This window comes from Carettochelys insculpta, chromosome 12 (genome assembly GCF_033958435.1).
Source record: "Carettochelys insculpta isolate YL-2023 chromosome 12, ASM3395843v1, whole genome shotgun sequence".
In the NCBI taxonomy this organism is placed as follows: domain Eukaryota; kingdom Metazoa; phylum Chordata; order Testudines; family Carettochelyidae; genus Carettochelys; species Carettochelys insculpta.
In genome coordinates, this window is record NC_134148.1 from 30,537,705 (window position 1) to 30,665,150 (window position 127,446).

General features: G+C 46.9%; 2 protein-coding genes across 4 annotated transcripts in view; one reads left to right on the forward strand and one right to left on the reverse strand.

Moving 5' to 3' along the window:
- Positions 1-4,323: 4,323 nt before the first annotated feature.
- Positions 4,324-69,224, reverse strand: ABHD2 (abhydrolase domain containing 2, acylglycerol lipase). Of its 2 annotated transcripts, none has more exons than XM_075006446.1 (11): positions 69,117-69,224; positions 55,699-55,791; positions 53,164-53,364; positions 35,227-35,402; positions 32,374-32,541; positions 21,353-21,536; positions 17,751-17,843; positions 15,867-15,977; positions 14,016-14,085; positions 12,287-12,371; positions 4,324-11,701 (listed from the first exon to the last, which is right to left on the reverse strand). In XM_075006446.1, the coding sequence occupies exons 3-11, from the start codon at positions 53,355-53,357 to the stop codon at positions 11,505-11,507; spliced, it is 1,278 nt and encodes a 425-aa protein (XP_074862547.1). In that variant the 5' UTR covers positions 53,358-53,364; positions 55,699-55,791; positions 69,117-69,224; the 3' UTR covers positions 4,324-11,504. The 2 variants fall into 2 exon arrangements, with proteins under 2 accessions (XP_074862547.1, XP_074862548.1); XM_075006447.1 differs by lacking the exon at positions 69,117-69,224 and adding an exon at positions 66,718-66,819.
- A 40,999-nt stretch (positions 69,225-110,223) lies between these two features.
- The window catches only part of MFGE8 (milk fat globule EGF and factor V/VIII domain containing), a 20,831-nt gene continuing 3,608 nt past the window's right edge, over positions 110,224-127,446 (forward strand). The window contains exons 1-8 of one of the 2 annotated variants that reach the window (XM_075006761.1): positions 110,224-110,425; positions 115,925-116,050; positions 116,653-116,778; positions 117,970-118,083; positions 119,310-119,491; positions 120,532-120,687; positions 122,244-122,388; positions 126,373-126,575. In XM_075006761.1, coding sequence (XP_074862862.1) covers positions 110,353-110,425; positions 115,925-116,050; positions 116,653-116,778; positions 117,970-118,083; positions 119,310-119,491; positions 120,532-120,687; positions 122,244-122,388; positions 126,373-126,575 — 1,125 coding nt within the window. In that variant the 5' untranslated portion in view covers positions 110,224-110,352. The remainder of the gene's footprint in view (positions 110,426-115,924; positions 116,051-116,652; positions 116,779-117,969; positions 118,084-119,309; positions 119,492-120,531; positions 120,688-122,243; positions 122,389-126,372; positions 126,576-127,446) is intronic. The other variant, XM_075006762.1, reaches the window with a different exon arrangement.

Here is a 127,446-nt window from a genome sequence, read left to right on the forward strand (position 1 = left end):
GCTCAGCAAAAGGCAACATTCAGCCACGGCTTGGGATCAAAGCAGTGCTCCCGGGGAAAGAACGGGCCCTGCAATTGGACTGGTTGGTTTGTTGCTCTAAGAGGACCATGCACATTGAGTGAGAGCGACTGCTGGAGAGCTGAAAGGTTCTCACTCGGTGGAAGGCACAACTCCCGTCTTCTGGCCAAATACAAGTCATTTGACAAGGGGGCACATAAATCCCAGTCGGGGGGCAGGCAGCGATGGCACTTGCCCGCCTATGTACAGGCCAAACAAGACACTGGTGAGAGCTGCTAAACAGCCAGGAGCCTGTTGCAGGGGAAATTAAACTTGCCACCTTGGGCAGAGTAAAAGGAAACACAGAGGAAGGCATTTTGTGCCAACAAACCAAGGAGGCCCTGGCTGATTTTGGCAGTGCTTTGCAATGCACTAGGCTCCATCAACAACTGGTTAACACTTCCAAGGTGTCTTTTGCCAAATATTCAGGCTACAGTTGTGATTAGGAGACTGGATTGATTTCCAGTTCCTAACCAGTTCACACACCTCTCCCTTGTCTCTTGCTAGCAAGAGGGTGGGTGGGGGTGTTGCCACTTCCAGTCAGGCGGATTTAAGAGCCAGCAGACCAGCCGTCTGGTCTGAGAGGAGCTAGCCTAATTCCAGTTTGAAGAAAAGGGGTTGATGCGCCAGCGTTCACCTTCTTGCCTGGTGCAGAAGGCAGCAGCCATACAGGGACTCATCACCACTCCCGCCTTCTCTTTCCAAACCTACACCATCTGCTCTCCACAAAGCAGCCCCCAGCCATCCAGCACGGCGGGGCAGAGGACAGCAGGCAGAACACGGAAGGGCATTACAGAAACTGAGCAAAAGATGTCTCTAGCCAGAACTCAATACACGAAGGAGAACAGATGAAGTGTGCTACTGGGGTGACTGCAGGAAACAGCAGCAAAATGCTCCCAGCCGCAGCTCTGGAGACCCCCTTCAGATGTGCAGTTCCTTGCAGCCAGGGCAGCTCTGGCAGACTGAGCACACAGCCTTTCCCATTTGGATTGGCACAGGATTAACATTTTAGACATTAGTTTCTCTGCTGCAGGGGGGTTGAGGCTACTGGGCCCTTCAGGAGAGCCAGACCCTACGAATTGTCTCAGCTATGCAAGGAGACACCAACCTATGCTACAGTCCAAGCCTTCCCCCCAGTGCTACATCATGGATAGATTTAGGTGTGGGGTGGTTGGGTTGCATAGGACAGAAGAGTAGTGCCTGTATGTCCGTGGTAGGCGGGACAAGGCAATGTGCGCCAGGGGCAGGAAGGAGGACACCAAGTGGCTGAAGGCAGCTTAGGCCAGGTTACTCCAAGTTAACAGCTCAGCACTGCTTGCTGGTGGCCAGTGCAGGGGAAGCCTGTGCAGTGAGAGAGAAGAGCACTATATCGGAGGCAGAGAGCTCAGGGAACACCCAGCAGCTGAGCATGCAATCTGGAAAAGCAGCAGCAGGACGACTCCAGCCAGAAAAGTGTCCATCACCTGTGTGAGAAATTGGAATCTGTGGTGCTAAATTCTAAGGCAGATGGCTTCTCTGGGGCATTTCTGGTGCCGCTGTGGGTGGGTGGGGTACCAATGGCCTTACCAGCTGCCTGGGATAATTTAAAGCAGGAGAACTTTGAGTAGCTGCAAAGGCAGGTGGGATGATGCCACACATGTACTTCAACAAAGGCAGCTCTCAGCTGGGTAGTGGTGCTCTTTTGGGGGGTGCCTGGAGAAGGGGACTACGCAGCCGAAGGAACAGAATCAGGATGCACATCAACGGACTGATGGGACTCAGGGTGCAAACAGTAGCTTTTGAATTAGAGGTTCTAGCCTTAGCAGGGCTGCTGGGCTGGACAGAGATGGGGGCCTGGGGACTGAGTAGGCAGGGCTGTCGACCAACACAATTTCTTCTGCAAGGAACCCCTTTCATGTGGCAGGCAGGGCCATCCTGTCCATTGGAGGGTTTTGTTTGGGATGGTGCCATCCACAGTGGACCAGGGAACCTGGTATCAGAGGTCAGACCCTCAATGTTCTGCTCCCTTGGCTCCCAGCCACATCACTCGGGGAGGAGGCTGGATGGGGGTGACTGTCTCCTGCGCTGAGGGCAGAAAGTGGAGCAATGTGGCTGGAAGCCAGTAGAGCAGAACAGGGCTGAGGCCAGGTTCTGCTTCCTGCCAACATGGGTGAGTACAGGGGCAGAATTGACCCTGATGCTGGCCCCAGGCCCTCGACTCATCCCCTGCGCCATACCACTCAGGGAATAGGGCTTGCAGAAAGGGGTGGAGTGGAAGTGAGACGAGGGCAGAGCAAGGGTGGGAAGAGGCAGATTGGGTGGGCAGGGGGGGGTTGTTCTAGGTCCCAGATTCCTTTAGGGATGGCCCTGGTGGCAGGTTTAGTCAGAGCAATGGCACCTTGAGCAGGAGTCTTTGCTGCGCTGCAGCTTCTTCAGGCCTGAGGGAAGCCCTGAGCAAAGTATTGCAGTTTGAGATGAACATGGTTTGAAGGATACCACCTTCCCCATTGCCAGTTCCCAAATTCACCTCTCGGTTCACACATCAGTTGTTAAAGAGACTCCACATCACATCATCATCCCAGGACGCTATTTCCCCCCGCAACCGTAGAAGTGCATGAAATCATTACCTCTCTTCCTCTGAAACTCTGTATTTTGTTCGGGTCATCTCATCTCAAAACACAGCAGAAAACAGCTGCGGAGATGGACAGCAAAAAAGATTAAAGGCTTGAAAGAGCATAAACCAACAAATCACAACAGAAATGTGCAGAGGCAATATCCCCTCCAACCTCCCCCTGCAAATTCCCAAAGCCACTTCTACACTAGGGCATAAAAATTGATTTTAGATCTGCAAATCCAGCTACGAGAATTGTGTCGCTGGAGTCAATGGATCTAAAAATCAATTTTTGCAGGCAGTCTCACAGCAGGAGGTCAATGGGGGAAATTCCCTTGCTCCTCACAGCTGCGAGGAGTACAAGTGTCGATAGTGGCACCACAACAGTTCAATTTAGCACAGCCCCGCTAAGTGCGCTAAGTTGAACCCCGAAAGATTGACAGCCAGTGCCCCAAAACTGGCCATTGCTGGAATTCTACCACTGGCTGCTGTTAGAAACGGGGTGTCTGATTAGGCAGACAGCTGGTCTGCTCCACCAGCATAATTTCTGTATGGCAACAGTCAAAAGGGTGGTACCCAGAGCATGGGCCAGTCTGGACTTAAGAACGGCCATACTGGGTCAGATCAAAGGCCCATATAGCTCAGTATCCTGTCTGTCGACAGTGGCCAATACTAAGTGCTCCAGAGGGAGCGAACTGAACATGTAACAAATTCTCTCCTGCCATCCATCTCCAGCCTCTGACAAACAGAGGCTAGGGACCCATCCTGGCTAATAGCCATTAATGGACCTAACATCCATGAATTTATCTAGCTCTTTTTAAAACCCTATTATAGTCCTAAGCCTTGACAGCCTCCTCTGGGAAGGAGTTCCACATTTTGACTGTGCGCTGTGTGAAGAACTTCCTTTTATTTGTTTTAAACCTGTGGCCCATTAATTTCATTTGGTGTCCCCTAGTTCTGATATTAGAGGAACAAGTAAAGTTTTCCTTGTTCACTTTCTCCACATCACTCTTAATTTTACATACCTCTATCATATCCCCCCTTAGTGTCCTCTTTTCTAAGGTGAAAAGTCCTAGTTTCTAATCTCTCTTCACAGGGAACCTGTTCCAAATCCCTAATCATTTTCGTTGCCCTTTTCTGAACCTTTTCTAATGATAGTATTTTTTTTAGATGAGGTGACCACACCTACAGATGAGGCGACCACGTCTGAGTTCAGAGTTCCGTAAGGAAATTTAGAATTTCCATCAACACCGGATATCTGAGAGGTGTAAGGAGAGGGAGGAAAGTAATACTTTAGGACAAAAACATCAGGCATTTGGGGATCTGATACTTAACTTGAAGACTGTCTGAAATGTCCCAGCTCACAGCAATTCAAATTCATTCTGAGACGACACAGGATTCTGCCCTATTCCAAAGCACTTGGCTCATGCTCTTCATATCTCATTATTTGATGGAGGATTTCCAATGATCCCTTTTTTAGGCTATGAGTATCACCTCAATCGATATGCAACATTCTCCCCTGCCAAAAAAGCCCTTAACTTTGCACCCTTTCATGGGCAAACATTATTACCGCTTGGGGGGGTCTCCCAAAGAAAAGGAAAATGAATTCAGGGAAGATTAACCCATCAAGGAAGGGCAGCTTTTACATATACAGCTACAACACAAACAACTGAACTCAGTGAGTCCTTTATTATTTTTTAAGTAAAGAAATTCAATTGAAGATAACAAAATTACATAGTTTTGCAATGACTTCCTTTAACATCACACAGAAAAAAAGAACAAAAAAAATTAACACGAAGAATAAATCAAGGACACATTTTATAACTTTTTAAAAGATAAACGTCAGCAGATATAGAAAAATTGCATTGCTAGTTGCAAATCTTCTCCTCAGGAGCTCACAGCTCCTGAGAATCTGACTCCAAACCTGGCAGCTGGGGGCAGGTCTCAGAATCCAAATGCAACCTTTCCTGGGCAGCACTTAAAGTTAAAAAAGGATCAGGAATGTGGAAGTGAGGATTCCAGAGAGTCTATTTGAAGCAAAATTTTTCATAATTTCTTTTTTTAAATTTCGGTTGAATAGCAAGAGTTCAAAGACATCCAAAAAAGTTACACTCAACCCACTTCACTAAGGCAGCTGCATTGACAGAAATCAAAGAGTACACAGGTACAGATGTGGCTTCCTGAGGTGTCAGGATACCCCCCTCTGCTTGGGGACACCTGGGAGAGAGGGAAAGAGCTTGTCTTGAAAAAATTGTGCTTTCTTAATGAAGAGAAACACAGGCTGGTAGAGAACCAAAGTCTGGGACTAGGGACAAATCGCTCAACAGCTGTGAAAAATCACCCTCTTTTGGGAGACTGTCATATGGACCATACAGTCAGTTTTAAACTAACTATATGGCCCATCAGCTATATTTCTTAGGACTCCCCCAGCTGGCAGCTGGCACCAGAAGATTAAATACTCTGGTAGAACATGCTTTACTGATCACTCTGATATGGTATCCTGCCTCCTCTGACTGTAGCCCTGTTCTTTGCATGACAAGACAGATGCACTGCAAAATGTTTGCCAGTCACATAAAAGCAACAGGCTATGTAGGCCCCCACCTATACAGCCAATTATGGGACTCAAACATGGATGCTCCCAAGAGGGTTAGAGCTAAACAGGCTGCTAGAAGTTAGCAGTGAGAAAACAAGCTTACACACAGAGGAAGCAGGGCTTGATTCTTTTTGGAGCTATTAGATGGGTTTGGAAAAGGTTGTCTCTTACAGCCCCAGTGCAGAAAATGTTGCCCTTTAATACAGTGATTGTGCCCTCAGATTTAACCAGCAAATAATTTTTTAATGGAATCCATGTGTTTAAATGAGCAACAGTACAGTTCTTGATAACACAACCCTTCCAACCCAACCCAGATGATTAACAGATAATTTGATCTCAGAAGCAGCAGAGTCAGAAGAAAACAAGTCCAGATGGCGACAGTGTGGACACAAGCAGTAAAAGCATGTCTTGCAGAAGAGGGGAACCTGGATCCCAGTAGCACTGCAAGGCACAACTCTGTGGGCTGTTTGGTGCACCCTAACCTCTGTTCTTAACAGCCTTTTAAAAAGCAAGAGCACTCACACCAAAAGCAATCTGCTTTCTGCCTAGAATTTGGACCCTTGCAGTAAACATTGCTGTTCTGAGTCACTATGGCTACTGCACACCACCCAAACACACACAACTGGCAATGAAAGGACACATGGTGTCTGACTCAGGACAAGCAATGGATATATACAGCCCTCTGACTGGTTAGTGTCACATCTGTTCACACATCACCCACTAACCCAAGGCTGGGTCCCTTTCTAGGCTCCTTGTAAAGAAGGTTTACAACCACCAATCAAAACATTTCCAGGAAGCTCCTTGCATTGCTCCCCTGTCACCAGTGTCACAACCTTTGGCAATAAGCACCCCAAATGCCTTCCTGATGTATTGGATAAGGAGACAGACCACCTCCTGCTGTACACTATTTGGCCAGCCAGCTAGTGAACCAAGTAAGCTAGCTCACTAGAATATCAGAGACCTGGATGCCCCCCAAGAGGGCTGGAGGGAAACAGGATCTTTTGGATTTTAGAAAGAAGACATGTTTATGTTTCAGTCAATAGCGGAGAGTCACTCCCTATTCTATAGGCAGGAGAAGTCAGATGTAAATAATCTACTGCTTATTCAGCTATAAGTTTAACCTTGCAGACATCACTATGGCTTGTTTTAAGCTGCCCAAACCCAAGGTCCTTTCCCAGTTCAGCACACACCTGTCATTCAGTGATATTTCACCCACTGCCAGGCTGCTTTTAGCTTTGACTCCAAAGAAGGAAAGTTGGGTGTTTGCTTTCCGCAGGATGACAGAGAGCAACAAGAGTTGCGGATATGCATTACTGACAGCTGTCAATGTGCTGATGTTGAGAAGGAAATGGGAAGAACAAAGGGCAAGGCACTGAGTGACAGAACTAGGGCAGATGAAGAAAGATTGCTTAAGTCAATTGCCGTGGACATAAGTACTGTGTTTTAACTTACTGCTCACAATTCAAAACAAATACTTCTTGATAAACAAGAATCAGTGCCAAGAAGGGCTGAAGAGGAGACCGCCGAGAGTCTCAGGTATCTTCAACAGGTGCCGACATTTGGAAACCCTGTCAAGCTCTTCAAAAGGAGATTGTTGGAGCTCGGCTGTTAAAGATTGCAGAAGGTCTGAAGTAATGAAAACAAATTCCTCGTGCTCTAGTCTCAGAGCATGTTCCAGCAGTCACCTGCAAAGTTCAAGTGTCTGCAGACACCTGGTAGCAGTGGAAAGAATGTTGTACCAGTCTAACTGCTCAGGGAAAACTGACTTCAACTGAGTAGGAAAGCATTTCTGGTGATTTGTTTCTAAATGCCAATAACATCTAGTGAGGGGGTACACACATTTATGGTGTTAAGAGCCAGTTACCAGAGCCCTAGTGATATTTATTTCATTTTACCTCTGTTCCTTAATCCAAAATTATCAATACAGAAAATTCACTTGTGAGCTCCCATCTCACACAGTGGATCTAAGGAGACGAGCTCTGATGTTCCATTTGCATTATTAGGCTATTTCGGGAAGTTTACACTTTAGATGCTTGCTACAGCTAGTGTGGGTTTTTTGAAACATTTTAGGAGGTGCTTATTGTGTGAAAGTCTCTACAGGCCTGGAATCTGCATACATGACTTTCACCTTTAAAAAGATAAGAGCACAAACCTGACTAAGTCATATGCTATTACCATGATGGTCTCAACTTGGTCCCTGGCATGCATATGCCCTCACACTACCACTGCGAGCACAGTGCATGGCAGACCAAAAGTTAGGCCTGATGTACAAGGGCAGACCCTCTTTGAGAAGTATGCACTGACCCCTTCAGCTACAGGGTTTAATAAAAGATGTTCCCTCTTCAGAAGACTTAATACAGTCTATGTAGTGCAGCAGATTTCTAGCTAGAGGGAAGGCAGAAGAAATGATCTACCAGACATGGCTTCCAGACAGACTGGGAAGCTCTTAAAATTTTACACCACTGATTCCTGGCCCACACATTCAAAGCCACACTAAAGGTGAAGAGGTTTTATTAAACCTTTCTAGCTATAAAAATCTTGTTAGGATGAACTTAAGTTTCAAAACTCAAATGAGAACTTTAAAGCCCACAGCAAAGGCCTTAAGTAACCCCTTTCTTTTCTCCCAAAATAGCTACCTACCACACTTGCTAGAATTAATCATATTCCAGATATAAGCACAACTGCTTCAAGTGCTTTAGAGCACACAGACAGCTCACCTGATGATGCAAGAACTCTTGTGGCTACAGTGACAAGACCTAGGTCTTGCTTCATTTCCTACCACCGATGCAGTGACTTCTCCAGATGTCTGGAATCCTAAGTGCTCCTGAAGTCTCAGTATATGGGCATGCAGAGAAGCAGTGAGTAAGTGCTATGGAAATCTCTACAGGCAGCAGGACAGAGGTGGCTTTTCTTGGTGATACCTTTAAGGAGGAACTGCTGCTGATCATGAATAGTTTCCTTAAGTCTTCAAAATCTTTCACAGTAGCAGCCTGTATAACATTGGGAGGGGCTTTACTTTTCTACAGAGACATGGTCTCACTCTTTGAGAATCACTACAGATAAGATAAGCTCACTAAGAAAGAGGGGCCGGCCAAGTACAGCTGTCCACAATGGTGAAAGATAGAAATGATATTTTCCCAGTGAAGTCTGCTTCCTCTGGGTTTCTCCAACAACAGAATCTCTGCTTGCCTGCTCAGTTTGACTGGACAAGCAGGAACTCCCATCAGTTTAGAAATGCTTCCAGCTGCTTTTCTTATTGGAGGAGGAGTTATTTTAATACTCAACAAGAATGGAAGTCACCTGCCTCAGTTAGTTATGCTAGACTGAACCTCTGTCTTTGGAGAGATGAAGACTTCACCATTCTTCCACATGTCCTACAAAAAGAGGAGACCAAAGTGCTATCATCTGACAAACAGCATGGTGCAAAAACCCTGCAATCTCAAAGCCTGATTCACTGAATTCCAGGAAAAAAGAGGTCCTCTTCAGACAGATGCTACAACCCTTAGCTGTATGGCAATGCAATCCCTGAGCTCAGCAGCTAGAGAGCTGCCAAAGACATTGAACACTCAAAACAAGCCTCTCCAAAGCAACAAACCCTTTTATTTCCTTTAGAAAATGGTCCCAAGTTACCGCCCCAGAAGGAAGGCTTCAACACTTACTTTTGGAGAACTGATGCTCAACAAACAAGAGCCATGCAATTAGTTTTCAGAAAAGTCTGAAGAGTTACAAAAACTGAACTTAGTTTAGAATTGCTATGAACCCAGGGCTCAGCTATACTGGAGAGGGGAGTAAGTATTTTATTAGCGAAAACAACTGAATTGTGGTTTTATTTAAAATCAACTATTTAGGAAACCGCAAAACATTTCTTGCTTCAACTGCATCAGCCTCTAACCAAATACCTGGGTTTTGCCTGCTCTTTGACGCCTCAGCAGTCTGCTGGGTGCTAAGGAGAACTTTTGCTCCCTTAGAACCATCCGCAGTGACCATTCCTCCTACTTGCAGCTAAGTGGGGTTTGGAGAAATGAATGCACACAGTGAGCTGCACAGGAAATTTCTTTCTTTGGGAAGGGCAGCCTGGTCTCTTGGATAGCTGACAACCTAAGAACAGCAATTGCAGAGCTGGCAAAAGAGCGTAAGCACTTCTGAAGTTCAAACCTACCATATATAGAGCCAAATTCCTGCACGTTTATATCATGTATGAACAACAGTGGCTTACATTCAACTTCTAAAAAAGTGGCAGATATTCTAAGTTACATCCCATGAATTATTTATACAAACAGCTACTGCAACTAGGACAGAGTCTGAAGGCCGTGTGTGGTTATTCTGGTATTTGTGGATGCATTATTGACAAGAGGATGACCACAAAGATAAACACCAACATGGATGCCCTTGCTAACTGATGCCCTGAAACATCCTTTAAATCAGCCACAAGAGTCATGGCTTTGCTTGGTCATTTCTTTTACTTCTAAAACAAGAGCAGAACCTGAATTCTCTCCCTAACCAAGACAATGCACGTTACCACAGTTTGTTAAAAACAGGCCGAGGCAGTTGGCCTAAGGCAAACTGAAGGAGTTTGTTTCCTGATATGATAATGCACCTTTGCTACAGTACTTATTGCTTTATTAAACAAAAATTTCTCCAATCTACTGAAGTTCAGTGATCATGTGGCCCAGGATGCTTATTCCACTAGTGTTACAGGACTCAAATTCAGCAGGGTCTTTTACCCTTAACCCTTCAACTAAAGTGCCCAGAATGCAAAACCCAGGCTAAAGCAATAAAGTGCTAGTTGTGGGCAGTGACAGGAACATAGATGATGAAGTAAATGGATGATGAAAGGGGTCACAAGGATGGAATACTGAGATGATGATACTGAAGGACTGAAAGTAAAGCAAAGTTTGACCACAAAGTTCTACTGTCTAGACAGACTTTGTTTTTAAATGAAGATTCTTGTCATGAGGGAGTTTTTCTTCTAGGGAGGTTATCTTAAAAGAGCCCTCTGGGCAATAGTATAGTATCAGCCCCTTGAGGAAGGTATGCAAGTGACTTTCAAATTACCACACTTCACCTTATGCATTAACTGAAATGAATATCCTCGGTGGAAAAGGGTATTAAGAGCCAGATTTGAATAACTGGGGAGGCAGTCATGCAAACAAACATTTTAGCTACGAAGGACTAGAGACATCCAGGTTCTTGTTGATGTGCCTGAAAACCAAAACCATTCATTGCTTTGGAAGTTCAGGGCAGAGAAGTAGGAACATTGCACAAAGGAAGAGAAGAAGCAAGAACCGATACTGATATTCCTCCACCTCCCACCAGACACTCCTTAAGTGTGTATTAATTCTCAGAAATACTCTCATACAAAACGGATGTATCCCACCGACTGATAATCAGTGGTTCCAATGCATTAACCAGAACCCTTTTCAAAAAGGCCTGGGTTAAAACACAAAAGTGCAGTAATAAAATAAAATTCTTTACATTTAAAAAGGGCCAGTATCACAAGCAGGCTATTTTGTCTTGGAGTGAGAGTGTTGACATAGTATGAAATCCAATGAATGACCAGCATGAAATTCATCTCTATGCAGAGGGCCAGCAGAAAAGAACTGTGGGAGCAGTAAAACATACTGCCACCTTCAAGACAGCTGAAGCTCTGAAAACTTGCTCAGTGTTTTCTATATCATCTGCATCCTGTTTTGGGCACTGCCGGAAAAGGCAAGAGATTCTTGTAAAATGGTGCCAGGCAGAAGCTCTACTTCTCACTCAAGGGTTTCCCCTCTTTTAGCAAGCCACATACCAGTGGCTTTGAGACAGAAATGCTGGTATCTATGGACTGATACACAGTTCTCCCAGTGTCAGAAGAGATATGACGAGACAGGGGGAATTGAGCTCCCAGCACAATTCATCCACAGCTAAACAAGTTTTGCAACTCCACAAAGAGTCCTGACCAGTGGAAGAATAACATGATGGTCAGCAGTACTGGGACTTCTAGACCATTACATTAGTATGAGAATTCTGCAGCTAGCACTAAGCAACAACCCAAAGTTCTTCAATGCAGCAGTGCACTGCAAACCCATAAGGAGACACAAAGATGCCCAATACCAGTTATTGCCCTCTGTTGTAGCTCCATTTCAGAAGGAAACATCATGGCCAAACCCCAGTCCCAGGATATCACAAAGAGGATGGAAACCTGAAATGGCAGGTGAGGGAATTCAGAGTTCCAGAAGAGGGAAATATAGTGAAGTGAATCGGAGGGAGTCTTTGGGACAGTTACTCCTGGCCAGATGCCGCTTGCTCTGTATCTGAGCACTGAGACTTATTCCTCTCCCACTGGCAGATGGCATTGGTGTACTGTACCACGAGCTTATCCATCCAAGTGAGGGGCTCAGGAAAGAGTACAGCCCCCTCAAAAAAGCCCAGGTGGCCTCCATGCAGTGGTAACACAAACATGACGTTCTCCCGTTTCTCTGCAAGGTTAAAAGAGGAACATAGCATGAGATTTCAGAAGCCAACTGTAGAAGTTAAACAGCAGAGGTCTGCACTGTCCCAAATAATGGTATCCAGTGTGACGTTTTAGGGCAGGGGTGGGCAATAAGCGGCCTACAGACCAGAGGCAGTTTGGTAGGGTTAGTCCCTGGCAAGTCACTGGACACTTTGTTTAACTGCATATCCTCAGATAGGGCCCCTCTCAGCTCTCATTGGCTGGAAGCAGTGCACCAAGGCCAGTAGAGCTGCCGGAAGTGGTGGACCAGCCTGCAGCACTTTCAACAGTTCCCACTGGCCGGCAAGAGTAGTCAACAAGTGGCCAGACCTGTAGATGTGCAAGTAAATCAAGTGTCCGGTGGCCTGTCAGGGTCCAACGTGAACAGTATTTAGTGAGATCCTACCAAAATAAACTTCGGAACCTTCTCAGTGAATGGTGATTTAAAAAACAATAGTACATATCCAACAGATTACGGTTGTCTACAGTTATCAAGCAGACCTTGCATGGTAATTCATAAATGTGATGAAGGAGCAAGCAACCATCTATTTTGGTAATGCATTCAACTCACCTGACAGAGCTCTTGGGATTGATAACAGACTGTCATGTACCAGAGGGTCATCAGCAGCATTAACCAGCATGAGGGGAACATAGATCTGTGCCGGAGGAGGAGGAGGAGGAGATGGAAAGAAATGGAGAAACAGTGAGTTATAGATTCATCGTTTCAACTCAATTCTCTTAACAGCAAAAGGCATCTACTCACAACCCGCCTATGAATCCACAACTGAGTGCCACATCTTGTGATGGCCCTATGCCTGCAGCACCATCAAAAAAGTAACACCACGCAATATATAAACCATGCTTGGTGGACTGTCACTGCTGGACTGCTCTGCAGCATTTGGTATGGTTCAGCTGAACTGCCGAAAAGGCAAGCTGGGTATTACAGGGCAATCACCAGTAATGGCCCACAGACAGAGCAGTTCCAGACACCGACATTACATAGTTTCTTTATAACTGGTACAGGAGATGCATGTGGCATTCCCCACACATCTGGTGTGGTCAGTACTTGAGAACATTTGCATTCAGTTTTTGGAAGGGACAATATAAGTTATCACTGCTGGGTAGAGGGTCAAACATCCATTTGCCTCTGGCTTTCGAAGAGGACATGCAGCACCCAAGGGGAATGCACTGCCACAACCAGAGAAGGGATTGTTACAAACTGGCAGAGATGGAGTAATAATAAAACTTCAGTTGTGCTTGTTACTTTGGGCAAGAGAGGTGAAGAACAATTTTGTTCGGCTCTCTGGAATCACTGATGAGAGATGCTTAAGCAGGCCAAAGTGACATGCAGCCTGAACACGGTCTTTGATAAGGCGCTCGTGTCAGAGGACCAGCTATCAACCACGAAATTTGCCAAACTGAGTGCCTTCCTCTGACACCTCTTCCCTGTAATTATTACCCTGCCTCTGGGTCAGAGGTTGGACTGCAACATGCTGCTTACCAGGCTTCTCAAACAACTCCTCCCAATGTCTGAAGCTGAAGTAACTGAGTAATTGGCAGCTGAGAGGATACAGTCTCTTACACCATATATTTAGTACAACAGGCAGCTAATGGAGAGAGTAACTTTTGGATATTTAAAGCCGTAATGCTTTACTGAGCTTTGGTAACATATTCACTTCTATCTTTTGGTTCAGTGTGTCTGAGGAGGGATAACTACTACATGTCCCAGCTCTGCCTCTGCAGCCTTGGGTCTCTGCAATATCTGATCATCTGACCTGAGAGGCCATGTTTGAGACTCTTTCCAAAGTGTAATGATTTATTTAAAATGTTTCTGAAATTGCACAGACCTGAACAATACTTGTTTGATATACTTAAAAGAACACAGCTGTAGTGCTTAGTGCTCAGAAAACTACGTTGCTACCACTAACACATAATTCTGTAGCGATGGGCTCACAATTTGGATTCATTTCCTATAAGGTAGGAGGCCTGAATTTGTGAGAAAACAGATGACTCTTGTTTTCCAAGCCAGTCTTTAGTCTGAGAGAAATAGCACTGAATGAAGATCAGGGCTAGGACTCTCAAGGAAACCTAAAGGAATTGGGCACTGGAGTCAGTGAATGACAATTGGTGCTTAAGTCCCATTAGGCTCCTTAGAACTCCCGGCTCGGATACACTGTACATCTGCACAAAAAATGAGACATGACAGCTAGGTACCAGTGATGCAGAAACCAAAGAACATTCCTTGCCATTCCCAAGAGCAAAATGAAACCGTAACAACCACCTCCAGTGTGGCAGCTCACCCTGTGTAAGTAATGCAGACAACTCTCCTTTTCATAATATTCTTTCAGAGAACTATATCCATGGAACTTCCTGAAAAAGAAAGCAAATAACTAAGACAAGAACACTTGCTTGCTTGAAGGACAACTGTCATGTTTGATGTAGTCCACTCCACCACCAAAAGCTGTCCAATGTGGCCTCGTTCCAGTGCTTTAATTAAAACCATCTGTTCAGGTCCACCTCAGTGTAAAATCCCAACCTCAGGTGAAGTACAACAGATGAAATACTCTGTTCTTATTTGCCAAAGGGGACATCTATAGAGGTCTTCGCAAGAGTATGACCAGCAGGGGGAGGCAAAACAGAACCTGCCAGCTAAGTGCACAGTTCCCCATAGCACAGGAAGTGCAGCACAGTAACAAGCCAGAGGCATAACAGATGGCAAATTAAACACTATTAAACTCGTGTCTGCTGAGCAGGACATGGATGAGGAAGCCTAGCCACCCTTGGGATCTTCAAAACCACCTTTCTTGGGTATCAGCACTCTTGACAGAAAGAGGACTGGAGAAATAATTAAGGTTGGTTGCATTAACAGCCCCCATTTGATAGGCATACAGAAAACGCCTTACTGGGATCTCATCTTCAGCTACCTATGAAGCCGGAAAATCAGAACCAGCTAAGTGGGGCCTGGCCAGTGAGCAGTGGATGCTATAATCAGTTGGAGCACTGAGTCCTGGAGGTGCAGGGCCCAAAGCAGTCGCCTTGCTCACCTTGACTTAAGGCCAGGCCTGCTGAAAACGCAATTGCGGAAGCACCCAGCTTATGAGATGAAATTCACTGCAGTTATAAGCCTGTTGAAAGTAACTACTCATTTTCCTAGCTAGGTTTTCCCCTGATGGAGTCCAATCCACTCCTGCTCTCTCCTTCCCCAAGCTGCAGGCTTGCAACTGGGGAAACCAGTTCCTTCTCTGCTACATTCCAGAAAGAGTACAGGGTAGCAAGATCTCAGAGATCTCACGTACTGCAGGGCACACAGGGCGGGAACCCCCTTCCCTGAAAAGCAACTTACAAATCCAGACTCTCTTCAGGAGCAACTGGTGGAAACCCTTCCAGTCCCTCAGCAGCTCTGGGGGCTTCACCTTCTGTTGGCTTTGGGTGGTTATTTTGTGGCGATATGGGTTTTTGGGGAGTGGGAGAGGAGTACCAGTGCCTGCTCTTGTGGAGGCTCAGGAGAAAGAGAATACAAGGCCATTGGGAATGGACTGAATTGGTGAAGAATATGTAAAAAGCGAGAGTTAAACTCGAGAGGCAAGATTTAATAAAGAAATGGCTGGTGTTTAATATTGAACAATAAAAGCCAAGAGCTGAAGGAACCTCTAATAATACAGTAAGAATCAAAATAAGCAAACTGTAAGGTTTTTCTAAAACTAAAATAGGCAGGTGTTAAAGGTAAGGTATGTGTGCGTTTTAAGTACACAATCAAAGGTCAAGCAAGAGATACAACATAATTTGGTAGGAACCAGCATGGGCCTATAACCACGTCAACCACTTCGTGTCCCAGGGGCAGACACAAATGGCTTCATCCTTCTGGACTCTTTCAGGCAGAGACTGTCTTCTCAGGAGTTTGTACAATATCCAGAAAAATGGGACCTCGATCTTGACTCTAGCTTTGGATGTTTGATTCTTGCAAAAGAAAGCAGTAGAAAGCGTGTCAAAAGCTTGATCAGAAGTTGGCAAGGATCTGAAGGGAGGTAGTCAATATTGTGACATAGTTGCTGACAACAAATTTCAAGAGCTTTCTCCACACCTAGCAACAAATAATACGGCAACAAAGAGAATTTGAAAAGATGGGCTGCAGAGGACATTTTCTGTCATACCTCATGATAGTGTCATCGATCTGCATGAGGGACGTTGCTGTGTAGAGTCTGCTCAGGTCTGAGTCTGCCAGGGTTTGGGGCTGCTTAACACTATCTCCAAACAGGACTTGCCTGAAACACACAGAAGCAGCAAATACAGTGACCACACAAAGGAAACAAGGCCCTGTCCTGCTCAGAGAAGCTTGTGTCTGCCACTGCTGATACAGAGAAATGAGGGCTATATCCCCCATCCGTGGGGATTTACTTAAGAATGCACACGGCTTGTTAGTTTTGGCCAGCTGGATGGGGTTAAGCTGAGAACTTAACAGCCCACTCTGGGACAAAGATGCTTTTCTGTGGCACTGAAAGCTGTGTTTGAGACATGCATATAGAGGACTTTTCAAAGCACATCCAGGGACCGGGGTGTTTGGAGCAAAGGTTTTTTCAGTTCAAGGCAGCGTTTTCTGGCTTCTTACCAAAGATGTGGGTGGCTCCGGTAACAGTGCTAGAGATCATGGGCATAGCATCTACTCCCTCTCTGGTACTATTGCCTCAGCAGCATGGAGACATTGTTAGTTCATGCAAGAAAGTGATTTGGGACATTACCTTAACAAAAAACTATTCACTATGAATATTGTCCTAGTCAGATATTACACCCGTGTTGCTTCACAAGAGCAAATCACTACCCAGGAAACATGCAGACTCCAGAACAAAAGACTGCAAAACTGCAAAACAGGCTGAAGGCCTGCAGGATTTCTATTCCCTTTTAAGAGGCAGCTGTAGGGTGGAGATGGCGTTTCGTTTGGGGACCTGCCCTAGAGCATAAGAGATCCATTATGGAAGGAAAATATTTTGATAACTCAACAAAACTGCCTTTAAGTCTGCAACAGGTGTCTTTTGGTTACGATACTATGTGCCCATTTAATGGGGAGATTACAGTCCTTCATATATTTTGAGTTTCGTCAAGTTGTCAAAATATTTGGCTGTCTGGAGTGAATTATGTGGCTCCCCATATGCTGTACACACAGAGTACAGTTTTCTTCCCTCCAGAAAGATTTTCCATGCTGCACAAGAATTGAGAGTTTCACTCCCAAGATTTTAACTCTGACATTTGGAATCAGCATGTATAAGTTAGCTATTTTTCATTTTTTCTCCGTCCCAAGTCTCTCTTGGCATCTTACATAAACAAAAGAGATATGTATATATATGAAGCTAACCTGTCCCAACCAGTATTCAAAGCACATCTGGCTGCATAAGTGGGCAAGGGGGAGGAATGAATATGAATTTGAGTGGTCAACCAATAGCAGTTAATCAGTAGCGGCATGGGAGTAAGGCAAGTTGCAGGAATGAGCAATATGTGGGAGCATTCTCTCTGGCTGTGCATTTTTAGGTTCTGAGCCATTAAGGCACGCTGGCAACTCAGACTACTGCGTTTGATAGCGCAACACCCCAATGCCATGAATCTTCAACTCATACCAAGAAAAATTCTGCCACTCTGCTTACACATGTGGCACAGCACAACAAAGCATAAGAAGGTCTCTGACTAGAAGGGAAACACTGCTGATGTTTAGCTGCCAAATGTATAGTAGGGAAGGAAGACTGCTGGCAAACAAAAACAACTCTGCATCTTGCATTACTCAGTCAGTGAGCTTCCTTGGAAGCCAAAATAAGCAGTCAGGCAAGACATTAAGGGCCAATGAGAGGTTGGGGAAGTTTTTGTTCGCCAAAATCCTCCCATTCTAGGAAGCTGAAATGTATTCAGATTTCTAGGTATGGGTTCTCTCTCATTTAAATTTTACCCCTTGGTTGATCCCATAGGGAATTGCATAACAATTACACACTGCTTTTGCAACTGAAGCTGGCTGGCCCATGTAATTATTCAGAGCAGATGCCCTACTACTCTACCTGTGAGAGAGGATGATTTTCTTCATGTTGTCTGCCATGAGGAAGTTATAGAATCTGCGACATTGATCCCACTGCATGAAAGTTTCCTGTGCCCTAAACACAATCACAAGTCAACAAATCAAAGCAGGTAGCAACAGTTTATGTCTAGTGGGAATACAGCAATAAACCACAGTCTCCTGGGCACTGACAAGGCGGTATGTAAAAAGGCTGCAGGCTTGTTCACCAATGAATTAGTCAGCAATAGGACAGGCTTAATCCCTGAAGGAAGAGTATATCAGAAGAAAAGTCTACACAGTCTTGTTAGGCAACAGCTAGTCACCCACTCACTGAAGTGTCCTGCATCTCAGGGTAGTTTCAGACATTGATGGGAAGAGGTTCAAAGAAACACTTACCTTAAGTCATATTTGCCTTTCTATCTACCTTGTAACTGTCACCACACAAAGAGTACAAAGAGAAGAGATTTAATGTTTTACTATTTGATTAAGTTCTTTTGTGCATTTCACAGCACTTTATGCGTTGTCAAGTTTAGCTGTTTCCTTTAAGGTTGATTTGGCTTGTTTGTGCAGCCCTTCTATGCTGCAACAGGGTTGGGAAGTGTTTAAAATAGGAAGTCAACTTCCAAAACCCACACAAAAATCGGTTGGAGGACATAGAGATAAATGGAATGGCTAGATGCTGAACCGGAGTCCCAGGTAACCGTACTGAGTGGTCAAAACTCCATTTCACAGCTTACTAACTTAACATATTGTCAGTCACACAGAATTATTAACATCAGACTAATTTGGTGAGCTCTTCCAGAACCAAATATTTCCCTTTGCTATGCAAAGGTCACAAGCAGGTTATTTCTGTAATTGTAAACCTTGTCACAGTGTAATGAAGAAAAATACACTCCCTCTTATTTACTGAGCAACTTAAGAAAGGTGAAAGCAAGGTCCCATAGTGACTACTTCTGTAGTTTAAACATTAACACCAGGGGAAGTAATCGAACAGAGGGGTTTATCAGAACTCCCAAGGTTCCAACCAAAAGCTAGCAGGAAGCAAGAGTTAATGAATAAGCTACATTTGTTCAGGGCATGATACACACACCAGTTCTAGACTGGAATTTAGCCTCAAAACTTCCTTATCTCCATGTCTCGCCAAGATATATCTGCCATATACTTGTGGGGGAAAAAAAAAAGACCACATTTCATTGGAAAGCTATGTGCACGCAACTGAATCTTTAACATCATTAAAATCCAGGTTAGTGCTTAGACCTATCACACTTTTCCATAGTTGCGGCTTTGGACAGCAGGCCTAATACTATAAAAAGAGCCTGAGCAGAGTGCAAAATGAAACAATTTCCTGTATTTAATGGACTGTGCAGATTTCATAAGCACGGGATCTTGTATCACAGTCTATAGCTCACACTGAATGCCACACTGCAAATGGTCAACAAGCAAGACCACAATGTCAAGAGCAAAGTCAACAGTGAAACCAAGCCTGCATGGATACGAGAGATTTCATGATACAGAAACATGTCCTCTTTTAGCTTTGGGTACTGATTTCTCCCAGGTAAGTTACATTATGTTTGTGTCTACACTTCCGCAAAACTTCGAAATGGCCATGCTAATGGCCAAATCTAAGAATACTAATGAGGTGCTGCAATGAATATTCAGTACCTCATTAGCATGCTGCTGGCCATGGCACTTCGAAAGTGCCATGCTTTGCTTGCCTGCAGCTTGTCCACACGGGGGTCCTTTTCGAAAGGACCCTGCAAACATCGAAATCCCCTTATTCTTATCAGCTGAAAAGAAAAGGACCCCCATTTAGACAAGCCGCAGGTAAGCAAATGCGGCATTTTCCTAGTGTCACGGCTGACAGCATGCTAATGAGGTGCTGAATATTCATTTCAGCATCTCATTAGTATTCTTCAATTTGGCCATTAGCATGGCTATTTTAAAGTTTTTCATAAGTGTAGACGTAGCCTATGAGAATAAAGCCTTCATCTCCTTCACTCTCTTCAGCCTCAGCTCACTGTCAGTAAGCTGGATAGCCTGCACTGCAGCACTCGACATCTGAATTACTTTCCAATGGATCCCAAATCTCCTCTACCCTGTCTTGATCTAAGTCTCTATGTACTATCAAACGCCATCTGCTTTAAAATTTATCTTAGAGACAATACAACCAAGAAAAAAGATCTCCAACCCTGACCAGCCACTCCAAACCATGCATAGTCAGGTCCGATGAACGCACTATGCAAGAGGCCAATGTAAATCATTAGATCAGGACTGGGGGACAATAATGTTTAGCAGTTAAGCCTGGAGAAGTTTTGCACCCTCTGATCTCCACACACTGTATGCTACTGACTGAAAAGGTCTACATGGACACATAATACAAACATTCCCTTCTAAGGGAGTTTTACTAATAGCCCTCCTTCAACCAACTGTAGGGCTATTAAATACTTGAAGACAGCAATAGAGGTTAGGTAGGGAGACTTATCTGCAAAGCTCTCCTGTCAATGCATGGCAGATGTTCTGTAAATGGTGATTTGCTATTCAAACTTGGCCAGCAGATGGAGTCATGAGCTCAACAAGCAGCTAGTTTCCTACCCTGCAAAAGGACTCAAGGAAACACAGACAAATCAGAGTGTGGCATCATGCTAACAGGTACTGTCCTAGGCTGCCAATCTGCCAGAGCATCAGGGGATAGACATTACTACAGCCAGCATACAGGGAACCATTATTCTGAGCAGGAGTTTTGGCCCTACGCTTTCTTAGCTCTCAAGCCCGCTGTGTTTATTCCAGCTTTGGGCAATGTTTTAATACTGTTAAAAAGCTTCTGCAGCCTAAGGTTAGAAACAAAAGCTTAACTGCATCTGCATTCTTTCCTAGACTTGGTTGAATATCGAGGTGGCTTATTCCCTAATTAAAACGGGCATCATACAGTCAGAACATCTAAGCATGCTCTATGGTGTTTAGAGTTTGGCCACCAAATCATTTAATTTCAGGTATTTGTAGTGACCCTAAAGCTTCCAATTTAGCTGGCCAGGCTGAAGTTCTCTGTAGTGTAGGGAACAGTCTGTTGCCTGAGTGGCGGCTCTGGCTCTCAGAACTGAGTCTTTTCCAAAGCTCCCCTCCTAATTATGAGGCAAAACTGAATGGGCATGGAGATGCCATTCTAGCCCATAACTCTGTTACCGTTCACCATCACCCACTCTGCCTAAACTTTAGTTTGTAGTGCATTACTGTTAACATCAGGGGGAGCTCTTAAAGCGTCCCTTTGTAATACCACATTTTGTTCTGCAGATTAATGCCAGAAAAGACCATTATGAATCCCAAGAAACTTGCTGCTCGTATTGATCGGGCTAGTCAGAAATGTTCCTGCTTGTGAACCTGGAGTTTCCTTAACATACAACCATACAGCCCAACCCATCTGATCACACCAGGGAGACTGGGAGAAAGGGAGGTAAAGCCTCTCTTTGCAGAAAGAAAAAGGCAGCATTTATAGTAGTCCAGTGTTTCAGGCACCCTTAGAAGTGCGGATAAGGCATTCTGACAGGGCAGGAAGCAGCATGTATCCCTACTGCCAGCACTATATTTCCACAGGAACCTATCAGGACTCACCTTAATGCACTGTACCCTTGGCAAACACTGATACAGCACAGCACTCCCTCCTGGTTGGCCTGGGTCTCGCCTAGGTACTTGCACACAATGTTTCCACCCAGGCTGAAGCCCACCACAGCCAACTGTGTCTGAGGGTAGGTCTTCTTGATGTAGTTAACCATGGCTCCAAATTCCCAGGTGCAACCTATGAGAAAGGTCAAGTTCAAAGTAATGTTTTAAATGGAGTACTAGACCCCCTCCCAGCTTTCTAGCAGCTATAGAAATTATATTGAAAGTCTGTGTGCCTTCCAACACTGGCTTCAGAGGAGCAGCTCTCCAGAGGGCAAAGGAACCACAGTCACTTCAAGCTCAGTTACGTTGCTGGTCAGAGACTTAACTTCTAAAAAAATAATATGCGTGAGTGTGCCACACAGCAGCTGGGTATATCATGCTTGTAACATACATGCTATGGAACATACAATACTTCAGTGTGTCTTGTATTCATGCACAAAGTACAGGGCATGGAGGCCAACATGTCACTGTAGGAATTTTCCCCACAGACAGAGAGAGCCCTAGATGGCACCCATAAGGCAGGGTTACAGACTAACCCCACTCAAACGAAACTTGAAGCACAAAAGACCCCAAGGTCAGTTTCAGCTAGTACTGTCTTTGGAACAGAGCATACGGCTATACCCAGCATTTCAGAAATAGCAGGACTGAATTCAGCTTGTATTTGATTAAATCAAAATGAAGGAAAGGGAATGGGATCAATTCCTTTTTTTTTTTCCCACTGAAGATAGAGACATCACTTAGAAAACAGAAGTTACAACTGGGTCACAAAAACCTAGTCCCATGGTTATGTGACCCAGTTGTAAGTTACGGGCCTATGACCAATCATTCTGAAGTTGTACCTAACTGAGCACACAGACCACATATGGGTAACTACGAAACCTGAATGAGCCGCATGAGTTACCCTGCTTCATCTCAGTAGGCCACAGCAGACCACAGTTCCACCTATGGCCCCACTTGCCCCTTGTTTCTCTCTACCCCATGCACTTCGGCACTGGAGCCCTACACTTACCAGTTCCTCCCCCTCCCTCCCAGCACTTTTGGAGCAGGCAAACAGTCTGATTCATGCTCCATCTACACTCTTCCCCTTCTCTCCCAGATCTGGAATGCCACAAACAGCTGATTTGCAGCATTCCAACTCTGGGAGGGACAGGGAAGACCAGGGATGAAGCATGAATCAGGCAATTCATATTACTCCTCACATGCTGGGTGGGGGTGGGGAGAAAGTTCAGGGCTCTGGTGCCCCAGTGCATGAGAGGTGTTGGGGGGGGGGGGGAGAGCAGCCAGAGGAGTCTGTGGGGTGTGCAGTTGCCCACCACTCAGATAGCCTGACTTGTTTGTTCCATTGCGCAGTAAGATGGAACACACAAAATGTTGCTTTGATAAAAGGTTTCCTACACCTACCCCCTCCCTCTCCCCCAATATTAGATTTCGAACTTAAGTGTTCACTACAGAGATTTTGCTCTCACCTGATGTCTGAGCAGAGAAATAAGTGTAGTTGTTTAGAAGGTGGAGCTCTTTCTGGCTCAAGCCTTAAAATTTAGAACATAAACCCAAACACTGGCTACAGAAGGTTCTCAGGCGCTAAGTTCAGAAGAGGTCATCACAATCATCTATGCTGATCTGCCCATTGCGAGGCACAGAACCTCACCACCTCACTCCTGTAATAAGCCGCGCACATCTGGTTGAGTTACTGAAGTTTTCAAATCTTGATTTAGAGGTCACATTAAAGAGATCAAGAAGTCCTGTGGCATCTTACCGATTAACAGATATTTTGGAGCATAAACTTGTGTGGGTCTTTGCCTATGAAAGTTTATGCTCCAAAATATCTGTTAGTCTATTACAGGGATTCCCAGCCTGCAGGTCGAGATCCAAACATGGGCCACCATTAGATTTTCTAAAGGTCACCAGCTGGGCAGCTCCGAGTTGCATGTGGCTCTTTAAGGATCCATTCGCAATTCCTGCCACTTTCACTCCTCTAGCTCCCAGCCCTGGCCCTACCGTGTGAAATGGAACTCAATTTAATTGGTTTAATGGCCAGCAGGAGGGATCCAGCTGTTAAACAAATTAAACTGAGACCCATTTCAGTGCAGCAGGGCAGGGAACTGCCTGTGCTGCAGGTGGGGAAAGGGAGGAGGAAGGCTGGAGGGAGCCACATGGAGAAGGCAGCAGTGGCCTGGAGGAGGCAAAGCAGCAGCAGCATCAGTGTGAGGAGCTCAGATGAGGTAGGTGGGGTGGGGGGGCGGTTTCAGGCTGAGAGAGGTTTAAGTCTGGAGGGTAGGGGAGGTGCATTTTTCCCAGGGGAGAACCCCCCCCCCGTCCCCTCCCCCACACACACCATTTTGAATTGCCTTGAGTCACAAAATCTTCCTGAATTGTCAAAATGGGTCCCTGTCTCGAAAAGGCTGGGAATTGCTGGTCTCTAAGATGCTGCAGGACTTCTTGTTGTTTTTTGCAGATACAAGCTAACAGGACCACCCCTCTGACATTAAAGAGATCCACCATTTACAGTAGAACCTCAGAGTTACAAACATCTCAGGAAGGCACGTTGTTCCATTACAAATATTGCAGTGTTATGAACAAAATGTTGTTCTTTCAAAAGTTTACAGCTGAACGCTGACTTAATACAGTTTTGAAACTTTGCTACATAGAAGAAAAATGTTACTTTCCCTGTTAGTACTTTACATCTAACAGTATTTTTTGAGGTGGGGGTGGATCAGTGCTTCTGCCTGATTGCATACCACCAGTATTTTTTTTGGGGTGGGGGCAGGTCGGGACAGGGGGCTCTGCTGCTGCCGATTGCATACCGCTAGTTCCAAATCAGGTGAGTGGTTGACTGGTGAGTTGGTAACTCTAGTGTTTGTAATTCTGAGGTTCTAATATATAGTAGTTCAAATCAGCAACTGAGCCATGCTGGACACTGCAGAGAAAAACAACAAAAATCAGAACAAACCAACTGCAGAGTCTCTGTCAATCTGACCCTGAAGGCAAATTCCCTCACAACCCAAACATGGTGACCAGTTTAGAGCCTGTGCACATGCGCAAGATGCAACAGGTGCACACCTGAGACAGAATTCTTTGTAGTAACTCAGGCATCCTCCCCCTCTAGTGTCTATTTGCCCCAATCTCTAAATGGCCTCCTCAAGGATTGAACTCAACCCTGGGTTTAGCAGGCCAATGCTCAAGCCACTGAGCTATTGCCCCCCTCCGCCTTTTAAAATAATAATTGGAGATACACATCTCCTAGAACTGGGAGGGACCTTGGGAGGTCATCTAGTCCAGTCCCTTGCCCTCTTGGCAGGACCAAGCACCATCCCTGATATCTATCCTATCTCTCGCTGTTGGAGAGATCCACTAATAGCACTTGAAGACAGACCCTGTGTCTTATTTTATCCTTGAGATCCCGGAATATTGCTTGCCTGCTTCCCAGCTGAAAGGAAGAGCTCCCAGCTTTCAGGAACAGAACCTGCTACTGATGAGCAAAGGAGGGCTGCTAGAGCACTGCCATCAGCACATGCATTTCCCTTTGGATTCAGACAAGGGAGGGCATGAGAGAGTAGCAGCGATGCTCAAGTTCACATATGCTGCACTCCAGGAAGAATGACCTATTTGCTGCAGTCTGGACTGACTGACATCATCTTCAGCAGCTGGTGGAATCTTTAGGACCAGATTAAAGAGTCTTTCAAATGCCACGTTTCGATCATGAGCTATCTGCCCTCCCTTTCTTACCCATCCCCCCAGGTCAAGCCCAAATTCAAACTTCATTTAATTATTTCCAAAAGGGAGGGAGAGGCCAACTTCAACAAAGCTCAGACAACACGTTTCCTAGGTTCTGCGTACACAGCCTGAAGCTGAGACACAGTCCTTTATTTAAGGGGACGGTTCCTCTCACGAACAGGGCACAAGATTGGGAGTAAGTAAACCTGTGTTTTTATTTTGGACTCTGCTACTCATCTGTTATGATCCCAACAATTGACCAATATATGCTGGGTAACAAATGTATAAAACTTATTATCTGCATCATATATTATTGTGCATTAAGCACAAATAATATAGCCTAAACAAACCTATGCCTTCCTATAATCCTGTTCATTTATGCTAAGTACTCCATAACACCTTGCATTAGACAAAGTCATCTTTTGGTGAAGTAGATAGCTTTCCTATCAGTTGATCATAAGACAGGAGTATTTATCATTGCAACAGGTGGGGAGTTATTCTCTCAGGCCAGTACACTCATCCCTCACTATACAGCACAAGTGGTTCCTAACTTTTTGCTCATAGGTTAAAACTTGTAAGAGGGAAACTAAATTCCTATTAAAATACTTGTAAAGGACCCTGATTGGTTCCAAGTGCTTGGAGGGGCAGCAGGTGGCGCTACTTTTGAAAAGTGAACCTGGGGTTGGGAGGGGGGTTAAAGGCTGGGGACAGTTTGGGGCCATGAGCAGGAGGGAGAGTGGTTAAAACCTGTAGGTAGCTCAGGTGGAGGTGGTGGCCACTTGTTCCTCCTGGCTGCACCAGAGGTACCTGTGGGGTGCGTGGGGGGCAGCAGGGGGTTTGGAACTGAAAATGATGGTGGGTGTTGGGAGAGGGCTGGGGGAGGTCGTGCAGGGAGCTGTGGATTGGGGGAATGTTGGCACTGGGGGTGGGGTGGGACTGCGGATTTTCCCGTGCCCCGGCCAGGGACCCTGCAGCTGGCTCGGCTCCAGCTGTGGGTCTCCCTGTGGTGCAGCCAAGGACCCCGCAACCACCTGGGCTCCAGCTGCAGGGCTGCAGGTCTTCCCATGCCCCGGCCACGGACACCGCGGCTGGAGCGGAGCCAGCCATGTGGCCACTCCCCACACCGCACCACGGACCCTGCGGATCCAGTAGAGCCAGCCATGGGGCTGCCGGACTCTCCTGCCCCCGCAGGAACCCTGCTGCTGGAGTGGAGCCAGCCGCAGGGCCGCCAGTCTCTCTGCTCCACCCCCTGCTGGGGACCCCGTGGGGCTGCCGAACTTGCCCCCCCTCACCCTCCGCCAGCAACCCCGCAGCTGGAGCACAGCCAGCCACAGGGCTGCCGGTCTCTCCACCCCCCACTGGTAATCCAGCAGCTGGAGCGCAGCCAGCTGGGGGGTTGCAGGACTCACTGTCCCCTCCCCCGGCAGGGACTGCACGGGGCTGCTGGACTCACCCCCCTCTCCCCGCTGGGAACCCCATGGCTGGAGCCAAGCCATCTGCGGGGCTGCCGGTCTTCTCTCCCTCCCCCCACAGCTAGGGACCCAGAGAATGGAGTGGAGCTAGTCGCCAGGCTGATGATCTCACAGCCCCCGCCAGCAGCTAGCTCATATTAGCGGGGGAAATTCGCTCATCTAGTGAACACTGGTAGGGATGTGTCTCTCTCGTTTTAGCCAGTACTCATAAGTCAAGTACTCGTTAAACGAGGGATGAGTGTACTGTAATATTCCAAAGGAAGAAGACAGAATGGGGGTTGTTTGTAACTCAAACATTTGCAACCAACAAAACTTTACGGTTGCTCTTGCAAAAATTTACAACTGAACACTGACTTAATACAGCTTTGAAAATGTACTATAAAGAAGAAAAATGACACTTTCCCTTTTCTTTAAGTAGCTTATGTTTAAACACAGTACTGAATGTGCTTTTTTATTTTCAAGTTTTGGTTTATGCTGTTGTCTGATGGTGTACTTCTAATTCCAAATGAGGCATGTGGTTGACTGGTCAGTTTGTTATGCATGAATTAAAAATACGGTATTTCAATAGAATTTCAATTGTAAGTATGTAAATATTAATAATACATTCATAATAGTATCATCATTATGCAACTCACACCAAAACAATCAATGTTGATTTAGACTGTTTTGGTGTGAACTGTTCAGAGAAATCATATGATGCTGCACCCGATACAAGGATCCAACTCTCCACAGTTGTTCCTCATATTAAGTAGATGTGTGATCCATTAGTTCCAAAACACTCTTTCCATTAAAAAAAAGACAAATGTTATTTATTTTCCAGTAGTTTGCTGTAACAATAACAAACTTGTAAACACAAAATTTAAAAATGTTGTCCAGACCCATTTTGTTTTGCATTTCTTTTTTCACAAAAATGTTTTCTAAGCTCTAAGGATATTAGTTGCTCATTCAGCTGATTTTCTTTTTTTTGTTCGTTGTAAAAAACAACTATTTATTAACATTAAGCAAGCTGCTTGATCTCTCCTTCAGTTGTCATATTTATGAAATACAGCCTTTCCCTTTGCAAACATTTTGAAGGTGTGGCTGAAGAGTGCTAAGTATTGTGAGTACCCTGTGTGTGTGTGATACAGGTGGTCTCATAACAAGTACTCATGGAATGCAGAATCTTTTACAATTTGCCTGCCTGATACTGTTCCAAGTCACTTTTGGGTACCTACAGTGCTGTAACTGTATTTGTCCCAGAGTATGAAAGAGAAAAGGTTGGGCAGTAATATCTTTCATTGGACCAGAACTGCAAGTGGTGAGACAAACAAGCTTTAGTGCTTACACAGAGCTCTTCTTCAGGTCTCTTGTGGGTACATTCAGATGGGTGTGCTGGGATACTTACAATGTGTTGCGCTCTCTGCTCTGGGCAGAATCAACAGATTATTAGATCTGTCGCTAGCATGGTGTTGGAAAAATCCAGGTCTAGGGTACTCTGCTTTGAGACTGGAATCCTTGGAGAGAACCTAGAATAGTGTATTTAGATCAACTTGTGTTGCTCTATGGATATTCCCATCACCTGCTATTTGGGCAGAAACTGAGCTGATGGAGACCAACTAGGAGAAGAAGAATTCCTCTCCCCATTTTCTGTCTCAGTCTCCTTCACCCTTTATCCTCTGTTTTCCCTCAGTGACAGATACTCTTTAGGCCAGGCCTAGATGTCCCATTTTGAATGGATTCAGTCTGGAAGCAGAGCCACAGCCTGTGTTAGAACTTTTGGCACTTGGCAGTTTCAGGGAAGGGACCTAGTTGCATGAATCTCTGTTTAACAGCCTCATTATAGGCTAGTACTTATGATGAGTTTCCAATCCCTGCCCTTCTGGAAGCAAAACTGAGCTACAGAAGAGAAGCACCATTAACAGGAAGAACCGCAGCACAGGACTTACTGCTGGGCCCCCTCTTAAATCACTGCCTAGAGGGTGCAACAGGCAATCTGAGAGCTACAATGTGGGCATGCAAAGGCCCAGGATCCTCACTACAAATAAGAAACAGAAGCTGGCAAGACCTAACAGTTCTGCCTCACTTAAAATGTGTTAGAAACAGATCATCATGCCCTGCTTGGGATTTAAGAGAGGGAGGGCGTGGGCCTCCAGGGGGGTTTTCTGGCATTCAAATTGTATGAGTTTCTGATAGAACTCTGATCCTCCTCCATCTCACCCCCCAAAAAATCCTTTCATAATTTTTAATTTGCTCTGTTTTTTATTATGTCCGTAATATTCACAAATCTCAACAGCTCTTCCCTGTGACTCTTAGAAGTTAAGGGACAGCTTCCTATTTCTTCATAGAAAAAAGGCCCCTGGTGAAGCCACAATACAACACAGGACACTGCATCTGTAGGCCAAGCAATCATAAACAAACCCAAACAAGAGGAACTGAACTCCAGCACTGACTCAAACCTCAAAATAAGCGAGGCCCATTTGACCCAATGTAAATTCAGTAGCCGGTGTGCTTAACTGAAGAATTCTTCACTGCACTGGGGGCCACAGCCCCACCGCTCTAGTGCAAGCGCTGAACTGCAATACAAGTCCAAAGAATTGTTTTTTAAAAAAAGTCCATTAATCCATTTATGCCAACCCTACGGTCTCATCTACAAGCATGGTTAATGCACTCTCCAGGGACATGAGTTCAAAAGCACACTTAACATGGTGAACACTCGTTATACCACATGGACCAGGGGTCACAACCTGTGGCTCTTTAAAGACTTCTTTGTGGCTCCCAACACCATAACTGAGAGGTAAAAAAAAAAACCACTTGTTTATTTTTGATAAATGGTGATTGTCTAAAAGATGTTAAGATGTTGATTTTGCAGGTCCCTGTCAGACATGCAAAAAAAAAAAAATCGAACCTTGGCAGATCAACCCTGAGCAGTTGATCTTTCAGGCTAGTGTAGATGTACCCCAAGTAGCATAACTTTGGCTGGTTTTGTGGCAACTCAAGTGACCATGAAACAAGGAAAGCCATTCACGGATGGTGAAGAAAAAAAAAAGAATGCTTTACCAAAGTATCAGAGCAGCTGTACAGTGATTTCAAAAACAAAAGTGAAATAGTTCAGAATCTCATGTCCTCCAGTGGAGAAGGTCAGGAATGAAAGTCAGGTACAAACACACATATGTAAAAAGTGAGGAAACAGAGTATGTAAAAAGTTTGTGTATGGCCTGCAGTAAACATGCACCACTTTACAAATCATGGTGTGCGCTGCTCTTAAAATAGCAGTTACAAGATGTATGGTTTGATGTTATTTATGAAGGACTGTCTCAGTCACATGTATTGCTGCTTTTGAATTAGTTTTTTTTTGTTTAAACCACATTTGAAAAAAATTGCTCTTCTTGCTGTTTTACTTGCCGATCCCTGACATAGACCTTGCTGGTACACTTCAATATGGTGGGCTGCTTGAAACAACAGTACATTGTAGAGCCCTGGGGAAATCTTCAGTGCACCCCAGGATGCTCTATACAGACCAATTAAAGCACAACATAGCAGCACACCTTAGAAATCACTGTTCCATAGAATGCATTGCCCTGCCTTGTAGACAATCCTAACACTGCTCCACTCTAATCAAAAAGATAATTTTTGACATTATCAGGTTGGCATTTTGACTAGCTCAGTGTACTGTAGCACTCAGAATTTGCTAGGATTTTTAAAGAACCTACTGTTTCAACTTGGAAAACTTTGGGGCTGTGTCTGGTTCTGGCAGATTTAGGACACCTTGCTATGTTAACATTCTTAATGAGCAGTTTCTCAGTGTGACAAATGCAGGACTACATTGGTTTCCTCAGGAAGAAGCCAGCAGTCAAAATTATTTCTGACTATTTGACTTGAGGCCTATGGACAACAGCTTCAGAAACCTGAAACGTAAGTAGCAACAGGTCAGGGCTGGTCTAATGGATAAACAACTCAGAAGGTCCCTGATTTAGGCTATCCTCTTTCCTAGGGGTATTTTAGCTGTTGCTGAATTCCTACAAGGACACTGGACTATTTGGCTTGGAGTCATAGGAAAGTCTATGTTCTCTAATTTGCTAGACTTGCTTGGTTCACTGCTTGGCAGGGCACTCTTTAAATGAAGATGTTTTTCCAAACCGTCATAAAGAAATGCTGGGCATTCCTTGACCTTTGAATGATTGTAAGAAGAAACAAAGAGCTCTCTCTTTGCTGAACCAAAGAACATCATGATTCGTAAGCCCAACCAGGGAGCGTTGGAATGAGCTATGTATATACACAATATACCAGCTATTTAAATGCTACATGATTACTATCTTAATTTCACTACATGTTCCTACTATTAGCCACATCCTGACTAATTTGGGCTTGGGAGTTATTCTTAGGCCTGAAAGTAGAATTGGCCTGATCACAGCCAAGATTTCTGAGAGTGACTAATAGCTGGCGGGGGAGGGGAAGGATTAAACACCACAGGACTTGCCATCTTAAAGGGGTTTTATTTGTAAAGAACAGAGGCTTAATACTTATTGAAAGAAAGTTAGGCCCTTGGAAGGAATCTCAGGTTGGGTTGCCAAAAGTTTCAGACACTCAAAGCCTCTAGTGAGTTTTGAAAGCCTTGCCCCATGTGCACACTACTCATGGGGTGCTCAAAACTCAACCTCAGTCCACATAGCACTTATTTGACTGGTTCCCCAGGTAAAAGGTGATGGCTCTTAAACAGCAACTCACAAACACCTGTTACTCCCCAAAGTTAATCTAGTTTCTTGATACCACTTTCCATACTTTACAGCCTTGCAGATCCCAAAAGCATGATCCCGGTAACGCTGTACTACTAACTCAGGAGGTAAACAGCAGCCAAAAAGCTCAACGTTGTCGTTTATTTCTAAATTAAACAAAACAAAAATCTTTAATGGACGAGAAGTGTGCACGCTAAATACCAACCTAAAATGAAGTCTGATACAGCGTTTTAGACAGACAATCTGATAATCCTCCTCTCTAGTACTATTTATGAAGCATTTCCAACTCATTCCTACCAGGCCAAATGTTGGCAATTAAAAGGGTACAAAAGAAAACTGGGGCAAAACAAGGAGCCATGGCATACAGACTAGGCCAATGCACTGAATGCTTTTACTGAACTGCCTGCGCAGCATGCCTGGGTAAGCAACCATAGGAGATGCTTCCACTCAAGAGATCATTTTACAGATGAGTAACTAAGGATTTAAAATCAACGTACCCGTCTAAGCCTGGGTTGGAATTACAATCTTATCATAGCCTGGGATAGCTGGCACTTCAGAGATGCTGATAAGCCCCTTGTTCCCTTAGTGAGAAATCTGAAACACTTCCCAATCCCAAAATGCAGGCCCACAAAATTCAAGCCAGCATGGTATTGTCACTAATTTAGCAAGACACAAACTACCTGCACTTTCTCTGGCATTCTCTTCTTATCCAGGGGCCAGTAGCCTGTGACTTCCATCTTTCTTCCCATGATGAGGATATACAGGGCTACCCAAAAGCACCTGACAGCTCACTTCATTGCAAGACATTTTCAAAGATCTATCAAGGAGAGTGCCTTCCTAGGACAACCTACTGTACCCGCTAATCTGAGATCCTGCAGTATTCTTCCCCCTTCAAGTCCTGCCTTTAGATACCTTTCCAGAGCAGTTGAAGCAATCACAAGAACCACAACTGCTTCTCAGTACTCTCTCTCCCTCAACTCAGAAAAGACAGGACTAGCTTTGCTTAACTTAGGGGACCCTCAGAAAACAATTAATTTACAGAAAGGTGTTAGAAAAGCTGTGGAGTACTTACCATATGTGAACATGCGTGGGGAAGTGAGCTCAATATTTGGCAGAGCTCCCAGATGATTCAAGACAGCGCATCTATAACCATTTTTCTGGGCATAATCAACAAAGGTGCGGATGTACTGCTTCTCACTGTGATTAGCGATTCCAGGGCAGATGACCATTGTGACATCCTCTGTACAGTTAATAAAGGGGGAAGAATACAAAGCTCAGGTGCTGGCTGAAGTGATATTTACTCAGGCAGTTTTTGACATTACAAGTCAATGGAAAAGTGTTGACAGAAGAACAGACAGAACATGACTTTGCTACCAAGGAAATAAAGCTGAAATTAGTTTAGTATGAGTTGAAATAGCAAAATCATAAGAACAAAGAACAGAGGTCTAAGTAACCATGTGCAGACCTCTTGCAAGAAGAGGCTGAGTTGCAGCAAATGACATCAGGGAGCTATTTAAAAAGTTGGCAGGGACATGGGTTGCAATGGGACAACACCTGTAAAAAATTTCAGTTACTTTCACCCCAGCAAAGAAGACATAAAACATGCAACTGTTATTGGAAAGGGAGCTGCACAGAAATTCTGGAGCAACTTTATGGAATTTTGCATCAGTTGTTCTACAGAAAACTGTTAGAGGCAAGAATTCTGTACTAGTTAACAAGTACTTTTTGGACAATACACTTGTTACGTATCTTTTCTCCAGAGGTAGTACACTGAGCTAGTTAATTCTCTGGGAATGCTGAAGTCTACTGCGGCCCCATGATACAGACCAGACAGCATGCTCCTTGTGGAAAATGAAAGATGTTTTTCTCAGGGTGCATTATTGATACTAAGTCTGCATTCCCTCCAGGCTCAACAGAAGAACCAATTTAGGCCAAAACCTGGAAACTCTGCTTTATTCCCTTTAGTTCTGTTTTCTGAATTTAGTTCTGAATTTAGTTCTGTTTTCACAAAAGTTAAAAAAACAGAAGGTAGTAGACACAGTAGCTGCTGCTATGCCATGTCCCGTGAAATAAACGGTTTGTTATGCAGTACTGTTTCCTTCCACGTCAACATGGCGAGACATCCTTTGATTAGAGTAGTCTAGAGTAGGCTGGCTCCTTCAGCAGAAGTATTTATTCTACAAAAACAACTGAAGAAAACTTCTTGTCAATCCAAGATTAAGTGAAAAAAGCAAGGTCAAACTGCTGGATTAGAGGTCTCTGCTTATTCTGAGGGAACCTACACTTACTTATAATAGCTAAAAACACTAGTCACAAAATTCCCCAAAGAGAACTTCGCCAGTCTAACCAACTACTGTCACCATTCAGCTTCCTTCCACAGCTGAGCCTCTGAAAGATCATCAGGCTTACAGGCCTGATGTGGACAACTACATTTTTGCATCTCAGGAAAGTCAGCTATTGCATTTTTGTACTTTGCATGCAAGCAAACAATAATTGAGGTTCCAAGAGACTGTGTCTCATGCAGTGTTAGTTATGCTTTATTACTACATCGTCCTCCAGTTATTGCAAAGTATTGCCTCCCATTAGCTACTCTCCAACACTACAAATGACCTGGACCAGTGACAATAACTGCCAGCATGCAGCAGCCTACCACAAAGTGAGGAGCCTAGTTCTTATTTATTTCTGAAGAGAACGCCTTTGAATTGATTACACAAAATAAACATCCTTTTTTTGGTGGCCCAGTTAGAGCCAGAGGCTACATGTGAAGTCAGCTACTGAAAGCAGAGTTCACACGGATTCTGTTGAACTGGGATTTCACTGAAATACGCTGGGGCCAGTGAGCTGAAAGATTCCCCCAGACAGGATATTTAGGGAAATGACGAACGCATGATTTCTGATTTACTAGGACAGTGGTTTCCTAACCTACAAATACAGAAGTTACTCACTGGCATCCGCAGTCACCTTGTTTTGTAACCTAAACATCTTTAAGTTCTCTTTTAGAGACTGAATCTTGGGTCCAAGATGACTTTGGAACAAAATGTAATTTAAAAATGTTTTATGATCAGGTTCTCTCCTAAGGCGCTGTGAATACAAAGATTGCCCTTTGCTCACTCTAGCGACAGCTGGGAACTGCCTTCACTCTTTAATCTGAGCAACATATCTGGCATGTGCAGTCACTAATGATGGTTTACGTGGCTTGCCATCTAAATAAGCGTTTACATTTCATTGTGACTCAACAGTTCCCATAGCATCAGTTAAATGTTTGGACTTGATCTGTGCACTTTACCTGTTGAGACGCTTTAGAAAAAAGGCTGACCTAAAGCCAGGAAAGCCAATGTGGGCAGCTCTAAGCACATGCATAATATGGAGTTCTTGCTAACCTATCCCATTTTATTTTCTGAAACTTTCTGTTAATTGAAAAGAGGCTTGAGGTTCAATTCCCTTCTATACATAGCAGGCTGTACAATGCAAACTGTCAGTTTTAGAGTAATCCAATCTTGGGAATACAGAATATGCCCATTATCTGCTTTAAGTGCAAGTCTGACAGTAATTTAGAGAGCCTTGCACACACCCATTTCCATATCCACAAAAATAAGATTTGCAGGGCTCTAGTGAATTATGCATGGACACTTCTTAAATTTAAAGCATGGACTCTACAGCATAATTTTCCCAAGCATCTGTAATTGACCTTTTAGGGTCCCTGCACTGTAGTTCAATACACTTGTACAGAGTAGTGCAGATTTTGTAAGTTACAGCCAATGGGGGGGGTCGTCATTTTCCTCACCTGCAGAGTTATCCCCTCAATTTTTCTGGGTTTCTCAGGGACAGCTATGTAATATTTCCAAATGTACGTCAACAAATATTTAGACAAGTCTCTAATACGCCAGGTTAAAGGCATGCATTCCAACATCACTATTTGACTAACCTCCAATGCAGTGCTCAGCCAGGGGCTCAAAGAGGTCAAAGGTTGCTGTTGCTCCATCCGACATGGTGAGATATTTGCGAAGTCCATAAGGATGTGGTGATCTCACTCGCCCCATCTTCCCATAGAGAGCAGTCTGGATATGTCCACTCTTCCCCCAGATCATGGGTGGAATGTATCTGAGAGAGACCGGGGCAATGGGGAAGGACGCAGAGAAAAGAGGATTCATATGTGTAGTCTTGAGCTTTTAAGAGACAATTTGCAATTCTCTGACACAGACATTACCTCCATAATTTGTGGTTGTTAGTAGAACAAGAAACCAACCAGACTCTTGTGGTATACTGATTTAGAACAAATGGGGCAGGCCACCATTCATTGTAGATCCCATTTTAAATTAGTCAACAAGTATTAAGCCAGTTGGAAATTTGGACCCATCCAGACACTTGTTCAGCATGAGCATGAGGCCACATAAGTCAGTGACAATCCAGTTTTAGGACTCTAAGGGATGGCTCTCAGTCCCATGCCAAGTTCATTCATATACCACATGCCTTCCTGATGGGAGATGGTGGCTCAGGGCTTGTACATAACTCTTGAGAAACACAGAGGGAGCTGTGCTAGTCTATACACTATCAAACAAAAAACAGTCAAGTAGCACTTTAAAGACTAGCAAAATGGTTTATTAGGTGAGCTTTCGTGGGACAGACCCACTTCTTCAGACTGTTTTTTGTTTTGAGAAACACAGTGTTAGATAAGTGGCAGTTGTTATTGGGCCACTCTGCTTCTCCTGTCACTAGATAGAACTAAAGAAAAAAAACAAAACAAACAAAAGAACCCAATTACACTACAGGGAGCTAAATAAAGCATTTCCTGTCAAAGGAGGAAAGCACATCTGTACAATGCTTATCAGGAGCATGCGAGGGCTGGATGCCAGGGCAGATGGCTTTTTATCTCTGATTTGCTGTTCCTGGTGAACCCAAGAGGAAACATGGAGGCCTGGGGGAGGGGTAAGGAGGGGATGGTTTCATTGCTTTTGCTCACATGCTATCACAGCTGGCAAGAATCCACAATTAATGAGAGGCATAAAGCTGCCCAGGCATAAAAGGTCAGACATCTCACCACCATGCAAAGGAAAAAGGCTCAGCACATGCCTCAAAGGGATACAAATACAAATCATCCCTTAACATGAAATGCAAGAATATGATTCATCAGCTATCAGGAGACAACTAGTCCCAGGGGACATAGGTCAGCACACAGCCCAGTTAGGACACACATTCCTTATAATGCAGGACACGTTACACAAAGCAAGTTTAAAGAACTACTGACAATCTCCTGAGAATCCGAGCCTGATACAGGAGTAACAGCTCTGTGATGTTTTCAGAAACCTTTGACATTTGCTTCCTCTTTTATTGCCCCAGCCATCTGAAGCAAGGTTCCTGTTTTCTTGAGCAGGCAGTGGAGGCTTTGCCAAAAGCATGAGGAGAACTTGCATTCCTTCATTCAGCTTTCGGCTTAAGCAGTGGGCAATAAGCCAATAAAATGAGACCTAAATTAAAGCATTTTTTCCATCAATGCTCTCCTTCACAGCTCTGCCCCATCCTTTTGCCTCCCTTTTCACCCCAGTCTCTTGCTGTCATTCTGCTTCTGCACTTCAGTTCCGAGTGCTCCCCCCAAAATTAAGTTTTTGTAATTGATAAAACAAACTGGAAGCATAAGAAAATAAGACATTACTGTAATACTGACTGCCTTATTTATACTGATCTTTAGATTGTCAGATCCTCTTTATGTAGTCTTCCTATGTCTCTACAGCCCATGGTTCACTAAGTGTACTACTGCAAAAAAGTTATTACGACAAAAACATTTTGTGGACTCACTGAACACACATATTAGACTCTTCACAAACAAGATCCTTTTGGTACCAAGTCAAATTATTTTAGATGCAGGAATTTTACATACACAAAAATATTAATGCAACTTTAACTACAGAATTACTAGTGATGCTTCAATATTAGAAGCCAACTAAAAAAGAGTTAGCTACATTCATTTAAGATTGCCAAGTGCAATGTAACAGATGTGTGATCAAAAATATGACTCTTACAACCCCAACCATCGTAGGGAGTGGAACTCAGGCAAAAACTAGATAATTCCAAAACTGATCTTCACATTCAGTTTCTCAAATCCAGCACTCCCTCATCTGGCAACCAGGCCACAGACGCTGTCAAATGAGTAGCGAGTCAGAGCAGGAGCCCCGGCGGGGGCTGGAGCTGGAGGCCTTGCCTGCCCCACAGCAGCTGGGGCACGAGGCTGCTGTGGGACAGGGGAATTGGAGCTTCTGCCTGCATTAGTAGCGGCTGGGAGTTGGAATCCCTCCCTGCCCTGGTTGGAGCCCTACAGCAGTCCCAGGAGCTTGGGCTGGGGGCTAGAGTCCCAGGGAGAGAGACTGGGGATGCAGCAGCCCCAAGTGCAGGGCTGTCTTTATGCAGAAGCCCTGGACTGCCCCTTGTCTGGCAAATTCTCGTGTTTGGTACTGGTCAAGTCCTGAGCATGACAGATAAGTGAGGTGCAACCTGTAGTACACACGCCATATCCAATTCCATGGACAGGGCATATGCAGAGAGATGGCTCAAAAGCCCCAAGTTATATTGTGGAAGGCACAACCTATACCTGAAGAGCCAGCTCTCAAAAAGCTATTTTCTCAAAAACACAATTTTAATCTATGTTTAAAAAAAATCTCAAATTCTGATATCTATATTCTACATCAGGAGGTCCTTCATTTTGTATTTTTACTCATTTTCTGAGCTTGCAGTTCTTATTCTGAGTTAGATAATTAAGCACTGAAGAAGGACCTAGATGAAAGGGCCCAAAACATTGAACTGGCAATGACTAGCAGATACAGTCCAAGCCATTGGGATTTCGTAGCATGTCACGTGACTGGATTTTTACAGGGGGTCTGGAAGCCATTTTAATGCCCAGTGTGGGTATCAGCCCCAAATATTGGGCTGGGCTGCTGTGTGAGGTATCTAATGAAAGCTAATAATCCCTGAATCTATGTAAGCTACTCACACATCTGTATCATGTATGTAGATAAAGTTACAGATTTCAGCTATGGAGCTGTATTAGAAATGTTTCAGTGCTAAGCTTCACAATAGAAGGTATGAACTCACCCCCAGCCACAATGAATGGATTACAAACAAGGCTTGGGACTCACTCAATGGAATGCAGTCCACTGGTCAAGTGACCTGAACTGAAACAAACGAACAGGCCATCTCAGGAATTTGAGTCTGCTCCTGCAGTTCACCACAACAGCCCACCTGAATCAGGGGGGGGAAGGACCTGCAAGAGACTATGGGAAGAACAAAGGGCTTGGTCCCTGCTCTGTCCCTGAACACAAGAACAGAAAACATGGTGTGGTCTTAGCAGGACCCATCTTGGATTTTTTGGGTCTCCAAAGATCCATGCCCATCATGTGGACACCAGTGGGCTGGATCAACAATATGCCAATAACTGGATCTATGTAGCCTGAAATGAACATTCAGAGACTTTCAAGAATCAGCAAATGACAACACTGGCTTGCATCAATAACTGAAATTGATATATGTAAAGTATTGCTTTAACAATTCTTCTCTCTAACCCTGTTCTCTCTTTTTTTTTTAATAATCCCTTAAATATTAGATCTAACGATCTGGCTTTTGCATGGTGATTTGGGTAAGATCCAAGTATATATTGACCAGCAACTAGGGCTGGACCCTTTGCGGCCCAGAACAATCTGTGTGGAGTTGGGCGAAACAGTCTTGAGAGCCTTTCATGTGAATTTGGGGTTTGTTGGTCTGGGCTGGTACAGCAGCTGGAAAGTCTGTGGGTTTGCTTGAGTGGCTTCTGGCTGGTGAAGGGGCTGGCAAAAGTGCTGTAGTGGCTGTTTGGATTTGCCTCAGTGAGAAGAAAATCCCACCACGGGGCCGTAAGTAGCCTAGATTTTAAGCAAAGGTGCTATGGATTGATTTCTCTAGCTGTGCCCAGAAACCCCATCCTATCATACAGCTGTAGCATACAGCACATATCATCATCAAAAAGAAGTTGCTACATTTCTGTTCCAAACAGGGCCTGAAAATTGTTGCTGCCAGGAAAAGTGGGTTTTCAGTGGAACTACTTTCCACACCTTCATCAGAATTTTATTCCCTTTTAAGTCTGATTTCCACATCCTGCACACCAAGCTCATCTGTCTAGCAGAAGCATGAGTTCAAGAACTACATACACTCATTTTCCTAAAGCCCCACCCTCATAGTTAAAGTCAGCTGTTAAAACCAAGGCGTAAGATTTTCTTGGACAGCACTTTATCCAAATAAGTTTTAAAATACGAAGAGGAAAAAATATAGCCATATACTTGCTGGGCCTAGCATTAATGGCTATTGTGAAGAATTTAGGTACCACAGATACAGCATTACAGTTAAGTAGTAACTGGTTTATCTAACGGTAATATGGTTCATATGCTTCCCACGAGAACTGGCATGCCAACATTACTGCATAGTGGTACACAAAGATATTGAGTTCCTGAAGATACTAATGCACATTCTGCTCTGTGAACATTTGACCCCACCTTCTTCTACGGCACTAGGAACAGTTCCCTAATAGACTGATTCCAGTCATCCTGCATTCTTGTCTGTAAGAGGAAATCTTTTCACTTGTACTCCTATCATTGCCGCTGTCAATCTACTTAAACTTGTTCTCCTATCTGCCCTTCCACATCCCTCCCCCTAATGTGGAAAGAATGAAGTCAACATTAAGCAGCAAAGAGGTACGGGGGAGAGATTAATTAAAATGTTTTGTTGCTTGGAAGAAAAAAAAAATGTTCCCTTAGCAACTAAACGGTGTTGGGTCCTACCTTCTTAATGAGAAATATAAGACAGCAGCAAGCTCTGTTTTCACTTCTCCCTTCATTTAGATGCAGCCCAATTTACAGTTACTATCATATATCCAATCACTGCAGTGCCAAACCACAATATTCTGCCCAGAAGGGGTGAACAAAGACATCATTCTAGGTTCCCATCAGTATCTGCAGAGCTGAAGATTTCAATTTTAGTTTAGGTTCACAGACCATTCTTTTCCCCCACCTATGGTATGCTTACAGCCTCTGATCCTGTCACATTAACATCACCACTGTCAATCTGCTACGTAAATTGCAGCAAGGAAGGTTTAGGTTCCTGTTAGGGTGGTTAAGCACTGGAAAAAATTGCCTAAGAAGGTTGTGAAATCTGGGGTGTTTTAAGAGCAGGTCAGCCAAACACCTTTCAGGGAAGGACTAGTTTGCTTGCTCTGGACAGGATTTAATGACATCTTGAGATTCCTTCCAGTTCTATGATTCTTCTGAGAGGTAAATCCATACTGCAGCTCCCATAGGGATGAGGAACCTATGACTTGTGGATAGGCCTGGCCCATGGGGATCACTACAGGGTGAGCTAGTGCTGGTGTTATAGTCATACAAAGAGCCTCCCACCAAGCTGTAGTGCTGGAGTTGGGTCCATGCTGTGGTGGAGCAGGAGCCCCAAACCTCACAAGCCAGAAGGAGGCAAGCTGTGGTGTGCATTTGGCCGGCAGGCTTTGCCTGTTGGAGGGAAGGGAAGAAAGGCGGGAGAGTGTGTCTATGTGCAGCACAGAAAAGCTCTGTCCCTATGCTTGCAGGAACCGCCCCCATTGCTCCCACTGGCAGAGAATCATGCCAATGGAAGTGGGTGGGGGAGGGGAGAAAGGGAGGCAGTGCCTGCAAGTGCAGAGCCCTGCAGAGCTACCTGTGGCACCCTCAAGAGCTGTGCCAAGTAGGCACCCCCATCCTCTGCCCACTCCTACCCAGACCCTGCATCCCCGCCCTCCACCTCACACCCTGAACCTGCTTCTGCACCCTAACTTCTGCTCAGATCCCAGACCTCCAACCTGTACCCTACTTCCTGCCCAGACCCATCCCCATCCTCCACAGTGAACCCCTCATTTTTGGCCCCACAAAATCTACTAGCCTCAGGCCCACAGAAAAGTTAATCAGGTCCTGGAGGTATGCCTCAATGCCCTCCCCTCCACACGGGGCTGGAGCTCAAGGGGAGCCAGGTGTCTTTTTCCTGCTTGTCAGCTGGGAGCCACATCTGAGATTTTTTTTTCTCTCTCCTCACTTACAAGCAAGGTCAGTGAGGTTGTTCTGTTTGCTTCTCACTTGGTGTGTGGTCCCTGACTGATTTTTCTCTGGGTCTCTCATCACCAAACCATAAAAAGTTCCCCACCCCTGCTAGTGACCATAGAGACAGGGTTTTAGTTTGAATTGCATGCTCTCTGGAGTAAGAGCTATTTTACTGAGTTTGTACAATATCGTCTGACAAACTCTGAGCACTAAGCAATACAACTGTACTCACCACAGCCACCAAATACCTTGCCTTCTGTGGAACAAATGGTTACATGTCAGAGTCATAAGAATCTAGTCCAAAGTTCACTTGGCTCTCCATTTGTTAGATAAGGCTTCACTAAAACAGCTGGAAGCTTACTGTGAAGTATTATGCTGTCTGCTTCTCTTAGTGGTAAGTTAAAAAAATCATTGGAATCCAAGAGTGCATGACACAGTACTGAGGTGAAAGTCAATGCAGGACGGCCAAGGACAGTCCCCAGGGTACACATTTTTATTTACAGAGTTGGTGTGACATTCAGTTTTTACTGTTAGTAACAATACAAATCATAAAGTGTCCATGTTATGCACTGTGGTTTATCACCACTGCTGTAGGATACATTGGCAATGACAGCTAGCCAAGAATTATATTCCTAAAATGCCATAAGAACGGCCATACTGGGTCAGACCAAAGGTCCATCCAGCCCAGTATCCCGTCTGCCGACAGCGGTCAATGCCAGGTGCCCCAGAGAAGGAGAACAAAAGACAATGATCAAGTGATTCATCTCCTACCATCCATCTCCTGCCCCCGTACTGAAGGCAAGGTACCATACTTTACCCCTGGCTAATAGCCATTTACGGATCTAACCTGCAAAAATTTATCTAGCTCTTTTTTAAACCCTAATAGCGTCCTGGCCTTCACAGCCTCCTCCAGCAAGGAGTTCCACAGGTTGACTGTGCGCTGTGTGAAGAAAAATTTCCTTTTATTAGTTTTGAACCTACTACCCATCAATTTCATTTGGTGTCCCCTAGTTCTTGTATTATGGGAAAAGGTAAATAATCTTTCTATATTCACTTTCTCCACACCATTCATGATTTTATATACCTCTATTATATCGCCCCTCAATCGCCTCTTTTCCAGACTGAAAAGTCCCAGTCTCTCTAGCCTCTCCCCATATGGGACCCGTTCCAAACCCCTAATCATCTTAGTTGCCCTTTTCTGAACCTTTTCTAATGCCAATATATCTTTTTTGAGGTGAGGAGACCACATCTGCACACAGTACTCAAGATGTGGGCGTACCATAGTTTTATATAGGGGAAGTATGATATCTTTTGTCTTATTATCGATCCCTTTTTTAATAATTCCTAACAGCCTATTTGCTTTACTAACTGCCGTTGCACACTGCGTGGATGTCTTCAGAGAACTATCCACTATAACTCCAAGATCCCTTTCCTGATCTGTCGTAGCTAAATTTGACCCCATCATGTTGTACGTGTAATTTGGGTTATTTTTTCCAATGTGCATTACCTTACACTTACCCACATTAAATTTCATTTGCCATTTTGCTGCCCAATCACTCAGTTTGCTGAGATCTTTTTGTAGTTCTTCACAATCTGTTTTGGTTTTGACTGTCCTGAACAACTTGGTGTCATCTGCAAACTTTGCCACCTCACTGCTTACCTCATTTTCTAGATCATTGATGAACAAGTTGAACAGGATCGGTCCCAGGACTGACCCCTGGGGAACACCACTAGTTACCCTCCTCCATTGTGAAAATTTACCATTTATTCCCACCCTTTGTTTTCTGTCTTTTAACCAATTCCCAATCCATGAAAGGATCTTTCCTCCTATCCCATGACCACCTAATTTACATAAAAGCCTTTGGTGTGGGACCGTGTCAAAGGCTTTCTGGAAATCTAGGTATATTATGTCCACTGGGTGCCCCTTGTCCACATGTTTATTAACCCCTTCAAAGAATTCTAATAGATTAGTTAGACATGACTTCCCTCTGCAGAAACCATGCTGACTTTTGCCCAACAATTCGTGCTCTTCTACGTGCCTTGCAATTTTATTCTTCACTATTGTTTCTACTAATTTGCCTGGTACTGATGTTAGACTTAGTCTATAATTGCCAGGGTCTCCTCTAGAGCCTTTTTTAAATATTGGCGTTATATTGGCCGTCTTCCAGTCATTGGGTACCGAAGCGGATTTAAAGGATAGGTTACAAACCACTGTTAATAACTCCGCAATTTCGCATTTGAGTTCTTTCATAACCCTTGGGTGAATACCGTCTGGTCCTGGAGACTTGTTACTATTCAGCTTATCAATTAACTCCAAAACCTCCTCTAATGTCACTTCAATCTGGGAGAGTTCCTCAGATTTGTCACCTAAAAAGGCTGGTTCAGATTTAGGAACCTCTGTAACATCCTCAGCCGTGAAGACTGAAGCAAAGAAATCATTTAATCGCTCCACAATGGCACTGTCTTCCTTGATCGCTCCTTTCATATCTTTATCGTCCAAGGGCCCCACTGCTTTTTTAGCAGGCTTGCTGCTTCTAATGTATTTAGAAAACATTTTATCATCATTTTTTGAATTTTTGGCTAGCTGTTCCTCAAAACCTTTTTTGGTTTTTCTTACTACATTGTGACACTTAATTTGGGAGTGTTTGTGTTCCTTTCTATTTTCCTCACTAGGATTTGACTTCCACTTTTTAAAGGCTGCCCTGTTCTCTCTCACTGCCTTTTTAACATGGCTGTTAAGGCACGGCGGTTCTTTGTTAGGACTCTTACTGTGTTTTTTTATTTGGGGTATAAATTTACGTTCGGCCTCTAGTATGGTGTCTTTAAACAGTTTCCATGCAGCTTCCAGGGATGTTAGTTTAGTTACTCTACCTTTTAGTTTCTGTTTAACTAGCTTCCTCATTTTAGTGTAATTCCCCTTTTTGAAATTAAATGCCGGAGTGTTTGACCGCTGCGGTGTTCCTCCCAACACAGGAATATTAAAAGTTATTATATTGTGGTCACTATTTCCAAGCGGTCCAGTAACAGTTACCTCTTGGACCAGATCCTGCGTTCCATTCCCACCCTCTGCAAGAGACAGAAACAGCCTACCCAATTTCAGCTGCATTCTGTACCACACTGTATGAAATAGTAAGTCATTACAGGAAATATTTTCAAACTCAACCCAGCTGGACAACACCCTCAATGGGTGCAGCATGAATACTGAATACTGGAAAAAGCCAGTCAGAGTTTTGTTTAATATGGCAGATTGGGCAATTGTTTAGGACAGCATTCTGTATGGAAAAGGACAGCAATGGAAAGCTGCTCCCACAAAACCATCAACATACCATCAAAATAGAAGGGCATATGGCTAGGCAGATGCTTTTAAAGACCATTATACCTGAGTACCACATGAAGGAAACAGATCCTACAGCCTGTGATGCAGAAAAACATGGGCTGGAGATCAGACCTACATAGTTTCGTTAGATTCTTTGCCTTCTCTCTAGCGTAAGCAAAATGTGTGCACCTGCAGAGAGGCTTGTTAGATGTGACCCATTCGAGTTCATTCCAGAGTCCATACTAGTGAACCCATCATGTTACGTCCTACCTGTAGGAGACCGTTTTAATACTGTTGCCCCCTCCAATACAGGTAACATGGTCTTCCAACTGGAATATGAACTAAGATTTCCCAACCAGTAGTACTGAATCTAAGGAGATGACAAAGGCCCCTTTTAGCTTCTCCATAATCCAGCCCCAGTATAAACCAAAGGAAAAGAAATAGCCAGAAAGTAGCTTCTCGTTCTTCAGCCTAAGCAAGCTACCGCAGTATGGGGTAGCATACTACTTCATTGTAACAAGGAGTGTTGGCAACCTTATGTACTGATCAAGGATGCTGTAGCATTTCATAGGCTAGAGACATGAGCGCAGGGACAGGCAACATTCAATCCAACAAACATTTGTATCCAGCCTACCATGCCCCAGCGGGACCCTTGGGCAGGCTCTATGGCTGCGCGGGCACCACACGCTGCTCAAAGTGCCAGCTGCTGGGCTTAGCGTGTGCATGTCTGCACAGTGCGCACTCGTACAGGGAAGCAGAGTCTGTGCCCTGTCCCCTCCCCAGCACCATCCTCAGTCTCCCAATGGCCAGAAACTGGTGACAGAGTTGCAAAGGCAGTAGTTGGAGGTACATGCAACAAGCAGAGACTCACTGCTGCCATTTTGCTGAGGGACAAGCTGTGCGGAGATGCATATGCTGGTCCCAGGCAACTGTTCTGAGTGGTGAGTGGGGCTGCGGCAGCCAGAGAGCCTGCCTGAGGGTCCTGCTGGGCTGCTGGCTCAGAGCCAGCTGTGGTAAGCATCCGCTGGCTAGAACCTGCTCCTGGTACCCCCACCCCCTCCCACATCACAACCCTCTGCCTCAGGTCACAGCTCCTTCCTGCTTTCAAGTCCTACAACACCACTGCTCCAGGTCACAATCCCCTCCTGCACCCAACCTTCTGCACCTTCATCTCAGGCCAGTATCCCTTCCTGAACCCAAACTCCATCCCAGACCCTGAATCCCTTCCTATACCCCATGCCCAGGTCAACCCCCCTGCACTCAAACCCCTCTGCACCTCCACCCCAGTCCACAAACCCCTCCAACCCAAACTCCCTCCCACAACCTGCACCCTCTCCATTATACAGAGGAAAAGTGAAGCCCCCTGATCACTTACCAAATTCTTGGCAAGCCCCCACCCCTGCACTAAAACAAAAGTCTATACTGGCAGTTGCACCGTTTCTGAAACCTTCTAGCTCGGGGTCAGCAACCTTTTTTGAGGCAGAAAGCTGAAGTTTGACCTTTTGACCTCAATGTACGGTCCAAGTGCAGGTGATACTTTTTAAAGTCACTAATAGTCCTACTTACAGCTTTGTTAATAAATTAAGATGCAGAGCTTAACCATTTAGGTCATGGGTGTCCAACCTTTTGGCTTGCCTGGGCCGCACTGAGTGAAGATAGTCTTGGGCTGCATACAAAATATATAATATAGTTAATGTATATAAGTCACATAATAATGTTAAAAGTTTATGATCTTGTGGGGCCGCATTACTAGCTGTCCAGGGCCGCATGCGGCCCGTGGGCCGCAAGTTGGACACGCCTGATTTCAGTGGTGGTTGGTAGGTGGGGTGGTCTTCTGTTAATCCCCAGGCGGCCTGGTTTTGAGCAAACTCCCGGCTGCATGGGGAGAAGTTAGGGCTGAGCTCCTGCCTTGCATGCTGATGAAAATAGTCTCGCTTGCCATTGTTGGCATCCATAGCGGGGACTGCTGACCCCTGTTCTAGCCAATACTTGAGCTCTCACTTCACTGCTACCAGAGTGAGACCAGAGCAACCAGATTTGAGTCCAAGCCCAAAAGCTACTAAGTGCCAAAGTAAGGAGTTATAGTATGACACACATCTCATAGAACTGGTAGGGAGCTTGGGAGGTCATCGAGTCTAGTCCCCTGCCCTCTCAGCAGGACCAAGCACCATTTTTTTTTTTTTTTAAATCTATTTGCCCCAGAGCCCTAAATGGCCTCTTCAAGGATCGAGCTCACAACCCTGGGTTTAGCTGGCCAATGCTCAAACCACTGAGCCATGGCTGGTTTACCAGGGGCCCTTATTGTGGTTTACTTGAAATAACCTCCCTGTTAAGATTAAGGCTACAACAGATTACTAGTATTCTAACCAGTGACAGACATCCAAGGCAACACATTATTTCAGTAGATACCCCATAAATACCCTTTCTGAAACTTTACACCACACACAGAAACCAATGTATTTCAATAACTGAACACTACAATTCCAAGCTGACAAGAAAGCAAGTCTCAGATTGATTGTTACTTACTATAGTAACTGACTTACATGCCCCGTCATTTATAGGTACATAGTATTATACTGATAACTACCCTGAACTAACCTAGTGCACACACATTCTGTTATACAAACACCATTAGGATTTATGAGCCTATTTTCAGCACCATGTGTCTTTTTGTGCTTGTATAATGGAAACCCAACCCCACATCAGTGACTGAGGCAGTGAACAGTTCCTCTGGGAAAATATGTTAGAAACAGGACATGATTTGGTATTAATGGAATCAAATTAAGTTTTGATGGCTTGTGGACAGAAGACCACAGTTTTCAGTGTGTGTTACTTTTGGGTGTTCTACAGTCTACTTTTCTAAAAGGCAGCTCAAGCAAAGCACACAACTATTCTATTAGGAAATGTCAGCATTCAGATTCTCACATATTTAAAAATGGACATTCAGCAACAGAAAGGGCTTGTCTCTACAGCGATACTTTGTATTTCAGGTGCTGTACATTTCAACTGAGTTTAGTGCTTTACAAACGTTAACCCTTACATCATTTGGAGGTGTTGTTATAAGCACTGATAGATTGATAAAGACACAACTGAGTTAAGTGCTATGCGCAAGGTCACAGCATGTCTGCTACGGGGTCAAGACTGGTACACAAGACTTGTCTGTCAGCTCCCATGCTGTAACTAAAGGCTACCCATCCCCATTTTTTCAGGATGTAACTGGAGGGAAAAGTGGCCCAAGTTTAGGATTTTTGGACTTTCTCACCGGAAGAGTGATCTTGGAAACTTTATAGTCATTACCACTCTTGAGAATTTTTTCCTAAGCGTCTGGCTGATGGGTCTGCCCACGTGCTCAGGGTCTAACCAATTGCCACATTTAAGGTCAGGAAGGATTTCCCTTAGGTCAGAATGGCAGATACCCAGGGGCAGATTTAAACCAGTGTAAATGATGGATTCTCTGTAATGAAGTCTTTACACCATGACCTGAAGATTTCAGTAACTCAGCCAGAGATAAGAGGTCTATTACAGGAGTGGATATGTGAGGTTCTCTAGCCTGCAATATGTGGGAGGTCAGAATAAGATGGTCATGATGGTTCCTTCTGACTTACATTCTATGAGGTTGCTTCCTGTTCACTACCTAGGTAAAGAAGAAGCTTACAGATGATTCAATCTCCGCAGAACGATTCAGAAAGTCTTGTTAAACCAAAAGGCTTCAGAATCCTTATTTTGCACCAGATTTCCTGTAACAGTTCAGCTGGCCTGTTGCACATTTGGAATCTTAGCTATTGACTACAACAGCCAAAATGAAAGCTGTTTGGAAAGCTTCAGACTTATACTAGGCTTCCTGAGGGAAAAAAAAAGCCACTACAGACTCCAAAAAACTTGTCTGTGAAAGTGGTCTACTGAGTCAGGAAGCACTTGTTATGCTGCTCTCTCTTTTTTTTTTTTTTTTCCTTAAAATAAACTCTGTTTTACATAAAAGTGTATTTCATAAACTATATCCCAAAGGGCTTTAGGATTAGATGGAAGGGAAAAATGCTCCTAGTCAAACTAATGGAAGTGGAGTATCATAATAGACTTCTGGCCAGCATGAGCTGCTGAATGGAAGGCTATGTTACAACTATATGGAAGACCAGAAATTCAATGCTAAATGACCATAGGTGGAGAGGAGTGATGAGACAAGGCCTGTGCACCAATCGCAAATCCACAATGGGTTATTTATTCGTGTCTCACTTTACCACCAGACTGGCAACCTCAAGGACACACAAACTAAAGTCGTAACTTCCCTTTCAGTTAATTTGGCAGCTGTTTGTATTAGATAAAACACTAAGAATTTGCTATCTTCTCCTTGACCGCTTTCAGAGACTGTAGGGAGGAGAAGAGCATAAGACAACTTTATATTTGGTCCTTTCAGGATGAGGAAGCAGCCAAAAGACAATGCATACCATTGTGAAATAATTTTCTGGTGCCAGGCAGAATGACTAGGATAAAACACCACTACACAGGTGAAGGATTAAAAAAAAAACAAAACCTAAGCTTGGCATGCTTTCAGCATGTATTAAAAGGCTTTTTACAGAGTCATTTGCCTAAGCCTGATAAAATGGAACATGTTTGCAGTTATAAATACTTGATGAGAAGTCTTGGATAGAGGAAGGGAGGTCTAGAAAAGAAACTGCTAACCAAGGCTCCACAGGAGATCAGTGTCACCCTCAAGAAACCAAAGAGAATGAACTCACACTGCAACAGCAAGAAATCCCATACAGTAAGGTCTCAGAGTATGCAAGGGTTCCATTCCACGCACTCTCACGTAAACCCGGATTTTGCGCAAGTTGGGGTCTGGCTTTTGCCCTGGTAGAACACATGTTCTGCAGCCAGGGAAGCAGCTGAAAGGTAAGTACTGGGCTCGGGGGACAGTTAGGGAGGGTTAAGCCTGGCGGTGGAATGGGACTGTGGGAGGCAGGTGGGGGGTGAGCTAAGCCTGGGGTGGGTTAGGGCTGCAGATGGGTGAGGGGTGGAGTTGAGCTCAGGTGGTGAGCTGGGCTGTAGGGGTGCAGGGAGTTGAGCCGGAACCAGAGCTGTGCCTGGGTGGTGAGCCGGCGGGGTGCACTGGAGCTGCGTGGGGCGGAGGGAGGGCCGGCAGTCAGACGGGCAGCTTGTGAGCCAGCAGGGGGGTTGCGCTGGAGCTGCACGGAGCAGGTAGCTTGTGAGCTGGTGGGGAGCGGGTCATGTTGGTGCTGCGCGGGGCAGGCTGGCAGCTTGTGAGATGGCAGGGGGATTGCACCGGAGCCACGTGGGGTGGGTAGCTTGCAAGCTGGCGGGGAGGGGGGGCCCCACTGGAGCTGCACAGGGTGGGTGGGCAGCTTGTGAGCCAGCAGGGTGGTTGCGTCGGAGCTGCGCGGTGTGGGAGGGCAGGCAAGCAGGCAGCTTGTGAGCTGGCAGGTGGGTCATACTGGAGCCATGTGGGGCGGGCGGGCAAGGAGTTTGTGAGCCAGCAGGGGGGTCATGTCGGAGCCGTGTGGGGCGGGCGGGCAGGTAAGCAGGCAGTTTGTGAGCCGTCAGGGTGGTTGCGCCGGAGCAGCGTACGGAGGAGGAGGGCAGCTTGCGAGCCGGCAGGGGGCTTGTGCCAGAGCTGTGTGGGGTGGCAGGGGCAGCTTGAACCAGAGCCTCTTACAGGTGGTTTAAGCGGGGTTGGGGCGGGGGGGGTGAGGTCAGGGTCAGATGGGTAACAGCGGGGCTGCGCACTCTGAGACCTTACTGTACTATCGAAAAAAAGGTGGCCCAGAAAAGGCACAATGAACACAAGATGTTTAGGGGAGAATCAGCCATCAGAATCAGCCATCAGAAAAATTATACAGCAATAACAGAACAAGAGGGACAGCAGGCTGTTAACTTATCTGAAATGAACTAGTTTGGAAGCTGGTGACAAAAGACAGGTGCAAATAGCAGTCATCTGAGAGTACTAGAAGAATTAACAGTCATTGATCAGGATACATGAGCCTCAAAAGCAAGAGATAGCACCTCTTAAATTTTGACTAGTAAGAGCCTGTTGCTACCACGTTATAGGCTATAAAGTATTTCCATTGCATGAACAAGATGACAGAGACAGACACTGAAAACAGTGGGATGGTGGATAAAAAGGCAGATGGGGATTTAAAGGATGCACCACATCAAATTCCTTTCTGTTGTCTGGGTCTGATGGAGTTCAAAAGAGATTAGTGGAGGCTTCTAACTAACTATTATTTGAGGATACTTTTACACGCACCACTGTCATCTACAAGTCTCAGGTATCCACTTGGCAACAGGCTCAGGCAGCTACACCATCTGAAGCTCCTTGGTGATTCGTTTAAACCCAGCTGAACTAGCAAAGGAAGGTACCAGTTTTACATCCCAGTTTGTGGTTCATGGAAGAAGCCTGTCAAGGAAAACCAATACAGAATCCAAGAGGAACACACTACAGGTTGAACCTCTCTAATCCAGCGAATTCTCATCCGGCAGCATCTGTAATCCAACATAATTTTAGTTAGCCAGCTGACCACTTATCATGAGTGTGGCCAAGTTTCCAGTAGGTCCATAACGTTTGTTTATAGCTGCCAGTTCTTGCTCTCAGTGTTCTGTGCTGTCATTTAGCTGTGATTTATCCCAAAATGTCTTCTAGGAGCCCAGTAAGCAGCAGAAGTGCTGGTAATGCGCTAGAAAACACTGACCTCCCATAGTCTGGCAAATTCTCTCGTTTGGCACCACTCAGGTCCCAAGGGTGCCAGACGAGAGAGGTTCAACCTGTGCAGGACTACACTTAGTCAGGTGCTGAACATGAGTGGCATGTCTTCCCTGAAAACACTTTGGTCTCAGATTTCTATCAGAGTTGGACTAGCCACAATCTAGTTTCTAAAATCTGGTTCTGTAGCTTATATATGAAGTGTACAAACACTTTCTGTTGATGAGCATGGATGGGCATGGGCTGCAATGCTGGATTGGATGCAGGAGACAAAGGCTCATTTCTCAGTTCTGCCACAAGTTTAGTGTATGAATTCAGGAAACTACTTAGTTGGAGCCTCAGTTCCTGATCTATAAAAATGGATATAATACTTTCTTCTGCCTACCTTTTATTCTGTCTCTTTAGACTGTAAGCGTTTAGGACTCAGACTGTGTACCTGTGTGTTTGCACACCATTTACCACAATTAGACACCAATCCTGGCTGAAGCTTTTAGATCCTACTAGAACAAAAACACTCTTCCTGCTATCACAGAAGCAGTTAGATTCCTTTCATACTCAAGTAAGAGTTAAGGTCAATTCAGTAACTCCTGAATGGTCCCAGATTGAATCAGTCAATCCAGAATGTTTCAGAAAAAGGACCCTAAGGTTCCTTGTGTATAACCACTCAAAAAGCTTTAAAATGAAGTCAGTTTCCTTCCAAAGCCTCACATACAAATTATATAGATTTCTTCAATGTAATAGGCCAGTCTTAGGCATTTAATTTTACTTCTCTCCTGTTAAAAGTTAAGTCCACTTTGCAGACAGAGTAATAAAGTTTTGGCCTGATACATTAAAGGTCACTCTTGCAGTTAACTAACAGATGGTAATTTTACAAGCCTTCTTCTCAAAGAAGAACTGGCAAGAGCCAGCACGTAATTGCTTTCTTATTTATGTGACTGCTACACAAGATCTGCTTTGCTCAACACTTTGTTTCAGCCATCGTGAAACAACTGCAGGCACTGTGACAAATGGATTGGAGAACTCATACTGCAAGTTCTAGGAGCGCCGTCTTAGTCTGTCAAAATGTTCTGAGACTTACTGGAGTGTAGGAAGTTTCAAAACATATTTTCTATATGTTCCACAGGATGAAGTACATTGTGTTATGCCTTACTCTTCCATGCTGGGGAACACACAGTGCTGTAAGCCAAGACACTGAGTCAGAGACTGCTTTTCCATGCACTTGTATAGCATACAATGCAATGGATATGTTTATAGTGCTGCTAGAAGTGAGTCTGCAGTCAGATAGAAAGACCTGTATTAGTGGAGCTCACACTAGCATACTAAAACAAACTATGTGGACATTGCAGTCCTGGCAGGAGCTCAGGCTGGCTATCCGAGTTTGGACCATTCAACAGGCTTGGCGTGAACCTTCACCAGTGCCACTACATTGGCCCAGCTATTTTTAGTGTGTTAGCTCAAGCCCTGCTAAAACAAGTACTTAAACCTGAGCTGAGGGGTTTGCTCCCAAACATGACCAATAAGGTCTGGATCCTGGGGACCTTGAGCATTTAGAGGGGCTTTTTATGCCAACAAAAATAGCTCTCTGCCCTTAGTTCTGCATTTCAAAGGAATACTCTGCCATCTACACGAATGAATGCTGTGGATTGAGAACAGCTAAGCTCAACTTCCTCTTCTGTGGATTGAGAACAGCTAAGCTCAACTTCCTCTTCGCTGTATAAACAGGTGATTAGTTAGAAGATGGTGTTTATCACTCACTCTTTGGTCAGAAGTGGGCAGGATTTGAGCAGGAAGCGTGACAGAGCAGTGTCCTGGTAAATGAGATCAGGAGGGGCAGTTGGACTCTTTAGATTCAGGCAGCGAACGATGACATACAGAACAGCAGCAACTGCAGCTAGCTTCACTCCATCGAACACAGCTGGCAGCTCAGGGGTTTCCAGCATTGCATTCATTTTAAATCTAGAGATAAAGAAAAAGTTTAAGCCTTTTGCAACATATTGACACATTTACACAGCAAGTCCAGCCACAATATGAAATACAGAATCCCAATGATAGTGCTATAAGGAATGCTTCACAGCAAAAATAAATACTCCCATGACGGTTAACTCAAAACAAACAACATATGGAGTTGTCTTGAAGTCTAAGACTCTAAAGGGTCATCTCATGTAAATCTAGTACAGACAAAGGGATCAGTCAGGGAAGGAGATTTATTCCTACAGAGTGCTGCGTTATGATTTTATAATGTGGGTTTCTCAAGCATCAAACACTGCAAGATTCCAAAAGCACTAGCTGACTGCAACGTCTCCAAAGAATGCCCAACACAACTGAAGGTGGGTGTAGTACAATGCTTGGAGAAATGAGAAATCAAGACATGATAATTTCTCCTCATGTTTGACTGTTATCCACTATATTCTGCCACACTAGTCTGGAAAAGGCTAATGACAAGGAGGAAGTTACCAGGTCAGCCACAGCTGTGGGAATTTGGTGAACTAAAAGAATCGTCTTCATGAGGATAAAGCCCATCTGAGAAAGAACAGGAGGGGCTAGGATAAAAAACAGGAAGCTAGAAATACAACAGGGCTACATGGAAGTAGTCTGTGGTCAACCCTTGAGGGAAGGAAGGTGGGTTTGGACAAAGTTCTAACTTGCAGTAGCAGCAGCGGAAGCTCTCTAGAAATGGGGTGGACAGCCCTCAGTGCCCAAACTGTGGCCCTACCCACATGCCACACCTTTCCTGAAGGCCCATCCCATTTGCTCCTTCTGTCTCAACCGGCAGCCAGGAAAAATTGTAATGGTATATCCTTTCCCCATTTAGGAGTGACAGGGACACCACCCTGACCTTACTTGTTCCAGTACCCTTGATCTGTAGTAGTTCCCAAGAAGGACAGAGTTTGGGCTGACAGACTCCAAGGGGAACCTGAAGACATAGGAAAGGCTCAGAAAAAGGCAGGAATGTTTAGGATGGTGCAGATCTTGGCGCTGACAAAAGATCCTTACACTAGAAAGAGCAGAAGGCAGCAGGACAGGGTTTGCCTGCCAACCACTGGAGAAGTAGTGCCAGCTAGGCAGTGAATGAAAAGACTGCCTGGGACTCTTTGCATGGAAAGACTGACATCTTGGAAGGGGCGGGGGAGACACGGACACAGTGACCTGGCCAGAGGGCTAAGAGACAAACATTCAGCACCCAAGTCCGCGAGAGCACAGCAGAAAGGAGAGCTGGAGGAGTGTGGTACTAATCCCTAATAGGGATGCTGAAGTGGTTAACTGGTTAAATGACAGAGCTTAATCAGCTGTCACATGACCCATCACCCAACCCTGCCACAACCATACGGTCCCACCATCTGGCTGGAGTGGGGCTTTCCTAGCCCCGTGCTGCTGGTCACTGCTGGAGTTAACTAGCAAAGGCCAGCTAATGAGCGAACATCCATAATTAACAGAAGTGCTCAGATGGAGATATCCTAGGGGGGCGTGGACGCAGGAACAGTATACATTTTTCAGACTGCTCGAGGATAGGGACACTAGAAGGTGTCTATGGTACTGGGATACCTAACTTCAGAAACACCAAACACCCCAGAGGAGCACTCTGGATAAATGGGTTTAAAAACAAGGTTGACATGATGACACTGACACGCCAGCTTCTCAGTAACCTCCTCCTCCCACTGAGCTACATGATTGTTTACTTTAACGTCTCATGTTATCTGAACACTCCTTATTGTTGCCCAGGAAAAAAGATTTCCAGATTGGATCAGCTCAGAGGTCCACCAATCCACTACACTAAAAGTAGGCTAACACACCTTCGGGAGAGGTGCAACAAACCACGCAGTGGGCAGATATGGGATACTCTGCCCCTCATAGCACCAAATATCTTACCGGGTTTCAAAAACCAATAAAGTTTGTTATTTTTCCACCTAGGCCTACTGTAATTCTGCAACAAAAAGACAAGATTAAGTTTAAAAATCCAGAACCAACATGAACTTCTTAGAGACAAGATTATGCAAACAAACACAAGGATCCCAAGCTCTTCTTCCCTCTGTACGACAGAGGTTCTGATAATCTCCAACTTCGGCCTAACCTCTGCTCCAGAAGCAAACATGAAGCACCTCCCCTCTGTGCAGAAACCATAGAAACATAGGGCTGGAAGGGACCTTAATTCTAGGTCTCCAGGTAGCTACTGTTCTGTTAAAAAAATCTATTTAAGCAGACAGAACTAAGTGGGCAGTTTTTCCTTAGCCCTTCTGTCCTCTCCCCCGTGCCAAATACTAACTAATCCAAGTAAATGAGAGAAAGATTTACCAGTGTTTCTTGTTCTTCACAGTTAGATGTAGTCAGACAGTCCTCAAAGGATCTGAGTTTTACTGTTCAGATCAATGTTCTAGTAGAATTACCCTAAAACAAAACCACAAAGATGACATTACTGCTACTTCCAGTAGGGAGAGATGCAGCCTTCTGGAAAGAACACAAATTATTGTGTAGCGGTCCTGTTGCAGACATCAATGTCTGCAAGGCAAAAAGATAATGGTAATTAACTTGAGTATGAAAAGCACATGACAGTGTACTCTTTCTTACATCTGCTATATGGAAGTGTTTTGTCAAACACAGATTTCTTTACTTGATCTACCCTGCATAGCAATTCTTGAACTGCAGACCATAAGTATTTTCACTGCATAACACACAGACCCCCTTTCACTGCAGGATCATGTCAATTCACAAATGCTCTAAATAAAAAGCACTTCTCAACTGCAAGTCAGCTTGCACTTCAGAACACAGGACATGAGAGAAGTGGTTCTGTGCAAAGATCGTGTACATCTCCCAGGATTTTCTGCCATATCATGGGTCTACCAGGGCTCTTCTTGGCCTTCTGCAGAGTGCACAGCCCCAGCACCGTGACAGTGCTAAGTTGTCAAACTGGGGGTGGGGGTGGGAATTCCATTGCTTTAACACAAGCTTAGTCAAGAAATCTCCTATTTTAACAGACAGGAGCTCATTTACAAACTCTAACCTCCATACTTTTGGAATTACAAGTTACAGCACATGACTTTTCAGCAAGATTGTGACAGCAATCACCAGGTTCAGACATTGTCCACTTAATTAACACTAGTATACATGTATGCCATCACTCATAGTAAAAACTTGTATTGTCACGACATTGCATTAATGTGAATGAAATGGATACAGCTTCTGAGACTAGTCACTTATGCTTAACTACAAGCTCTTCCAATCCTCTGCAGATACAATATACTAATCTGGAATCCAGGTTCTGGAGTTGAAAAAAAATCACAGCCTTGCCGTCCACCCTCCACAATCCCACTCAGCATCTCTGCATTTATTTTAGAGAGCATTCTGTCAGCCAGATCTCCTGCACAGCATTCAGTCAATGACAATTTACAGGAAAGCCCCCGAATGTTTGCACTTTGTACCCTACTGAAGGAACTTCAGCATACTTTTGACCAACTGTTGTCATGTTACCATGTTAGACACCACAAAATGCAACAGAATTACATCAACACTGAAAGAAACAAGAGGGGTGAAAATCAGTCAAGGGAAGTTTAAGGTGGTGACATTTTTAAATCCTTTAACTCAAGTTTCCATTAAAACTGGAACATATTTAGTGATTGTGATAGGTTTTCCATCACTTGAGGTCTGTCTTTTTAAAAGATGTATTGTAGCTCAACCATCAGTTTTGGGCTTGATGCAGTAGTTACTAAGAAAAATTCTATGGTCAGAGGACAAGCAGAGGGCCCAGGAGCCACAGTTTGGCCCCACTCCTCAGCACAAGTGGTGGGCCAGGAGCCAGGGTCTGCCTGCTCCCCATCCTGCCCAGGACAAATGGGGAGCTTGGAGCCGCCACGCAACCCAACCTCCCACCCCTGAGGACAAAATGGAGGGCCATGAGCTGCAGTTCAAACCAGTTTCTTCTTGGAGGACAGGTTAGAGGGCCAGGAGCATCCCCTGGAGGACAGGTGGGGAGGCCAGGAGCCACACTGCAAGTTGGCTCCCTCACCAGAGGACAGGTGGGGGGCAGGAGCCACACCTAGAACTGTCTCCTCGGCTCCCTCTACTAAAGGTAGGGAAGTCAGGTGGGGAAGTCACAACCCACACCTTGGCCCTCTCCCACAGGACAGGGCCACAAGCTGTGGACAGACCCAGTAAGCCTCCCTAGACCTTCCCAGCCTCCTGCACTCAGCTCCCTGTGTTATGCCCCATTCCCGGCCCCGATTTCTGCACCAAGCCTCACCACAACCCCTCCACAACTTGTGGGCCCCAACAGGTCCTGCTTCCTCCACCCCCCAAAAGCCCTGCCCAGAGTCCTCCACTGCCCCTCCTGCTACCTGCCCCGAGCTACTCCCCCAGATACCCACCCAATCCCCTACCCTGAGCCATCCACCCCCTGCCCTCACTCCAGCACCTTCCATCCCCTGCCCTGAGCCTCCCCAACCCTCTCAACCCCAGCCCTAACTCCTGCACACCCTATCCCCCGTCCTACCCTCCCCACACCCAAACCCATCCCGAGCCCCCCAACTCCCACCCTCACTCTTGATCTCCTCACTCCCCCCCGCAACCTCCCGCACCCTATACAATCATTTAAATATAGCACATACATTTTCCTTTTATTTTCCAAAAAAGGGGAAAAAACCCTAATACTTAAGGACCCCAGCAACACCAGCTATATCTGCTAGTTTTAGATCAAATGAATCGCAGGAGCTGTAGCATTTTGTCCTCCTTGTTCCAAACCTGGAGTTTTCACAAAACCCATTTGAGAGATTCTCTATAACATTCACTGCTGCTCCAAATAGCTTTTCACAAAGCAGCCCAGCAGATTCCCACTTGTCAAAAAGAAATTTGGCAATTTCAGTACATTTAACCGCAGGGTGTACAGGTCAGATGTGCACAGATACAAAACCATTACGGCTCTATTATTGCATTGTAAAAGGCTGGATGTACCTTGCCCAGCAAAGCAAAGAAACTCACTTATCCAAGCACATTTCCAGCCTTCCCTATGTTTGCTCCCACAGCTCAAAATACAAACATGTTTATAAAATAGGCAGGAAGCAGACAAATCAAGCTAGTGCATATGGAGACTGCCTTCAGAAACACTAATACCTCAGAGCAACATTTATCAAGACTAGGTATAAAACCATCATACAGGTTGAACCTCTCTAATCTGGAACTCTTGTCCAGCAACATTTGTAATCCAGCAAGATTTTGGTTAGCTGGATGACCACTTATCCTCACGGTCCCATAAAGTTTCTTTTTAACCACAAGTGCTGGCTCTCAGGGTTCTGTGCTGCTATTTAGCTGTAATTTACCCTAAATGTCTTGTAAGAGCCCAGAAAGCAGAGAAATGTTGGCAATGCTGCTAGATAATATTGACCTCCCATAGTCTGACAAATTCTCTTGTCCGGCACAAACCAGGTCCCAAGGGTGTCAGATTAGAGAGGTTCACTCTTTAATGCATTTTGCCACATTACGGTACATCAGCCTGGCCAGATCTCAGAATGCAGAGAGCTATCCTTCTCAAACTATGGTTAGGTAGGGAAACAAGATCTACAGCAGGGGTCAGCAATCCCCAGCACAGGCACACAACAGTGGCACACAAGCCAATTTTTATCTGCATGTGAGGTGGGAGTTGAGCCCTGCTCCTCTTCTCCCATGTAGCCAGGAGCTTGCTGAAAGCCATGCCACCTGCACATTAACTAAAGACCAGCTAATGCTACCAACCATCACCTAAGCAGTAAAGCTCTGAATCTTCATTTATTAATTTATGAATCTGTTGAAAATAGGACTACTAGTGACTTGAAAAAGTATCACCTGCACTTGAATGTACATAGAGGTCAAATACTGGCATTCCACCTAAGAAAGGCTGCTGAACCCTGATCTATGGAATGCAACTGATGTGTCATAGTGGAGATGTTGCTGAAGTCCATTATGCATGGATCAGATATGAGTTTGTTACTCTGCTTCAAGACTAAAGCAGAAACCATGCCCTTGTCATTTAATTTGCAACACTGAATTGTTTAAGTAGAGAATTCCTTGTGTGCTGGAATCCTAAAGAATCAACCTCTCCATATTTGTCCTGCTTCTGAAAGGTAACTGCAATATGGATACTTCACAAGTTATGGCAGAGAACTTGACTAAACAGCAAACAACCAAAAAAACAACTTTGTAGGTCTCAACAACTTACGTGGAAACAACAGTTTCCAACACCTTCCTCAAAACAGACATGCAATGCATGAAGCAGGTTATTTACCCAAAAGGCTTAACAATAGAGTGAAAGTTACAGAAAGCACAAGGGAAACACACACAGCTCGGAGGCACCTTTCAACAGCAGTTGATTACTGCACAGTCTCTTCAGTGAAATATTCTTTCATAAAAAGCCTTGGACAGGATGCTGCTGGCATCAAGTTGCAGCTGCCTGAAACAGCGTGTATGTTTAATCTGATATTTTAGACCTACAAAAACAGGACCTCTTTAACTAGCTATGATGCCTGTCAGGTTCCCTCTGCATTTAAAAAAAAAAAACCCACAAAGTCAGTGTCGAAGCTTTATGTTATACAGCAGAGCCTTGATTTACAAGATGATTGCATTCCTGTGCACCCTCACATAACCTGAATATTGTGTAAGTTAGGGGCATTTTTCCCCCCCAGTGGAATGCACATTCTGTAGCTCGGGAAGCAGCAGGAGCACCTGGAGCTCCTTTTGAAAGGTAAGTCCTAGGGTTGAGGTGAGGCAGTTGGGGAGGGTTAAGCCTGGTGGTGGGTTGGTGTCCCGAGAGGAGGCCAAGGGAGTTAAACCTGGGGTGGTTAGAGCTGCGGGGGGTGGGGTGGGGGTTGGGTTTTGAACCAGAGCCACCTGTGGCTGCCTCTTTCCCCGGGGCTTGGTTGCAACTGGGAGGAGGCGCCCCCACTTGTGGTGGGTGAGCCAGAGCCATGTGCAGGTGGTAAGCAGGGGGTGAACTGGGGCCATGCTGGGCTGAGGGGGTTGAGCCAGGGGAAGAGCAGGATTTTGAGTTGCGCTTAACTTGCGTTAAAGCGAGCTAGGCACAACTCAAAATCATGCATTTTGAGGGTTTACTGTACATTACCCGAGCTTCGTCTCCTGGTAGGGAGCCCAAGGATTATTTTCTGTACACTGCCCAAGTCCCCACATTAGAAATGCTTTCAGCCAAGATGACTGGGAGCAGGGCACACCATAGGTACTCTGATCAGCAGCAAGTGCTGCTGATAAGCAAGAGATACACTTCATCCCACCCAGGGCTGAGCGCTCACCACAGCTGTCTGCAAAGTAAATGAGAGACAAAGTCCAAAGAACAGACCAGGCTCCAATATGATAAAATACACAGGGGGAAGTAAGACATTTCTTACCAGTACTGTTGTCTTCAGGACAGGCGGTTAGGGTCGGGAATGGTGGTATGATAGTAGCAGTAAGAAATTCAAACTTGGGGTAGAGTGTGAGGGTCTCAAGGTAGGGTTTGGGAAATACTGGAGTGTGGGGGACTAAGGGCGCAGGGCGTGTGTGTGCAGGAATCAGGACAGGGACTTGGTGTGGGGGGGCTCAGGGCAGTGGCTAGGAGTGTGCGGGGTACAGGAGTCAGTGTTGGAGATTGTGGGACTTCAGAGCAAGAGCAAGGGTGCGGAGGGTGCAGGAGTTAGGGCAGAAATCTGGGGGTTGTTGGGTGCAGGAGTCAGGCTAGGATATAATGGGCTCAGGTCAGGGGGCTGATTTGTGTGTTGGGGATATACAGGGAGGACAGAAGCTCTCCCCATGAGATTCATAGGGGAACACTGCTGTGTCCCCTTCCTGTCAGAGAAAACACCTAAACAATCAACTTTAGAGGGAATGGTATCTCTGTGAAACTACGTGGGGTTTATCTGTGCAGTTTCCCAGCACTTGCAGAAAAGACACAAGCAGGAATAGTGGTTAGAGAATTCCATTTTCTGAGATCGTGCAGGAGAGGAACTTTACAGAGCCTCCCATACAAAACATGTTTGCAGCCAATGAAAACTAGTAGCACACGTCTACAGACGATTTTTAATTTTGAGTTTTATATTCATATATTTAAAAACAAGGCAACATCATTTCAAGACCGAGAGGAGTAGAAGTATAAGAACCACTTTCAAGAAGCTCAACATTTGGTCACCTACTTAAGAACAGTACACTGAATTCTTCTGCCACATGGAGTTCTCAACTTCCAATGAGGACTGAGCAGAAATACAAGATACGTAAAGCCTTAAAGTCAGTTAACAACTCCAACGGTTGCTCTCCAGGTTTCTAGAAAAATGCCATCTCCACACCACCCTCATTTTTCACCAAAATTCTTACAAGGGCACAAAGGGCAGTGAGATTCCAAATTCCCAATGAAAGTCAGTGAGTACTGCAACCTCCACAGGTACCTACATGCCCATTTTCCTGCCCCAAATCAGGTCACTGAAACACTTAACTTAGATCTCCCTAACTGCTCACGTATATTGCTTAGAGTACATTTATTAAAATCTGAAGTACACATCTGAACAGCAGCTAGAAGAACGGGACTCTCCTTAGAATTACGAGGTCATGCCATAATACAAATGTAATAAATCTGAACACTACACTTCTAGTTCATCAGAATGGCTTTCCTTGACAAACAGAACCCAAGGTGGTGGCAAATTCATTGACCCCCCTCCCCGCATCATGAATCTAAGGATAAAAATCACTGCCACATCCCACGACCCAACTTTTACCATTATTTCCTCTACAGAACGGCATATTCATACCATTTTGCCAGACTCTATAAAATATGTGAGGTTTAGCACACATCCAATTTTCTGATTGTAAATTAAGCATGTAGAAGAATTAAATAGTTTGCACTGCCACTGAATGGGTGCGCATTACATTTAGTTCTTTTGCCCATATAATGACTTCCATATTATATGGCATGAAATTCGTTTTTTTAAGGCAGAATTTTGTCAAAATTCTAAGAATATTTCCCTGTTCATTTTTACTTCCAGTGCAAGCAAATGTATTTGGAATTTATTCCTCTGGAAAGATCACAATTGAATCTGCTATAATGAGCTAATGCTTTAGAAGCGGAGACTGAAGTCAAATAGATGCCTGCTATTAAAGATTAATGTTTTTTCTGAATGGACAAACTGAAACTGTTAAAAGCAAGAAGCTAAAGCTGTGAAGTACGTTAGATTTAATTTTCTTCCGTCTTACAAAAACACCTTGCTTAAGTGACAAAAAAAGTCTTTTGAAGAGGAGCTATTGAAAGGTCTAGCATTCCTGAGAGCTCAGCCCAAAAAGGACAAAGAACGCCAATGCTCTGGATTGATCTCATCATGATTCCACTTCTATCTATTTTCATGATGTTAAACTAAAGTGATGCAGATTCTGAAACACAAATTGCTTAAGGGTGTGATGTAACTTTTGTACCAGGCAACTGTTCTTCCTGCTGGGTGTGTATGTCTAATGTGGGTGGGTGGGAGAACAGCCTTCTCTACAGCAGGACATCATGTTTGTTTCCTACCACTAGCAACACTGAGCTTGTGTTACCATTCGGTGTGATAACCCGGACTACCAGAAATGGAGGCATCATGTTGTACTATATGGGTAGTGTTAAATTATGCTTAAAATGCTGTTAATTGTCTGCATCCCTTTCCATGAACGTTCCCACCATTGCTACCTCCTGAAACATTGTACCAATGACAACACTGGATTCCCCCCCATTTTGTACATTAACACTAAAATCACTAATACTAACCTTAACACTGTCTAGTATTGAACTTAATGAAGCCATTTAAACACATGATTAACTTATCCATCAGATACCTTTAACACTAGATTTGTCTCAAAGAAACAGTGCAAAGTATTTATTTGTACACATGATCAGGCTTCAAACTTTTAGAGATTAAAACACTTACTACACATTTCTGATTAACAGCAGCTGATGAGGTTTATCTTAATAGTTATTTGGTGTTTCACATCAAATACAGTACACACTGAAATCTCTAGAACAAATCCACAACCATAACTGAAAATAACTCTAAGATACTAACAGAAATTCAAAAACACTTAATATTCCACACAAAATATTTCCACTAAAGTAGGTGAAAATACTTGACCAGCAAAATTTGGTTAAAAGCTTCTGCCCAAGCTGAGACTTTGTATGTCAAGATTCATTCTATGCAAATATTACTGGCCACTGAAAGTTTTTGTTATAAAATTCTAATGCTACCACTAAGATCTATCTATAATCTTTTGTAAACACAAAAGAGGACCAGAGAGACCAAGTGAGTCATTACTGCCATTACTAAACTGTTTACTTTCAACTGTTAAGCACAAAGCAACTCAGATAGCTCACAGATGTTACAAATTGCTGTCCAGCCAGCAACTGATATCGCACCTAGTAAGTTCTAACTGCTTTGTTCACAGGTGTCTATTGCAGCCTCACACCCCCAAACCAATATTTTTCTAGAACTTGAAACCAACTTCACTTGCACCAGTCAAGCAAATCCACAGTGTTATTCTAATTATTCCTTCATCACTTCATCCCCCTGCACTATTACCTTCATGTACAACAGTGTTGATATGTTAGATGGTTTGTCCTTCAGGATAGGGAAGTGTCTTTGAGGGCATGTCTTTACAGGTCCCACAAGTGCTTTATTCCTGTTGATGATACTTTGTCGAGTTGGATTAGCTCACTACATAGGAAGCACAGACCTCACTGTGAAGAGAAAAGAAGGCTAGAAAAAGTTCACTTAAAAGCCAAAGCTGCATCCTGAAGAAGTTCTTTTTAATAGCCGTGGAGGCTGACAGAATAGATACACAGTTGCAGCTCTTCCTTTAAGCAGCTACTTCATCCCCAGGAGAAAGAGGGAGAACTTATCCCTCTCCAGCACCACTGAAAGTCTAGAAGAGCTGCCATTGCCCATTAAGAGTCAGTCAGTGCTACCAACTTAGGTCAGTGTGACTACATCAATCAGGGGTGTGGAAAATCCAAGCACACCAGTTATACCAAGTGTCCCCACTGCAGACAACACTGTTGACAGAAGAGCTTCCCCGTTGACATAACTATCCTGTCACTCAGAGAGGTGGAGTACCTACACTGAAAAGAGAAACTGTTCCATTAGCATAGGCAGCATCTTCACTAACAGGGTGCAGCTCCCTGTGATGTAATAGACAAGCCATCAAGTTATGCTCAGCTACACAAAGTTCAAAAACAACTGCAAACCAGTCTACCACATATACATGGCACAAAGTTAGTAACACGTGGATTAGAACCAATTGTGTCCAGTCCCCTAGAGATGCAGCTCTCTCCCCTGTACCCTGGTTAACAAAGCCTCCAAAAGGAGGAACATAATATAAAGAACAAAATGAACGCATCTCTAAAGCCCTGGGCAAATACATAATTTGTATCTGCATCCAATCTACTATCCTCAGGTGTGGTCCACGGATATGCAGGGCTCAAGGCACCTCCCCTGGAACAGTAGAAAATAGCAGAATCTGCACAAGTTCCCTTTGAGCTGTGGGAACCAAATCAGCATGCAAGAACTGAATTAAGGTTTTCAGGAGGGAAAAGCTAAAGGAGAGGGGACCAAAAACCCCCTGAAACAAAGAAGGTTAAATGAGGATGTAGCCAAAGTCCTGCTGTTAGAAATAAAGACGGGGCAAGCAAACATGAAATAAAGTACATCTAATAAAATGAAGGCAGGTACAATGAGAATTCCAAAATAGCTGAGCTACTTTTTAAAGCCCATCTCATTGAAATAGGCAGGAATAGCTATGTAGAAAAACTGAATACTTTGTACCAGTTGATTCAATTAATAAACCACAGGCATTTCTAAACCAGCAGTTCAGAGCATGCTCACAGGTGCACATGCACACAAACATGCAAGCCATCTTAAAAAAAAGAGGAAACAGCAAAGCTGGTACTTACAATGATAATAGACAAACTATAATATCAATCAGAACCAAAACAAGTAGTTATCAGGGGCTACTGAAACTGGGAAACTATAAATGAGGGTTCATAAAGAACAAGTCATTGCAGACAGGACAGAGTTCCTTTAAAAACAAGTTACATCAGTTGATTTAAAAACATAACAGCTGTAACACATGAATTGCAGTACAATATTTGATCAAGTAATATGAAATCTTACATGAAAACTAACTGAATTGGATAGAGCACGGTCACTCAGACTGACAACTGAACAGACTGCAAGTGGCAGTCAAGAGACATCTAGAATGTATTACACAATGCCAGAAATATTGCATTGTTGTAGCTGTGTTGCTCCATGGCTATTAGAGAGACAAAGTGGATGAGGTAATATCTTGTAATAGACCTGCCAAAAGAAAAAACCTGACTGAGATCTTTAAAGACACGAAATTCAACACAATCAATCCACAGCTGACAAGACAGCTCTATAGTCCCTGAACCTAACAACAAGACAGTGATCAAACCTGTAGACATAGGGGATGCCATTGTAGTTCTCTGCCATCAGATCACATGAAAGAGTCCTACTATCAACTGTGACACTATCTACAATAACAAACTAGAAGACATCCACATACCACAATTTACTCAGGAAAATACAGATATCAAACTCCACAAGAAACTCTGCAAACTCTTCTCCCATGAACCCAGGGATCTTTGACATGCTTCCCAAGACCAAAGAAAGGCAACCCAGGCAGATGAGGCACATCTGACAATGGCACTCTTACATTATTTCTTCAGTATCAGGATTCATAGAAACCACCGTTTTCATAAAAAATATCTACTTCCTCCACAAACTCTGCAACATTAACAACCACCCTCAGAACATCATCCTCTCCATTATGGATGTCTTCTCTACTCACCAACATCCTTCACAAGGACAATACAGCTGCCTGGCTCCGCTATTGACAAAACAATGGACAATCCGCACATATCCATCTTAAACACAGTGCCAACTCATTCATTTAATATAATTTTAATTCTACCACAAGCACGAACTCCAAACCCTGGCAACAGCCATAGGTATGTATTAGGACAACTCCCCAGTATGGCAACCTCGTCACAGGCCATCTTGACAGAATTTCTGCATAAAAGCAATGCAGTGATCTGAGATATGGTGGTATTTTCATCCTCTGGACAGATGACAAACTCCCTCACAGATATCCACCACAACTTTAATGAACTGGCAGAGATTGTTAAACGCTCCCCAGAATGCTCCTTCACTAACATCAACTTCCTGGACACCACAATAAGCTTTAACAAGGGAATCCTAGAGACAATCCACAGATAACTATACCTACTTTCCCAGATCCAGTAACTACCCCAAGCAAATCAAGAAATCTTACCTGCAGCAAGGCACTCAGATACTACCAGACATGCTCCAATGAGAAAATCTGGGATATATACCATAAACACATTCAAAACTGCCTTCAGCAAACAAGGACACTCCACCAGAGAAGTACATCGCATCATGGACTGGGCCACCCAAATGCTCCAAGCAAACCTGCCTCAATAGAGAAGCAAAGCCCACTGACAGCACAACCCTCACTGTCATCTATCATCCCATACATGGAATTGAAAAACTGCAACCTGTGCTCCCTGGGGGCCCCATCTCAAAATAAATCTTTCCCAAATCCTTTCCTATGGCCTTCAAACAGTCCCTCGACATCACCAAATTCATCATCAGACTATAGCTCCCTACAGAAAAAAAGCACAACTGCAAGCTGTTCTAGACCCTGCTCCCCGCCCTCAGAACAGCAGACGCAAAATCTGCTGATGTCTCCATTGCCACAAGAACTGGCAACCCCACAACCAACCTTTCAAGATCTAGGTGTACATATTCCTACCGTAACTTGTGGTGTACCTCATTCACTGCACAATCAAAAATATTACATCGCCCACCTTGTCTCACAAACATATCAGATTCTAGAACTTGGCAGGGGAAGGAGGCAGCAGTGGCAAAAGAATAGAGAAGACAGAATGCCAGACTAAAGTGAGATCTGTGTTTTAGGTCATAGGTCTACTTCCATCAACTTATGACTAGAGTAATTTCACTTTAATGCCTCAGTTCTGAGCTATAAAATGGGGATAATGATACTACCTCATTTTTGAGGAGCACTTCTAGGTCCTTGGGTGAGGAAGTGTTATAACAATGCAAAGAGTTATTGGGATCAGGAAGCTGAAGATGTGCAGCAGGGGTTAGTATTACATACATTTTATCTAGGATTCTTATTAAAAGGTGCAGAAAGAGAATATGGCTTATTAAGTTTTCTGATCCTAAACAGGAAAAATATTTCAAACTCCTCGGAGAAAAAAGTGGTAATACGAGAAAAACAAGAGATTAAAAGCATAAGCAGGAAAACAGAGATACAAAATAGACAGTTACAACCTACAGATTAACGAAATTTACCAAGAAGTTCTTTCCTAATGGGACGGTGAAATCTGGAAGGCAGAACAAGTGAAGGAAACTTTGGGGTGACAGTAGATAGCAAGCAACACATGAGTTTACAATAGAGGCAAATGTGATTTTGAACTGCACATAACAAAGACATTATCACCACCACACTGGGATGCAACTGTCCCCTTCTATCACACTGAAATAACGGCATCTAGTAGACTGCACAGACAGACACTGATTAACAGAAGCAATAAAAGCGATATCGGGCTGGAGAGATTGAATTACAAAGAAAGAACTAAACACATGCAGCACAGCTACATGGCAACAGGGCATGGGAAGAGGCCAAGTCATGAACAGGTTGCAAATACCAGAGGGTGTAAAGCCTCAGGAAGGGAATATTTTGTCATGGGGTGAAAGTGAGGAGGAACAGCATGCTAAGAAATGGAGAAAGCAGATGATGAATGCCAGAGAACATTCTGGATGTCAGATACATCCCCATGAGGTACAGATTCTCGAAATTGCAGAAGAAAACCTGTGACACTGGGGTAGTTCTGAACTGGGCAACAGAACAGTAGGAAGTGTGCAATAACAGCTTGCCTTACTTTCATATTGGGGAAGAAGAGGGCCAAATGCTCGAGAGAGAAAAATAATGGGCCTTGATTCCCACCCAATCCCTGCATTGAGAGATGTGGGGGGAGGGAAATCCTGATCCCTGCCCAGCTCACCCCAGCTAGCGAGCTAGAGAGGAGCATTCAATTCCTGCCTCTCTCCCTCCAACCAAATAGATAAGAGGCAGGTAGGGACCTTAATTCCTACCTAGTTCCCTGTAGCTAGACAGATACGGGACAAGGAAGGGATCTCAGTTCCTGCCCAGCTCTCCTCCATGGATGTGGGAGCAACACTTGATTGCTGCCCAATTCCTTCGCCCTCCATGAGCATATTGGGGGAAGACACTTGATCCCTATCCCATTCCCCACTGTGAATACCGGGCGGGGACGCTCACTCTAATCTAACTCTCCTTTCTGCCGCATATAAATACGGGACGCGGAGGGACACCCGCTCTCTGCGCGCCTCCCCCAATACGCAAGGGGGCGGGGGAGGGACACTCGCTCCCTGCCCGCCTCCCCCCGTACGAATGCCGATGGGGGAGACACAAGACTGCCTCTCCCTGCCCATCCCCCCCATACGAATGCCGGGGGGGGGGGGTCGACACTCTCTCCCTGCCCGGCGCCTCTTCCCCTCACGGGATGTCCGGCGGACACCAACCGACTGCCCCTCCCCCCCATACAGCAGGGACCCGCTCTCCCCGCGAGTTGCGATGAGCTGGGGGTCAGGACGCCGCCTCACCTGTAAGCCCACCTCGGCCCGGCCGCTGTTCTCGACGCTTCCGGCACCAGCTCCCATCGGTTCTCACCCGAGCCGGCCCGGCTACCAACTACCCCTTAGCAACCTCGCGCGCAAGGCGATTGGGGACTGGCCACGCCACTCTTCCGCAACACGGCCTGAGGTTGGCCAGTAGGCCGGCGTGAGGGCGAGGAAACGCACACCCAGTAGCTACTCAGCTATTGGCTAGTTGAGGCGCAGTTGAGGATTCCATTGGCTTTCATCAACTGTCAGTCAGAGGTGGGCGCTGAACGTCCCAATCTTTATGACGGGGTGGGTGGTGAAAAGGAGTGCGTGGGGAGGGAAGTGAGCTGCGCTATGTGCAGAGTCACTCGCAGGGCCTGGTTTGTGTGCAGGCAGGGCTGCCACTTGCCAGGCCCATCTACGTGACCTGGCTCTCTTCTGTTCTCGGGTTGCCCAGGCCCCTAGCTCAGCGCCAAGTCTTTAGGATCAGCGCTGGCCCTAGGGACAGGGTTTCTCAGGGAGGCCTGGGGAGAGAGCCCACCCCAGCTGCAGCAGGTCCTCTGATCCTTCACACTGCCCTCAGCCTCCCGGTCTGGGCATGGTAATTTAGCGCAAGCAAGGGATGGCATTGCCCCTCTGCTTTGGTCTGGCAATCCTTTGTGATCAGCTAAATTGTCACAGCTGAGTGGTACTGCTATGCCAGGCAACTGATCACCATGCCACCCCTTCATCGTGGGCTCAGGTACCCTCTGTCATGAGGGAGGGGCAGCCGGACCAAAGGGGAGTGGTTCTCCAACTCCATTTGCTAGGAGGTGACGCTAGGAGCAGGGAGTCAGCACCTTTCCCCCCCCCCCCCAAGAGCTGTATGGAGTAACCTTGCTCCCCAACCCCAGATTTCAGCTGTGATGCTGGAGAAGAGGGTGCTGCTGCAGGGGTGAGAAAGAGGAGGATGCTGAACTGTAGTTTTAGAACTTGCCCCACTCGTTGGGGCCTTCGGAAGTCACACACACCTATTTATTTGTCTGCATGACAAATGTTCGATTCCTAACTGTGTTGAGCTCCCAGCCATAGTCACCCTGGAAAAAAATGATTTTAGACATCTTTCTTCCTTTGTTTATAGTTTAAAGTCCCCACAAGAGGGTAAGTACTCAGGAGTCACCTTGGTAAATAGTTTGGAAGCCACTGCTTTAGTTCACATAGCGTCGGGGGGGAGGTTACTTCAACAACAGTCCCTTAGTCCGCAGGTAAGAGCCCTTGTTTACCTCAGCTTTTGGACTGCAGTGTCCCTGTGAAGGGGGACAGCGTTTGCAATCAGCCCATTTAGTAGTCAGTGTTTGGCGTTGGACTTTAGCATGAGAGGTCCCAGAGAAGGGCTTGGCTTGGGAATTACATTGACTTTCCCTTGGGTCTTAGATCTTTATGCATCAGGCTTCAGCCCGTCAGCTTCTGTTTTTCCCCTTTAAGGGCCGCTGCTCAGTTCTCGCAGGTGGCGGCTCTAGTGCTGCTGGAAGCGCTTCTGTCCAATGGGAGCCCGTCTCTTCCCAGTCTGTGCACTGCGAGTCCACGTGCCGCAGCGTGAGTGACAAGTACCTTGGTTGTTCATCCAGGGACGGGACACGTGAGCCGCAGACGATTCCCAGGGAGAGAGGCGACTTCTGTGAGCAGCATCCAGATGAACCTGGAAGAGGCACGTTTCTGCGCTGTGCCCTGGAGATGCAGGATACAGACCTCCGAAACAGGCAGCCTCTTATTCCTGCGTGCAAATCCCAGACCTTCCTGAGAAGCTGCTCTTCGTCCTGCTCATCTGTGACAGTTATTCCCGTTTCCACATGCGAACCACAGCAGCAAACCGCTCCGAAGGGAGCTGGGTGAGGATTAGTTCTCCTTCTGCAGCCCCGGAAGTTCAGAACAGCCCCCTTCCTCTCGGTTGAGCTGTCAGGGTTTTCTCTCCTCAGCCCCTGTCTCTCATTGCTCTCTCCAGCTGATACTGGTTTTTAACTTGATACTAGCAGACTTACCCGGCACTGCTTGGGTCCTTGTGGGAGCTCAGGGCAGCCTGATTGGGTGCAGGGGTCAAGGCAGGGATTTGAGTGGTTGTGGGGGCTCACCGGGAGGTGTAGGAATCAGGGGATGGTTTAGAAGCTGTGGCGGGCTCAGAGCTGCCTGGCCCATACTTGGAGTCTGGGGGGAGCTGTGGCTGCAGGGCCTGCACTGCCTGGCCCCAGCCAGCAGCTCTCCCACAGGGGGCCAGGGCTGTGTTGCCCTGCTAGTGGCTCCTCCCCAGGGGAGCAACACTGGTAGAGGTTGCATTGGTCAGAGGCTGGCCAGGGCTATACTACTGTCAGTAGTACTCCCCAGGGGAGCTGGGTGGCTCAGGGTGTTCTCCACCTTCCTGGGGTCTGGTGGTGAGGCCCATGGTGGAGTGGTTTGGACTGTGGCTTTGGGGTAGGGAGGCCACATGTCAGTGGCCCGCAACATGCAGAACCCCAGCCACATCTGGACATTCCCTTACTGGTGCAACTCCCCCCAACTCCCATGGTCACTGCAGTACAACTGTCCCCAGTGCTTGCTGTTCCCCTGTGGTCAGTGTGGAGTATAATGCTCCCTGCTATCAGATCTCTCTCTTTCCGTTTAAGACAAAACAGTCAGATTCCAGGCACAGCCCATTGTCCTGGCACAGCTGAACCCTGACTCTACTTTAAATTATAAGAGAAAGCTGCATGCCAAATTTGGTGCCCTAGCTCTTATCGTTCGGGAGGAGTTCTTGAACAAACATATTCACAGATGGAGAGACAGACAGACACATTTCTAAACTGTATAGTACATTATAATAATGCTTTGTATTTCCATAACTATCTTCATCTGATGATCACAGAGGTCTCCGGCCCTGATCCTGGCAGGTATTTAAGCTCCTAACTTCAACTGATTTCCATGGAAATAGAAAGACTAAATACCTGTGTGGTTGTAGGCCTTTAAATGCTGATTAATCCTCTTGGCCAGGGGCAGCCAACCCTTACCTCTTTGAGCCTTTAAACAGGCTCCTCAGAGCCACACATTGCAAGTGCTGCCCACCTGCTCCATGCACGTGCCTCACCCATTGGTGGGAGAAATGCATGGTGGCAGTTCCAGTGAGTTGATGCTGTGGAATTGGAGTGGGGCTAGGGATGCCTGGCTCGGGGGGGGGGGTGTTTATTTACAGTCAGGGAGAGGGAGCTGGGGGAGCCTGGCTCTGCCAAAGGGCATTCAGTTAGAGTGGAAGCCTGGGTGTTCTTGGCTGTCAGGGAGGAGAAGGGCATTGAGCAACATATTAGATATTTATTTTTATATATCTGTATATAGAACAAATGAGCAGTCATGTAGCCCTTTAAAGACTAGCACAATAATTTATTAGGTAATAAGCTTTCATAGGGCAGACCCACTTTATTTTTTTTGGAATCTCTGTATTATAAAACTGTCAATTCTGTACTGGAGATGTTACTTCTCCAGATCTGAGTGAGTGGGTCTGCCCCACAAAAGCTAGTCACCTAATAAATTATTTTGTTAGTCTTTAAAGTGCTACATGACTGCTAGTTTTTGTTAAAATACAGACTAACATGGCTACCTCTCTGTTAGGATTTATATATCTCTACATAGATATATAACTAAAAATAAACATATAATATGTGGCTCTTTGCGCTCTATCCACTGTTATTTTGGCTGTTCATCTCTAACTGGTTGGCTGTGCTTGCTCTTGACACTAACAGGTTGTCCCCATTTCACAGAGTGGGAAACTGAGGAACTGGCAGGTGAAGTGACTTACATAACTCACCTCCAGGCAGTCAGTGGCAGTTAGGGAACAGAATGCAGATCTCACACTTGATCTTATTCTTTAGTCACAAATTCTTCTTATTAGCTATTTTGGCAGAACACAGACTAATTAATTCAGTTCTGGTTAGATAATGAACCTGTTTATTTACATCTGAGTTAAATGTATTTGTAGGGTTAAGACTATTTAAGTCTGAGAAGATCTGACAGTGCCGCTTACACATTAAGCAAGTTGTCCTCACCACTGTTGTAGCATGAGGACATCCCACTAGTGAAATTAACAGTGAGTGCATGCAGTGTAGATCGTACAGCGAGAGTTGCTTAGTTTTGATTTTAAATCATGTGATTAGGTCACTGGCAGCATGTCTGTATTAATGCTGCTTATATTTCCACCACCGTTGGGGATGCAATTGAAAAGTGAATTTCAGAAATCCTTCATGTAGCTGCACAACCCTTGTCTCAATTTCTCCATCTTTGAATTAATGATAAACTTTACTAGATTTTGTCAATGTGCAGATTGATTGTAAACATAATAAATCAATGTGGTTTAAACTAGCTATACACATTTCCTAGATAAGTTGTAAATGCTATATTTATTATTAGCCCATGACATGAGATTTACTGTAGGCAGAATAGCAACTGTCAAAATGGCCTTTGCTTATTCACTGCACCAGTCCCTATATGCATCTTTTGAGTCACGTATGCTCACAAAAGTGAGTCATACGTGCTCTTTATTACTGATGCACAAAACTGTTTCCTCTTGCACTGTAAGTCTAACTATTGGAGAACAACCTGGTACTTACTGTCTCTAGCATCACCAACAGTATTAACAGCTGAGTTCTGACTGCATCACTGACATTGATGCAGGAAGCAGAAAGAGACCACCTGGATTTCTGATACCGGGTGGAACTTGTTAGCAAAAATTTACTTTTGATAGATAAAGTGAGCCTACAGGATTGGGAAATGAAGCAGAGAAAACAAATGAAGAACTCCACAATATGATGTTTACAAAGCCACTGAGTATAACCTCACACTGGAGGACAAACATCGTCAGCTCCCACCTACGTAAATATCATGGTCACCTTAAAAAAATCTTCTGATTTTAGACATTTTTTCCTTTGTTTACTCACAATTTGAAGTCCCCACATAGGATAAGCTCTCAAGGAGCTAGTCAAATTTTCCAGAGGTCTGTGTATCCAGAGGGATGACTAAGTCCTAAGAACTGAGTCATCGTGAAGAGGAGAGCTCTGGGAACAGACAAAAAGGGAATTGCTCAACTGCGGGGGTGGGGGGAGCATACACCCTAACCACAATCCTAGTCATGGCTCTGAGGTTTTTCCTTGCCACTAATGACCTTTGGGTCCCTTGCATACATAATACAGGCATGGATCTTTCTCAGTCAAATCTGCCATTGACCTGTGGTCTCAGGGGTCCCTATCTTTTACTTTCAATCCTCTCTCTACACACTATAAAGGCAACCAGGATTCACAGTACTAGTTAAATGCTGTGTAGTTGTAGCTGTGTTGGTTCCAGGATATTAGAGAGGCTTTTATCAGATAAACTGCTGTTGGTGAGAGACAAGCTTTCAAGCCACACAATGTTCTGCTTCAGATCAGGAAAAGGAACTCCCAGCAGAATGCCACAATAACATCTTTAATTGGCCCCACTGATGGTGGTTAAACTCAGCTATGAACAAATGAATTACAGCAGAGTTTGATTTGAATTGGCTTGGTCTGGGTGGATGTGGTCAAATTATATTAAAGCCAAGGTAAGAGACGGCCTTCAGATACTGCCCGTGTTGGTGTTTTGAACTGGTTTGAAAACAGTTTGTACCCTGCTTAAATGGGAGGCCTTAAACAGAGAGAAGCCAGTGATATCCTATGGCTGGTGTCATATGAGAGGGCAAACTAGATGATCAATTGACCCTGTCCTCTTTATGCTCTATTAAATAGCAAGCTATATTAACATAGTATGAAGGTTGCTCAGCAACAGCTGATGCTTTTCCGGAATGTACAATTCAGCAAACTCAGACTTTTGAAAACTTGGAAATACAGTGGTATGGTAAACACCCTTATAACCTAAACTCTGCTCTCTTTGATGATGCCTCTTGACAATGGTGGCAGGTCACAGTTCATGTGAGAGGGTGGGATGGGGAGAGGGACTCAGATGTCCCCAGAATAGCAAGTGTTTCCAGAATTTAGCTCATATAAGAGGACGGATGGAGGGGAGTCAGACCCTGTAGCTGAGTAGGAGGCCCCAGGTACTGGCACTTACACAGGGGTCAGGTAATGGGGCTCAGATACCCTTAGAGAGACAAGGGCCCCATATTGCAGTTAATATGGGTGGATAAATAGTGGTGCTCAGACCACTCCCCACAAAAAAATCAATTTGTGACACTTCCCACGATTAGCCAAGTTTATCAGGAACCTCATCACCATCTGCCCTTAGCATGAGGAGGTCTTATCTGTACCTGCTGGGTATGAGATCCATGAAATTACCAGTCACTGGCACCACACACCCTGTCTTCAAGACTTCTGCATGCCTCACTCTTTATACATTAAGTACACACCAGCTGCCATTTTCCAAATGCCCCTTTGGGGTATTTAGCATTTGTTCCACTGAACTCTCAGGTTCGTTATTCCCAAAGGAATAGGACACCCTACACAAGTTTGTAGGATTGAACTCAGGGTCAACATTCTACTAGGCATGCAGTGCTTCGATGTTTCATACATGTATAGTGAAAACAAGAACAAGCTTATCATCAAGAAGAGATTCAAGTGATAGAAAGAGGACATCAGAAGGAAATGGTCACATAAAACCAAACCGTACTGTGCTTTCTAGAGCAGTAGTGTCCAAAAGAGAGTTAACAGTTGCTACAACCCCCGCACCCATCTTCCCACAAACTGCCAGTGACTCACCAGAGCCGCCCAGCCCCAAGCCGCATGAGCCATGCCACACAAGCCACCCAGGCCCAAGTCGTCCAGTCCCAAGCTGCCCAACCCTGAGCCGCCCCATGACAGCCAGCTTGCATGAGATGTCCTACCACCCCAAGCAAGCCGCAGAAGGAGCTACCTCTGCTACTGCTGCCGCAAGCTTGTCCTACCACGTGGTGGGGCTCATGCATGGAGGGGCGTAGGGCGCTCCACATGTGTGGCTCTAATGAGTCGTTTCACCACATTACACTGTTCAGTTCACCACCTGGGGCGAACGGACAGTGTATTGGATGCCACGGTCCTAGAGCAGAGCCGTAACCAGTGAGCATTCCCCAAACTCCTACAAGATTGTTTACTCCAAGTCCTTTCCCCAGAATTTTTTCATAGATTGATATATTTTCATAATGTCAAGAGAGTTAAAAGAACCTTTGTACTCCTACTTGAGATTCCCGTGTGTCTGCATCCCAGTTTCACTGAGATCCCATCTCAAGTTCAAGTCTCCTTGTTCTCACAGACTGAAGAAATAACTGTGGATTCTTCTGCGCCCCAGAGGCTGTGTCTACACTAGGCCAAAACTTTGAAATGGCAATGCAAATGGCCATTTCAAAGATTACTAATGAAGCGCCAAAATACATATTCAGCGCCTCATTAGCATATGGGCAGCTGCAGCACTTCAAAATTGCCACAGCTCACTGCCACGCGGCTCATCCAGACGGGTCCTTTTCAAAAGGACCCCGGCAACTTCAAAATCCTCTTATTCCTATCTGCTGGTAGGAATAAGGGGATTTCGAAGTTGGTGGGGTCCTTTTGAAAAGGACCCCCATCTGGATGAGCCGTGTGTTTAGGAGCTGCGGCAATTTCAAAGTGCCACAGCCACCCGCGTGCTCATGCTATTTGCATGGCCATTTTGAAGTTTTGGGCTAGTGTAGACATAGCCAGAAGGAATAGTTTCAATAGTTTATGGCATTACGCAAAAACAGAATAACCCTTGCTGGTTTTATTATTTCCTCTAGCCCCCAACATCTATTGATTATAATTTTGCTCAGACAGTAAATGAGCATCTATTGCAAAAAATACTCAGTTTGCTTGTGACCAGCCAAAGTAGATGTCTTCCCTTGCATGTCAGGACTGTATGGATTACTTCAGCTACTTGTCTTAACTCACATAATTTTTAGTACAATTACATAACAATTCATACATTTTCAATACGTACACTTCAGAATGTTTGTGCTGACCAGTTTGATTCAGGCTTTCAACAGATAACTTAACAGACAAAGAGAGGACTTTTGCATAAAGAGCCTGAATTTAAATTGACTCAAGGCCTTCTTTTTGATCCAGCAGAGCGACAGGGAATTCTATCCCAAGGGGAGGACCCCAATCCTTGGAGAAGGATTGGAAGATCTGACACTTAGCAGCGGTCTTGTGGACATGGGAATGGAGGGTGATCTCTGGAAAGTTTATTAACATGTGTAGGTTCTTTTATCGTTTTTAGTATATTTTCTCAATGCTTTTACCTTATGAATAAATGCACTTGCTTAGCAAAAAGCTAGATGGTAGCTTAAAACCATAAGGCCGTGGCCACACTTGGGCAAACCTTCGATATGGCCATGCAAATGGCCAAATCAAAGAATACTAATGAGGCACTGAATTGAAAGCACCGTGGCCAGAAGCATCCTAATGCTAATGAGGCGCTGAATATTCAGTTCAGCGCGTCATTAGTAATCTTCACAATGGCCTAAAGCAGGGTAGTGTGGTGTGTTCCGACTATTTTTTTCCCATCCATGGGCAGAATAAATTTTGCTACGTGCACCAAGGCATGTGCAGATGTGCCCCACCAATAGAAACATGCTGCCCACTGTGGGTGGCTGTTGGTGCTCTGCTGATCATCTGGCCAGCACCTGAAGCTTTCCTGGGTGGCTGCCCAAGCGCTGATCTTACAGGAACATTGATTGTGCGTTCTGTAATTAGATCTCACCCACACAATAATAAGTGTGATATCCTAAAGCTCTGTCAAAGTCATACCATGGAGGCACAGACCATCCCCCTTGGGCGTTCCAGTTTGCCTTGCCAACCAGGCAATGGACGTAATGTTAGTTGGCTGCTTTATAACAAAGATTTCTAAATAATCAGGTTGCTCCCAGTCCCAAAAGACCAACCAATTAACCAAGGTCAATTTGTACTTTAGATCTCACACTAAAGACAACACTTGTAACCAGTCCTGTAATAAAGTAACTCAAGATTTATTAACAAAAAAATGAGTGAATTATTGGAAAGTGAAAGCAGGCAGATATCTCTCTATCTACAGATATATAGTTATATAGATATACACAAATGATTTACAGTCTGTGGCTTTAGAAGACAGATTGCACAGTGCAAGGACCTGGCCTTCAGCAATGCCTGATCTTGGAAGCTGAAGAGATATATCCCTCTGTCCAACACCTTGGTCATGTCTACACTAGCCCAAAACTTCGAAATGGCCATGTAAATGGCCATTTCAAAGTTTACTAATGAAGCGCTGAAATACATATTCAGTGCTTCATTAGCATGTGGGCGGCCGCGGCACTTCGAAATGGATGCAGCTCGCCGCCGCACAGTTTGTCCTGATGGGCCTCCTTTTTGAAAGGACCCCGCCTACTTCGAAGTCCCCGTATTCCTATGAGCAGATGGGAATAAGGGGACTTCGAAGTTGCCGGGGTCCTTTCGAAAAGGAGACCTGTCTGGAAGAGCCGTGCGGCGGCGAGCCACGTCAATTTCAAAGTGCTGCAGCCGCCCGCATGCTAATGAAGCACTGAATATGTATTTCAGCACTTCATTAGTAAACTTCGAAATGGCCATTTGCATGGCCATTTCGAAGTTTTGGGCTAGTGTAGACACGGCCCTTGAGAGCTAAGAGGTAAACAGTTCAAATTTACATGATCGTCAGAACCAGGGATGCATGGGACCCCAGTAACAAGCATTGAGACACTGTGGAATCAGTCAATGCTACACTTTGCTCATGTGGCAACTCCTGGTATTGGGCACCATCAGGTGGCTGAGGGACATCTACTTGGAATGCATCACTGGACATTGGCAGTACCAGGAGGGATGAGCTGAAGAGCCAATGAGAAGTGCAGTCAGGAAAGTAACTCAAATGCGTTCCTGATGGGCTGTATTTTCTAATTGACAACCTGCCACAAATTCTCAGTCATTGAGGGTCAGTCTCATCTTGTTGATATATTTTCTTCCAACAATCATCTCTCCATGTAATTTTTCATGAATGTTGCACCCAAATACTTGGATGCTAATAGCTAAACTGTCTTAAATTTACTCCCCTAAATTTGGATTACTGCTGATTTTGTACTTTATGTATCTCACAGCTTTTAAAACAAGCATTGTATTTGTGGATAATCTAAGGTCTATACCCAGATGTACACACACTTGTCTTTATCTAATTCTTGACTCCCCGCCCCTTCTGCCCCTCTGCTCTCTGATTTGCTCACCTTGATTATATTTTTCTGATTTGTTAACCTTGATTACTATATTTGGTTCTCTGTGGCTTAAATAGTGAGTCTGTTCTGGTATGGCTGTGATCTGAAGAAGTGGGTCTGTCCCAAGAAAGTTCATTACCTAATAAATTATTTTGTTAGTCTTTAAAGTGCTACTGGACTCCTTTTTTGTTTTGATAGTACATAGACTAGCATGGCTATCTCTATTACTTTTCTTAACCTGTGTGTGATGTAAATGTTTAACATTAGTTGTTAACAGAGTTTTTAAAACTGTCTGCTCTGAGTGTATTTTAGAGCTAGCCCAGGCTGACCCTGAGATCTCTGTTTCTGTTGTTTAAGTCCTGCCCTGTGAGAATCAGAAGAGGTGAAGAATGTTGCTGTCAGCTGTTTTTATTTCCTCCTTCAGTAGTTTGAGCATCTGCCTGCTAAACCCAGGGTTGTGAGTTCAATCCCTGGGGGGCTCATTTAGGTGTCTGGGGCAAATAGATTAAAAAAAAATCTGGTGAGGATGGTGATAAGTCCTGCTGTGAGTGCAGGACACTGGACTTGATGACCTCTCAAGGTACCTTCCAGCTCTCTGAGATAGGTAGGTATAATTAGAGTTAGTGGGACAAGCCATTTTGTACATAGCCTCTTCAAGGGTATGAAGGGACCAGTGGTGTGGGAACAATTTTTGGAGTGGGGAATGCTGAACTGCACGCTCCCTTACCTCTGCCCACACACCTTACTGTCCCTTAGTGCTGGCACGAGCAGCCTAGACTCCACATGTATGGGCAGGACCCGGCCCGGTGGCTGGGCAGGAGCCCTGCATGTGGGGCCTGGCAACAGAGCCAGCAGCTGAGCAGGACCCAGGACTAGTCACCGAGTTGTGGGGATGGCAGCTGAGTGGGACTCGGGGACAGAAGAGGAGCCCCCTGGGGAACAGCAGTGACAGCTCCTAACCCCTTGTACACTGACCCCAATCCAGAGTTGGCTGCCAAGACCGTTGCTTGGAACAGCAGCCACGTAGGACTTGGAGCTGAAAGCAGAGCCCCTGGGATGAAAGCAGAGCTTCTGTGGAATCCAAGGCCCTGTGCATGGGTCCAGCAGCCAAGCAGGGCCCAGGACTGGCAGTAGAGCCCCTAGGGAATAGCAGGCTCAGCGACTGGGATCCTGGCAACCAGGGAACCTGGACAGCAGGACATGTGGCTGGGATGCCCAAAACCTAGGGTGCAACAGCCTTCGTGGACCTATGGAAGAGACCACTAACAGTCTTGGTATTGTAATGGTCTACAGTAGCCCATTTATTGGTGACAAGCCTTCCTGATGGTTAGAAGGTGAGACCTCTTGACTATGTTCACAGTTTAAGAGCAAACTTTTTGACAGTCATAAAGAAAAAACTTAAATGCCACTTACTGCCTGTGATAAAGATATTATGTGAGATTACTGGATGCAGCAACTTACATGCATTTCATACAGACTAAACCCATTGCTATAAATTCAATGCTCATCTCAACCATCCTAACCCTCAGGTGAAACAGACTGGCTACCAGCAATGAATCTGTCAGACCTTATCTGAAGCATAAAGCCTGGGCAAGAGTTGTCACCTGGTCTGCTGGTGTCCAGAGGAGACTGGGTGACACACACAGCACCCGGCACTAGGAAATGGAATGGGGCAGAGGGCTTGAAAGGAGTTCTTGAAATAGAGGAGAATAGGAGGGCGCCACACAAGTTTCTTGTTTGAGAGGGTGGGGGTAGAAGGAAGGGAGGGAGGAATGGAAGGAGCACCTGGTGTATTCAAGGAGCCTCAGCCTACAGAAGCCACAAAGTGTGTGGCACCCTGCTGAGGGAGTTGTGGATAAAAAGATAGTAACTAAGTAGGGAGTTAATGGGTAATAGTGGTAAGAGTATCAGAGAGGTAGCCGTGTTAGTCTGTAGCTTCGAGAACAAGAAGAAGTCCTGTGGCACCTTGTAGACTAACAGATATTTTGGAGCATAAGCTTTTGTGGGCAAACACCCGCTTCATCAGATGCATGAGTTGGAGGGCGGGTTCCAGAGGGGTATTTAAAGAGGAGGTCCCAGTAAAACAGAGGTCCAGAGCTGACAAAGTCTATTCAGCAAGGTGGAAATGGCCCATACTACTGATAATGGGCCATTTCCACCCTGCTGAATAGATCTTGTCAGCTGTGGCCCTCCCTTTTACTGGGTCCCCACTCTTTAAACACCCCTCTGGAACCCGCCCTGCCCCAACTCACGCGTCGGATGAAGCGGGTCTTTGCCCACGAAAGCTTAGGCTCCAAAATATCTGTTAGTCTATAAGGTGCCACAGGACTTCTTGTTGTTCTCAGAGGTAAGAGTGTTTCTTCAGTGTTAAATTATTGGGTGGAACTGGGGAGAAGTGAGGTAACATTGTTGGAATTTGACAATGAGGAACTGGTTGAAGGGTGGAGGAAAACCATGGAAGGGACTCAACAGTGGGGCTGGGAGTGGAACTGGAAGACAGAAAAGGCACTTGACAATGGGCTAAGAGGCTCCTCCTTGGCAGGTTTTTATGTTTGTATGTTGGCCTATCCCTGGTCTGTCTGTCTCTGGAGATTGTAAGCTCTTTGGAAGAGGGACCTGTCTGTTTATCGATCTGCAAAGTGCCTGCAACCCTATGCATCATCTGACCAACCTCAGGGCTTTTTCATGCTCAGCTCCCTAGCTGGTGAGCAGATCTCCATTTTTCCTGGCAAAACAGACGGAGGGCTACAAAAAGGAAGAATCATCTCACTTGCATATTTTACCGTTTTCGTTGCCTTCTTTTCTCACGTGGCACTACTTGTTCCTTTTCTGTTCTACTCTTGTCAGGTGTGCACGGTGTTACATTACAGCACTTCCTGCCAGGGTATGATGGGCTCTGAGAGTCAGGCGTTCAACAAGTGGGAAGTCCTCAAAGCAAGGGCAGGCCTGAAGATTGGAAGTGTGATTAAAAAAAAGCCTGGGACCTTTATGCAAAACAAAATCTCAGCCGTGAAGGAATAAAAATCCCTCATGGCAACAGCAGCCAAAGGAAAGAAAGCGAAAATAATAAATAAAGGTCCTCAAGGTCTTACTTAGTTCTCCCCGCAGCTATACAGCTTTGGGCCTGAGTCTCATTGCTTTGTCCTGTGTGTCATTGTGTACAGCAACGTGTTGTGGGTCCAAGGTGCAGACTTCTGACCTGCAATTCTGGATATTCAGCCACTTCACACAGGATGCAAGACAAGGGGAATGAGGCTGTGTTTTTTTTCTGTGTCCGTACAGCTCCTCCCCTATTTGGGTCTTTGCATTAGAAATAATTAATCAATATGGCTCCTTCCACCCATTTAAGCAAGGTGATACTAGGAACAACCACAGACACTGTGCTGCCCCTCTCAGGGAAGTCACAACTAGAAGCATGGAGCTGCTGGCCTGGCACAGGGCAGCAAAACCTTTTTCAAGTAGCAAAGCTGATTGGAAATTGGATGCTTTGCTCACACTCTTCATTGACGAGGTTTATTTAGGCTGCTGTTCAGACGGCATTTCCTGAAACTGCATAGACTCAGCCTAGGCTCCTGGCCAGGCAGCTCCACCTGCCTGCCCCACCCTGCTTGTCAAAATGCCCAAGAGTAGTGCTGTGCTAATTAACACTAGAGTTTGACCTTAGCAACGCTGGCTCATGCCACATAAGGGGGAGGGACATGGACAGTTTGCCCAACCCACATGATCTGTGGAGCCATTTTAACATCCGTCAGGCTCATTTATGTTCAAGCCCATGTTGCCTCCCTTCTAGCACATACTTGTTCTGGTACCACAGTGTAACACTGTGCCCAGGCCTGTTCCCTAGGAAAGCCGTCCAAACCTCCCATTGACTTCAGTGGGAGCAGGCTAATAAGGAGCCTTCTTTGGTAACATCACTTCTGTGCCAGAAGCTCAGCGACTAGCTCTGCTCCTCCTCAGTTCTGTAGACTGGGTCCTGTTAACTTGTCAACATCAAGGTTTGCAGTGCTGGCTGGTCCCTTCTCATCTCTGCAGGTTCTTCTACTGTGCTCATCACCATAGCATCGGAGCACCTTCCAGTAGCAGCAGCTCTCAATCTATGTATAGGGCTGGCCTTAGCCATATGCAGCTGCACAGGACACCCAAAAATTTGGGGCACCGCAGGGTCTTAACACACCTACCCACTCATCCTCTCCCTGGTCAGTGGCTCTGTGTCCTGGTAGTTAATTTAAAAGTGAAAAAGCCACCAGACCTATTAGCAGAACACTGAACCTGTGGAAGAGCCATTTGAATGGTAATGAAGTCATTTAACAGGCATTTGCCAGCCCCAGATATAGACTGTCAGTTTCTGAATTTACAGTGCTAGTCTGCAGGATCTTTGTTTAAAATTTGCTTTGAAACCATTTCATTCGTGTGTTGCTGAAGATTATAAAGTCACATTGCTGGAAAAAAATCATTATCCCCTCCATCACCAACCTCATCTGTCATTGGGGAGGGGGCACCAGTTTAATAGTACTGCTTAGGGCCCCATATATTCTTAAGGACGTCCTGGTCTATGTGGACTGCTGTTTGAGAACTCCTGGAGTTCTGCATTAAGCAATGTGACTAACAGGTGTCACATATTTGTGCTCTTATCCTCTCCCTGGCAGGAGAAATGTGTGTGGTGGGTATTTTGCTATATGAGTACCACTCATATTAAATAGGTGAGTAATTGTACAGCTTGGTATAGTTAATGTTGAAAGCCCTTTTGGTTTAATAGAACCAGAGCTGAGTCCTTCCTGGGGGAAAATAGAGAAGGTGGAAGGCAATGTGGGTGGGGTGTGTGTGCACATGCTTCTTAAAGGGGTTGCCCCACACAATGTGCTGTGGGCTTCAGAAGTGTTTCTGGGTGGGAGAGAATGGGCAGGTGGGCCAGGGCTCTCCAAATTTCTGTCTCTGTGGCTCCTTCTTCTGGTGCTTGCAGCCTAACAAATCTACCATAATAATTACTAATGTCTAGTGCCTGTGTGGTGCTAGAAAGTTAAATGTGTTGAGCCGACCGTGTTTTATTTATTTTCCAGGACTCCCCTTAATTTCCAACGACAGAGGTGTTTGCTCCAGCCCAGTGCTGAGATAAGCCACACCAAAACCATGGGTGACTTAGCAAACATTCTATTCTGATGTGTTTCCTAGCAATGCAAGCACTGCAAAAGCCAGGAAAACATCTGTTCAGCCAGTGCTTCCTTCTACATCAACCTCAACTCATGGGCTCTGTCACCCAGATACACACAACAGATGCCTTGGTTCCACACTAGCCACATTTTCCATTCCACATAAACAACAAGAAGTCCTGTGGCACCTTATAGGCTAACTGATATTTTGGAGCATAAGCTTTCGTGGGCAAAGACCTGCTTTATCAGATGCAATGTACTGGAGATTCCAGAGGTCTAATTATACAGGCTCATGAAAAGGAGGGAGTCCAAATCAAGAGGAAGGCCAGAGTTGATGAGCCCAGAAACACCTGCAATGCACATGGCTAGTGCTCCTTTCTCAGACAGGTAAAGATGTACACCCTATAGACATAGGCATGGGTGCAAAAGGTATGATGTGTCCCTTGTACATGAAAAAGTCTGAGTTCATAGGGAGGATTGCCTGTGGAAAAAAATAAATACCTGGTGGAGTGATGATAGTATTTTCTACCATACTTCTGTTCCAAGAGCAGGGCCGGTAGGACAGGTAGAACTGCAAGGTCTCAGTTCATAGATGAGTCAATAGTTAGGCCCATAGGCAGGCATTTTTGTGAGGAGGCACTTTTTTTTTTTTTTGTAAACATGGACCACAATTTCTTTTAAATATAAAGGAATTCAAAATAGTTGTGCAATGAGTGTGCATAGGAAAGGTTTATGAAAAATGTGAGTGGAAATAGTGATTGGTAAAATAACTTTGTTATAACACATTAAAACTTTATACAGTAATAAAGTTTTTATAGAAATTACCTTCTGGAGTCTTACCATAATATTGTAAGTGTAAAACAATATTCTTTCATCCCCCTCCCTGTCCTGTTGCTAGTAGCCAAGGGCAAGCTGGGAAATGTAGTCCCTTTCATGATCCAGGGCCAGCTCTCTTGGCAGGGAGCTGGCCAAGGAACTATAGAGTTCCCAGGGTGGCTTGGGTTCCCCCATCATGCACTGCAGACTCCCCCTGCACAATGCAGCAAAGAGGAAGGGAGAGAAAGCAGACAGGGGAGGGGGAGGTTCACACCCTTTGCACCCCTCCCTGTGTATGGACCTGATAGTGTAGCAAGGAGGGATTTATGTATATTAGGAACCAGGGAACATTTTGGGGGCAGGACTGGCCTGTAGAGGAGAAATGGGCACCACCTAAACCAAAATGGAACCGGGTGCTCATGCCATTTATCTTCTGCTTAGTTCTGAGTGACCAAGTGACAGTGTGTGGGATGACTGTGATTGTCTTTCTACAGGAAGCCAAATGAGTGAGGCTGTCAGTGCCACATTTTTGAATTGATTGGTTTTTCAATATTGTCTCTAGAAAAGTTGCTTATTACTAGTCACAAATGTGTAGAGGGAAACAGGGATTTCAGCCCTACTCAATGCAGTTTGAACTATGGCGGTGTTGCCAAAACTTCCATAATAAATATATTAGGGAATCACAAAAAAGCTACAGGCTAACCTGGCTGTCCCTCTGAGACTATATTTTTCAGGGAATGTCCTTCTGTTTCTCTGAAGCAATTCCACAAAATCCCAGTAGGGGGCAGAACAACCATCCCAGGAAATCATACCACACTCTGCCATACAGCAGCTGTAGTAATATGTTACCCTGCCTATATTTGCATGAATAACAAGAGACCCTTTTGCAAATTCTGCCAGAAGTCTACGTTGCCATTGGGTCAAATTAATACAGCAATCAGGAGAAATAAGTAACAGAGCTGACTCCATAACAAACTGATTTCAGTGGGAACCTCATTCCGCCAGGGCAACACTCCACTTTGCAAAGCTAATCCCGAAAACCATTTGGAAGTAATAGCTGATCTAGAATACAGCTGCCTAGAAAAAATCCCACACCATTTTTTAGATCCTGACCCTACAAACAGGATCTTCTTAGTAGAGGGACATTAGGATTTGAATTTATTTCTAGCAGACAGACAGCTGAGCTTGAGCCTCTTCATCTTTGAGTATCCTTCTGCTAAAAGCTGAGATGCACAAGAAGATTAATCACATACATCTGATTCCTCTTATTAAGCTATTTCAGTGTGTGAAGACGGAGGATTTGGTTCTTGTTCCATGATGAAACTGACGTGCCCAGATGCATTGAGTATGGGTAACTTAGCCATTCATATTAGTATAGTATCAAAATAATGTGTTACAGTAACACAGAACTGGTTCACATGTAGGCACCTGTATGAAATAGCAGTTCACACATGGGAGTGCTTGTGAAATTTGGTAATTCTAAACAGCAAAGGCCTGCATCAGTGTTCCCTCTAATTTATTCTATTCACTGGCAGAATAAATGTTGTTATATGCACCAAGGCATGGGTGGATGTGCACCACCCATAGAAACACATGCTGCCGGCTGTGGGCACTCTGCTACAATCAGCTGGCTGGCACCTGAACCTCCGCTGTCTGGCCACCCAAGTACTCCACTTCCAAGGAACATCGGTCCATATGCGACTGAAGAGTCAGAAAAAATTAGTAGTTCAAGCACAAAAGCCCATTACCAAAGATGATGGGAACCTTTTCCTCATTCTTCATTGTATGTGGAATTCACACCCCAAATTTCACTGTGATGATCAGGGAGCCCCAGATCTAAGCAGGGTTGACCAGACTGGTATTTGGAAAAGCCTCCTATGGAAAAGCAAAGTGCTGAAGGAAATATCAAAACGAGTGACTACAGAGGTGGAGCACTGCTGCATAAGCCAAGAGTAAGTGCTAGGTGTTGCTCTGCTGCGTGATATGCTAATGGTGACTCAGGTGTGCTCTTCTCTCTTGAGACACTATTGAACAAAGCCTCCCAGGCAGTAACATAGAGCTGCTGAGACGCTGTCTTAGAGAGGAAATGGAAAACCAAGGGCTTAGCCAAGTGTAGCCATTAAAGATCTGCTGACTCCTTTCACAAGCACTGGGATGTTAGTGCCAGTGTCCAGGCCGAATGCTGGGATCCTTACACATTGTGAGCCCAAACCAATCTTATCCTGCTCTTTTTGTTACCACCTATGGTGCTGGAATGCTCACAAGGCACCAGCTACTGCAGGGAAGGAGAACTTATGCCCTGTGGGCAAATACAGCAGGTGGTTTACCTTGAGCTAGCCCACAGCAAGACCTGGGGCTTCTTCCACGCAGCAGGGTGAGCGGGTGCTGATGCTCCAGCCCCATAGCAAGTCTCCAGTCCTCACATTCCCTCTGTCCCCTGCATGGCTGGAGCATGAGTGCTGGCTCCCCACTGGGGGGAGCCAGTGCTAAAGCCCTGGCATGGCCGGCTCAAAGTGCTACTGTTCCTCCTCCTCCTGCTGGGGGATTGGCAGTTCAGGGAAGTTAGCACAGGGAAGCTCCCCTCCTGTGTTCGCACACCCCTTTGCTCCCATTGGCTAGAAATCATGGCCAATGGGAGCAGTGGAGGCGGGTGCCTGCAAGCACAGGATAGTGAAAAGCCACCTGCTGCCCCATCCCACGGTGGTGCATCAGGTGAACTCCCAATTCCCTGTCTCATCCCAAACCTTCCTTCCCTCCCAGACCCTGCACTCCTCCAGCCCACTTCCGCGCCTAACTTCCCACCCAGATCCCAACCCTCCACTCCTAATCCATTCCCCAGCAGCCCCCTCCCGCACACCGAATGCCTCATTTGTGGCCCTGTCCTGGAGCCTAGGTGGGCCCCACAAAATCTACTAGTCCTGGGCCCCCAGAAGTGTTGATTCAGCCTTGGCAGGGAAGCCTCGTGCCACAGTGCCCCTCCTCATAGGGCTGGAGCATGAAGGGAACCCTGGAGTCCTAGGCTGTGGGAGGTGACTGTCTCTTTTTTTTCTGCTTCTCGTTTGGAGGCCAGGTCAGTGAGTTTTTGAGGGGAGATTTTTGGGGGGAGGGGGTTGATTTTCACTTGTGTGTGGCCCCTGACTGATTTTTCTGTGGGTCAGTGACCCCTGATCCCAGAAAGGCTCCCCACCACTGCTCTACTAATCAAGTAGTAGGTACCATTGAGGCAGCGCATGAATGATAGCACAGATGATAGCACAGATGCTTGAGCCATTTTCTGTGCTCTGCTCCAGCTGTGGGGGGAGCAGCAAAGCAAACTTGCATCAGACATCCAAAGTGATGCTCACTTTTCAGGGATTGGAGTGTGCCAGTCCCTCTCCTGCTCTGTCTTGCACATGGAGTGGGGACGAAATGCAGGAAATGCTGGGTCCTGAGAGGAAGCAACCAGGGATTAGCAGGGGAGACAGGAAACAGCAGAGGGAGAAGCAAAAGCAAAAAAAACTAGCAAAACAGACAAGTGGAAAGATATCAAAAGGGGAGACAGGAAGTGGAACAAGGAGAAGGAGTGAAAAAGGACAACAGAGAGATGAAGAAGATGAGAGAGGAGAGGAAAGAGAGTAAAGAAAGAAAACAGAAAAGACAGAAAGGCAGAAGGTTTCATTGGCTATTGTACAGCAATTAAGGGCTGCTGCCATTTTAAATGATGCACAAGGTGATTTTTCTACAACTTCAGGTGGAAATGGCAAGGACCGCTTCATGGCCTGCCTTTTCTTTCCGAGCCCTTCCCACCTAGCCTGAGTGAGGCTGAATAGTCAGTTTCCATAAAGCACTTAATAGAATCTTTTGCTGTTTTCCTGTTTTCCCAGTAACAGATGTGGCTAATTTCGGAGTCAGCCAGGCCTAGTAGAGGGAAGGACAGATGAGAGACTGACACCGACAAAGCGTGGGGGGCATAGTAAAAGCGGCAAAGAGAACAGAAATGCTTCTAATAGGAGGAATGTACAAAAAAGGGTCATTCAAATGATTAGGCATCAGAAAAGATGTCTCAGCTAACAGCCAGGAGGAAAGACTCTGTCCTGGAGAAAGGCGGGAGACAGCTTGTACGGCATCATCATCATCATCATCATCATCATCATCATCATCATCACTGATGGGCTCAGTGCCTGTTGGTGTCTGATGCCTCTCTCACTATTTCCTTCTATCTTTCCCTATCCAATGCAGAGTGGCTTAGTTTCTGGAGACTAGCTCCGCATCAATCTACTGTATCATCTATCCATTTGCTGTGGGGTCTGCCTCTCCTATTCGAACTGTCCACTATGCCAAATACCAGCGTCTTGCCTTTTTGTTCTTCGTTCATTCTACAGGTATGTTGCAATAGCTGTAACCTCCACAGTATAATCTCCTGCAGCAGGTTCTCTTTCAGCTGTATCTTCCGATATAATCCCTCATTGGTGACCTTCTGCATCCATCCTATTCTCAGGATTTTTCTGTAACAACTCCTCTCGAATGCCAATCTCCTTCCCTTTGAATCTTTTCTCATCACCCACATCTCACGTCCATACAGCATGCTGCTGAATACACACGTTCTCAAGAGCCTCAGCTTCATTCCTTACTTGCTTTGCTTTTCCAGATCTTATCCATTGCCTTCACACTCACTCTTGCTTTTGCTAGTCTAGTCTAGATGACATCATGCTAAGTAAGAATCTGACAGCAGATTGGGTATGGATAGATGGGATCAAATCATAACTACAATGTATAACCCTGTCCAGGATGGATCATGCCCACTTCTGAGAGCTCTGTCTTTGCCTTTCACTTAGGAGCACTCATATAGCTTGTCATGCCAGTGAAGTCTTATTGAATTTATTTGAATTGTGATATGTCCAGATGCAGATAAGCTGTAGCATTTTTTCACTAAGAATGAGGTGGGATGCCACATGCTGGAAGCAAGCGACCGAAATGTTTATATTCCTACCTTACTAGATTCCCCTGTAATGAATCAGACTTTTCCCCCTGAAAAATGCTTTGAAATATTCTGGGATATGTTGGGGCTAAATTAGTAAACTTACAGGAGGATTCAAACTGTGATTAAAACTCTACTGCTCTCACAACATTGACAGAAGAGAACTAGAGGGAACCCTGCTTCCAATGTTTTAATGTTGGCCCCACCTAATTCAAGGACAGTAACAGAGAGGAAGCTGTGGTAGTCTATACACTATCAAAACAAAAAGCAGTCAAGTAGCACTTTAAAGACTAGCAAAATCTGATTTGTCCTCCTTGCTTACTGTTTTTGGTTCTCTGTGCCTTAAATATTGAGTCTGTTCTGGTCTGGCTCTGGTCTGAAGAAGTGGGTCTGTCCCACGAAAGCTCACCTAATAAACTATTTTGCTAGTCTTTAAAGGGCTACTTGACTGCTTTTTGTTTTAATTCAAGGACAAAAGAAGAAAAAAAACTATCCAGGAAGTTGACAGACAAAAAAAAAAAAAAAGCCACTGGGTGAATAGTCAACAAAGCTCTTCAGATCAAGGGCTGGGAGGCCTGAAAAGTAACTGTGAAAGGAGCAGCATCTCATTCACAATATCTGTTTCCTGCATGGCTCCAGGTCAGACGCCTGTGAGTTTACCAGAGAAGGCCTGTCTGGATAAGTAGCCATTGCCGAAGCTTTGTCTTGTCCACATGGCCTACTCAAGGACAAAACTTTTGTCATTCACAGGTGCTTAAAAAGGTCCTTTTCCCCCAAAGACAAAAGTTTTACCCTGGCAGTGTGAATAGCTTCTTATTGACGAGAGCACACTCCTGTTCACAACCTGAACTGGGCAGGGGTGGGGGGAAGGCATTTTGTCCACATACATTTTGTCCACATAAGTGCTGACAAACAGAGGTCACAAGGCCAGACTTTTAGCCACAGGGGCCATGTTGACACGGGCCTACACAAAGCCTGTGTTGTCTAGCAGGCTCCCGAGGGAGCTCAGGCCATGTCATTTCAATCAGCAGCTGGGAAGACAAGGCATGCCTGGAATTTGCGGAAGATACTGCACGGGAGGGAGGGAGTGCATAGTAGACACATACAAAGGCAGAGCAGTAATGCAATGGCTTCTAGGCTGGGTTTGAAGGGATAAAGGGAACCTTTTAATGTCTTGGTCACCAGCTCCCTTTAGAAATATGAGGAATTATTTCAAGCTGGATATAAAGATGTAGCCTGTGTAACTATGCTATGGACAATCTGAGAGAAAAAGTAGCCTCATCTAGTGAAAATGGAAGCTGCCCAGACCAGGCTGCTCTTCAAAATGACTTCTCTTTCTCCCCGTGTTCTTTCTCCTTGTTTTGGAAAGGAAGCTGTAATGGGGATGAGACGGGAGCATTTCATGGTCACTGTCATACTTGCTGCCCCTAAAGGTAGGGTTATCACAGTTGAACTTTCAGAAAAAGAGGACACCCCGAGAGACAGCGTATGTGTATCAGCATCTACCAACTCAGTTGTATTAGAGAACAACAAGAAGTCTTGTGGCACCATATAGACTAACAGATATTTTGGAGCATAAGCTTTCGTGGGTAAAGACCCGCTTCATAAGATGCATGAGTGGGGAGGTGGTTTCAGAGGAGTATTTAAAGAGTGGGGTCCCAGTAAGAGGGAGGGACAGAGCTGACAAGGTCTATTCAGCAAGGTGGAAATGGCCCAGTATCAACAGTATTTATCAAAAGCGGAAAAAACAAGTCAGATCAGACGGGGATATGAGCCTTTATCAGAGTCTAATGGGAAGCTATTAGCACCCAGAGCGAGAAACTGCCTTTGTAAACTGCGAGCCACTCCCAGTCTCTGTTTAATCCACAGTTAATGGAGTCAAATTTGCAAATAAGCAGCAGCTCAGAGATTTCTCTCTCCATCTGATTTTTAAAATTTTGTTGTTTCAGAACTGTCACCCTTAAATCTGCCACTGAATGTCCAGGGACCTCACTCTTTAAATACCCCTCTGAAACCACGCCCCCACTCATGCCTCTGATGAAGTGGGTCTTTGCCCACGAAAGCTTATGCTCCAAAATATCTGTTAGTCTATAAGGTGCCACAAGAATTCTTGTTGTTCTCGAAGCTACAGACTAACATGGCTACCTCTCTGATATCAGTTGCATTAATGAGTTATAACAAGTTAATTCAACACTTTCAGAAGGAGCATGGTAATGAGGGAGTTGGGAACATGCTAATGAGGCACTGTCACGAATATGCAGCACCTCATTAGTATAATGGTGGCAGCGTGCCATTTGCAAGTGCTGCTTTAGAACTGCATGCCGCTTGTGTAGCTGGGGGCCTTTTGAAAGGACTCCCTGGACTTCGAAAGCCCCTTCTTTCTCTGAGATTTTAGAAACAAGGGGTTTTCTCATTCCGGGGGATCCTTTCGAAAGGCCCCTGGCTGCATGGGTGACGTGCGATTTGAAAGCGGCACTTTGACTTGCATGCTGCCACCATCATGCTAATGAGGTGCTGCATACTCATGGCTGTGCCTCATTAACATCTTCCCAACTCACTCATTACCGTGCCCCTTCCGAAAGGAAGGGGCTAGTGTAGACGTAGCCTGTGAGCTGGTAGGTACTGGTACAGATACAATACCTCTCCCAGATGTCCTCTGTTTTGAAAGTTCAAATATGGTAACCCTTCTTAATGGAGCAGTACCAATGATGCACTCCAGTCCAGAAGTCTCACCTCGAGAAAGGCTGGAGGTGGGGTAAGTGAACTGTGTGTTCGGGTATTAGTCTTGTGAAGAAAGAGGAATGATTTCAGGGGCCCCATGGGGTATGATAAGAGAAATGGAATCTAATTAAGAAAACAAAATCTAATCTGAATGGCAAGATAAACTTCCTGGCAGCCACACTGATATGCTGGTTGCACAATCTCTCCAGGGAAGGGGAGGAAGCCCATCAGCTAAACTGGGTAAAAGCCAAGTCTAGAAAATATCCCACAGGGCACAGTCCTACATTTCCCCCCACAGCCCTTGAGATGGACAGGTTGTGACTGACACCTTCTTCATTCTAACAAAACTAGCTGCAGCTCAGAGATGGCTCTAGGACTGTGTATTGGCTTCACATGTCACAACGGAGCTGCCGGCTGAATTCCCATTGGCAGTCTTTATGCATGGAGCTGATAGAAGAATAAGGGAAGGCCACGCAGAATCTGCAGTGGCAGCAGCAAGGAAAAATTCTCTTCTCGTGTATGGCCTGAGCAGTTCAGAAGTAATAAAAATCCTTAGTGCTAACATAGCATGTTATACTTTCTGATATACTTTACAAACACATGTCCAGCATCTGATGAAGTGAGTCTGTGCTCACGAAAGCTCGTGCTCAAAACTTTTCTGTTAGTCTATAAGGTGCCACAGGACCCTTCGTTGCTGTTACAAATCCAGACTAACACAGCTACCCCTCCGATACTTGACACCATGCAAGGCACTGCATTTAGCTGTGTGGAGTGGAAATCTATCGACCTCACAAGGAAGCTTGCACAAACTCAGACAGACATCGTTTTTCTCTACAAATGCAAACGAATGGACATCATACCATATGGACTAAAGGTGAAAAATCCTTTGCAACCTACATACTGCACAGACTACGGTGAGAGATTATGCCATACACTCTCGAAGAAACTGAGGAACCACCTAATCAGCGTCCTGTAACAAACAGGAGAACATCAAAAAAGAGCTCTCAAATCTGGAATCTTTCATAAAAAAACCAGCCTTCAACACAAACTTCCACATTGCTGAACTCTACTAAAATAAGACAGGAGATTTACATTAGACACTTCACTACTCTACAGAGGAAAAAGGACTGCAAGCTGTCTAAACTCCTAACTGCCACACAGAGCCACAGCAGTGGTACCACTAACTCAGCCAGCAATATCGTCAATCTGTCCAGCTACACACACAGCTCAGCAGAAGAGTCTGCTCTTTCTCGGGGACTCTTTTTTTGCCTCACCACCTGCACAAACATAATACAGTTCTGCGGTGATCTGGAAGCCTACTTTCGCCGTCTCAGACTCAAAGAATACTTTCAACACAACACTGACCAGCACACCGTTACACAGACACCCTCCCAGCAGCACAAGAAGAATAACTCCACGTGGACTCCTCCTGAGGGTAGAAATAACAGTCTGGACCTATATATCGAATGCTTCCGCCAACGTGCACAGGCAGAAATTGTGGAGAGACAGCATCGTTTGCCTCACAACCTCAGTCGTGCGGAATGCAATGACATCCACAGCCTCAGAAACAACCCTGACATTAAGCAAAGAGGCAGATAAAGGAGGAGCTAATGTCATCATGAACAGGTCTGACTACCAGAAGGAGGCTTCCAGACAACTCTCCGATACCAAATTTTACAGGCTACTTTCCTCAGATCCCACCAAAGAATACACTAAGAAACTACACCATCTGCTCAGGACACTCCCTACACAAGCACAAGAACAGATTTATACCAACTCACCTCTAGAGCCCCATCCAGGGCTATTCTACCTACTACCCAAGATCCACAAACCTGGAAATCCTGGACGCCCCATCATCTTGGGCATTGGCACTCCCACTGAAGGACTGTCTGGTTATGTGGACTCTCTTCTCAGACACTATGCCACCAGCACTCCCAGCTATCTCCGAGACACCACTGACTTCCTGAGAAAACTGCAATACATTGATGACCTACCAGAAAACACTATCCTAGCCACCATGGACGTAGAGGTTCTCTATACCAACATCCCACACAAAGATGGAATAAATGCTGTCCAGAACAGTATCCCTGATGATGCTACAGCACATCTGATGGCTGAGCTCTGTAACTTTATCCTCACACACAACTATTTCAGATTTGGCGACGACATATACCTTCAAATCAGCGGCACAGCTATGGGTACCCGCATGGCCCCTCAGTATGCCAATATTTTCATGGCTGACCTGGAACAGCGCTTCCTTAGCTCTCGTCCACTAACACCCCATCTCTGCTTACGGTACATTGATGACATCTTCATCATCTGGACCCATGGGAAGGAGACTCTGGAGGAATTCCACCGGGACTTCAACAACTTTCACCTCGACATCAACCTCAGCCTGGAACAGTCCACACAGGAGATCCACTTCCTGGACACCACGGTGCTAATACACGATGGCCACATCAATACCACCCTGTACCGTAAACCCACTGACCACTACACCTACCTTCATGCCTCCAGCTTCCATCCCAGACACACCACACGATCCATTGTCTACAGCCAAGCACTAAGATATAACCGCATTTGCTCCAGCCCCTCCGACAGAGACAAACACCTACAGGATCTCTACCAAGCATTCTTGAAACTGCAATATCCACCTGAGGAAGTGAAATAACAGATCAACAGAGCCAGACGTGTGCCACGAAGCCTCTTACTACAGGATGAGCCCAAGAGAGAAACCAACAGAACACCACTAGCCATCACCTACAGTCCTCAGCTAAAACCTCTACAGCGCATCATCAGGGATTTACAACCCATCCTGGACAATGATCCCCCACTTTCACAGGCCTCGGGAGGCAGACCAGTCCTTGCCCACAGACAACCTGCCAACCTGAAGCAAATCCTAACCAGCAACTATACACAGCACCACAGTCACTCTAACTCAGGGACCCATCCATCCAACAAACCTCATTGCCAGCTCTGCCCACATATCTACACCAGCAACACCATTACAGTACCTGACCAGATCAGCCACACCATCGTGGGTTCATGCAGCTGCACATCTACCAATATAATTTATGCCATCATGTGCCAGCAATGCCCCTCTGCTATATACATCGGACAAACTGGACAGTCTCTACGTAAAAGAATAAATGTACACAAATCAGATATCAGAAATGGCAATATACAAAAACCCGTAGGAGAGCACTTCAATCTCCCAGGCCACACAGTAGCAGACTTAAAAGTAGCTATCCTGCAGCAAAGAAATTTCAGGACCAGACTCCAAAGAGAAATTTCTGAGCTACAATTCATCTGAAAATTCGACGCCCTCAGCTCAGGCTTAAAAAGACTGCGAATGGCTGGCTAAATACAAAAGCAGCTTCCCCTCCCTTGGTGTTCACACCTCCAGATCAACTGCTGGTAGTAAGCCTCACCCTTGCTGACTGACCTAACCTTGTTATCCCCACCCTTGCTCTGGCTTATTTATACCTGGCCCTGCAGATTTCCAAGACCAGCATCTGATGAAGTGAGTCTGTGCTCACGAAAGCTCATGCTCAAAACTTTTCTGTTAGTCTATAAGGTGCCACAGGACCCTTCGTTGCTTTTACAAACATATGGGACTCACCATTAGGGAGACCATACCTCCCTATCCCAAATACGGGACAGGAAGATATAGGGGGGGGAGGGGTGGTTCCTCCCGGGTCCATCACACCCTGGGGAGCCGGGAAGGAGGCAGCAGCCACCAGCCCACCCTGGGAGCCCAGGGAAGCAGCAGCTGCTGGCCTGCCCTGGGGAAGGAGCAGGGCCACGGCAGCCGCCCACGCTCCCCTTGCTTCCCTGAGGCTCGGGAAGTGACTCCCACCGGTGCAGCTGCTAGAGGAAAAGGTGAGTGGGGGAGGGCCCAAATAAGGGACAGTTAGTCCCTTTTAAAAAATAAGTCGGGACACTGTTTTGGCATCCCAAATACGGGACGAATGGTCACCCTGCCCGCCACATGCATATACCTCCACAGAATGCCATAAACTCTGTCCCTGCATAGTAAGCAGCTGCTGACCTTGGTCTGAGCCCTGGTGGGTGATGTCTGCTGCTTACGCTTACACGTGCATTGCTATCAGGATACATGCCTGGCGTGGGGTTTGGGTTGTTGGGCTTTCTTCCCTTTTGAGGAAAGGAGTAGTCATGTGGGAAAAGAAAATGAGTGACTGGAGCTGCTCTTCTGGATGTGGAACTTTGCCATGGTGGTGGGGATGCCAGACCATCTCCTGCTGTTGTTTCCATTCCCTGCAACCCTGTGGTTTTTGGAAGCTGCAGCCAGGGAGGCAGGAAGCTGCAGAGAAGGAGCTTGAATTAATGTGCCAAGGAGAAGAACCCATCTGTAATTTACCTAAGTGCAGTCTGTGTTCAGAACGGAGGGCCTCACGCATTCTCACATACTCTCCCTCCACCCCAGGAGGCTTCGGGGGAACCTCTACAACAGTACCAGGCTTGCTCCACAGGGCTAAAAAGAGCAGTGTGGTCATTTGGGCCTTGGAGGGATCCCTGGTTCCCACACTGTTCCCCCTACTTCCCTGGGTTTCAAAGCCTGGGCTCTAGCCCAAGCCCAAACATCTAGATTGCTATTTTTAGCTTTGTAGAGCAAGCCCTGTGGACCCGCGCCAGCTTAGCTGGCTCTGAGCCTTGCTGCCATGGGTCCTTTTTTGCTGTGTGATGAAGCCAGAGGCACCATCAGAGTCCTGTGTTTGGCTCCCACTGAGCACTTCAACTGAGGCACCATAGAAATCAGCCCCATAGTTTATGGGAGTCCCCAGTGGGGGGCGGGGGGAGAATGAGCACAAGGAATTGCCAGGCCCCTGTGCAAAATGCAAAATATGAGTCAATAGTGCAATGCTGTGCAAAACCCCCAGAAGGGCTGGGGCCTTAGGTGGAAGGGCCAGAGCTGAGGACTAGCCTCCCTCTGCCAACCCTTCAGCACCACCCAGAGCACGCTGCCCAGTGCTCCAAAAGGTGATTTAAAGGCCCCAGGACTCCAGCTGTTGGTGGGTAGGAGCCCCAAGCCCTTTCGACTCTCTGGGCCCTGGGGCATTTCCTCCTTTGCCCCCCATTCCCCATTGGTAGATCTGGGAGTCTCCTGGCATCTGAGAGAACCTGACTGAGGCAGGCTCAGATTTGCAGTCACTGTCTCCCCCTACAAGCATAGGAGATAGTGGTTTAACTCATCCTTCTATGGCGTCATCAAAGATCTGCTCCTTCCTGAGCCAAAGACGAGAGGAGACAATGGGCCCCAAGTAGCCAAAGCTGTCTTGAGCCCTGGGGACTACAGGAGAAAAGGAAGGAGTGCTGCCAAGTCAGGCATTACCTAGCCAGCCTTGAAAGTCCCACACCAAGGTGTGAGTGGGTAAGCAACAGAGAGGGACTACTGACTCTGGCAGGCCTGTGTTCAGTCAGTCACTGAGAAATGGCAGCTGAAGAGCTTCTTCAAATGGCACCCAATGCATCTGTTAAGCACAACAAGTCCCTGAGCTCTGGCAAATCCTACATGGGTCCCTGGGCAATGTGCAGATAGCAGGACTGGGGTGTGAATTTAGACCTTCTAATTTGACTCAGAAATCAAGAGATCAAAGGAAAACATAGTGAAATAATCCGGCCCCGAGCAGGAGTCTCCTTTCTCTCTCCTTGGTTTACATAGATAGGAAGCTCAGGAAGGGGGAGGAGAAAGAAGATGGTTGGGGAGGGGAAAGTACAAGCAGAAGACACCTAAAGAAACAGCCTTTGCTTAACTAGCCGGTAGGACAGGTTTTTGTTAAAGGGGTTGGAAAAAAAATTATAGTGGGGCTGAAAGGTGTGGAACCCAGTTGGAAATCCTGCATATAGTGGATATCACTTCAAGGGAAAAAAGAACAACCCAGGAAACTACGGACCAATCAGCTTAACTTCTGTGCAGGGAAAGATAAGGGAGCAAATAATTAAGGAATTAATCTGCAAACATCTGGGAGAAGATAAAGTGATAGGTAACAGCCAGCATGGATTTATAAAGAGCAAATTATGCCAGAACAGTCTGATAGCTTTTTTTGGCAGGATAACAAGTCTAGTGGCTAAGGGAGAAGCAGTGGATGTGGTGTACCTAGACTTTAATTTAGCAAGGCATTTGATACAGTCTTGCATAATCTTACCAATAAACGAAGCAAATACAACTTAGATGGGGCCACTATAAGGTGGGTGCCTAAGTGGGTGGATGACCATTCTCAGAGAGTAGTTATTAATGGTTCACTGTCATGCTGGAAGGGCATAACAAGTGGGGTTCTGCAGGGATCTGTTTTGGGACCAGTTCTATTCAATATCTCCATCAACGATTTGGATATCAGCAAAGAGAGTATGTTTATTAAGTTTGCAGATGATACCAAGCTGGGGGGAGGGGGTTACCACTGCTTTGAAGGACAGGGTCATAATTCAAAATGATTTGGACAAACTGGAGAAATGGTCTGACGTAAACAGGATGAAGTTTAATAAGGACAAATGCAAAGTGTCCCACTTAGGAAGGAACAATCAGCTTCATACATATAGAATGGGAAATGACCATCTAGGAAGGAGCACTGCAGAAAGGGATTTAGGGGTCACAGTGGACCACAAGCTAAATGTGAGTCAACAGTGTGATGCTGTTGCAAAAAAAGCAAACAAGATTCTGGGATGCATTAACAGGAGTGTAGTGAGCAAGACATGGGAAGTCATTATTTCTGTCTACTCTGTGCTGATTGGGCCTCAGTTGGAGTACTGTGTCCTGTTCTGGGCACCACATCTCAAACAGGATGTGGAGAAATTGGTGAAGGTCCAGAGAAGAGCAGCAAGAATGATTAAAGGTCTGGAGAACATGAGCTATGAGGGAAGACTGAAAGCACTGGGCTTGCTTAATTTAGAAAAAAAAGACTTAGCGGGGGCATGATATAGTGGTTTTCAAGTACCTTCAAGAGGATTACAAAGAAGAAGGAGAAAAATTGTTCTCCTTGGCCTCTGAGGATAGGACAAGGAGCAATGGGCTTAAACTGCAGCAAGGGAGGTTTAGATTAGACATTAGGAAAAAATTCCTAACTGTCAGGGTGGTTAAACACTGGAATAAATTACCTAGGGAGGTTGTGGAATCTCTATCACTGGAGGTATTTAAGAGCAGGTTAGACAGACATCTATCAGGGATGGTCTAGACTGTGCTTGGTCCTGTGAAGAAGGCAGGGGACTGGACTCGATGACCTCTCCAGATTCCTTCCGGTTCTAGTGTTCTATGATTCTATGAAGCAAAGGGGTGCCATGCACACACCTGGTTCCAGTACGCTTAGTTTCTGTAAATTCCTTGGAATACTGTCCCTGTTCATGATCAACATGCAGTCCTGTATCATCTTAAGAACAACGAGAAGTCCTGTGGCACCTTATAGACTAACAGATACTTTGGAGCATAAGCTCTCATGGGCAAAGACCCACTTTGTCAGATGCCCATAAAAGCTTATACTCCAAAATATCTGTTATCTATAAGGTGCCACAGGACTTCTTGTTGTTTTTGCAGATACAAACTAACACAGTCGGTATTATCTTAGAGACTCCAGGTTGCATGTCCCTGGTTGAACACCCTCAGTGGTCCCAAAAAAGAGATTTTGCTGGATCAGGGAAGGTCCCTGACTGACCCTGACTGGCCCTCTTGTCATGGTTCTCCAGCTCTCTGGATGTGGCTCGCTACTGCAGCCAGCCCCCCAGCCCCAGTGATTCAGCCCCATGGGACTGCTGGGAGATGCAGGCATTTCAGCTCTGGTCCTCTGCAGGGCTGCAAGGGGATGCCACTCTGGCCCGAGCCCTATGGGGCTGCCAGTGGGACACAGACTCCTGCTCCAGCCTTGCTTCCCCCAGCTGGGCTGCCAGCTGCTTGCCCTCCTGCCCCAGCTCTCTGGTCCAGGACCTTTCCTGGTCCTGGTTCTGGTCCTGCCAAATGCAGGGTGTTGCCAGACTGGAGAGTGCCAGTTTTAGGATGTGCAACTTGTTACAAATTTATTAGGTCATCAGCTTTCATGGGTAAAACTGCCTCAGGTGAATCTTTTTTTTTTTGGTTGGGTTTTTTTATTGATTTCTTTGTGGTAGCTGTAAGAGACCCCAGTGGAGATCATGGCCCCTCTGGACAAACACAGATAAAAAGGCAGTTTAGGATCTTCAGAGTTTGATATTGATTATTCCTAAGAGCAGGTTGAAACTCCTAGTTAAATATAACTTGGAAGGGTCTGTCAAGAACTATGGTGTCCAAAACACTAGCCACTAGCCACACGTGGCTGGTTGGCTGTGCCTAGCTGGTGTGAACAATTGATGTGCATTTTCAGAATAATGTGGCTAAGTTGCTCCAGTGGCTGCTGCTTCAGAACTGGTTGGACACCCTGGGTCTAGGAGAATGTCTCCTCTCCTGGGATGAGAAATGAGACCGTCTCTCCTCTCCTCTCCTCTCCTGTCTCCTCCCCAGTGCAAAGCGGATCCCCATGTGGGCAGATGGTCTCATTTCCTGCAGGACATGAAAAAACCCTCATGTTTCACAAGATGGACCCAAACTGTGGCGGCATAACATGCTAATACATCTGCCTGATACTTTCCTCAAGGGATAAAGGTTGAAAGAGGGCTGCTTCCTGGTACAACTCTTGTAGCAGAGCTGTGGGAATTCTGCATGAGCAAGTGAGAGAAGTCACCCAGAAGGGCAATTAGAGCAATGATTGCAGTTGGTTGTGGGGTGCTCTGCGACAAAGCATCCCTATCTGCAAGGGGCAGGTGTGGTTCCCAGTGAAGTGACGGGGAACACAACAGCATAAAACAACTCATGGCCCAATCCCACAAGGTTTTACCCACACTAATCCCATCAATGGGACAAACTGCCTGAGTAAACATTATTCATCTGAATAGGGTATTGTCAAATCAGGACCAGAATGTATCCCTGGGCTCAAATGCCTCAGTTATCAAATGGAATAGCGGGAGTGAAGTTACCAGAGAGCACAATTTAGGATGTAGGAGTGTGGCAATAGACTGAGAAAAGAAGGGCTGCTTATCTGCCTGCAGATACCTGCTTTGTATTTGAGCTGATTCAGTCCCACTGATCCCTGCTAATCATTATAATGGTTCCATTGTTCCATAGCCTTGTCTAGGCCTGCTTGCTGTGAAAGGAATGTTAATGGCGCTATCAAGGGAAGGATGATCCAATGGTCAGGAACTGAAGACCCCCAGGCTCAGTTCTCTGCTCCACTTCTTGCCTGACCTTCAGGAAGTCACTTCACCAGTCTGAGCCTCATTTCTCCAGCTCTAAATGGAGAAATCCATAGGACATTGTGAGGATAAATCTGTTAAAGTCTGGGAAACACTTAGATACAGTGGTAAAGAGGAGGTTATGTAGAAGTACCTTTGATACGCTAACAGCAATCTGAATATAATCTTGTTTTACCAAGGTTAGAGCAGAGGACATGGAAATCAAGTCCCCTGGGTTCTTGTCTCAGCTCTGAAACAGATTTGCACTGTAAAACAAACAAAATCATGTCTCTGCATTGCACTTTCCTCATTATAACATAGGAACAAGAATATCTCCCTCCCTCCCTCTCAGGGGAATTGGAAAGGAAATGGCTGTAAAGTTCTTTATATGTGCTATAGATTATTATCCTCCAGGATATGTGTTTACTTTTGATGCTAAGTTCTGAGTTACCTAAATTTTGCCACAACCAATGACTCTGGGTGTCTACAAAAAAGGCCTGTCATTGGTAAGGGAGGTAAAAAATGTTAGAAGCTCTCTTTCATGTGGGGAGAATAAGGAAATATTAAAACTCATGCAGGGATTGTCAGAAATCCCAAATGTCTTTTCGGACCACCAGATGCCAGAATTTGGGGTGCAAGTTGGTCAGGTCAGGGCAGATGAAGCAGTTGAAGCAGGTGATTCTGGGTACAGATCCCAGCATTGAGTGCCTGGTTGCCCTGTCAGAAGGATTAGGAACAAGCTATGGATTAATCCTCTTGAGACTGCATTATAGATTTGCACCGCTCTCCTACTTTAAGTAACAGGCATGTGTGTTTCTATAAAAGGCTTAATTTCCTAGCACTTGGAACTCCCTGTGGGACCCAGATATTGATGTACAGAAAAAAATGCAGTTCTTACTGTGCTGCTGTGATTTACTCTTCACTGTGTGGGGTAGATCAAGTGGACAAGGAGGGGAACCCGCTACTGACACATATGGAGCAAAGAGGCAGCCTTGGGGCCTGAACACTGATGTGACTGGAAGTGATGTGTAAGAAGGTTTCCTAGGATGGGGTGAGCAAACTTTTTATGTCAGGCACCACTTTTGGTCCCTGCAATTAGCAGGGCCCCTCAACCTGGCTCATGTCATCCAATCTGGTGGAAATTTTGGTTATGTTCACATGAAAAAAAAACCCTTTTGGCATGTGTAAGAAAATAAGTCTCTAGAATGTAGTTTATTAATCGGTATGTACATGTGAATACACATACATAAAAAGGCAGCATATTTCAACATTTTTAATTAGATGGATGAGCCTGAGACTCAGCAGCCCGCTTATAAAATCCACTTTGCACACCTGTGTCCTAGGACGAGGCAGAGAACATGGGAGGTTGACCTGTAGGATGGAAGCAATTCAGGCAAGTTTAACATTGGAGCTGCTTTAAGGGAAAAATTGGATGCAAATACTGAGCAAGCTGACTCTAGAGCCATTTTGTGAATTCAAACATGAACAATGTAGTGTCATGATTTATTTCAGTGTGTGGTGCTGGCCTAAAATAACTACCACAGCAACACCTTTAGAAGGGACTGCAAGGGCCATCTAGTCTAACCCACCAGCCAAGATGCAGGATTTGTTTTGTCTGAACAATCCAAGACAGGTGGCCATCCACTCTCATTTTTGAAACCACCCCGGTGAAGAACCTTTCACAACCTCCCTAGGCAGTTTGTTCCACTGTCCTGCTGCTCTCGAGTTAGGAGTTTTTTCCCCAGATTTATTCTAAACCTGCTATGCTGTAGTTCTTAGTCAAACTCTTTGCCTCTTGTCTTGCCCTCTGTGGCAAAATACAACAGCTTTTCTCCATTTTTTTTATTGCAGCTTTTCAAACAGTTGAACACTGCTGTCATGCCCCCTCTAATTTGGTCTTTTCCAAAGCAGACATTCCAGTTCCTTCAGCCTTTTCTTATATGGCTGGCATGTCACCCTTTTGATCATCTGTCACTCACTGTTGTGTCCTTTCCAGTTTTTCTATGTTGGTGACCAAAACTGGGCACAGTACTTCAGCTGAGGAGTAACCAGAACTGAGCAGGGTGGGAGTGCTTAGAACTATGATGTCTAGAAATCTGGTACTGGGCTTCCCCCAGGAATAAAAGAACCTACAATGCCCTGTGCTTTTCTACATTCTGACACAGACCATTTAAATACTCCACACCAAGTCGCAATGCCTTGGCTCCACTCCTTCCTAGAGGAACTTTATTTTTACCAAGAGACCCCATTCATAGGAACGGGAAAGGAAAACCCTTCCAGGCAGCAGCATCAGGGTAGAAGGGGCTGGTGTTTCAGAACCTTAACTAGGTCATAAGGGAAGTGTATGGTATTGTTTTGAGTTGGATGATTGGATTGGAGCAGTGTGCATGTGTATGAGAGAGAAGACTTGATTTACTTGACTTAAACCCTGGTACTCCGGGTGGAACATAGATCATCTACAGAGCCTAACTGACCCCAGGAGTATTCCAGTTGTCTTAAATCAGAGCAGATCGTCTCCACATTGTCCAAGGTCTTCCTCTTTTGCATTTTCCTTGTGGGTTCAATATGAGAGATTGACAGACTATGTTGGATGATGGTTTTCTGAGTGTGTGGCCTAGCCAGCCCCACTTTCTCCTTTTGATTTGAACGTCAAGTGGTTCTTGTCCTGCTCTGTTCCAAAGCTCCTCATTTGTGACCATATCTTGCCATTTGATGTGAAGGATGTACCTCAGGCATCTGTTTATGAATGTGTGTAGCTTGTGATTTGAACATTTTTTAATACGCCAGGTCTCGCATCCATACCAGAGCACACTCTTCACATTTGTGTTGGGGATCCAGTTTCATCTTCACAGATATTATTTGTGAACTCCATATAGAATGAAGAGTCTTGAATGCAGCTGTTGCTTTCCCTATCCTGGCACTGATATACTTATCTATTCCTCCATCTATGCCAATAATGCTCCCCAAGTAGGTGAACTGCTCCACATCTTCCAGGTCATCCCCTCCTAGAGTGATGGTGTTATTGTTGGACTGGTTAATTCTCATTGTCTTGATCTTTCCCTTGTTAATGCTCAGTCCAGTCATTGAGGCAGTTTTGTCTAATGATTGCAACATGAGAGGGAAGAAACAGGCAGGAAAACAGCAAAGAAAACAGAACCAGGAGCAGAAAACCAAGAAGAGAGCAGAACAAGAATGTGGGTTGAGGTCCTGAGTAAAAGCCTAGAGCGGTTTTTTGGGCTGTGTGCTGGTTGAAAGGACCTTGGAACCGTGAGCACTCCTGTTCCACTACTGAGTTTGTATGTTTTTGGTAATTAACCAGGATTGCAACAAAGAAATACATGGCTCCATCATCAATTTCTTCTCCTAACTGGAAACATTCTAGAGCTTCAAATTTTGCCCAATGGCTTGGGTCAAAAGGGTAACAATATACTTCGGCCCAGGGGAAGCAGATACAGAAGAAGCCAAACCCAGCAGTAAAGCCCATAATGGAGCTTGAATTGTTCTAGTAGAATGGAGTGAAATGGACCTTTCTCCTCAAAAATCTTTTAAGTAAACCATTCAGGTGGCTTTGCTGTTCTGTGAAAACTGGCTTGGCTTTAGATTACATGGATGTTGCCTCCATTCATAAATGATTTACTTTTTTACAGGTTGGTTCCTCTCCTTTTTAACTTTCCCGTGTACAGGATGCGTGTTTGTTCTGCAGGGACAAGGTATGTGGCCGGGGACAATCCTACACTGGAATCAGAGATAGTGCTGGGAGATGATGGGTCACACCTAAGTTCTATGATTCCTTGGAGTTGTTACTCCCTTTCTCAGGTCTTCTTTTAACGAGCCATGGATGCTTCACTTTGATCTCTGTCCTACTTAGGAACAATCTGGGTTTCACATGGCATTTTTAAAAATATTCATTCCTGTTTATTGCTAGGGACACAATGGCATTCATGTCCTCAGGGACTGAAGGAAAATTTGCTTCTTTTTATTCTTTTAAGTGACTATGCATTTTCCTAGACCTCTCTCTGTCGCTGAGTTACAGGTTAAACATCCCCGCACAGGTGACTCACAGTTCTGGGATCCTCACTCCACCCACTTCTGGGTTCTCCTTTCTGGCTCCCTTTCTCTCAGGATCCCAACTGCCCTGTGTGCTCTGAACACAACAATAATTACCCCAGTATTAGATGCTTCTACAAAATGCAGGTTCTTTGCTCCACCTCTTTCTGCAGCTTTGCCTCCAGCTGAGGTGATCATAGGTGCTGGAACTAGGGCTGTGGAGGGTGCTGCAGCACCCGCTGACTTGAAGTGGTTTCCATTATATACAGAGTTTGCAGTTTGGTGCAGTGCCACTCAGCACCCCCACTATAAAATTATTCCAGGTGATCTCTTCTCTTTGTGACGTCATCTTCATGTCAACAGCCACTGATTGCGGTGAGGCTACCAGCTGAAGATGGAGATGCTCGGTGGGGAATAGGTGGCTAATAGGCCCCTCTTTCCTGAGCATGGATGGAGGAGGGCTGTTTTCCTGAGATGTATTTAACTGATGCAAGTCTAGTGCTTAACGCCATCTGGCCATGTTAGTCTTTCGCTGATCCAGTCAAACGTATTGTCAGCTGTAGGCCCTGACCAGGTACATTTCTTAGGTCCCTGCCACAGCTTCACCCTGAACTGGCCTTTAGTAAACAGCCAGTTGCAGGGCTGTCCTGAGGCAAGGCAGGGCCTGGGGCAACCGCCTCCCCCTACCCCAGGTGCAGAGCCCTGGGCAACGCCCCCCCTCCCCTGCACACTGCAGCCAAACCCCTTTCCTTTTCCACCCCATCTTGATGCCTGGCCCCCTCCCTGGGGGTGAAGAAGGCTGGGCAGAGTTGGAAGTAGAACTGATTTAGGGACTGGGGAGACAGGAGAAGTTGGTGGGTAAAATTAATGGCCAGGCACAAGGATGGGCACATATGGGGGTCAGATCTCCTGCAGCAGAGGACAAAACCACCTTGCCCAAGGAACTTGGAAGACGTAGCAACATTAATTGGCATTCCCCCCCCACTGTGGATGCACAAGGGGAACTCAAAATTCAAAGCACAGACCAAAAAATCACAATGTGTTTTTTGGCCCAATCTGATGAATCTGGAGAGTCTTACTTAGGATTTTGGAACCTCTGGAGTGAGCAATTCTGCACGTGGGACTCTCTGTCCCCATCCCCAGCAGAGTGGTAGGAACTGCACCAGGAGGACTGCCCAGTTAGCTGGTAGGAGGGGAGCTGAGCAGACCTCAGCTGGGAGATGTCTCCAGCTGAGCTGATAGGAACTGCACTGATGGGGGCTTGGCTGGGGCTTTCCTGCCTTTGTTACTGTGGAGGACAGACTGGGGTGCTGGGTGCTTAGTCCTCGGTGAAGCAGGTTAAGAAGGTGTGAAGTGTGGTAGCAGCCTGAGCAGAGTGCATAGACTGAGGCTGACTGCCTAGCTTGTTTGCCACACTGAGAAATTTGTTTCCATCATTTTCCCCCTTTTGGCAAAAGCCAGGACGTCTTCCCCCTTTGCTCACCCCCTGCCAGACACGGGAAGAGAAAGGAAGGAGTGTGCTGCTGAGCCTTGGCAGCAGTGACAGACCTATCCGGATGCCGCTGCCCTAGCCAACCCGTCTCCATATTCCTGCCAGGAGGGGGACACGTGCTGCAGACAGCTGCCATGCTCAGGAAGTGCCCTGCTGCCTCTCACATCTGCATGCACTTCCACTGCGCTGCCAAGTATCAGAGGCTCTTGGTGGGGAAATTGTGCCCCACCCTCAACAGAGGCTGAGAGGGGCCATGCAGAGAGCACATGTATGGATGGTTATTAGTACACAAAGGCAACTGGCTCTTCAAGGCTGCTAAGTAAGCAGCTTTATCTACAATGCCAGATTCTTAACCAAAAACCAAAAAAGCAGTCCTGCAGTGCTTTAAAGACTAACAGAATAACACGTTAGGGGAAGAGCTTAGGTGGGACACACCCACTTCTTCAGAGCAGGAAATTCTGATGAAAGTAAACTGGCCTGATGAAAATATAACAGAGAGAGAGAGAAAACAATTAAATGAAAACTGACAAACCAGTTGCAGAGGACAGAAGGGAAGGGGGGGGAGAAGAGGAAGAAAATTACTTACTACAAGGCTACGTATACACTAGCCCCAAACTTCGAAATGGCCACGCAAATGGCCATTTCGAAGTTTACTAATGAAGTGCTGAAATGCATATTCAGCGCTTCATTAGCATGCGGGCGGCCGCGGCGCTTCGAAATTGACGTGGCTCGCCGCCGTGCAGCTCGTCCCGATCGGGCTCCTTTTCCTTTCCCATGAGCTGATGGGAATAAGGGGACTTCGAAGTAGGCGGGGTCCTTTCGAAAAGGAGCCCCATCGGGATGAGCCGCGTGGCGGCGAGCCGCGTCAATTTCGAAGCGCCGTGACCGCCCGCATGCTAATGAAGCGCTGAATATGCATTTCAGCGCTTCATTAGTAAACTTCAAAATGGCCATTTGCGTGGCCATTTCGAAGTTTGGGGCTAGTGTAGACACGGCCCAAGTGTCTATTAAGTTAAGTGACTTGCCTGAGATTAGCCCTGTGCCTGATTTTCCCTCCTTGTCTAGGCCCATCATGGAACCTACAAGCTTCGTGAACTGAGGAGCCACCGACAGGCAATGTAATTGAAGCAGATATTAGGAAAGGCTGAAGGAGAGGACTCTTTTGTGGCAGAGGCAACGACTCCTGCTTGTGCATGTTTCCCGACAGACAGTAAGGTGGCGATTAGGTGAAATGCCCCCTACCCACAGACTCTCTGTTCAGCATGCTCTTATGACAAAACCACATTCTGCACTCCCCAGATGATACCCTCACAGCTCCAGGAAGGTTACTTAGTTTGCTGCTCTGTGGGAAGAGAAGCAAGCATTGTTTGTTAGGTGCTATGAGAATGAAGGCTGCACTGAAAACATCCTTGGTGACTGAATGTTGACTACCTCAGTTGCTGTATGGGTCACTAATGTGGAGGTCCTTACAGGGAGATTGGGAGTGGCTGGGGTACACTCCCTACGCACTGTCAGCACCAAACCCCACGAATACAGTGGTTGGGCTTTGGGTGAACAGTCACCCTCTCCCAAAGACCAGGCCTTCTCTCTTGCACTCATCGTATTTGAAAGCAGCGTGACATGCTCTTCAGCCAAGTCACCAGGACAGATGCAACCACCTCAGTGCACTCTGCTCTCAAATGCCCCATTCACATGTGAAGGGGAGCATGGTCTGACTACCTGGGGCTGTGCCAGAGATGCGTACACAGCACTGAGACAGATCTGGGAACTTTGTTACCTGACTCCTGGTGCAACACCTTCAACCTTAGCTATTCTGACCATCACCAGCGTCTTTTCAGTTGTGTATGACGATGAACACTGGCGAATTAGTCCATACAAGCCAATGCACTTTCCCCCTTGCTCTATAACAAGCCCTTAGGAACTAAAAGCTATTGGCAAATGCCCACCTTAAGCCAAGGCCTGTTTGTTTGTTACCTTGCTGCAGCAGCGCCTACAGGTCCCAGCCTGTGGCACTAGCCAGGAACACAGATGCAGCGTTCCAAACTTAGCACAAGTGCTTGGGGGCAACACGTCAGGAGCCTGGATGTGAACAGCAGGGGGTCAGTTAAAGCCTGAGGGGCCCTCGCAGGGCTGAGGCGCGGGAGTTACGAACCCAAGTCTAGAGGTGCCAGAGCTCACCCCTGCCCCAAACGCAGCACTGGGGAAGGCGGCTGTCCCTCTCCTTAGCCCTGGCTTCGCCTTTTGCGCCCTGCAGCAACTGAGCCGCCCCGCCAGGGACCAGCACTGCACTTCCCGCAGAAGGGAGTTTCCAGCCACTGCAGCTGCCTCCGAGTGCCTTTGCCCCAGGCGTGGGCCCAGCCCCTGCACACCCACCCACCCAGCCAGCCAGCCCGGGGTGGCTGCCGCGTGCCATTGGCCAGCCCGCGAGAGCACGTGGGGCCGGGTGTCATGCGGGCTCCGGCTCGCGGGGAGGGCGCCCGGCTGACTCACTCGCTGGCTCTTAATCTCTGCGGAGGAGAAGTCGGGACGCAAACAGACCCGGGGAGCGAGTCCAGCTGGGCCGGACAGGGAGCCGCGGGCAGCCGCCGTCCGAAGGGAGGGGGATGAAGGGATCGAGCTCTTTGCGGACGCTCTTGGGTGCCCTCCTCGTCGTGTCGGGGGCTTTGGCGGCGAGTGGTGAGTGGCTCAGAGGCTGGACTATTTTGGGGTGCCGGGGGGGGGGCTCCGATCAGGCCAATGGGGCTGCGTGTGGGAGGAGGCCCGTTCCGCCCTGCCTGAGGCGTGCAGTTAGGGGCCCCCACGCTGTGCCCGTGGATCTCTCCGTGCGCTGCCCGCCCTGCCCCACGGTCTGCCCGGAGGCTCATTTCCCAGCCTGAAGAGCTGGGTGCAAGGGGCGCGGCGGGGGGTGGGGCGTACCCAGCCTGCGCCCTGGTCACTCTCCGCCCACCGCTGCAGCTCCGCCTCGGGGCGCCTCTGCCGCGGCGATCGCCCTGTCCCCACGTGCCGGGGTGCGGAGGGCCAAGCGGCAGCTGCTCGAGTCCTTTCCACGGCTGGCTGGTGTGCAAAGCCGGGAGACTGGGCCCCGGGGTGGGGGTGGGCCGGGTACGGCGCTGTACGGGCTGTGCGTGCGAGACGGAGAGGCACGGGGCAGGGGCGCAGGGCAGCGAGAGGCTGTGCACGCAGCTCAGGACCTGACACCCAGCAGCTGTGAAGAGGCCCCAGGAGGTTTGGCTCCCGGCGTGTGACCGCTGGCGACCCAGCCCAGTTGCCCTGAGCCCCCCCCCGCCATTCTTCTCTGCCGGAGCTGGGAGGCGGGCCGAGGAGTTCTGCCTGACAGGCTCCTGCGCTAACTACTAGGCAACCCTCCCTTCCTGCATAACAAAACGCCCTCGTTTGTATGGCTCTTCTGGAGGGGGCGGGGAATGGGCATGTGCCGAGAGCAGGGCTGGCCAGAGGGGCCCGGTGGTGGGGGAAGAGGCTGTACCTGGGGGGAGCGGATAGCAGGTGAGGGGCTGAGGGGGTGGAATGCCCTGGTGGGAGAGAGGAGGGACAGGAGTGGGCTGAAAGGAGGGGAGGAATACGAAAAGACAGGGGGCCTTGGTCCTGAGGCAGGAAGGGACTGATGCTGGCACGGGGACCGTGGGGGGTGTGCAAGGTGTCATTAATTTTCCTCGGGAGGGTCAGGCATTTTCCCCTCCCAAGTCAGTGTCTTCTTCTGGCCTGTTCTTCCAGCCCAGAGTGAATGGGAGACGGAGCCCAGAGTCTCCCAGGACTTTCTTTTTGCCTCCCCACGTATCTTGGGGCCATCGAAGCAAACGTGGCCAAGCTGGGCACTCCCAGCTCCAGGTGAAGGCAGTAGGAAAGGGAGGTGCTGGAGGCTCTAAGTATCTGGTCCCAACTGTCACAGACACTGAGGCACCCTACACCACTGGCCATTTGCAAGATGCAAAATGTCCATAGTTTATTGGGGCCCCTCCTGGCCCTGCCCTGAAGAGGCATGTGGATGAAGGGCTTTCCCAGCCCAGACTCCTCTGCCTGCTGCCTCCCTGTGTCATGGCCTCCCATTGTGAATCCGGTGCTCCCCTGGCAGAGACAGCTGGCACAGAGGATGCTTAGGGGACACACAGTTGTCACCCTTGTGTCTCTGTAAGCTGACAGTGCCTCTTGGTGAACAGACCCAGTGCTGTGTGTGGGGTCTTGAACAGCTGGCTGGAAGGATCCCTGATACTGAGTGCCCAGGAGGCGGGTGGAGGAGCAAGGGGTGGGGGGTGTGGAAGTATAACATTGTATAAGTATAAGGTTGTATAAGGGGACATGCTGGATACATTGTATATGAGAGGGACATGCCAAAACATGTTACAAAGTATCTGAGGGAGCACAGGTAGGGACAGTTCGCTTTTGAATGGAGAACCAATTAAGATGGAGCCAGCACGTCTAAGAAGCAGGCATCAGAATGGAAGGTGTGAAGGGCAATTAGTTAAGTTAACTGGAAGCTGTTAAAGCAGATTGTTAAGGGTGGCAGGTAATTGAAGATATGTAACTGGTCTCAGGGATCTCGAAGGGTGGTGACTAAAATCTTTTTCTTCTTTTGTCTGTAACTTGTCTGTAACTTGTTCTCCAAAAAACTGTATAAATTAAGAGACACAAGCCCCACTCAGGGGGCTCACTTCTAAGTGTATTAGCAGAGCGGCTTTGCTAATAAAACAGAGTGGTTTGATAAATTGTGAGTCTGAGTCAAACTTTGACAGGGGTAAATAGCCCCACTCTTGATGAAAGAAGTGGCCGGAGACAGCCCTACTCTTCACTGGCCTGTCAGCATCTCCCTCTTTCTCCTCCTCCTCTGCTGTAGCTCATGGCAATGCATTGATGGAAGATGAGGTCATGCAGAGCCAGGCTGAGCAGCAGGGATTTGACCTGGTGCCCAAGCGCTTCCGCTTTCTCCGGCTGAGCTGAAGCAGGAGCAGCCACTTGTCTGAGGCCTCCAGCTGACGCAGACCAGCCGGGTCCCCTGCCATCAGCACACCCTGTGGACAGGGAGGCTCGGGATGTGGGATTAGTTCAGAGGAGCCTTGCTATTAAAAGACTCGTTAGTGATAACCCCCTGAGCAAAGGCTTAGGCTAATCCTAGCCATGTTGTTCAGTGCATCTCCAGGCAGAAAGCCCTCAGCTCATAACTGTTACACAGGTAGAGGGGCAGGGGTCTGTCCAAGGGTCTCCACCTGTGCTGAAGCCCGTCTCTGACACCTGCTGTTCGGAGACCAGCAGCCCCAGTGCTTGCCAATGGGAGATGCAGCCTTTCACCCCAGGGGTCATCCCTTTCAATCCCACCCACCTCGGGGTGTTGGGACCTGGACCAGCTGCTGGAGATTTGGCACCCCTGGGTGAAATGAACTTGTGGGCTTCAGCCCAGCAGCTGGGCACAGCCAAAACTACTTTCACAACTGGCTCCTTGGCTGGCAGCATCAGTAGCAAAACTAGGGATGGAGTGGCTGTGGTGCAGTTCCCTTCTTGCTCCGGTGCAGGGAGCAGGAGCCCCAGAAGGTCAGTGCTGAGGCCCCAGTGGCCTGACAGAGGATGGAGTAGGAGGGATTTGCCTGGTGCTGCACCTGCCCTTGGAATGGAGATTTGCTGTCTCCAAGGGAGTCTCTCTCCGAGGGTGGGCTTTGGGGAAAGGCTGGTGTGTGGCACAGAGCCCTGGATGATGGGAAGCAGATGGGAAGAATTTTTCTGGGCAGTCCTTGGGGCAGATGCCCTGATGGGGTCTGGGGACCTCTTCATGTATCCAGGAAATGGACACAGACAGGAAGTGCCCTCTGGGACAGGTCTCAGCCACTTGGGGGGCTGACCTTTCTGGTGCTTACTTCCTGTTTGGAGCAGCAGCTGGGCCTGTCTCCATGCAGTGACAGGCCTCTGGATCGATTGGACCCCCTTGTTTCCACTTAGCCTGGCTCGTTCACTTCCTGAGCCTTTGTTCTTTCAATATTTCACAAATATAAACGGTCTTAACTGGAAGGTCAGATGCTCGGCTCATCCTGTTCCTGGGGTGAGTGCATCTGTGACCCTTTCCTCTCGCCCCATTCTGTTCTGCTCCCTGCACTGCTGGGATACAAGTCTAGGGGGGGCCAGGGGGTGGGAGGAGGAATGAGGCTCCTCCACTTACTCTCCAAGGAGCACAATGTTGGTGTGACTTGAAGTACCCATACTTCACCCCTTCCTCCTAAGAAGTCCTGGTCACTTCACAGCCTCACCCTTGCCCAGTAGACTAGGAGGAGTGGGCTGGAGCAAAGCACATTTAGGCTGAGTAATGGGAAAGGTCCCAAAGAGTGCGATCTGGGTGATGGAAAGCAGATGGCCTAGGCCCAGGTACGTAGTCCAGCCTAAAGAACCATTGCTGGCCAGGCCCCCAATGTTGGATGGCCACGATGGGGAGGAGTCAGTGGTGGGCTGGGGGCAGGCTATGGGAGATGGGGGCTGTCACTGTCAAATGACAAGTTGGGAAGGGATGTGCTGGGAAAATAAGCTTCAGCAGCTCCTGGTTGACTTGCTAGGGTAGCTGGAATCAAAGCAAATGCCCAGTTGTGGAGCAGTGGGCACCGATGGTTCCCCTTTTCGTGAGCCTCCCGCACCACCCTGCTCCCAGCACACCTCACCTTTGGCATTCCCCTGCAGTGCTGGAGGAGCCTGGGACATTCTGGCACAGGTGAAGAGCTGGAAATCCCCAGTTGTGAGCAAATCCCCAGTCTCCTGGGAAAACACTGTGGAACTGCACTGAGAATGCAGGTCAGGCCTATGCCCTTATGGTGGGAGCCGGGAAACTTCCATCCTCCTAGTGCTCTTGGTGTAGACAATAGTTTTATAATAATATCCTATACCATACACATGGGAGAATACATGACTATAGTGCAATGGTTAGTTAAACAACTGTAACTCTGCTGGCTACCCTTCCCTGGTTAGCAGGAAGAAATGGTTCTTTTAGGCCTTTGGTAGAGATGCAGCAGGCAGACTGTTTGTTTCTGTATCTGATGTCAAGGCAGAAGATCAGAAGGATCCCTGTGAAGTGGTAAGATCAGACTGGTGCTCTTAAGAATAACTGGAATGTAGGTTGTGGTGTGATGGAGATAATAAATAATTAAAGGTTTGTACTAATAAGAATTTGGATGAGAATTAGACTGTGTACCTTGCAAAGGGAATTATATCCTTCTGCCTACGTGAAGCAGTTATGTAGTCTGTGGGGAGGGGGAGTGGAGGAGTGAATGGACAAGGAATGTGAGTGTTTAAAGAGATACAAATGTAAAGGTTGCCTTAGTGTTCGGCTGGCATAGGTGGGAGCTGAAGAGTTGAGAGAAGCAAGATGCTATCCAGGGGGCCCTGGGTAATAGGGAGACTGGTGCAGGACAGATAGATGGCCTTGGAGTTAAAGGTCAAGTGTGCCTGACTCAAACAGATACCACAGATCAGCACGGTCTGAGAGAAGAGGCACCAGCATGCTGACAACGAAATACAACTTCCACATAAACAAATGTTACGTGAACCGATTCTGCTGATTTAAGAGCTGACAAAGCACAATGCATAGAACTGAATGGAGGATGGTCTATAAAAGACAGAATGTCTTGAACGAATCTCTGGGTCTTGTCTCGTCAAGCTTGGAGCACCAGTTCAAACTGGTAGAAGCCCTGATCCTCTTCCTCACATTGAATCACCTGGCCAGTGACCAGATGTGAGCAGCGGTGTGGTAACTATAACATCAGCAAGGCTGTTTGGATATGTCTGTGTGTGTGGGAAAGTGTGGGTACAGCGCACTGTATGTATGTGCTAGAATAACATTACATTGTCAATAAAAGTGGAGTTTTACCATATCCCCCTGAAGAAGATCCCATATACTTCTTTTAAGTATAATACTGATGCCCCTCTGTCCTGACTGCTATTCCAGTGCTGGAATTCCATGCATAGCTCTGCTGGAACTCTGCCTTGGCCCCCCCATATGTACCTGTGCCCCACTGCATTTCAGGCTGTGTTGTACCCAAGGGAACAGGGATGAGCTCTGTAAAGGCAGGATATCTGCATTTGGATTTCCCTGCAGGATCAGATTTAAGTCAAAGACCTGGGTCCATAGCTAGTTTCTGCATGATTTCCCTGGCTGTTAGTATTTGTAATGATTTGTGACCTTTGTTACAGGCGACATCTGCGATGTGAACCACTGTCAGAATGGGGGTACCTGCCTGACTGGCAGCAATGAGACGACCTTCTTCTGTATCTGCCCTGAAGGCTTCACTGGGATTGACTGCAATGACACAGAGAAAGGTACAGCCCACGTGGGAGGCAGGTCCAGAGACTGTTCACTGGTGACCAGAATCTGATCTGTATGTGACTGTGATGCATCAGCAATAACCCAGCAAAAGGGTGGATCTGTTGGCTCCATGTGTGCATTGGGGGCACCAGGGCATAGCAAAGTTCCCATCTCACAACCCCCTCCACGGGCTGGTTCCAAGTTCAGACCCTGCCAATGACCTGGGCGGGCTGTTTTAAAAGTGGTGGACATATCTGGATCTTAGACTCTTAGGATGAGCTTCTTCCCATGAAATAACTGACAGACCATCAAAGCATCTCCTACCCTTCTCTAGCGACTGGACTACTGCAGGAGAACGTCTTCCTACTGCTACTGGGCAGCAGTGGGTTAGACGTCTCTGTCATGGAGCTGACAGTTCCAGTTTCAGACCCTGGTGACGACCAGTGCAGGCTTGACCCAGGTTCACACACGTTTTGGGGACATGAACATGGAGGCAAATGCAGTTGTGTCAAAGCCATGCATGTCTTGGGGTCCCCAAGTCACAGTAAAAGGCATGCTTGTAGCAGAGCCCTGGAGCCATGTGGGTTCTTCCTTTGACAACTGTTTCCTTCCTCAGGCCCCTGCCACCCTAATCCTTGCCACAACAATGGCAAATGCCAGATGGTGCCCAACCGGGGTGATGTCTTTACCGAATATGTCTGCAAGTGCCCTGCGGGGTATGAAGGCACCCACTGCCAAAAGAGTAAGTACGGGCTGCTTCTGCCGGGGGGCACTGAGCGCAGGCTCTGGGGAAGATGGGGACATGGCAGGAAGAGCTCAATGCAGGAGGAGCTGCCAAGGTGGGACGGGAGCATGAAGACCAGGCGGCTGCAATGTGGGTTGTGTTTGTGTATGTGCCCCTGTCACCTTTGGGGGAGTGATGTGGGGCTCGTGTGGGGAGCTGTAAGTAACTAATCCGGAAAAATAACCCAATGGGTTTGTATCTGCCGAGGCATCAGCTGTTATCCTGAGCTGCTGGGGGTGCCCTAGGGCAGCCTTGCATGGTGACTCTCCTCACATGCCTTTGAATTTGCTGGCTGGTGCCTGCTGCCAGGGGTTATGTGCTGCCGGCTGTTCTGTAGCAGCCCAGCTGTCAGACTTTCTCTGGAGGGCTGGTCCCCGCCCTGCCCCTGGGATTCCATGGGCTGGGCTGGGAGGAGAGAGACAGGCCAGCATGAGGCAGGGTGTGGGAGCTGGTGCCATCTGGGATAGGTAGGCCAGCACCATGTGAGATGCAGGGGCTGGTGCTGGGTGGGATATAGAGAGGTGCCAGAAGGGATGGAGGAACTGGCTAGGATGTGATTGCCAACTCTTGGCAGGATGCAGGGCCTGGTGGTGAGCACGGTGCTGGAGCAGAGCCAAGTGGGAGGCAGAGTGCAGCTCAGAGTGCACTGAGGGAAATGGAGAAATGATAAAGATATGGAGGGTGTGGGCAGTGCAATGGGTGTGTCCAGCCTCTGCATCTTAACCATAGTCTGGTCCATGGCAGTTCTGCTCTAGAGACACCCGAGGCTCTGCCTGCTTGAGGGAAATTTGTGCATCGCCCACAGTGCGCTGTGGGACCCTCCCCAGAGCTTCATGCAGATGCAGGAAAAATCAGTGCCGCAAAGCCCAGTCTGCTGCAGCAGGGGAGTCTTCCTCCCACAGTGGCATAACTTGGCATCTCAGCTGGAGCCCCCCAGTGCCACAAGCAGCCTGGCAGTCACCACAATGGCCAGTAGGAATGCACTTTGAACGGCCTCTTGCATGAAAGCGCTCAACATCGCTTGCTGAGCAGCTCCTTGTTGATAACTCTCTGTGTGGGTGATGGGACTCCCTGCCCATCCTGTGGGGCCGGGTTTGAGGCTGGCAGGGCAGTGGGGGTCTCTTTCATTTTTGTGCCTCTCTCCCCTAGATGTGAACGAGTGCTCCTCCCAGCCATGCAAAAATGGAGCTACCTGCCTGGACCTGAGCGGTGACTATGCCTGCAAATGTCCCTCTCCGTTCTTGGGGAAAACCTGTCACATCCGTAAGTCCGTGCCCGTGACAGATGGTTACAGACCCCGCCCCCCCACTTCCTGGTGCCCGTCTCTGCTCTCAGCGGCACCTGCAAGCACAAAGGAGGCCTGTTGGGGTGGGATTAGGGAAAACTGAGGTCAATGGCTTTTGAAGCAATTCAATAGTGTTTCCTGAGCCCCGTGACTGTGAAGAGCCCAGTACAAATGAAATTAGTGTTGGAGGCGGGAGGCATCCCTGAGAGATTTTGGTGTCCCCTTTGGGTCTCCTGCTCTTCTCAGTGACAGTCTCAGAAGCTGGATCACACCACACCACCGACAGGGCTTTGCCTATTTGGATTTCCTTACATCTTGTTGCCGTGGAGAGTGGACAGTGGAGAAGAGAGCTTCATACAAGGAGTTTTTCCTCTTCAGGCTACCTGGGCCCATGACCATGGTGAAAAGCTGCATGAAGAGCTCTGCATTCTGGAGGTCTTATTTGCTGAGCAGAGCCGTCCTATCCATAGGATAGTTTGGGGTAGCTGCCAGAGGCCTTGGTGCTTTGGGGGGGCCCCATGGTGGCCATGTCAACCGTCCTGTGGGCCATGGTGCTCTGCTTCCCAGGGCTGCAAGGAGAAGAGGGCAACCCCCTGCTGCTGCCCCATGCCAGGCCCCCTGGTAATCCCCCAGGTGGAGAGGGGACTTGGGGGATGGGGTACAATGGGGGAGGAGCAGGTTCAGGGTTTGGAGAAGGGGTGTAGTGGGGGTGGGGCAGGGTGGAGCAGTGGCAGAGGGGGAAGGGGCCTGTGGTAGTGGGGTTGTCCTGCTCCCCCCTCCGCCTCCCCAGGGATGGCCCTGTCCCTGGGAACATTCAAAACAGCTGCAGACCAACTGGGCTTGCACAGCCCTGAGTGGGAAGTAAGTGCTGAGGGCAGAGCTCTGGGCAGGGTGTGGGGTGAAGCCAGATACGGCTGGGGAGCAGGGAGAACCAGCCACCTTCTCATTTTAATGAGCCTCAAAGGCAGAGCCCTGAGTGGGCAATGAAGGTCCCTGCTCAGGTCTAGTTTTCTTTCCATGCCTGGAGACCAGAGGTGTCCCCAGAGAATGAGGAAAGGGATGGTCCAAGTGCTGTGTTTACTTTCTCTCATGTTCTCCCCTTCCTCCCTCTTCTTATTCTTCCTTTCGTTGTGACCCACCCATCTTCCTTTTCACCCCCCATCTCCCTCCCTTTTCCTGCCCCCTTTCCACTTCCCTGCTTCAGGCTGTGCCACTTTGCTGGGCATGGATGGAGGGGCCATTGCAGATGCCCAGCTGTCGGCCTCATCTGTGTACTATGGGTTCCTAGGCCTGCAGCGCTGGGGTCCCGAGTTGGCCCGGCTCAACAACAAAGGAATTGTAAATGCCTGGACCTCCAGCAACTATGACAAGAGCCCCTGGATTCAGGTACCTGCTGGCTGGAAGACACAGACTTTCTCTTGGATGGGTCATGAGCTCCCTGCAGAACAGGAAGCACCAAGCATTGAGTGGTGCTGGGGACAGGATGCTGTGGGAATGTGAACCCCCTGTGCTCTTCCCTGTTGAACTCTCCACCTTGGAGAAGGAGCCATTTCACATGGGAAGCCTCCTAACCTTAACATGACTATTGGAAGGAGGTGTCCGAGGTCAGCATCCCTTTGGGTTCATCCAGCACCCCTTGAGGCAGGATGGTCAGTCTCCAGGGAGTGGGTAGTCAGGTAGCACCTGTGGAAACCATCTTGTATAGAAGCCATTTCACATCCCTTACTTCTGCACGCGCACAAGAGCCTGTCCTTTCCTTGACCTGTTTGGGAATGGCTGGGAGGATGAGCTCTATGGAATGCATTAATGAACTGTTTGGAGTTGGGGATCCAGCTCCCTTGTATCTGTTTTTCCTTGCTGATAACGGTTTCTCTTTGGAAAGTGATTTACGATTCCCTCACTAATTGCCTCTGACCCTGGGCTTGTTTGCGTAAGGGTATAAAATACTAGAGTTAGCTGCATCAAGCAGCCTTACTGGACTTGGTTTAACTAGTGTCCAGTTTGGCTCATCTCTTGCCTTATTGAATTCAATAAAGCTGAACGTTAGCGGCCTAAACTCAGAGAAGGCTTGTGCTGCAACACACCCTTGGTTGCTCTGCAGCAGTGCGCTCTCGTGGTACAGAAGAGCTTCCTTCCCTCCTTGACCATGGGGCTGGGATTGAGGAGTGAGGCTGTGGGGACGGGGAATTCTAGCACAGGAACAATGGGGCAGCCCACGGATGGACAGAGCAGCGTCCACAGGTCAGCCCTTTCCAAGGGTGCTGAGATTGGGTTGGTTCCTAGGAGTCCAGCCAGGCTGGAGGTTACACAGACTATTACTTGTTGGGAGACCAGGCGGGGAGCAAGGGCATAGCTTGGACCATACTCTGTGTTCAGCGCTGTAGCATGTTCCCTGTTCACCTCAGTAACCCTATGATGTGCCGCAGGCAAACCTGCTGAGAAAGATGCGGCTGACAGCAATCATCATGCAGGGTGCCAGCCGGGCGGGCTGGGCAGAGTACGTCCACGCCTTCAAAGTGGCACACAGCCTGGATGGGCGCGTGTTTGTGTTCTGCAAGGACGAGACTCGGGATCGAGACAAGGTGGGTATTTGCAGCCATGGGCCTGCTGCCGCAAGTGTGGGAGGGAAGCCAGGAGGGAGCTGTGTCAGCATGGGTGAGGTGGTTGATGCGTGGGGGCGTTTTAGCGCTTGGACAGGCTACCACACTGGTGGGAGCCTTGCGTCGCTTTGTGGGGGTGATGTCTGCTCAGAGCAGATGCTGTGTCATTGCAGGGGCTGCAAACGGGATTGCGGGATTCTCAGAAAGCTACTGAGAACAAAAACTACCAGCGTTTCATCACAATAGAAACAATCACACACACGTACACGACACCCAGAGCACAGCAATTAGTCACCAGGCAGAGAATCTAACACCCCACGGTTGCGTTGCTCCGATCTGTGCATCTGATTTACGAGTGTCGGGGCAGCCTCCGTATAGTACATCTCCTGTCCAAAATGTTTTCAGCCATCAGGGAACAGGCACGATACCACATGTGACCAGCCGTATAACAAGAAGAGCAAACAGGGACCAAAGTGAAGAATATGCAAACTCCCTGAAGAGGCTAACAACGTGTTTAGCCTCATCCAAGCTAACCTTGACATCAGATCCATTTGTGACATTCTGAAGAATTTGTTAGAGGGATTGAACTGGTAACGAACAACTCAGGTGCCTTTACTGTGTACATGGTTGTGCAGCTACATGGTTACACAACCAAGAGCTGAAGTTCTAAGCTGAAACAGGGAGTCCTGTGGCATTATAAAAGCTAACACAGCCACCTCTCTGAGACATGTTATAAACTGACCTACTCAGTGGCGGCCGTGTTACCAGCTCTCATGATTTTATCTCAACTTTTGTGATAATTGGTGTGTTTCTTAAAACCCCCAAGGCTGTGAGCCTGTGACTGAGACTCTCAGCACTCATCAAAACAACTTTCTGACAGTCATGGTGACAGAGAAAAGCATGTTAACGTGACCCCAGCAAACATGAACCCCCCGCCCCCAAAATAAACAACCTTCCACTCCCCCAAAAACAAGACAAATGGGGGGAAAAAAATCCAACATTTCTTGTTTTAAAAAATCTCATGGGCTACTGTTAACACTAGTGAGTTTTGTTAACAAAACTGGCGGAGCATCCACACAAAAAATGTGTTTTGTCAACAGAAACTGTTCACAGGAAAAGCTGTGTAGATGCTCCAGAGGACCCTTTTGGCCGAGCGGATCAAAAGATAGATCCGCTTTTATGTGTAGACACGGTCCGTCAACAGAAGTTTTGTGGGAACATCTCTTCCGACAGTAACTTCTGTAGACAGATCGCTGTCGTGTAATGGTAGCCATGATGTCTAAGCCAAACTCACGATTTTTGGGGCTTGACTCATGATTTTGTAACGTTGTTTTGGCAACTCGGTGACAGTCTAAAGCATTTCTCAGCGTTGGTGGTGGTATGTTGTTCTGGCCAATGGATTTTGGTCTTGAGTCTGCAAAATAAAACTTGACAGCTGAGCCAGGGTCTACTCTGAGCAAAGGAATAGGGGAGAGAAGGGAGGAGATTGGCCCCGTTCCTGGCCACTAATGCACTCATCTTGGCCTGTGTCTTTGCAGGTTTTCCCCGGGAATGTGGATAACGACGGCATGAAGACGAACATGTTCAACCCTCCGATCACAGCCCAGTACATCCGCATCTACCCTGTGGGCTGTCACCGGGCCTGCACGCTGCGCTTTGAGCTGGTTGGCTGTGAAATGAATGGTAAATGTCTCTGCTGGGCCAGGAAAATGGCCTGCTGCTCTGGGGCACTTGCCCTTCTGTCTGACGCATCTCTGAGGTGGACGCACACGTACACAGCAATGGGCAACCATGGCTAGTGGGTGGGCCGCATGAGTGGCCCTCCTTCCTCTCGGTAGGCTGCAAAATTGTTGCAACCAAGCTGGTCCCAGGGATAGGGTAATTGTGCGTACTGCGCTTGCATACCTAGAACTTGCAGGGTGCGTGGACTGAACTGGAGCAGTGCTTCGATTGGATGTGGTGGCTCTCACAGGCAGCGTTGGGGGCAAGCAACATGCACCTCGCTTCACGTGTGCATCACTTGCGTAATACGGGTAGGAAAAAAGGGTCAGGGTGTGACTTCATCAGCTCACTGATCAGCAGGTGACCTCTGAAGATAGCCCAGCCGTAGCACCTGGCTGTTGAGACTCAGCAGGGCCGCGGTGTCCGACACGCTCCTTGCCAGCCGCGTGTTTGCAGCTTGTGGCGTTGGTGCGATGGCTCAGGAGGCGGTGTAGCGGCATGGCAGCGTGGGGGCTCGGGCAGCGGTGCAGCCCCTTAGCCAGCCACGTGACGCCGGAGCTGCTGCTGCTTCCTGAACCATTGCACCAGCTCTCTGGGCTGTGTGGCTTGGGGCTGGGCAGCTCTGATGAGTCACTGGGGGCAGGAGGGTAGGGTGCCTGGCTGTGGGGGCGGGGGCTTGGGTGCCTGGCGGTGGGGGGAGGCGGTGCCTGGCTGGGGGGTGATGCATGTGGCGATCGGGTGTCTTGCTTTTGGATGCAGTAGTGGGTGTTGTCACCTGTGTCAGCCCTAACCTTGTGCCTGGTCTGTACAAGACCTTATAGTCAACTGCAGATCCGCACTCCTAGCTATGGCAATTGCGTAGCTACAATCGACATAGCTGCAATCGACTGTCAGTTCTGCCCTCACTGAGGGAGGTCAATGTTTCTCCCATTGACCTCCCTCACTCATGAGAGCAGGAGGTCAAGGGTGGACCCCAGAGGAGTCAATTTCGAGGGTTTTTACCAGACGTGCAAAACTGAGCTCTGGGGGATCGACCCAGACAAACCCTTGTGTCCCAAAACAAAAAGCCGTCAAGTAGCACTTTAAAGACTAGCAAAATAATTTATTAGGTGATGAGCTTTCGTGGGGCAGACCCACTTCTTCAGACCAGAGCCAGACCAGAACAGACTCAACATTGTGACACTGAGGGAGTGCAGAGCTGCAGGGACTGAGAAAGGCAACATGGCAGGGGGTGTTGTCACCTCACAGAGAGTTATCAGGGCTATGGGATTTTGTGCTGCCGGAGGTGTTGCTTTCCTGGAAACCTGAGGACCCCTGGTTTTGAGAGATCTGTTAGCTCTTTGCAGGAGAACAGAGGTGTTAACTCCAAGGTCTCTGCCAATTTGCATCTTAGATAAAAACAAAAAGCAGTCCAGTAGCACTTCAGAGGCTAACAAAATAATTTATTAGGTGATGAGCTTTCGAGGGAGAGACCCACTTGTTCAGATAATGAGGTTTTGCTCCCAAAATCCTTCCCAGGCAGTCCCAGTTAGGAGTTTTCCTCACTCTATCCCCAAGCCCCTGAGCAGCGCCGCTGTGGGGCTGTTGAACAGCTTCTGGGATCATTTCCCTGCTGGCTGAACCAACTTCTGTAGAGTCTGCAAAACTGTTTACAATCAAAGTTCCCTAGAAAACGTAAGTTGGCCATAGGAGGCTCACCCAGTTCGATTTCTGTCTCGCTAGCTCGGCATTTCTAACATGACACACAGGCTAGGCAGTACTTGGCACGATGGGCCGTGTTCTGAGGCTCCAGGGGGTGCCAGGGTTGCTATTTTCACTGAAGTGTTGTACGTAGTGTGTTTGTCTGGTTAGTGCTGTCAAGGAGGCTGAGAATGAGCCCCTGGTGCCTGGCTGTTTGGTGGTCCCTGTGTATTGCTGGTAGGATTGGTGAGGCTGTGGGCCTTCAACAGCGGCCAAGGATCAAATGGAGGTTGGAGACCAGCCTCCCTTTAGGGGTGAAGGGTCAGTGGTGGGGGCCAAGAGCTGAGGGGAGGGAGACTTAAGCTTGCCCTGACACAGCAGGTCCTGACTGGGAGCCTCTGGGTTGGAAATGGCGGGTGCTCGCAGTTCCCCATCAGTGCCCCCCCAGTGCCTCCCTTTCACTTGCTGGCCAACCCCACCAGTTAGCTGTTCACAGCCTGCAGGAGGCTCTGGCGGGAGCTGGGAGGAATGAGGACCCAGAGCTCTGGAGGAGAGGGCAGAATGCGACAGGAAGAGTCAGAGTAGAGGAAAGGCCTTGGGGGAAGGCATGGAGTAGGGGTGGAGCCTGGGACAGCCAGGGGTCCTCCCTGTCTGTGGCCACAGCCCATGCTGGGACTGCTCTGGGAGAACAGAGAGGCCTCTCTGTCTAGTGGGAATCTTGTAAGTTCACCTTATGTTTTGTGACCAGGGAGTCTTGCCATGACCCCGGTAGTGCTTGGGCTCTGCCACGGCCCTGTGTCTCCCAGGGAGAGGTGAGGAACCAGGGAAGAGCCCTGCAGGAATACAGCAGCAGGGGTTTCATCTTTGGGAACCCCAAGAGCAAGTGACTGGAATTAGCCCAGAGGCAGGATCTGGTGCTTACTGCTGGAGCCTCTTAGAGAAAGTGGTGGGACTGGACATGGCCCTGGGGCTAGATGCTGGCTGGCAGGTCTGGGACCCAGCTGTTTTAGCATTGAGAGCTCAGGTCTCATTCCACCCAAAGTACCTCTACTTTGGTTCTCCATCCCCATCTCCGCCTGCTCCCATCTTCTCTTTGGCTGCATCAGTGACCACAGTGACACCCCCTGGTAACAATGGGAATTGCAGGGCTGGTCGCAGCTTCCTGGCTGCAGCCTCCAACTGGCCGAAGCCTCTAACAATCCAGCTAGTCGCTGTTCCCCCTTCTTGTTCCCCGCAAGGGGAGTTTGCACAGCCCCAGGCTCCCAGCTGAGGGTCACTCCCTGTGGCAGAGGTTTTTCAAGAGGCTTTGCTGGGCTGAGGATTAGCAGAAGAAATTGGGCCCCTGCCTCAGGAGTGGACTCTGCAGGATAGCTGGGGAGCTGAGTGTTGTGCTGAGAGGTGTGCCCCCCAGGAAACACTGGGCATTGGGCAGAGCCTTCCTGTCCATTGGACGAGGTGGGGTGGCTGCCCCAGGCTGCCTGTGGGGACCCTGTGGCAGCTGCCCCAGCTGTTCTATGGATGGGAGGGGAGGAGTACCCGGGCTAGGGCGCAGCGGCAGCAGGGTATGCTGCCCTCCGCCCCAGCACTCGCCACGGGGCTCAGGAGCTGGGAGGCCATGGAGCGGAGCAGGCTGCTGCTCGCCCTGTGGTGAGCGTGGGAAGGGCCATGAGGACGTGACCCCGCCCTGCCATGGGTAATCTCTGGCCCGGTTGGTTGGAGATGGGGGAAGGGTGGGGATGGACTGGGGGAGGGGCAGGGCCTGTGGCACCCGGGGGGGTTTGGCCAGGGCCCATACCTGGGGCCCTTTGCAGGGGGGTTGCCCTGGGCTCCACCCGCCCTCGAGAGTGCCCCATCCCACTGGCAGAGCTGTCCCTGCAGCCCTCCTGCAGCAGGGGGCGCTGCCAGGCAGTGAGTGGTCCCCTCAGGGACATTAGGCAGAGGATAAAAGGCAGAACTGGAAAAAGATGTAACCCCACCCAGTCCGCTGACTCTGCTGCCTTCCCGAGTGGGCCAGGGAGTTTTGAGGTCCCAGCACTGGGTATGTTTGGCGTCCTGCTCTGTGCTTTCTGGGTCTTTGGCACCTCTGCTCTCTACCTTTGTGGGCTCTGTTCTTTGCATCTTGGGGGTTGCTGCTCTGTATTTGCCTGGGGTTCCTGGGACCTGTTTAGTGACTGTTTGGGATTTCTGGGCCTTGCTCTGGGTTTGTTTGGGACAGCTGTGCTGGACTCTTCCCTTTCACTGTGTCTATGAACCATTGTGTTACAGTGTATTTCAACACGGCAGGTTGTTCGGAGCCCCTGGGCATGAAATCCCGCCTGATCTCTGACCAGCAGATCACAGCCTCCAGCGTTTTCAAGACATGGGGCATCGATGGCTTCACCTGGTACCCACATTATGCCCGCCTGGACAAGGCAGGCAAGACCAATGCCTGGACTGCGCTCAACAATGACCAGTCTCAGTGGCTGCAGGTGTGTCCCCATCACCCTCCAGTGGCTGTCCCAGCAGGGAGGTAGGGCAGTCTGGTGATAGGAGCATAAGCCTCAGGGCAAGGAGTACGTGAGCTCCAATGGCAGAACTCGTTCTCATTCCCAATGTGCCACTGGGCACGGCACCTGCCTCAGTGGTTTCATCTGTAAAATAGGGCTAATAGTCCATTCCAGCTGCCCAAACGGCCACGTATTGTGAAGGGATGGATGCAGGATGCTTTGGGGTTTAAACTGGGAGGGGAACTTGGATCCTGGGCAGAATAGGGGCAGTGGCTGGGGCCTTAGTTTCAAAAAGCCATGTGTTCGCTGTGCTCTGTGCATCTGGGATTGCAGAGACACCTCCTCAGGGATTCATAGATTCGGAACTACCCCCTCCCTGTGTCCCAGTTTTTCTCCTCCCCGTTTTCTTCTTCTTTCTTTCCTTACATATTTTCTAGGGTGTCCCTGCTGCCCCCCTAGATCTACCCATTTGTATGAGTGACTGGAAGCTGCTTGGAGCAGGTGGCAGATAGCCTGGGCAGCCCTGTCCATCTCCTGTAGCTTTTCCCTACGGTTCCCTTAAAGATCAGCAACCCTGTTCTGCATGGATCAGGCCGTAGGAAAGCAGATCAGTTGTTCCCCTCCATGCAGCCTGACTCTTCCTCTCCAGATTGGCCTCAGTTCCTCTCCTGTGCTGTTCTTCCACCCAGCAGAGGGAACCACAGGGAAAGCTCTCAGCGCTGAAGCCAGCATGGCTACTCCATAGCGTGTCTATAGCTTGGGTGCTGGCCTGGTCTGAGCTACAGGAGGGTCCGGAGACCCTTGCCCTGCATGACTCTATCAGGTTTCCTGTCATCATCCCAGGCCCCAGCTC

Excerpts from the sequence above, each read along its gene's own strand:
- ABHD2 (XM_075006446.1), bottom strand. The coding sequence starts at position 53,357 with ATGAATGCAATGCTGGAAACCCCTGAGCTGCCAGCTGTGTTCGATGGA. Across the intron at positions 17,844-21,352 it reads CAAGGGTACAGTGCATTAAG|GGCACAGGAAACTTTCATGC; the intron begins GTGAGTCCTGAT and ends GATTGTGTTTAG. Across the intron at positions 12,372-14,015 it reads GTCTGCATTACTTACACAGG|ATCTATGTTCCCCTCATGCT; the intron begins GTGAGCTGCCAC and ends CCTCCGGCACAG.